The 144,179-nt window shown below is 44.9% G+C and overlaps 1 protein-coding gene and 2 long non-coding RNA genes across 3 annotated transcripts; all 3 read right to left on the bottom strand.

The window, feature by feature from the left end:
* Positions 1–7,006: 7,006 nt before the first annotated feature.
* On the bottom strand, positions 7,007–8,149 carry LOC143818625 (uncharacterized). The gene is made up of 2 exons (XR_013224643.1): positions 7,974–8,149; positions 7,007–7,131 (listed from the first exon to the last, which is right to left on the bottom strand). It is a non-coding gene; the product is annotated as an uncharacterized LOC143818625 (long non-coding RNA).
* Positions 8,150–14,381: 6,232 nt separating this feature from the next.
* LOC143818626 (uncharacterized) lies at positions 14,382–17,983 on the bottom strand. The gene is made up of 2 exons (XR_013224644.1): positions 17,629–17,983; positions 14,382–14,638 (listed from the first exon to the last, which is right to left on the bottom strand). It is a non-coding gene; the product is annotated as an uncharacterized LOC143818626 (long non-coding RNA).
* Positions 17,984–47,770: 29,787 nt separating this feature from the next.
* Positions 47,771–78,260, bottom strand: LOC143817828 (ubiquitin carboxyl-terminal hydrolase 35-like). Its single transcript, XM_077299293.1, has 9 exons — positions 78,118–78,260; positions 77,791–77,824; positions 66,150–66,251; positions 64,123–64,281; positions 61,428–61,621; positions 59,509–59,602; positions 53,336–53,442; positions 52,014–53,163; positions 47,771–48,670 (listed from the first exon to the last, which is right to left on the bottom strand). Exons 1-9 carry the CDS (start codon positions 78,258–78,260, stop codon positions 48,503–48,505), a joined length of 2,151 nt encoding a protein of 716 aa, XP_077155408.1. The 3' UTR covers positions 47,771–48,502.
* Positions 78,261–144,179: the final 65,919 nt, after the last annotated feature.

A 144,179-nucleotide genomic window follows, 5' to 3' on the forward strand; every position in this document is an offset into this window, starting at 1 on the left:
ATGATTCTCCCTAAGAATGTCTGTCAAAGGCTTGAATGACCTGTGTGTGTCTAAAGTGTGCTTAGATTGATCAGTGAACACCTTCAGACGACTGTAGGGTACTGGCAGAGATCCCTTATCTTTAATGTAGTTTTGTATTTTCTCCTTAGTACCATACAAATGTAAATGGAGGATAGTATCTCTGGGTTTTTCTGCTGGAATGCTTTTTGGTTTCGGCAATCTGAATTCTATCAATACAGAGTTCAAGGCTGGTGAGATTTGGTAGAGTTTTTTTGAAGACAGTTTTAACAAAGTCAAGTAAATCAGACTGTTTCACCTCCTCAGGGATTCCTCTTATTTTTAACCCCTTAATGACCGCCAATACGTCTTTTAACTGACCTGAGATATAAGAGAATAGCCTCCACATACAGGTGACAATCCAGCAGCTGTCAGCTGTACACTATCGCTGACAACTTGCTGCATCAGCCAAGATCAGTGTTTGCACCATCCATATCTGTTTAACCCCTTAGATGCTGCTTTCAGTAGTGACTACATCATTATAAATGGTTAACAGAGTGTGGGGGCTTCCTCTTTATCCAAATCGGTGCCTTCAGATCATGATTGTGTGGTCCTGATGTTTGTAATGGCAATTCACGACCAAGTAGTGGCCTTAGAGTCTGACGGCTGTAATAATCTGTTCAGAAGTTAGAGACATTTAGGTGATAAAAATACACATTTTCATTTCTGTCATGCCACTTTGCATTAATTTCTGTAAAGCACCTGAAGAGTTAATAAACTACCTGAATGCAGTTTTCAATACGTCAGGGGGTGCTGTTTTTGAAATGGTATCACGTTTGGGGGTTTGCTAATATATGACACCCCTACAGTCACTTCAAACATGGATAAGTCCCTAAAAAAATAAATTTTGTAAATTTCCTTGAAAAATGAAAAATTGCTGCAACATTTTTAATTCTCTTAAAATGCTAACAAAATAAAATAACATTTTACAAATGGTGCTGATGTAAAGCAGACATGAGAGAAATGTTATTTATTAATGTTTTGCTGTGGTTGACTATCTGGATGAAAGGGATAATCATTCAAATTTTGAAAACTGCTAATTTTTTAACATTTTTCTCAAATTTTTGTTATTTTTTATAAATAAACACAAAACATATTGACCTAAATTTACCATTATCACAAAGTATAATGTGTCACGAAAAAACAGTCTCAAAATGACTTAGATATGTTGAAGAGTTGCAGAGTTATTACCACATAAAGTGACACCGGTCAGATTTCAAACATTTGGCTCCGTCACTAAGGGATTAAGTTATTTCTTTGGCTTCTGTCCTCGATATCTGCCATCTTGAATCTTAGATCATTTATTTCCTTTTTCAGTATATTATTTTGGTTGGTGAGTGTTAGGAGTCGAGTTCCTGCCGCTGCACAGGGGGAATCTTGAACCATGTCTGCTGCGGTCTCCCATTCTTCTCCAGCCGCAGTGGAGTCTGCTCAGCGGAGATGTCAGTCTCAGCATCTTGCTCAGTCTCACTCTGTGCATAGTTACTGCTGCTTTTCCAGCTTCTGCCATTGAAGCCAGTGCTGGGCAGTGGCGAGCAGATGCTTTTGGGACTAAGTCCTGCTTTTCCCCTTCTGAGCATGCCCAGGGCAAGATCTCCCGTTGGAGTCAAGGGTCACATGCTCAGATACTGCAGCAGATCCCATTGGTCCTCCAGGAAGGTCCTCAACTTCTGTGGCAGCCTCCCATTGGTCCTTCTGGGAAGGTCCTGTACATGCTGCAGCTATAAAAGGTTCGCATGACCGCTCGGCCATGCGCTAGTGTAAACTTGTAAACGTGTGTGTGTTGATGTGTGAAAGTCATTCATTAATTATCCCCTCTCTTGTGTATGACTGCTCGTGTAGGGTGGATGATTGCTATCTAGCTCCCGACTTAGCCATCAGCACGTGACACACAAAACAGCGTTAAATTGCTGTGACCGCCAGTGCGGCGCCGTGCGCTTTCACAGCGCTTTCCTGACCCAAGCCTGGGTGGTTAGTGGCGTCCGCCAGTGCGGCACCGCACGCACTCTCGTGCATCTTTATTATTATTTCTTTCACTCTGACACCCCAGTTGCGGTGTTGAGCGCAAGAGGTCTATATGAACTCAAATCCTGTGTCTTGGGATTGAGTTCTGAGACTCCTTGCTTGCGCTCTTGGTGCGGTACCGCGGCCCTGTGACGCAACAGGGTTCGCTTCCTTCACACAGGGTGAAGTTAACCCGTGTGTGTATCCACATTGTACCGCCATATAGTTCGTCATTACTTGGCAGCAGGTTCCATCTCTGCACGGTGGACCCCGGGCTGTGAACGCACCTTACTCTATCTTTCTTATTATTTGGTTCCTTCCGCTAGCCCTAACATTGAGGGCCTTTTTTTTGTTCTAGATCAGTAACTTTGTTGTCCTATAGCTCCAACTTTTGGGTATAATTATGGCAAACCTCTTCAAATGAGGATTGATGCCTTTTAACCCCTACCCGACCCATGACGCCACGTAGGCGTCATGAAAACCTGTGCCAATCCGACCCATGACGCCTATGTGGCGTCATGGAATGATCGCGTCCCTGCAGGTAAGATGAAAGGGTTAACTCCAATTTCACCCGATCTGCAGGGACAGGGGGAGTGGTGCTTCACCCCCTCGTGGCTACGATCGCTCTGATTGGCTGTTGAAAGTGAAACTGCCAATCAGCGACTTGTAATATTTCACCCAAAAAAACTGAAATATTACAATCCAGCCATGGCCGATGCTGCAATATCATCGGCCATGGCTGGAAAACCTAATCTGTACCCCCCCACACCCACAGATCTCCTCCCCAGTCCTCCGTTATGTGGTCCGCCCCCCTAAGTGGTCCTGTCCGCTCCCCCCGTCGTCCTGTCCGCTCCCCCTGTCGTCCTGTCCGCTCCCCCCGTGATCCGATCACCCCCCCCGTGATCCGATCACCCCCCCGTGATCCGATCACCCCCCGTGATCCGATCACCCCCCCTCATACTAACCGGGCCTCCCAGTGTCCGTCCGTCTTCTACATGGGCGCCGCCACCTTCTAAAATGGCGGGCGCATGCGCAGTGCGCCCGCCGAATCTGCCGGCCGGCAGATTCGTTTCAGATATATTTTGATCACTGCGATATAGCCTATCACAGCGGATTGGCCGCAGATTCGCAGCGGATTGGCCGCGGATCCGCAGCGGATTGGCCGCGGATCCGCAGCGGATTGGCCGCGGATCCGCAGCGGATTGGCCGCGGATCCGCAACGGATTGGCCGCGGATCTGCAACGGATTGGCCGCTGCGAATTCATAGCAGTTTTCCATCAGGTTTACAGTACCATGTACACCTATGGAAAACTAAATCCGCTGTGCCCATGGTGCGGAAAATACCGTGCGGAAACGCTGTGTTGTATTTTCCGCTGCATGTCAATTTTGTGCGGATTCCGCAGTGTTTTACACCTGTTCCTCAATAGGAATCCGCAGGTGAAATCCGCACAAAAAAAACACTGGAAATCCGCTGTAAACCCGCAGGTAAAACGCAGTGCCTTTTGCCTGCGGATTTTTCAAAAATGGTGCGGAAAAATCTCACACGAATCCGCAAAGGGGGCACATAGCCTTAGGGTTAGGATTGGAATTAGAGTTAGGGTTGGAATTAGGGCTAGGGTTGGAAATAGGGTTAAGATTAGGCTTGTGGTTAAGGTTAAGGATAGGGTTAGGGGTGTGTTGGGGTTACAGTTGTGGTTAGGGTTGGGATTAGGGTTAGGGTTGGGATTAGGGTTAGGATTAGGGTTAGGGTTGGGAATAGGGTTACGGGTGTGTTGGGGTTAGCGTTGTGGTTAGGGGTGTGTTGGGGTTAGGGTTGTGATTAGGGTTATGGCTACAGTTGGGATTAGGGTTAGGGGTGTGTTGGGGTTAGTGTTGAAGTTAGAATTGAGGGGTTTCCACTGTTTAGGCACATCAGTGGTCTCCAAACGCAACATGGCGCCACCATTGATTCCAGCCAATCTTGCGTTCAAAAAGTCAAATGGTGCTCCCTCCCTTCCAAGCCCCGACGTGCGCCCAAACAGTGGTTTACCCCCACATATGGGGTACCAGCGTACTCAGGACAAACTGGGCAACAACTATTGGGGTCCAATTTCTCCTGTTACCCTTGCGAAAATAAAAAATTACTTGCTAAAACATAATTTTTGAGGAAAGAACAATTATTTTTTATTTTCACGGCTCTGCGTTATAAACTTCTGTGAAGCACTTGGGGGTTGAAAGTGCTCACCACACATCTAGATAAGTTCCTTGGGGGGTCTAGTTTCCAAAATGGGGTCACTTATGGGGTGTTTCTACTGTTTAGGCACATCAGGGGCTCTGCAAATTCAACGTGACGCCCGCAGACCATTCCATCAAAGTCTGCATTTCAAATGTCACTACTTCCCTTCCAAGCCCTCACGTGCGCCCAAACAGTGGTTTACCCCCACATATGGGGTACCAGCGTACTCACAACAAACTGGGCAACAAATATTGCGGTCCAATTTCTCCTGTTACCCTTGCAAAAATAAAAAATTACTTGCTAAAACATAATTTTTGAGGAAAGAACAATTATTTTTTATTTTCACGGCTCTACGTTATAAACTTATGTGAAGCACTTGGGGGTTGAAAGTGCTCACCACACATCTAGATAAGATCCTTTTGGGGTCTAGTTTCCAAAATGGGGTCACTCAAATGTCACTACTTCCCTTCCGAGCCCTGACGTGCGCCCAAACAGTGGTTTACCCCCACATATGAGGTATCAGCGTACTCACAACAAACTGGGCAACAAACATTGGGGTCCAATTTCTCCTGTTACCCTTGTGAAAATAAACAATTGCTTGCTAAAACATCTTTTTTGAGGAAAGAAAAATGATTTTTTATTTTCACGGCTCTGCGTTGTAAACTTCTGTGAAGCACTTGGGGGTTGAACGTGCTCACCACACATCTAGATAAGTTCCTTGGGGGGTCTAGTTTCCAAAATGGGGTCACTTGTGGGGGGTTTCTACTGTTTAGGCACATCAGGGGCTCTGCAAACGTAACATGATTCCCGCAGACCATTCCATCAAAGTCTGCATTTCAAATCGTCACTACTTCCCTTCCGAGCCCCGGCATGTGCCCAAACAGTGGTTTACCCCCACATATGGGGTATCAGCGTACTCAGGAGAAACTGGACAACAACTTTTGGGGTCAAATTTTTCCTGTTACCCTTGGGAAAATTAAAAAATTCTGGGCTAAAAAAATATTTTTGAGGAAAGAAAACACATTTATTATTTTCACGGCTCTGCGTTATAAACTTCTGTGAAGCACTTGGGGGTTCAAAGTGCTCACCACACATCTAGATAAGTTCCCTTGGGGGTCTAGTTTCCAAAGTGGGGTCACTTGTGGGGAGTTCCTACTGTTTAGGCACATCAGGGGCTCTGCAAACGCAACGTGACGCCCGCAGAGCATTCCATTAAAGTCTGCATTTCAAAACGTCACTACTTCCCTTCCGATCCCCATCGTGTGCCAAAACAGTGGTTTACCCCCACATATGGGGTATCAGCGTACTCTAGAGAAACTGCACAACAACTTTTGGGGTCCAATTTCTCCTGTTACCCTTGGGAAAATAAAAAATTGCTTGCTAAAACATCTTTTTTGAGGAAAGAAAAATGATTTTTTATTTTCACGGCTGTTTATTTTCAATGCAACTATAAGATTAGTGATGGATAGGGGTCTTATAGATGCCTCTCCGTTACTAATTCGTGGGCAATACATAGGTGACATGAACATGCCACCGGAAGGGAAAGTGGGAAGAGACGGGCAAAGCACCAGAATTGGCGCATCTAATAGATGTCCCTTTTCTGGGCAGCTGCGGGCTGCTATTTTTAGGCTGGGGGGTGGGGGCAATATTCATGGCCCCTTACCAGCCTGAGAATACCAGACCCAGCTGTCTTCTTTAGAAAGGCTGGTTGTCAAAAATAGGAAACCCCACATCATTTAATTAAAAACAAACAAAAATCCTGCAAGTTGACCCCTCTATTTTTGATAACCAACCTTGCTGACAGCTGGGGGTTGCAGCCCCCAGCTTTGAGTTTTGCCTGGCTGGTTATCAAAAATACAGGGGGAACAATCCCTTTTTTTCCCTATTTAGAGCATAGGCGCCGGCTGATGAATACTCCCATTAGCCGAACTTGCTCTGTTATTAGCGGCAACAGTCGTCTGCTGACGGAGCAGTAGTAAACTTTATACCTCCGCTCATAGCTGCGGACTCACGCCGTCATTTAACAGCATGGAAACCGCGGCTGTAACCGGCGGTAACTATTTCAGCACCGATCAGAAGCCGTGTTTGCTGCCCTGTCTGCGGTCATGGGCATAACAGTGGGTGTTCGGGCCCCAAGTGAATGGGGTTCGGGTCTGGGTACTGTTGTGGTACCCAAACTCAAACTTTTTTTAACCTGTCCTGCCAAGCCCGCTGGACCCGAACATCCAGGGGTCCGCCCGTCTCTACTGATCGCTTCATGTGTGCTGGGTTTACATGGCAGCTGTTAAATGACATGGACATTAGTGGATGCCTGTTTAGGATGGCGCACCACCGTCCTATCTGCACAAAACGATTGTTAACATGATATTCTGTGCGCACTGCCTGATCGGCAGCACGTCACCTGATTACACAGGACAATGTGCTGCTGAGAATGCTTAAAACCATTGAAGTCAATGAACATTTTGCTCCTTTGTCTGGTGTTTAGTGGCCTGTTTAGACAGGACGACCATCCTTCCCTCGCACTGTAAGAAGCCGGATCTGCATTTGGTCCTTCTCCCCCGTCGGCCTAACCCCTTAGATGCTGTTGTTGCTTTTGGCCGCAGCATCTAAGGGTGATTACGGCTTGTGCATGGTGGGTGCACATCCATTAGTGAGGATTATACATGGGGGATTCAGCCTGATTATCCTGGTAGGAAATGCTGCCTCATAAAATCATCACAGGACACCAAATTCTGCTGCACATTTATCTCTGACCGCTGTAACCATGGTTATGGTTTTTATTGTGATGCCTGCTCATGTCCCCTTCTCGCGTCCCAGTCGTCTGCTTTAATAATGGCGATGCCTGTGTCTGTGATCTGCGAACAGAAAAACGTGACATCAGATTCTGCCGCTACATAATTTCCTCTCAAAATGTTAAAAGTTCTGTTCAGCCGTCTTTTAAAGGAGCACTCCACACAAAACGACGAGGGCTCGCTAGGCCTGACTTAGGGGGAAACTTGTTGCCCACAGCAGCCAATCACATCTCAGCTTTCACTTCTAAAGTGGCTCGGAATGCTGGTTGCTATGGGCAACAACACCATTTATGTTTATAGCATATGTCCTGCTGTGCTTTCCTTAGTTTGCTTACTAACAGTTAACATTTTGGCAGGACCGTTAAAACCAAAAAACCACACACTGTTTATGCACACCCAAAGTGTCTTAGGGGGGTTAGTTCTTTACCGCCAAGATTCGGGACTTTAAAAATGTTGGTAATGCCTACTCATTTGGAAAACAAAACTGGCCTTGTTGCCCATAGTAACCTACCAAATATCAGCTTTTATTGGACTGCAGCATTATAGTTGGTTGCTACAGGCAAGAAAGCCAGTTGGTTTGAGAATTGAGGCCCTGAGGGGCGGAGCATGATATAAGCAACCAATGAATGCATAAAAGAGAATGCTAGTGTTATGCTCCGCCCCCGAGGGTCCTGCACTGTCCATAAGTTTGTTTTTGTTGAAGGGAAAGTAACATAACTACAATCATGAGTGCCATTACAGCTACTGAACTCACTCCTAGCTTTTCCGAGGAACTGTCAAGTTAGTAGTTGAGTGAAAAAGAAGGGAGCATAGTTTTCTTTTATGGTGGCCATATTGCTCAACACAACGACTCGCCAAATGTTTATGCCTCCTATTTGGGGAGTGGGGGGGATTTGGATCTTTACCTGTTCTACGGCTCACACGGTGACTATGGTGATAATGATAACTCCTCCTGATTCGGCGGCGACGTCTGTGTGCGCTTCTATAGTTCCGAGACGCCATGTTGATATCGCGAGGTTACCCTTTTCTTGGTCTGGAGCAGAGCAGGGCTGAAGTCAGGATTCCAAATAGAATGTTCATGACACGCGCGATGACATCAGTTTTCTGAAATCACGGAATATGCAAATCGCTTAGGTCAACCGACCACACCCTCTGATGTAACAAAGGGGCCACGCCACACCCACTTGCTATGTCATCGAGTGGAATATGCAAATTTAAGGCGCAAAACTATGTGTCCTGTGATCATTTTACTTATAGAAACATGTAATTTTATATGTTTGTGCTTTAGGTAAAAAGGGTTCATTTAAGGTCCTTTAAACCCTTATTAAATAGAAGGATAAATAAACCTGGGAAATTTAAAAAAAAGAAGGAAATAAAGAAAGGAGATATACATACACATACATACATATAGGCAGCTCGGTGGCGCAGTGGATAGCATAGCAGCCTTGCAGCGCTGGAGTCCTGGGTTCAAACCCCACCAAGGACAACATCTGCAAGGAGTTTGTATGTTCTCTCCGTGTTTGCATGGGTTTCCTCCAGGTTCTCCGGTTTCCTCCCACATTCCAAAGACAAACTGATAGGGAATTTAGATTGTGAGCCCCATCGGGGACCCTGATTATCATCAGTGATGATAATGTGTGGAAACTGTAAAGCGCTGCGGAATATGTTAGCGCTATATAAAAATAAAGATTATTAATATATATACACACACACACACAGAATAGGGTAAATATTGTGGAGGGATGGTAAAACTACAGTAAAACACTTATGGGGAAAAAAAACGTAAAATACAAAATTAAATAAAAATGGACTATTGTAAATGCATCGTAGGTAGGGGTGCTTGTTTTTATCACTCACCTCCCCCTACGTGCGCCACAAAAAAATTGAGTAAATGCATGTGAAAACTCATAACACAAAATACTATATATAATTTTTGATTAATGTTAGGCTGCTGTCACACGATCAGTATTTGGTCAGTATTTTACATCAGTATTTGTAGCCAAAACCAGGACTGGAACAATTAGAGGAAAAGTATAACAGAAACATCTGCACCACTTCTGTATTTATCACCCACTCCTGGTTTTGGCTACAAATACTGATGTAAATACTGACCAAATACTGACAGTGTGACTGCAGCCTTAAAGTTCTTACACACAGCTCATTAATGGTAAAAAACATTCTTCTCAAATAACCCCCACAAACTTTATTTTTTTATCTTCATAAACTTCTAAAAGAAGCAGTAAAGCAATTGTCCTGTTATCACCATAATCTACCACATTTGAAGAATGATTTTAAAATTAAACATCTCAATTATTTCAACCCATATAATTTTTTTTTTTAACATTATATGATTAAAACGAACAGTTTCAGTCAAAACTACAGATCTTATTGCAAAAAAGTATATAAATTAAAACCTTCATATGAGCAAAAAGTAAAAATATTTTGAAGGAAAAATAAAAAAAAACTTTAGGAAAAAAGAGATGTGGGGGAAAGACGCTTTGGCTATCTGATATTAAATGTTGTCATTGTAGGTGACCTCACGTTGTTTGGACCTGAAGGGAACGCTGAGATGTGGAAATCTGTAGTAATTGTGGTTTTATCACCAATGGCAGTACGGGGAATAGATTGTGCCTGGATTGGTGGTCTCACCAGCCGTCACCCAGCTTTCCCAGACTCTGATAAGGTGTCGGGGTGGAGTCCTGAGCTCCTTGTCAGATGTTGGATACTTTCCCTCAGATCTGAGATGTGTGACGAGCCCCGTGCGTCTCAACGACATCTCCCCAGCAGTCACCTGGCGGAGCGCAGTATTAAGTCATTTCTTCTTCTATGGACACCGCAGAGCGGGGGGAGAGACGGCAGAGGCGCTGCCATTATTACTCCAGGCTCTGTGCACATTGCCCATTTCTCATTCTTGCTTGCAGCATTTATTTTTAGGCAACGTTCACACGTTCAGTATTTCACATTAGTTGTTTATAAGGAGTAACCAGGAGTGGGCCAGAGTATGACAGAAATTCTTAGCGCCTCCATTTTCCTTGATGTGACCTATCGGAGATGGGGTGCTGGACTATCAAGGGGCGATACATAGACTAGGACTTGTTTAGACCCCACTATCTTTTGTGGAGGGGTGCACGTTGTTACCCTGTAGTGATTGAGTTAAAAGTTCTGGGCGTAATGTCAAGTATCATTTGGTGCATGTAAAGTGAACAAGCAGAGCTGCAGTGTAAAGTAGGAAGGTTAGACATTGCAGCAGCCTGAAAAGACAATTGAATCTCTGACTCCCCCTATAGAGGGGGCAGGGGAGCTGCAGCCACCGATCAAAGCTTTATCCATCAGTTGATTTAATAGGCAGATAGATGTGTGACCGCAATTCAGTCCTCCAGAGCTTTGTATTCCCACTCTGTTGCAATGAATCGTCTGGAGTGGAGCACCCCGCTTCCTTTTTCTTTGTTTTTTTTTTTTCTTTAATGATATATGGACAAGCCCTTTAATTCTGTCTCTTAGGCCGGGGACACACACAACGTATAAAAAAACAGTCCGTATTTTACGGCCGTAATACGCAGAAAAGTCCCCAAAATAGTGATCCGTATGTAATCCGTAGGCAGGGTGTGTCAGCATATTTTGCGCATGGCATCCTCCGTATGTAATCCGTATGTCATCCGTACTGCGAGATTTTCTCGCAGGCTTGCAAAACCGACATCTAATGGATTTATGTGCTCAAATGTTCGGTAAAACATATATACAGTATATATATATATATATATATGTAATTGAGACACATATATGTATTCTGTATTTATATTTAATTCAGCGCGATATCTGTGAAAAGCCGGTAATTCAATTGCCGGCTTTTCATTTCTCCTTCCCAAACCCGACAGGATATGAGACATGATTACATACAGTAAACCATCTCATATTCCTTTTTTTTGCATATTCCACACTAATAATGTTAGTAGTGTGTATGTGCAAAATTTGGGCACTGTAGCTGCTAAAATAAAGGGTTAAATGGCGGAAAAAATTGGCGTGGGCTCCCGCGCAATTTTCTCCGCCAGAGTGGTAAAGCCAGTGACTGAGGGCAGATATTAATAGCCAGGAGAGGGACCATGGTTATTGGCCCCCCCTGGCTACAAACATCTGCCCCCGGCCACTGGCTTTACCACTCTGGCGGAGAAAATTGCGCGGGAAGATGCACCTATTCTGGCACTTGGCCACTCTCTTCCCACTCCCTGTAGCGGTGGGATATGGGGTAATGAAGGGTTAATGTCACCTTGCTATTGTAAGGTGACATTAAGCCAGATTAATAATGGAGAGGTGTCAATTATGACACCTATCCATTATTAATCCAATTGTCTGAAAGGGTTAAAAAACACACACACACATGATTAAAAAGTATTTTAATGAAATAAACACACAGGTTGTTTTATTATTTTATTGTTCTCTCAATCCATCATAAGACCCTCGCTTGGCAAAATAATAAACCCACAAGATACATACCCTCCGATGAACCGTCACATCCAACGAGGTAATCCATCTGAAGGGGTTAATTATTTTACAGGCAGGAGCTGCGCTAAAGCACTCGCTCGTGTCTGTAATCCCCGGGGTAATGAAAGGAAATCTGAGTGATCTTTACTTACATTGAGTTGCGGTGAGGCGCCCTCTGGTGGATGTTCTCATGAACTGGAGCCTTGGAAAAGTTCATGAGTTCATCCACCAGAGGGCGCCTCACCGCAACTCAATGTAAGTAAAGATCACTCAGATTTCCTTTCATTACCCGGTCAGCTTGAGTTTCCATCACCCGAGGGCTAGTCTGTTATTTTGTGTTTCTGATGTTCCCATGCCATTGGGGAATCATGACAGTATGACCGGCCACTGTTAAAGTAATTGGCCGAAGAAAGGAGAGTAAAAGAAGTCTGTAGATTTTTTTTTTTTTTCCTCACATGTTTGCTACTTAGTTGGCTCAGTTGTATTTCTGCTCTATTTACAGCCTTGCCTTTCTCTCCTTCTAATCCTTGAATGGCTCTGATCTCTCCGGTTTAAGGATGGACTCTCAGAGTTTGGCTGCAGGTTTAAATAATCTTGCTACGAAGGTTCAGAATTTACAAGATTTTGTTATACATGCTCCTATTTCTGAACCTAAGATTCCTACACCAGAGGTATTTTCCGGAGATAGATCTCGGTTTCTGAATTTCAAATGTAATTGTAAATTATTCCTTTCTCTCAGACCTCACTCCTCTGGAGATCCTGTTCAGCAGGTTAAGATTGTGATTTCTTTGCTGCGAGGTGACCCTCAAAATTGGGCATTTTCATTGACACCAGGGGATCCTGCGTTGCTCAATGTGGATGCGTTTTTTCTGGCTTTAGGGTTGCTGTATGAGGAACCTAATTTGGAGATTCAAGCTGAAAAAGCTTTAATAGCCCTGTCTCAAGGGCAAGATGAAGCTGAGATATACTGCCAAAAATTTCGTAAATGGTCTGTGCTTACTCAGTGGAATGAGTGTGCCCTAGCGGCAATTTTCAGAGAAGGCCTTTCTGATGCCGTTAAGGATGTCATGGTGGGGTTTCCTACGCCCACAGGTCTGAATGAGTCCATCACAATGGCGATTCAGATTGATCGGCGTTTGCGGGAGCGCAAACCCGTGCACCATTTGGCGGTATCTTCTGAAGGGACGCCAGAGAAAATGCAATGTGACAGAATTATGTCCAGAAGCGAGCGGCAGAATTATAGGCACAAGAATGGCTTGTGCTTCTACTGTGGTGATTCCGCGCATGTTATATCGGCATGCTCTAAACGTACTAGGAAGGTTGACAAGTCTGTTTCTATTGGCACTTTACAGTCTAAATTTATTCTGTCTGTAACCTTTATTTGTTCATTATCAGTTATTACCGTGGATGCCTATGTGGACTCTGGCGCCGCTCTGAGTCTCATGGATTGGTCCTTCGCCAGGCGCTGTGGGTTTGATTTGGAGCCTCTGGAAGTTCCTATACCTCTGAAGGGTATTGATTCTACACCTCTGGCTTGTAATAGACCACAGTTCTGGACGCAAGTGACTATGCGTATGACTCCAGACCATCAGGAGATGATTCGCTTCCTCGTGCTGCAAAATTTACATGATGTGTTAGTGCTTGGATTACCATGGTTGCAATCTCATAACCCAGTACTGGACTGGAAAACTATGTCTGTGTTAAGCTGGGGATGTAAGGGGACTCATGGGGACGTACCTTTGGTTTCTATCTCGTCATCTATTCCCTCTGAGGTTCCGGCATTTTTGTCGGATTTTGGGGATATTTTTGAAGAGCCTAAAATTGGTTCTCTCCCTCCCCACAGAGAGTGTGATTGCGCCATAGATCTGATTCCAGGCAGTAAATTTCCAAAGGGTCGTTTGTTTAACCTATCTGTACCTGAGCATGCTGCCATGCAAGAGTATGTTAAGGAGTCCCTGGAAAAGGGACATATTCGTCCTTCTTCATCACCTTTAGGAGCTGGGTTTTTCTTTGTCTCTAAAAAGGATGGCTCGCTGAGGCCTTGTATTGATTATCGACTCCTGAATAAAATTACTGTCAAATATCAGTATCCGTTGCCGCTGCTTACTGATTTGTTTGCTCGCATAAGGGGGGCTAAGTGGTTCTCCAAGATTGATCTCCGTGGGGCGTGTAATTTGGTGCGAATTAAGCAAGGGGATGAGTGGAAAACCGCATTTAATACGCCTGAGGGCCACTTTGAGTATTTAGTAATGCCTTTCGGCCTTTCTAATGCACCTTCAGTTTTTCAGTCCTTTATGCATGAACTCATTTATTACAGAAAGAAGAGTCAGAACGTAACAATACAGCTGTTCAGACCTCCCACATGAATGCTGAGCACAAACAGCAAAATTTGCCACCAACACTATACGGAAGGTTGTGGATCCTTTATATGAAGCTGGAAGCCTGATAAGGTGTTTTACAGGATTTTGCTGAATACATAAGATGGCAAAGAGTATCAAGTGTATAGAAACATTACCTACTATACCCACCCGCAGGGCATTATCCTTCATGAATAACAAAGTTCTCCAAAGTGTGTCCATATGCAGAAATCAATATATCATTGCCACAGATGATCACCTACGACGCCTTATTTCTGAGTGGCATAAAACAGTTCCCAATACATTTAGATGCTGATGTGCTGCAGAATACTGCTATGAATAGTAATGAATTTAAGGGCCCAATGTCCATGTATTGGTAAAGAAACTCAAGTGTTCTGCATTTTTTTTTACTGATTTTGATACATACATGACCCGCAGGATAACCAATACAAATTCTCCAATAAACACCCAGAAATGTGCAGACATGGAGCATTTAATTGGAAGCAAAGTCAAATCCAAAAGATGTGGTGATCCCAGAATGGCAAGGAATATGTGACAGTATCTGTTAGGCAGTAACATGACAGAATCCTCGTCCTGGGTGTGTAATACTGACGTATCTCATCACAATCCCAGCGACTTCTGCACAGTCTGCCGGGCTATCTTGTTAAACTGCTCCCTGTCTTCTCGCCACATCTTTGAGGCATCCACATTAGCACCGCTTTCATCATTGGGATCTGCAAAGTAAAGAAAAATAATGTATTTTTGTAACTTAAATAGGATCCAACTAGCATATAACAGCCATATTATCCAACCAGATCTATGGCCACTGCACCCCTAGTGTAACGCGTCCCATGTCCAGCCTTGGGGGAATGAAAGCAAATACATGCTACATCAGACCCACATGACTATTGAGTGATAATTTTTAGACATCAGCTGAAGAGGAAGACAATCCTCTATTAGGGGAAAATTAACTTTATTCCTCCGTCCGGCTTACAGTCATAGAGGCGTGCACGGAGCGGCTGCAGTCACCGGCACAGCATCACACGGCAGCCTTAACCACACTTATGTACTTTGATTGACAGCTCATTCTGTAGCCTATCTGTGCATAGTGAGCTGTCAATCATAGCGCTAGGGTGCGATTACCGCCGCTGCCCAGAATTCTGTGATGGTAACTGTAGTCGCTCTGTGCAAGAATCCATGACTGAAAGCCGACGGCTCCCAAGAGGAAGAACGTTTTTAAAGTTCATTTTCACACGGTAACCATATATCTGCAGGTTAACAGCATTTTACAGGCTCTCGTTAAAAGTTGGCTACCGACCATTTGGGCATTGAGATTTATTTCATAGTACATTTCTTTATTCCCTAGAAAAGAGATTAGCTCCAATCGGATTTGTACCCAGTGAAGCGACATTAGTAGACTTGTTGTAGGTAGAAGGTGTTGTCCTGCTAACACAAACGGAATGGACTAAAAAATGAACTTATACATCTTAGCAATATACTTTATATATGAAAGGTGTACTGATCTTCAAGTCTCAGTCCCAGCAGGTCCCCTCTAGTTCCTTTCTGGGTTGCAAATCACTTGAGCCGTGTATGAAGGGGGCTGGCTGAATGCTCACTTCAATATGAAGGAGATGGGTCAGCCCCGCGCCTTTTACATACAGCTGTAGTAAAGTACTGACACACAAAGTACACTGTCCATGTCAGACACAAATTGGAGAAAGACCTGCCGGTCTCAGAATCAGACCTTGTAAGAGCATCGAGGCACCTTTCAGATGTACACTATATTAGTAGGTTGAGTGACTTACTAATTTAAGGTCGTTTAAGCACAGTATCTTTTAGCTGGGTAACCCTTTTAAAAAACAATTTTATAGCATTTCTTCAGTGCCGGATAGCTTCCAGAAACAAAACCCCATAAAACTGAATATCTGGGCCCAAAGTCAGACTTATGCTCATTCACAAACGTATAGAATTCTACACTGGGTATGGTTAAATGAATGAGATGTTTGTACATAGAAAATTATGTGATCTATACCAAGTACAGCTGATATAGGAGGTTACTGCACTGTCCACCTGTGAGCCAGTCAGAGCCTTATTCTTAGGCCCCTTTCATACGTCCGTTTTTTTAAGTCTATATGTGGTACTTTTTTGAAGGACCTCAAATACGGACACACACACACCCATTGTATTCAATGATGGTGCGCACATTAGGTATTTAATATGGACCCTGTGTCCGTGAGAAAAACCTGCAGACGTGTCCTTTTCTTTCCAGCAGCGAGGAGGAAATACGCGCCACACACGTGAACACTGATGACATCGGTGTGACACATACCCAAATGAAATGCTCCAGTGTATGGGAAAAGTGTACAGTTAGCGCTATTCCCAGGCGCTGACTACAACTGTCACCATCCTCGCCCGGTCTCCCTGAAATCAGAGAGACCAGGCGACGCTGATGACAGTTAAATCCATTTAAAAACCAGCGTGGACCCCCCCTATGTTTTAAATCCAGCACAGATAAAGCAGACGGCTGTGGGCTTCTAGTATCAAGCTGGGACAGTGCATAGTTAATGGCCTATCCCCAGTCAAAAAATTGGCACATCGTACTAAATGCACCAATTCTGGCACTTTACCTGGCTCATCCCAATGCCCTGGTGCGGTGGCATTCGGGGTAATATATGGGATTGATGACAGCTGTGAATTGTCAAAAGTCAGAGTAAGGTGTAAATCCGGCTGCTGTAACGAGGGGTCGCATCATTAAAGTTACTGTCGGTCACCGCCAGCGGTTCTCACTGTAACCTCTGTGTGAGCCAATAGCTAAGAACTGCGGTGAACTAAGTAAGGTTAATGTAGTTCACATATGGCTGGGGGTTAGTAATGGGGGTGTCTGACACCTCTCCTTTATTAACCCCTGGGCTTTATGTCAGGGGACATTACACAGCTGACATCAACCCCAAAACCATTACCCTGACTACCAAAGCAGGGCAATCAGGAAGAGCTGAGGCTAAGCACCAGAATTGGCGCATCTAATGTATGCACCATTTTTGGGGAGGCTGAAAGCTGGTGCTATTAGTTTGGGAAGGGGCCAATATCCATGACCCTTCCCTGCCTATTAATATCAGCCCACAGCTGTCCGCTTTACTTAGCTGGTTATTAAAAATAGGGGGGACCCCATGTAATTTTTTAGTATCCACACCATTTTTAATAACCAGAAAAGGCAAAGTAGACAGCTGTGAGTTAATATTAATAAGCTGGGAAACTCCATAGATATTGGTCCCTTCTCAGACTAATAAAACCAGCTCCTAGCTGTCTGCTTCCCCTTAGTTGGTTAGTAAAATGGGGGAGAACCTACACCATTTTTTTACAATGATTCCTAGAAATCTGTCGGATAAGCTACACAGAGCTTATTAAATATCTTGACGGTTATCTCTCTCTCTCACCTATCTTTCTATCATCTTTGTTCCTCTCCGCTATCTAATCTCTATCTTTGAACATCTTTAATACATAACACTCTTTAATTTCTATGCTGCTTTTTATTTCCTATATGTCACATGACCGGACAAGAGTACACATGGATGGGACACGGATCTCATCATTACTGTTTTCTCCAGTACCGGAAACACCAAAATGTAAAATGGGGACCTCAGGCTGCTTTTTAATTGGATCTAACTGTATATGGTTCAATCTAGAAAAATAACTTTTAATGGAGACAGAAACAAAATTGCCATACCTGCCAACATGCTTACAACTGAAAGCAGGATTTTCTCAACAGTTTGCACAGGACTCCACCTCTCAGCACTGCTCTCATAGCCCATGGGGTCATCTCCGGGCGCATGTAGAATTGAAATGCACACGCTGCCATCTGGGTATACTGAAAGGAAAAAGCAGAGTTCATAAGTAACGGCATGGCAAAGAACTGTTTTCACCAATGAAAGTAGAAAGCGTCTTTATATTCTAATTATATTTTTTATGACAGTCAACCAAAATGGATCACATATATAATGGCAACTGGTGTTAGTGCAATGAGCTAAGGATAATAAAGTGATATTCTGAGTATGTATAAATAAAGCTTAACCCCCTTAATCCCATATGACGTACTATCCCGTCGAGGTGACATGGGACTTAATTCCCAGTGACAGGATAGTACATCATATGTGATCGGCCGTGCTCACAGGGGGGGAGCACGGCCGAGTGTCAGCTGACTATCGCAGCTGACATCCAGCACTATGTGCCAAGAGCGGTCACGGACCTCTCCCGGCACATTAACCCCCGGAACACTGCGATCAAACATGATCGCAGTGTTCCGACGGCATAGGGAAGCATCGCGCGGGGAGGGGGCTCCCTGCGTGCTTCCCTGAGACCCTCGGAGCAACGCGATGTGATCGCGTTGCTCCGAGGGTCTCCTCCCTCCGCCTTCCTACAGGCCCGGGATCTAAAATGGCCGCGAGGCTCCTTCCGGGTCCTGCAGGTAGGTGGCTTTCAATTGCCTGCTCAGAGCAAGCGCTTGCAAGCCTCCCTGCAGTGCCTGTGTGATCGCTGATCTGACACAGTGCTCTGCAAAGTGTCAGGCAATGTTATAAAGTAAAAAAAAAAAAATATTCACGTATGTAAAAAAAAAAAAAATCCTAAATAAAGAAAAAAAAATATATTGTTACCATAAATATATTTCTTTATCTAAAAAAAAAAAACAATAAAAGTACACATATTTAGTATCGCCGCGTCCGTAACGATCCGACCTATCATACCGCTGAACAAAAAGTGGATTAAGGGCCCCTTCACACTGTGCAATCAAAGTCTGAACGAGCGTTCGATTTGTGACGTTTATCCGTCCTCGTTCCGAGGTCGCAAAGTGTGACATGGCGTTACGATTTGCGACGCAGCCCAGCATCGTACGATGTGAAAGAAAGAGCAGAACTTTCTTTCGTCGTAAATGTCCCGCTGTGGCGGTCGAAATCGTAGTATGTGACGGCGGTCATACGAGCTCGTAATGCGACTACGTGGGTTGGGCTTCCGCATACCTGTCTCCTGATTGGGCGTGACGTTTTAGCACGCCCATGCTGGTAATACGTCACGCTCGGAGTCGTAGGACTATGGCGGTGTGAAGGGTAGCGTACGATTGCGACGCGTGACGTTCACATCGCAACTACGTCAGAAAAAGCGTTAACATCGTAGAGTGTGACCGCTGGCTACGAGCTCGTACTGCGATGTCGAATATGACGCAAATGCGTCGTAATCGTAGCAGAATCGACCAGTGTGAAGGTACCCTAACACGCGATCAAAAATACGGATATAAATAACCATCGTACCGTCGAAAACGACATCTTGTCCTGCAAAAAACGACCCACCATACAGCATCACCAGCGAAAAAATAAAAAAGTTATAGTCCTCAGAATAAAAAGCGATCAAAAAATGTCACATGCCCGAAAATGGTACCAATAAAAACGGCAACTCGTCCCGTAAAAAACAAGACCTCACATGACTCTGTGGAACAAACTATGGAAAAATTATAGCTCTCAAAATGTGTAGACGCAAAAACTATTTTTTGCAATAAAAAGCGTCTTTTAGTGTGTGACGGCTGCCAATCATAAAAATCCGCTAAAAAACCGCTATAAAAGTAAATCAAATCCCCGTTCATCACCCCCTTAGTTAGGGAAAAATTATAAAATAAAAAAGTATTTATTTCCATTTTCCCATTAGGGTTAGGGTTGGGGCTAGGGCTACAGTTAGGGTTGGGGCTACAGTTAGGGTTGGGGCTAAAGTTAAGGTTTGGATTACATTTACGGTTGGGATTAGGGTTAGGGGTGTGTCAGGGTGTGTCTTTTTTGATATTGTGTTTGCGGTGCCCTCCATTTTTCTATTTAATAGGAGAAAATGGCCTCCATCACTTGTTACACAATTTGTCCACAACGTGGTTATATCCTGTATGTGGACAACAGCTGACGTTTAGGTACATGGCAAAGGTCGAAAAGAAAAGGGAGTTATTGGATTTTTGGAGCGCTCCTTTGGCTGGAATAAACTGTGGACCTTATGTTGCATTTGCAGAGCCCCCGACATGCTGCACCATCAGAAACCCCACACAAGTGACCACATTTTAGAAACTAGACCTCCAAAGAAATTCATCTAGGGCTGTGTTGAGAATATTCAATCCACAGGGGCTTCAGAAACTAGACTGTGACAACTGAAAATTGATTTTTTTTTTTTCCAGTAAAATGTTGCTTAATCACCACATTTGTAATTTTCACAAAGGGAAATAGAAGAAAATGGAGCCCACACTTTGTTGTGTAATTCCTGCCAAATGCGGTGATATCAGAAACTACTGTTTGGTCTCACGGCGGGGCTTGTGACATTTGCAGGTGACATTTGCGGGTGACATTTGCAAGCCCCTAAGGTGCCAGAGCAGCAGAACAAAACACAAGGGACCCAATTTTAACCCTTTCACCCCAAAGCCTGCTTTCACCTTCCTGACCAGGCTAATTTTTACAATTCTGACCGCTGTCACTTTAGGCCTCTTTCACACTAGCGTCGTGCACTGCACGTCGCTATGCGTCGTTTTGGACAAAAAAACGCATCCTGCAAAAGTGCTTGCAGGATGCGTTTTTTTCTCCATAGACGGTAATTAGCGACGCAGTGCGACGCATTGTCACACGTCGCAACCGTCGTGCGACAGTTGCGTCGTGTTGTAGCGGACCGTCGGCAGCAAAAAACGTTGCTTGCATCGTTTTTTGTCGTGTCCGCCATTTCCGACCGCGCATGCGTGGCGGGAACTCCGTCCCCACCTCCCCGCACCTCACAATGGGGCAGCGGATGCGGTGAAAAACAGCATCTGCTGCACCCTTTGTGCGGCGGAGAGAACGCTAGCGTCGGTGCGCTGCAACGGAGCATAGCGACGTGCAGCGCACGACGCTAGTGTGAAAGAAGCCTTAGGAGGTCATAACTCTGGAACGCTGAAATGGATCCCACTGATTCTGAGATTCTTTTCTCGTGACATATTGTACTTCATGATAGTGGTAACATTTCTCTGACATGACTTGCCTTTATTTGTGAAAAACTGAATTTTTGCGAAAATTTAGCAGATTTCAAACTTTTAATTTTTATGCCCTTAAATCAGAGAGTCATAATGCACAAAATAGTTAATAAATAACATTTCCCACATGCCTACTTTACATCAGCACAATTCAATTTTTGAAACATTATTTTTTTGTTGGGGAGTTAAAAGGCTTAAAACTCGACCAGCGATTTTTCATTTTTACAACAAAATTTGCAAAACCATTATTTTTAGTGACCACCTCATATTTGAAGTGACTTTGAGGGGCCTATGTGACAGAAAATAACAAAAAGTGACACCATTCTAACCACTGCACCCATCAAAGCAGTCAAAACCACATTCAAGAAGTTTTTTTAACCCTTCAGGTGCTTCACAGGAATTTTCTGACTGTGGAAGGAAAAAATAAACCTTTAATTTTATTTCAGAAAAATTTTCCTTTTGACCTAATTTTTTTTCACTTTTGCAAGAGTAACAGGAGAAAATGGACCATATAATTTGTTGTGCAATTTGTCCTGCGCATGCCGGTACCCATATGTGGGGGAAATCTACATGGCAGGGCTTGGAAGGGAAGGAGCCATTTCACTTTTTGAATGTAAAATTGTCTGGCATAATTAGCAGACACCATGTCATGTTTGGAGAGCACCTGATGTGCGTAAACAGTGGAAACCTCCCAGAAGTGACACCATTTTGGAAACTAGACCCCTTTGGGAACTTATGTCGATGTATATTGAACACCTTGAACCCCCAGGTGCTTCACAGAAGTTTATAACGTTAAGCCGAGAAAATGAAAAAAATCACATTTTTCCCACAAAAATCTTTTTTAGCTCCAAATTTAGCATTTTCTCAAGGGTGACTTGTTCTTCAACTTTTCCTGAGTTTACCGATATCCCATATGTCGTCGAAAACTACTTTTGAGGCACAGTTCACAGCTCAGAAGGGAAGAAACGCTATATTGTAGTGCAGATTTTGCTGCACTTGTTTGAGGGTGACATGTTACATTGGCAGAGCCCCTGTGGTGCCAACACAGCAGACCTCGCAATGAATTCATCTAGGGGCGCAGTGATCATATTGACACCACAGGTGTGTCACAGACTTTTATACCATTGTTTAATGAAGAAAAATTAATTTACATCTTTACCACCAAGATTGTGTGTTAGCCCCAAGTTTTACATTTTCATCCTGGGAAATGGGTAAAAATGGCCCCAAAATTTGTCCCACAATTTCTACTGAACATGGTAATACCCCATATGTGGCTGCACAATACTACCTAGCCATACGGATAGACTCGGGAGGGACGGAGCGCTATTTGCCTCCTGGAACTCAGACTTTCCTACAATAGTTTTCAGACTCCATATACAGAACCACTAAGTGATAGAAAAGCAGAATCCTTCCTCAAGTGACCCCATTTTAGAAATTATAACCCTTTGGGAATTTATCTACAGATATAGTGATGATTTTGACTTCATGGGTGTTTTCCAGAAAGAAGCAGCAGTGGATGTTGCTGAGTGAAAATTGCAAACTGCCGTTGTAGTGACCAATATAATCCCCCAAAAGAAAGACTGCAATAAAAGACAATATTTGATTTTTTTTTTTACTTTATTGAAAATAATACCAAATATTAAAAAATTATTAATATTATTGTACAGCTGATAATAGGAGCACATAGAATAATATTGAAAAGCAAGCACAACAATTAATAATACATATACCAATACACCATGCGAAAAGATGTGTATAAAGAATGTGGATAATACTCAGAAAACAATGTGAAAAAAACAAAATATCATACACTATAAATTATATTTATATTTTAATGTCTAGTGCATAAACCTGAATAAGTGACAAACCAAACCACACTACGTAAATAATAATAATTGATGAATGTTGTAAAAAAAGTGCAACAGTGCTAATACTAAAGGTCGTAATGGGTGTGTCCCAATAAAAAAGTGCAACAGTGCTAATACTAAAGGTCGTAATGGGTGTGTCCCAATAAAAAAGTGCAACAGTGCTAATACTAAAGGTCGTAATGGGTGTGTCCCAATAATTAAGTGCAACGGTGCTAATACTAAAGGTTGTAATGGGTGTGTCCTAAAAAAAAGTGCAACAGTGCTAATACTAAAGGTCGTAATGGGTGTGTCCCAATAAAAAAGTGCAATGGTGCTAATACTAAAGGTCGTAATGGGTGTGTCCCAAATAAAAAAGTGCAACGGTGCTAATACTAAAGGTCGTAATGGGTGTGTCCCAAATAAAAAAGTGCAACGGTGCTAATACTAAAGGTCGTAATGGGTGTGTCCTAATAAAAAAGTGCAACAGGGCTAATATTAAAGGTCGTAATGGGTGTGTCCCAATAAAAAAGTACAACGGTGCTAATACTAAAGGTCGTAATGGGTGTGTCCCAATAAAAAAGTACAATGGTGCTAATACTAAAGGTCATAATGGGTGTGTCCTAATAAAAATGTGCAATGGTACTAATACTAAAGGTCATAATGGATGTGTCCTAATAAAAAAGTGCAACGTTGCTGATACTAAAGTTCGTAATGGGTGTTGTTATGACCCCAATGGCGAGGGTCTCAGAGGAACAAGTAAGTCTGCGAAGTACAAAAAATCCAGCTCATAGGGCAGTGGTAACTGGGTTGACCATATATCTACTCCTAACGCCAACACTAGAAGTAGCCGGGGAACATGCCTACGTTGGTCGCTAGATGTCTCGCGACAGCCGGAGGACTAACTACCCCTAGAAGAGGAAAACAAAGACCTCTCTTGCCTCCAGAGAATAGACCCCAAAAGTAGGATACAAGCCCCCCACAAATAATAACGGTGAGGTGAGAGGAAATGACAAACACAGAGATGAACTAGGTTTAGCAAAGAGAGGCCCACTTACTAATAGCAGAATGTAGTAGATAACTTATATGGTCAACAAAAACCCTAACAAAAATCCACACTGGAGATTCAAGAACCCCCGAACCGTCTAACGGCCCGGGGGGAGAACTCCAGCCTCCCTAGAGCTTCCAGCAAGGTTAGGATACAGATTATGTACAAGCTGGACAAAAATGCAAACAAAAACAAATAGCAAAAAGCAAGAAAGCAGACTTAGCTTAATTTAGCAGGAACCAGGATCAGTAGACCAGAGCACAACAGATTAGCTCTGATTACAACGTTGCCAGGCATAGAACTGAAGGTCCAGGGAGCTTATATAGCAACACCCCTGACCTAACGACCCAGGTGAGCATACAAGGGATGGCAGACATACCCAGAGTCAAATCACTAGTAACCACTAGAGGGAGCCAAAAAGATAAATTCACAACAGTACCCCCCCCTTAGTGAGGGGTCACCGAACCCTCACCAAGACCACCAGGGCGATCAGGATGAGCGGTGTGAAAGGCACGAACCAAATCGGCCACATGCACATCAGAGGCGACCACCCAGGAATTATCCTCCTGACCATAGCCCTTCCACTTGACCAGGTACTGAAGCCTCCGCCTGGAGAGACGAGAATCTAAGATCTTCTCCACCACGTACTCCAACTCGCCCTCAACCAACACCAGAGCAGGAGGCTCAGCAGAAGGAACCACAGGCACAACGTACCGCCGCAACAAGGACCTATGAAATACGTTGTGGATGGCAAATGACACCGGAAGATCCAGGCGAAAGGATACAGGATTAATGATTTCCAATATCTTGTAAGGACCAATGAAGCGAGGCTTAAATTTGGGAGAGGAGACCTTCATAGGAACAAATCGAGAAGACAGCCATACCAAATCCCCAACGCGAAGTCGGGGACCCACACCGCGGCGGCGGTTGGCAAAACGCTGAGCCTTCTCCTGTGACAACTTCAAGTTGTCCACCACATGACTCCAGATCCGCTGCAACCTATCCACCACGGAATCCACCCCAGGACAGTCAGAAGGCTCCACATGTCCCGAGGAAAAACGAGGATGGAAACCAGAGTTGCAGAAAAATGGCGAAACCAAGGTGGCGGAACTAGCCCGATTATTAAGGGCAAATTCAGCCAACGGCAAGAAGGTCACCCAATCATCCTGATCAGAAGAGACAAAACACCTCAAATAAGCCTCCAGAGTCTGATTAGTTCGCTCCGTTTGTCCGTTAGTCTGGGGATGGAAAGCGGATGAAAACGACAACTCAATGCCCATCCTACCACAAAAGGATCGCCAGAACCTGGAAACAAACTGGGATCCTCTGTCCGACACAATATTCTCAGGAATGCCGTGCAAACGAACCACGTTCTGGAAGAACACAGGAACCAGATCAGAAGAGGAGGGCAGCTTAGGCAAAGGAACCAAATGGACCATCTTGGAGAAACGATCACATATCACCCAGATGACAGACATGCCCTGAGACACCGGAAGATCAGAAATGAAATCCATAGAGATGTGTGTCCAAGGTCTCTTCGGGACAGGCAAGGGCAAGAGCAACCCGCTGGCACGAGAGCAGCAAGGCTTAGCTCGAGCACAAGTACCACAGGACTGCACAAATGACCGCACATCCCTTGACAAGGAAGGCCACCAAAAGGACCTGGCCACCAGATCTCTGGTGCCAAAAATTCCCGGGTGCCCTGCCAACACCGAGGAATGAACCTCGGAAATGACTCTGCTGGTCCATCTAGCAGGCACAAACAATCTGTCAGGTGGACAAGAGTCAGGCCTACCAGCCTGAAATCTCTGTAACACATGTCGCAGATCTGGAGAAATAGCAGATACGATAACTCCTTCCTTAAGAATACCCACAGGTTCAGCGACTCCAGGAGCATCAGGCACAAAGCTCCTAGACAGAGCATCAGCCTTCACATTCTTAGAACCTGGTAAATACGAGACCACAAAGTCAAAACGGGAGAAAAACAATGACCAGCGGGCCTGTCTAGGATTCAGGCGTTTAGCACACACGAGATACATCAGATTTTTGTGATCAGTCAAGACCACCACACGATGCTTAGCACCCTCGAGCCAATGACGCCACTCCTCAAATGCCCACTTCATGGCCAACAACTCCCGATTGCCCACATCATAATTTCGCTCAGCCGGCGAAAACTTCCTAGAGAAAAAGGCACAAGGTCTCATAGTAGAGCAACCAGGGCCTCTCTGCGACAAAACGGCCCCTGCCCCAATCTCCGAAGCATCCACCTCAACCTGAAAGGGAAGTGAGACGTCAGGCTGGCACAAAACAGGCGCCGAAGTAAACCGGCGTTTCAACTCCTGGAAAGCCTCCACGGCAGCAGGAGCCCAGTTAGCTACATCAGAGCCTTTCTTGGTCATATCTGTCAGCGGTTTAACAACGCTAGAGAAATTTGCGATAAAACGACGGTAGAAGTTAGCAAAACCCAAGAACTTCTGAAGACTCTTAACTGACGAGGGTTGAGTCCAATCATGAATAGCTCGGACCTTGACTGGATCCATCTCCACAGCAGAAGGGGAAAAAATGAACCCCAAAAAGGGAACCTTCTGTACACCAAAGAGACACTTTGAGCCTTTTACAAACAAAGAATTTTCACGCAGAATCTCAAAAACCATCCTGACCTGCTCCACATGCGAGTCCCAATCATCAGAGAAAAACAGAATATCATCCAGATAAACAATCAAAAATTTATCCAGATACTTCCGGAAAATGTCATGCATGAAGGACTGAAAAACTGAAGGTGCATTAGAGAGCCCAAATGGCATCACCAAGTACTCAAAATGACCTTCGGGCGTATTGAATGCGGTTTTCCATTCATCGCCCTGCCTAATGCGCACAAGGTTGTACGCACCACGAAGGTCTATCTTGGTGAACCACTTGGCACCTTTAATCCGGGCAAACAAATCTGACAACAGCGGCAAAGGATACTGAAATTTGACAGTGATCTTATTTAAAAGCCGATAGTCAATACAAGGCCTCAAAGATCCGTCCTTTTTGGCCACAAAAAAGAATCCCGCACCAAGAGGGGAAGAAGAAGGACGGATATGCCCCTTCTCAAGAGACTCCTTGATATATGAACGCATCGCGGTATGTTCAGGTATCGACAGATTAAACAGTCTCCCCTTAGGAAACTTACTGCCAGGAATCAAATCTATTGCACAGTCACATTCCCTATGAGGAGGCAGTGCACTGGACTTAGACTCGCTGAAGACATCCTGATAATCAGACAAATACGCCTACTATAATACTGCTACTATGTACAAGAATATAACTACTATAATACTTCTCCTTTGTACAAGAATATAACTACTATAATACTGTCCCCTATGTACAAGAATATAACTACTATAATACTGCTCCTTTGTACAGGAATATAACTACTATAATACTTCTCCTTTGTACAAGAATATAACTACTATAATACTGTCCCCTATGTACAAGAATATAACTACTATAATACTTCTCCTTTGTACAAGAATATAACTACTATAATACTGCCCCTATGTACAAGAATATAACTACTATAAAACTGCTCCTCTGTACAAGAATATAACTACTATAATACTGCTCCTATGTACAAGAATATAACTACTATAATACTGCCCCTATGTACAAGAATATAACTACTATAATACTGCTCCTATGTACAAGAATGTAACTTTAATACAAGAATATTAATCAGAATGTTTAGGAGAAATCTGTGCTGTTCCTCGGTCAGTTTAGTAGCTCTGACATTGACCTGTTCTTTCTCTTATATGTGAGCAGCCTCCTCCTGTGAAGGCTATGACTATCCTCATTTTGGAGATTTCAGCACGGAGCAGTCTGTGGAGTCAATCAATGATGGGTTCAATTCCTACCTTGTGAGTTAATAGCTGTATTGTATTGTTACCATTTGATTTTTAACTTTTCTGGACTAAATACTGGTAACGGCTTCCGGTCACAGCGCTGGCCCTTGATGTCCCACTTTCCATTGGGGTATGACATAGCCTGTAAGTTCGGGGGCTCACACTGCTTAGCAGCGCCCGATGCCCCCTGATTGCTGAGATACAGGAGAGGGGAATGAGAATTGTCAGTGTTTGCAGCAGTTCAGTTGACTCCTCACATGACGAGGTCTGGAGCCTCCGCTGCATGTAAGGAGTCTGACAGGGAGATTTCTCCCTCTGTGACTTCATCGGATTTCCCACAGATGAGGCCTAGCGAACACCCAGCCGTCGGCCATAGGTAAAAGCCTGATGGAACCGTGTAAGACTGACTATGTAGTCCACTGCTTGCTGTAAATCCTTGATTTACTGGATACTGCGCTGACCATGAGTGGTATATCCTATTCAATAAATAAATATACTCAGTAATGCCACGAACATTCACCAGGTTAAGTCAGTAAAAATGCTAATCAATGTTTATCTCTAGCGTTTAACCTCTAAATATGACCCAAATCAAGCTCACAAAGCACTTGGATTCCATTTGAAAGTCAGCTTAATGCATTACCTTTAAAAACGAAATGATGGACGTAAAACAAAAAAACAAAAAAAAGTTTGACGTAAAACAAAAAAAATGGTTACCTAAAACAAAAAGGCTGACCTAAAATAAAAAAAAATGTTTGACGTAATAAAAAAAAAATAAAAAAAATTGGATCGCCCCCAGGCGCAGGGTAATGGAGTACTCGGCACCGGGTCCCTTGGTCTCGGTTCTGGGGATGTCACGGTGGCCTGACCCGGTCCGTGGCCCTGCTGAGGGGCGCCCAATTAAAGGTGTAAGTTTGTCTGGTGTTCGTGACGCCACCTGTGGTGTTCGGTCAGGGTGACCGACGCTGCTAGGGGTCCGCTGGGGTGATGTTATGGCAGCTAGATGGTATACCTTCCCACAGGTGAAGTATGTCCCCAGGGCTTCCCAAAGTGTGCGGATGATGATAGTGGTCGTTGTAAGGCGCGATGAATAACGAGGACACAAAGGTTGCAGTCTCTTTACCTTTTACTGTAGACTTCAGCGTCCGCAGTCCAGAGTATCGCTCACGGGGCTGAATCCGGCCGGTCCGAAGGCACATCCAGAGTTCCCTTAGCCAGGAGGAAATCAGTAGCCTTCCTACTAGCGCCTGTGTGTTGTAGTACCTCCCTGCTGAGCACCACGGGAAAGTCCTCACAACCTTTGTAGATATTTCTGATATTCTCTCTCTCTGTCCCCCAGATGATATGGATAGGACGACCTGTATGACGGGGTAGGCCTGGAGCTTATTTATAGGGACCCTAGAGACGCCCCTCTCCCACAGTTGCCTCCGTGTCTTTTTAGGTATTTAGGTTGGGCAGCCAACTTGGAATTAACTGTCCTGCCGGTCTCTGAAGTAATGCGTAGAGCTTATTACTCCCTCGGTGTTCCGGCCACCGGCTACGCACCTCAGAAGGAGGCTGCCGATCTCGGGGCAGGACTCCTCCCGTTATTATCTCCTTGTGCTGTGATCTCGTTTCTCACTCCACAATATACTTCGCTTCGTGTCCTTTCTTAGGATGCTGCCGCAATGAGGTGCAGGCGCAGCTCCGTAATGTTCTATCTCTTGCTAGGCCTCTGTCAGGATCCCACCCCTGACAGGACCTCTCTGGGTCAAACCCAGGCTGCTTCTCCCTCCATGTTATCTGGTCGAAGCCCAGTCTGCTTCTCTCCTCACTTCCTTTCCAACCCACCAGTTTTACCGGTGTGTGAGGAGTGCCCTAGTAGATAGAAGCTTTGCTCCCCCTGGTGGACTGGAGTGTGAAGTGTAATGTGTGACTGTGATACCTGGTCAGGTGAACTCCTTTAGTACCATCAGACGTAATATCACTCCCCCTGGTGGAAGAGCGACATTACTGCAACGACCAGGACTCTGGGGCGCTGCAAAATGGTTGACTTAGAACCCCAAAAAATGGTTGACGTAAAACAAAGAAACAAAAAAAATGCCATAAATCAAAAAATAAATGGTTGACCAAAAAAAAAGCTTAAAAAAAATGACTTAAAAAAAAATAAAATAATAGTTGACGTAAAAATAGTATAGTATCGCCTAATGGCATATTACATGTACAGTACGATATACGAATGTTGCCCCTACGGTATACTTATTTATCGGCTGCCATTTTTTTTTTTTTTGCCCTCACAGTAAGGTAAAATCAATTAGCGATTTGGACTGTAAACTCAACGACTGATGTCGTGTGTCACAGAAGTCACATAACAAAGGCTCAGTTCAATAAAATGAAGAAAACGTAGTGTACAGATATTCAAGTAATTTAAAATTACGTAAAGACATACATAAAAAAAATGCGTCTGCACTAGTGATGAGCGAGCGTGCTCGGATGAGGTGTTATCTGAGCATGCTCGTGTCCTAATCGAGTATTTTCAGCGTGCAAAAAATGCTCAAGTCTCCGCGGCTGCATGTCTCGCAACTGTTCGACAGCTGCAACACTAGGATTGCCTGTTTGTTAGGTGACTCTAGCATTTAAAAAAAAATGTTTTTAACACGCCGTAAATACTCAATTAGGACATGAGCATGCTCGGATAACACCTCATCCGAGCACGCTCGCTCATCACTAATCTGCACATTAAAAATACTTAATAAAATTAAAATAGTAGCAATGATGAATATTCATTGAAGATGATGATGAATTAGCTGTGCAGTATGGCGCAAATAATGCAAATGACTGCACCGCGCACTTGAGGGGTTAGACTACTCCTTTGGGTGGGGGTTGTAAGAACCAAGTGGCTTTGTGCTGCCGCTGTTTTTTCATAGTAGTGTAAAGGATTTTGTGTCTCCTTGATTGAATTTAAGCAATTTATCGTTTTCCGAGCATCTTCAAAATGGGGATCCCACACTTCTATGTAGGATCGCAACTGTTGATGATCCCTCAAGATTATTCCAAAACGATCTTCTCCTCTTGTTCTTGAGCGGATTCCTCACCGCTTGCTCACTTGGTCAGCTCAAGCCAAGTCCTTATCCGTCAGGGGGTCAGAGTGGGCATCAGTGAGTGTGATTACTTCTTCTTCGGCACAATAATCAAGTCCTTCACCCCCAAGTTTGCCCGTCTCACAGCTTTATTGACCGCCTCATTGTGAATCTCCTCCGGCAAGAAGCCCTTGTAGTCAGGGGCTGCATCTGGACAGTTTTCTTTTATTATTATTTTTTTGTCCTTGCATGTATTGAGTTTCTTTTTTCATTTCCTCAAGGGCAGACTGAATTATTTGATGGCACAAAGCTATGGTGAATTACTTTCAGAATTCTTAAGGTGTAGTCCTCCATCATATCCATTGTATTGACCAGTTGTTGCAGAGTTGCGTGCACGGATCTTACGTTGGTCCTTAAATCCATGGATCACATCTTGGCCATTAAATGCACGCTTCACACCTTGGTCAATAAATCCACGGATCACACCTTTGTCCTTAAATCCAGGGATCACATCTTGGTCCTTAAATGCACGGATCACACCTTGGTCATTAAATTCACAGATCACTCCTTGGTCATTAAATCCATGGATCACATCTTGGCCATTAAATGCACGGATCACACCTTGGTCAATAAATCCACGGATCACACCTTTGTCCTTAAATTCACGGATCACACCTTGGTCATTAAATACACAGATCACTCCTTGGTCATTAAATCCATGGATCACATCTTGGCCATTAAATGCACGGATCACACCTTGGTCAGTAAATCCACGGCTCACACCTTGGTCCTTAAATTCACGGATCACACCTTGGTCATTAAATGCACGGATCACACCTTGGTCCTTAAATCCAGGGATCACATCTTGGCCATTAAATGCACGGATCACACCTTGGTCAATAAATGCACGGATCACACCTTTGTCCTTAAATACAGGGATCACATCTTGGTCATTAAATGCACAGATCACACCTTGGTCATTAAATGCACGGATCACACCTTGGTCAGTAAATCCACGGCTCACACCTTGGTCCTTAAATTCACGGATCACACCTTGGTCATTAAATGCACGGATCACTCCTTGGTCATTAAATCCATGGATCACATCTTGGCCATTAAATGCACGGATCACACCTTGGTCAATAAATGCACGGATCACACCTTTGTCCTTAAATACAGGGATCACATCTTGGTCATTAAATGCACAGATCACACCTTGGTCCTTAAATGCACGGATCACACCTTGGTCCTTAAATGCACAGATCACACCTTGGTCCTTAAATCCACGGATCACACCTTGGTCCTTAAATGCACGGATCACACCTTTGTCCTTAAATCCAGGGATCACATCTTGGTCCTTAAATCCATGGATCACATCTTGGTCCTTAAATGCACGGATCACACCTTGGTCATTAAATGCACGGATCACTCCTTGGTCATTAAATCCATGGATCACATCTTGGCCATTAAATCCACGGATCACACCTTGGTCAATAAATGCACGGATCACACCTTTGTCCTTAAATCCAGGGATCACACCTTGGTCATTAAATGCATGGATCACACCTTTGTCCTTAAATCCACGGATCACACCTTGGTCATTAAATCCATGGATCACACCTTTGTCCTTAAATCCAGGGATCACATCTTGGTCATTAAATGCATGGATCACACCGTGGTCCTTAAATGCACTGATCACACCTTTGTCCTTAAATCCAGGGATCACATCTTGGTCCTTAAATGCACGGATCACATCTTTGGTCCTTAAATGCACGGATCACACCTTGGTCCTTAAATGCATGGATCACACCTTGGTCCTTAAATGCACGGATCACACCTTTGTCCTTAAATCCATGGATCACATCTTGGTCCTTAAATGCATGGATCACACCTTGGTCCTTAAATCCAGGGATCACATCTTGGTCCTTAAATCCACGGATCACACTTTGGTCCTTAAATGCACGGATCACACTTTGGTCCTTAAATGCACGGATCACACTTTGGTCCTTAAATGCACGGATCACACCTTTGTCCTTAAATCCAGGGATCACACCTTTGTCCTTAAATCCAGGGATCACACCTTGGTCATTAAATCCACGGATCACATCTTGGTCCTTAAATGCACGGATCACACCTTTGTCCTTAAATCCAGGGATCACACCTTTGTCCTTAAATCCAGGGATCACACCTTGGTCATTAAATCCATGGATCACATCTTGGCCATTAAATGCACGGATCACATCTTGGTCATTAAATGCATGGATCACACCTTGGTCCTTAAATCCACGGATCACACCTTGGTCATTAAATCCACGGATCACACCTTGGTCCTTAAATGCACAGATGACACCTTGGTCCTTAAATGCATGGATCACACCTTGGTCCTTAAATGCACGGATCACACCTTGGTCCTTAAATCCAGGGATCACATCTTGGTCCTTAAATGCACGGATCACACCTTGGTCATTAAATCCACGGATCGCACCTTTGTCCTTAAATCCAGGGATCACATCTTGGTCCTTAAATGCACGGATCACATCTTGGTCCTTAAATCCAGGGATCACATCTTGGTCCTTAAATGCACGGATCACACCTTGGTCCTTAAATCCACGGATCACACCTTTGTCCTTAAATCCAAGGATCACACCTTGGTCCTTAAATCCACGGATCACACCTTTGTCCTTAAATCCAGGGATCACATCTTGGTCATTAAATGCATGGATCACACCTTGGTCCTTAAATCCAGGGATCACACCTTGGTCATTAAATCCACGGATCACACCTTTGTCCTTTAAATCCAGGGATCACACCTTGGTCCTTAAATCCAGGGATCACACCTTGATCCTTAGGTTGTATGAGGGAGGGAGGTGGTGTTGACAGGGGGGAATTCGATTTGCACACCATCATACAACAGATCTAGGGGGTGTCCATGAGTAGCAACACTTTAATTTCAAGGCCTAGGTTGAGAAGTTATTTTTCCACTTCAGGGATGAATCACCGGGGGATGCTATAACTTTGGTTATCCAGGCCTTGGGGTTATGCATCCAGTGGACAGGTAGGCCATTATGATTCTTGTTCCTGAGGGCCCTGGGTGGTGTTTCCGGACTTATAAATCAGTCCTGGTTTGAGCAAGTGACCAGCAGCGTTGCCACACATAATGAATGTGATTCTGTCCTTTTGTGCCTTAATTCTATATCTTTGGCCTCTTCCTTCCTCAGATATGTTCTCGATGGCAATTTCTTCCAGAATAATCCAGTCTCATCCATGTTGAAGACCTTGTTTGAAGGTCTCCAGATACCTCTCTGCGTCTTCTACGTCAGCTGATTCAGCCTCTTCATGCAATCTCGCACCTTTTAGGTTGTAACTTTTTGAAAAATGTTAATACCAACCCCCTCCTGGCCTGAAAACTTCTTCCAGGGTGTGGTATTGTCGATGTTCCTGGCTACGGATCTTGTGTGTCCTCTTCAACAAGCTTCTTATAAAGATTTGAAGCCTTCTCCTGAATCACGTTGGCCTGGAAAGGGATTGTCCTTTTACATCAGTCTTCAATCCGTAATGAAAGGGCAGATTCCATCTGGTCTCTTTTTGGTTGAAACCTGCTTTGCGACATGCGGGTTGATTTTTGGAGACTAATTTTGTAATTTCGGCCTCTTTACTCCTTGTAGAGCGTTTGGTGGTTTCATCCGCGCCTTATTGGCATCCTGCGCTCGTAGCAGCGTCGCCAGATTTCAACAAATCTAAAACTTTTACACTTTTTTTTTTTTTTATATAGTGTCATCATTTCCTTCTTCTGACGCTTAAGAACACAAAGCTTCCACGCTAAACACTTCTGCAAGGTTTTTCGAAGATTTTTGCAAATTTTCGCAGATCTGTGAAAAAATTGTGAATACAAATTACTAGGTTCCAATGAAAAATTTTGTTAATTCGCGAATCTCAAAATGTGAATAGAAGAGGTATTACTGTGTCTTCATCCTGGGGAAAAAAAATAAGTTCTTATACAGTTATATTGTTTAAATAAGAAAATAAATAAAAACAAAAATTATGGCTCCTGGAATGTGATAATGTAAAAAAAAAAAAAAAGACTTTAATGTCAAATTAGACCTAGTGCTTAAAAGCATGTCACAGTTTCTGATGATAGAGCGTCAGAGATGAATGATGGGATGTTGCTGCTTGTAGTCACCGCTAGAGGGAGCTGAGGAGTTTACTGCATACAGTTCATACAATGAATTGAATAACACAATGTGCAGTGAGCTCCCTCTAGTGGTGACTGCAGGAAGCCTAAATTTCATCATGTAGCTCTCCATGCAGGGGTTTTGGAGCGATGTGACTATGGCTGTAAAGATGCTCACTACTTAATTATTTAATGTTGTTTCGGGTTGTGGGTTTTTTGGATGCTTCACAGGCCTGGATTTCTCAATAATTGAAAAATGTATTCTTTAGCAAACAAAAGACTCCATGACTAGGTCAGAAAGTGCCGATTCTGAAGACAACTACGTGCCCATGAACCCTGGCTCGGCATCGCAGTTCAACTCTGAGAAGCTGAACGACAATGCTCAGAACGTGTATATTCCCATGAGCCCCGGCCCCCATCACTTTGATTTCCTGGGGTTTTCTTCTGCCACCCTTCCTGCCCGCAAAGGAAGTACAGCCTCCCTGTGCCAGCGGCCGACCAGAGTCAGCGACATCCAGCCTCCGCCGGTCAACCGCAACCTGAAGCCCGATAGGAAAGGTAGGCAGGCTTTATAGAGCGGCCCTGGTTATCGGGGGCTACTGTTATGTAAATTAGACCCCTTCTCTATGGCCTTTTGTATATTTTCAACCCTCCTTCCCCCTTTTCCACATTTCCAGTAAGTTTTTCAGTATCCAACTCATTCATCCACACATCCAATTGTCTTGCCATTGTTATGGTAATCCACTCTGCAGCCCTCCTTAAGTCTTGCTGACCTTCTTTTCCCATCACCCGCCATTGTAACTAACTGTCCATTTATTTATTTATCCATCCATCCCTTCCATTGTACTTCCCTCTATTCGTCTGACCACCCTACCTTCCTCCTCCGGGCTCTCGCTCCTCCTCCTCCGGGATCTCACTCCTCCTCCGGGATCTCGCTCCTCCTCCTCCTCCGGGCTCTCACTCCTCCTCCGCCGGGATCTCGCTCCTCCTCTGGGATCTCGCTCCTCCTCTTCTTCCGGGATCTCGCTCCTCCTCCTCCGGGATCTTGCTCCTCCTCCGGGATCTCGCACCTCCTCCTCCTCCGGGATCTCGCTCCTCCTCCTCCAGGATCTCGCTCCTCCTCCTCCGGGATCTCGCTCCTCCTCCTCCGGGATCTCGCATCTCCTCCAGGATCTCGCTCCTCCATCGGGATCTCGCTCCTCCACCTCTGGGATCTCGCTCCTCCTCCTCCGGGATCTCCCTCCTTCTCCTCGATCTCGCTCCTCCTCCGGGATCACGTTCCTCCAGGATCTCGCTCCTCCTCCTGGATCTCTCTCCTCCTCCTCCGGGATCTCTCTCCTCCTCCTCTGGGATCTCGCTCCTCCTCCTCTGGGATCTTGATCCTCCTCCTCCGGAATCTCGCTCCTCCTCTGGGATTTCGCTCCTCCTCTGGAATCTCGCTCCTCCTCCAGGATCTCGCTCCTCCTCCAGGATCTCACTCCTCCTCCTCCTGTGGGATCTCACTCCTCCTCCGAGATCTCGCTCCTCTGGGATCTTGCTCCTTCTCTGGGATCTTGCTCCTCCTCCGGGATCTGGCTCCTTCTCCGGGATCTTGCTCCTCCTCTGGGATCTCACTCCTCCGGGATCTCGCTCCTCCTCCTCCTTTGGGACTTCGCTCCTCCTCTGAGATCTCGCTCCTCCTCCGGGATCTCGCTCCTCCTCTGGGATCTCACTCCTCCTCCGGGATCTCGCTCCTCCTCCTCCGGGATCTCGCTCCTCCTCCTCCGGGATCTCGCTCCTCCTCCTTCTCTGGGATCTCACTCCTCCTCCTCCCCTGGGCTCTCGCTCCTCCGGGCTCTCGCTCCTCCTACTCTAGGATCTCACTCCTCCGGGATCTCGCTCCTCCTCCTCCGGGATCTCGATCCTCCTCCTCCGGAATCTCACTCCTCCTCCGGGATCTCGCTCCTCCTCCTCTGGGATCTCGCTCCTCCTCTGGGATCTTGCTCCTCCTCTGGGATCTCGCTCCTTTTCCTCCGAGATCTCGCTCCTCCTCTTCTGGGATCTCGCTCCTCCTCCTTCTCCGGGATCTCACTTCTCCTCCACCGAGATCTCGCTCCTCCTCCTCTGGGCTCTCCCTCCTCCTCCTTTGGGATCTCGCTCCTCCGGGGTCTTCCTCCTCCTCCTCCTCAAGGCTCTCGCTCCTCCTCCGGGATCTCGCTCCTCTTCTTCCGGGATCTCGCTCCTCCTCCTCTAGGATCTTGCTCCTCCTCCGGACTCTCGCTCCTCCTCCTCCGGGTTCTCGCTCCTCTTCCTCCTCCGGGCTCTCGCTCCACCTCCTCCGGGCTCTCGCACCACCTCCTGTAGGCTCTCCCCCTCTGGGATCTCGCTCCTCCGCCAACCCCTCACCGGAAGGTAAGGCGGAATGTTGATGGATGTAATTGTTTTAGGAGTTTTCTGTACATATTCGCCATTGTGTAACCAGCGTTTGTTTTTAGACCACTTTTGCCCAAGGCCACGCTTTAAGTGGGGGCCCAAATACTCCCATATGGCACCATGACACGACCCGTGGAAACGCAACCTAAGCGATTGAGTTCAGACCATTAAACGAGAGATCAAGTCGTTCGGCTCTTGTTTCCCGGCCTCTTTACATAGGTTGACGAAGAATAATGGGCACATGTTATTTATCAGCAGCACATCTGTACTTTATACCAGGAGATGTGCTGCCGAGAACAATGATTTTTGTTCTGCCATTAACAATCCAATCATCTGTTAAATAAACAGCATTTTGCTTTTTTATTGGGCGATTGCCAACAGGTTTATACCTGTGTCGTTTCTGGTATTTATAACTGTGTATGCTACCGACACACAGTATGTGATGCAAGCTTATGTATACATAAACCACATGTTACTCAATGTATATACATATGTACTGGTATACACAGAGCACATACATACACACTAGTATACACAGAGCACATGCATACGCACTGGCGTACAGAGCACATGCATACGCACTGGCGTACACAGAGCACATAAATACGCAATGGTATGCACAGAGCCCATGCATGCGCACTGGTGTACACAGAGCACATACATACGCACTGGTATACATAGAGCACATACATACACACTGGTGTACACAGAGCACATACATACGCACTGGTATACACAGAGCACATACATACGCACTGGTATACATAGAGCACATACATACGCACTAGTGTACACAGAGCACATACATACACACTGGTATACACAGAGCACATACATACGCACTGGTGTACACAGAGCACATACATACACACTAGTATACACAGAGCACATGCATACGCACTGGCGTACACAGAGCACATAAATACGCAATGGTATGCACAGAGCCCATGCATGCGCACTGGTGTACACAGAGCACATACATACGCACTGGTATACATAGAGCACATACATACACACTGGTGTACACAGAGCACATACATACGCACTGGTGTACACAGAGCACATACATACGCACTGGTATACACAGAGCACATACATACGCACTGGTATACATAGAGCACATACATACACACTGGTATACACAGAGCACATACATACACACTGGTATACACAGAGCACATACATACGCACTGGTATACACAGAGCACATACATACGCACTGGTGTACACAGAGCACATACATGCGCACTGGTATACAGAGCACATACATACGCACTGGTATGCACAGAGCACATACATACACACTGGTATACACAGAGCACATACATACGCACTGGTATACACAGAGCACATACATACACACTGGTATACACAGAGCACATACATACGCACTGGTATACACAGAGCACATACATACGCACTGGTGTACACAGAGCACATACATGCGCACTGGTGTACACAGAGCACATACATACACACTGGTATACACAGAGCACATACATACGCACTGGTATGCACAGAGCACATACATATTCACTGGTATACACAGAGCCCATGCATGCGCACACGTATAAAATCCTCATACTCTCTTCACTGCTCATCTGTCCGTCCCTCCACTCCTCACATCACCCGTCTGATCCTCGCCGCATACTCAGATCGTCGCCGCTCATGCTGAAATCTTTCAAAGGTCACAATGACCTCCAACATAATCCTTGTAACAATCTCCCATTCTTGCATCTGCGTAAATGCGCGTGACAAGGGAGGAGAGCATACATTATACCTTCACAGATCAATACCATTCAGGACCCCTGGAAAGCTGGATGACCATATATATATGGCCCTTATTATAGCACTCCAGCGTTTTCACTCAGCACTAGAATGAGTAGTAGTCTATATGTGTGCAATAAGGATGGAGGCAGACACCTCTGCACGAATACAGATTTGCCTTTCAGGACTTTAGGAAATCTGGGTGACCTTCAATGTGGCTCTGATTAATGGGATTATCTCCCAGATTTCCCATAGACCTGAATGACCTTTCTACAAGGAGGGGGTGTGCGTTTAATCTGCCATTCAGGAACTTGGGAAAGCTGGGTAATAGTGATTTTTTTTTTCCCTTTCTTCCTGTTTTTGTTACCTGTAGCCCTCCACGTCTTCTGTCGCATCCGACGAAAAGGTGGATTACGTCCAAGTGGACAAAGAGAAGACCCAGGCACTGCAAAACACGATGCAGGAATGGACGGACGTGCGCCAGTCTTCGGAGCCCACCAAGAATGCCAAGCCGTGACGGCGCCACCCCATGGACATTAGTGCTGACGAGCTGGAGCCTCCGCGCTGTGACTGACCGCCATGCTGCTTGATCTGCCATTACTATAGCGGAGAACCGGCGTTGTGGGAGGAGCTCCCAAACACACAGATTCCCTGCTGGCGCCTTTACCTCTTAAAGGGGCCCCAACACCTTCTAGATTACTGTATTCAATGCTTCACGTAGCACTGAGTATTACATTGACTGTAAACGTGCAGCGGTCACTCTCTGGCCGCCATATTGTCCGTTCTCGAGCTCGTTGGATGTAGTCGAATATACACAGACTGGCATCCTTCACAGTGGGGGAGGGGGGCTGTTTATCGTACACACTGCATACAAATTTCTTTTTCAAAATTTTTTTTGTAGCTGTGCCTTTAAATTGCCGCAAAGCAACGCCTTGTTTTGCAACAATGGTAGACATTTAAAAAAAAAACAAAAAACTAGCGCTCGGACTTTCCTAACAAACGGTCATCTGCAGGCATAGAGATAGTAGTATAAAGAGTCTTGACAGGTGTTATACTCTAGTCCCTTCCAAAGCAGCATTCGAATTGTTGCTGCCTGCCATTTAGAGTCTATACATGCTTGACTGTTGCATTGTGGGAGCAGAATGTGATCCGATTCTGCAGGGAAAAGTGAATTGGGGGCCTAGCAGAAATCGTAATGCAGCTTTGGATGTGAATGGAGCATTGGTTCTTTTAAATGTCGTCCTCCCAAAAATTTCCAGATGTAACAGGTGAATTTTGCATTCGCTCTGTCAACTAAATTTATTAAAAAAAAAGTATATTTTATAGCTTTTTTTTTTTTTTTTTTATAAAACTTCACATTTTGCATAGCAATATTCTAATGGGGCTGCTGACAAAGAAATTCCTTTAGACTGTTACTCAAAATTACACCGGGTCCTCACTGGTGTAAAATGTGCAGGTTGTTGTGCGGAATGATCACCACTGTGCTAAATATTTTTATTGCCGTAGTATCTGGACATAAAAGGTTCCTTATCCTGCACCTACTCATCAGTGGACCAGCGGAAGAAAAAGGGGCTATTGCGGTGAATGGCTCCATCTCCACCTTTCCAACCTTGCCAGGGAGGGAATTGGAGGTTTTATCAGCAGGGGCTGAGCCATACAGTTTTTCACCCCAATTTTCCATTGTTAGATGTTAACAAAGATGTTTTCCAGGTAAGTAAATAACTGATTTGCTCCGCCCCTGAGGACTGAGCTGTTCTTCAGGGGCGGAGTCAATCGTTCTATTTACTTGCTTTCCCATGAGGAAGATGTTGACAAATGTGCTTTGTAGGTTAAATAATGGTTCACCCCACCCTGAAGATTGTCTTAGGGTAGGAGCAAATCACTTAAACTAATCTGCAAATCATTAAAATTTTACATGTTCCTCAGGGGCGGAGTAAATCAACTAAACCGTCGACACCATGCAAGTCATAGGGGAGGCTACTTCCTGTGATATATTCTATAGCAAAGGCAAAACTTGCAGCTCATAATATTGGCAGTGATAATACTGGGGTCGTCTTACGTGGCAGATGATCTTTCGGGGCCCTTCGCATACCGGGGCCCAGGTGCGGCTGTTACCTCTGCACCCTCAAGAGCTGTGCCCCTGCTATGGTTTGTGGTCCATAACAATGTCTGTGCAACAGTTGCTACAAATGTCATCATTCAGTAGCCCAAAAACGGTTACAGGCTAGGGTTTTTTTTTTTTTTGGGGGGGTTGTTATTATTATTTTTTTTTTATTACTTTAAAATTCGCATTAGGTGAATTTCCGACTTCTAACGATTTTTCTATTAGTGAAACACTGTGATTGCGAGAAACCTTTACTACCACAAACTTTTTTTTGTGTGTGGAGCCTTCATTACTAGGGCTGCTGTTTTCTGCGTCTGTTCAAATCAATTTTTTAGCTTTTTTTATGTTTTGAGTTTTTTTACATTTTTGTTTTATTGCAATTGTTGATTTCCTTTTAGTATACACTCACCGGCCACTTTATTAGGTACACCATGCTAGTAACGGGTTGGACCCCCTTTTGCCTTCAGAACTGCCTCAATTCTTCGTGGCATAGATTCAACAAGGTGCTGGAAGCATTCCTCAGAGATTTTGGTCCATATTGACATGATGGCATCACACAGTTGCCGCAGATTTGTCGGCTGCACATCCCAAAGATGCTCCATACAAGGCAGGATGGATCCATGCTTTCATGTTGTTTACGCCAAATTCTGACCCTACCATCCGAATGTCGCAGCAGAAATCGAGACTCATCAGACCAAGCAACGTTTTTCCAATCTTCTACTGTCCAATTTCGATGAGCTTGTACAAATTGTAGCCTCAGTTTCCTGTTCTTAGCTGAAAGGAGTGGTACCCGGTGTGGTCTTCTGCTGCTGTAGCCCATCTGCCTCAAAGTTCGACGCACTGTGCGTTCAGAGATGCTCTTAGGCCTACCTTGGTTGTAACGGGTGGCGATTTGAGTCACTGTTGCCTTTCTATCAGCTCGAACCAGTCTGCCCATTCTCCTCTGACCTCTGGCATCAACAAGGCATTTCCGCCCACAGAACTGCCGCTCACTGGATTTTTTTTCTTTTTCGGACCATTCTCTGTAAACCCTAGAGATGGTTGTGCGTGAAAATCCCAGTAGATCAGCAGTTTCTGAAATACTCAGACCAGCCCTTCTGGCACCAACAACCATGCCACGTTCAAAGGCACTCAAATCACCTTTCTTCCCCATACTGATGCTCGGTTTGAACTGCAGGAGATTGTCTTGACCATGTCTACATGCCTAAATGCACTGAGTTGCCGCCATGTGATTGGCTGATTAGAAATTAAGTGTTAACAAGAAGTTGGACAGGTGTACCTAATAAAGTGGCCAGTGAGTGTATATGATCAGTGCACTTTTTTCAGGTTCCTGGCCGCGCTTAGTTAGTTATGTCTATGTAGTGTTGTACTAATTGGGATGGGGGGGGGAAACACTACTTAACTTAATGTTTGTCTTTCACCCTTTTTTGGAAGGGGGGGACTATTTATTTTTTTTACTTTTGATGCAAAAACCCCCCACTTCCATTGTATATCAGTATTAGATTACAGTATTTCTTTTCTGATTTCTGTGTCTGGCAGCGCTTTATGCATGGATACCTGTGCCGCCATATGGTGCATCCTTATTATAAAGTGCCGTATTTGGGGGGGGGGATATTGTTTGGGCTCACTTCTGATTCAGATCTAGACTTGGCCTGCTGCGAATCGAAACATAGGGGGCAACTATTTACTTTTTGCTCTATAAATTTTTGTACATTTTTTTTTATGTATATTTTTTCGGTAATTTTCAGGGATTCATTTTTAACTTTTTTTTTTTTTTTTTTAATAAACAGAGGTTTATGGGTCCCAAAAATCTTTAACTGAGCCCCCAAACTTTATATAATACTGCAGCATCAATATGTGACACTAGGACTTTTTTTGGACATCTTAAAGGGGTTGTCTAGGACTGGGATGGTAATGACCTAGAGATAAGGTAACGACTGATCGGAGGGGGTTCCGGGTGTTGGACCCTATTGTTAAAAGTTCCCGGGAAGTAAAGTGTATGGATCCGGAACACCACAGCTCCATACATCATGTAGTGGCCGTTCTCGGTACTGCAGGTCAGCACCCATAGAAGTGAATATGACCTGAGAACGGCTGCTCCGCAGTGAATGTGCTGTTCGAGCAGTGAACACCGTGACTTCCATTTTCCAGGGGTCCAGATAACAGCTGATTGATGGGAGTGCCAGGTGTTGGACCCATCTGACATTGGGGACCTCGTTTTATGGATCTATTATTCATATATTAGTCCTTTACGGCTCCAGAGGTCAATGCGACCACAACCTCTATAGTTAAATCTTTTTTTTTATTTTATTTTTTTTATTTCTTTTAAGGATATTTTGTTACATTTCACTAATTTCTTTACATTTAAATTGAAATTTGCTTAAAAGTTTTATAATTTAAATAAATAAATAAATAAAAAAAAAAAACAACAAAAGTCAGGATTAGGGAAAGAGTCGGCAGGTACCTGCTGGTAAATTCAAGTTTTATTTTTATTAATTATTTTTTTTTGTAAGTGGGAGTGAGTAATATATACGCTGATGAAGCGAGGTACCCTGATTTATATTTTATATATTTTTTTTAAATACCATTTATAAGCCTTAATGTTAAAAATCGATCAAATAAAATGGGGACCCGCTGGAGTTAAAGGCTGCATTTTTTTCCTATGATTTGCATACCAGGTGGCTTGAATCGTGATTTTACAGATCATGAGGGGCTCGGATACGTCATTTAATTACAGAACATTTTGGGATTTTCTGTTACAATACTGCTATGATGGTGATGTTTAAGAAGTAACAGCAGCGCAGAGTATTTCAGAAGAGCTTCCGCGTGGGGCAGTGACCGGTCCAGTCCTGATTTGTGGGCCGTCATCGTAACAGAATGGAGTTAACAAAACGGAAGGGGGAGATTTTAGCAGCACAGAGTATTTTAGGAGATGGAAATAAAGAATATAGATAACAGCTGTTAATGAAGAAAGTGTTTTAGGGGTAAAGAGGAGGATTGAGATACTTCAGAAGTCACAGTGAAGAGTGAAAGGAGCAGGAAACGGCAGCACAGATTATTTTCAGCAGTGATCTATTCACAGCATGATGTTAATACTGTCATATCATCATGAGTGGAGAGAATAGAGACAATTGGTTGTTCACTATAGCCCCGCCCCCGCGGAACACAAGCATGTAATGTTTCAAAAATGCGGGCATTTTTTAACACCACTTTCCAATTTTTTCATTCATAAACGGATTCTATAACTTATATATTTTTTTTTATTTTTTTTTGGGGGGGGGTGTCCTATAAGTCATGTTGCCCCATTTCCGACCTATAAAATAGCCCCTAAGTCTCCTTTTTTTTAGGTCTTGTTGTGGTTCTTTAACCTTGTTAGATGCTGGAGTGGACACTGATCAGTATAGTAAGGTCCTGGAGACACAGGATTCACTCACATTGATGTTTTCCAATACCCCCTCCCCCACCTTCCCTTTGTTATAACATGGAATGTATATCTTGTATTACCGGATCTGTGTTACTAATTTACAACTCGTCGTGAAGAAACCACGTAAATTATTAATTTATTCATTTTTATTTTTTTATTTTTTTTTATAGTTCTTGTCCTTTTTTATTTATACGCCTAGATAGACGTTTGTCGTTTTTTTAACATAGAACTCATGTTTAGGATTTTATTTCTGATGTCAATAAACATGGTACATATTAAACACCTCTTCGTGCCCCGTGTCTGAATGAGTGAACTCATCACTTCTGTCATCAAAAATCACCTTGCTGCATTAGAAAGAATTCTGTCTGATTGCAGCCGCCACAAGGGGGAGCTCAGGAGCTGCCTGTGTACTGGCTAGGCATTGAGCTCCATAGTAAGCCTGTATACAGTGAACTCCTAAGCTCCCTCTAGTGGTGGCCGAAGAAAGACACTCAACTTGGTCTCAGCAGGAGGTTTGGAGCTCTGTATCGGGATAACTGAGCTCCAAAGACTATTAAGAAATGAATCTGCGCAGAATACATAGAGCGCGCAGGGGAGGAGGGACCACTTCATTCCCCCTCACTGGGGCTTAACCAAGGACTATGAAGTCCACAAGTCAAGGACTCTGGTTGCAGTAAACAAAAGGGGATTGTCCCAATTTAAGAATCTACATCGAAATAAAGCTCTGCCTGAGATATGGCCCGCTGTATAAATCTAGTCTTCTTTTTTTTAGCCAAATGGGTGTGGCCCTGAAATTTTCTCTGTGGGCGTCGTCTTGAAGGCCATGCCCACTTGGCTTAAAAGATCAGATTTATATACAGGGAAGAGAGGGCCATATCTCGGGAACATAGAGGAGCCGGAAAAATAGAGAAACCACTCTGGATTTAGGAGAACAGCGGCCTTTACATGAGATGGAAACTCCCATGGAATAATTTTTGAGTCAAAATAACTAAGGTTTCTTTGCTTTACACTAGTTTTTTTTTTTTTTTTTTGTATTCCTCATTTTTTGGGTTTGTTCCACAATTTAGTCATGGTTTTCATTTTCCAGATGTTTTCAGTGAATTAATTTGTGTGATTTTTTTTTTTTTTTTTTAATTATTATTTGTGATCCGTCAGTAGTTTAGTAGCGTGCCATTGATATTTTGCAAAGTACGATATCGGTCTTTATTTTTTCTTTAATGATGAAGACTTCCACAGCAATGTACCACAGATGGAAACAGACCCACCACAGGGCGGATGTGGGGGCCTGTGAGCCGGGGGACAGCTCCGTGCTGCATTGCCCATTTCCAGCATCCTCAGGTTGCAGATGGTTAAATACAATGGTGGAGAAAGGAGCCGTCCGCTCCCTGCTCCACCATTCAGCCTGGGCTTCTGACTTCTCCGATGTGATTTTTTTTTTTTTTTTAATTATTATTTGTGATCCGTCAGTAGTTTACTAGCGTGCCATTGATATTTTGCAAAGTACGATATCGGTCTTTATTTTTTCTTTAATGATGAAGACTTCCACAGCAATGTACCACAGATGGAAACAGACCCACCACAGGGCGGATGTGGGGGCCTGTGAGCCGGGGGACAGCTCCGTGCTGCATTGCCCATTTCCAGCATCCTCAGGTTGCAGATGGTTAAATACAATGGTGGAGAAAGGAGCCGTCCGCTCCCTGCTCCACCATTCAGCCTGGGCTTCCGACTTCTCCGATGCAGCAGGAGCGATGGCGACACTACATCTGCTGTGCACAACCTCCGACTACAAACGGCACAGACCGAAGCAGCGCCTCCTGGGAACGTGAGAGGGGGTTTTTGCTTTTGTCAGTGGATTTTCAGTGAGGAGAGGAGCCATGCTGTTTTTGGGATGTGGTGTGGGGGCATCATTCTGCATTGGGGGCACTACGGGAGCTTCAGATTGTATCGGAGGCATCATACTTTATTGGGGGACACTGTACAGGATTCAACATTTATTGGATGACACTGAAGGGGCTTCGTACTGTATTTGGGACATCCTACTGCATTGGGGGACACTACAGGATTCATAATTGATGACACTGAAGGGGCTTCATATAGGATTGGGGCACTGCGGGGGGCTTCATACAGTATTGGAGACATCATACTGTATTGGGGGACACTACAGGATTCAAAATTGGATGACATTGAAGGGGCTTAATACTATATTGGGACATTGTATGGGAATCGTATTGGGGCACTGTAGGGGCTTTGTACAGTATTGGGGGCACTGTGGGAGCTTCATACTGTATTGGGGACACTATGGGAATCGTATTGGGGCACTGTAGGGGCTGTGTACAGAATTGGGGGCACTGTGGGAGCTTCATACTGTATTGGGGGACACTATGGGAATCGTATTGGGGCACTGTAGGGGCTTTGTACAGTATTGGGGGCACTGTGGGAGCTTCATACTGTATTGGGGACACTATGGGAATCGTATCGGGGCACTGTAGGGGCTTTGTACAGTATTGGGGGCACTGTGGGAGCTTCATACTGTATTGGGGGACACTATGGGAATCGTATTGGGGCACTGTAGGGGCTTTGTACAGTATTGGGGGCACTGGGAGCTTCATACTGTATTGGGGACACTATGGGAATCGTATCGGGGCACTGTAGGGGCTTTGTACAGTATTGGGGGCACTGTGGGAGCTTCATACTGTATTGGGGGACACTATGGGAATCGTATTGGGGCACTGTAGGAGCTTTGTACAGTATTGGGGGCACTGTGGGAGCTTTGTACAGTATTGGGGGCACTGTGGGAGCTTCATACTGTATTGGGGGACACTATGGGAATCGTATTGGGGCACTGTAAGGCCTGGTACAGTATTAGGGGCACTGTGGGAGTTTCATACTGTATCGAGGGACACTATGGGAATCGTATTGGGGCACTGTAGGGGCTTTGTACAGTATTGGGGGCACTGTGGGACCTTCATACTGTATAGTGGGGCCACTATACGGGCATCAATCCCACTGGATTAGAGCACATGGTGGGGACATCATGTACAGGATTCATACTGTGTTGGGGAATCATACTGTGACTGAATACAGTGTGAATCCAGCACAGGACCACCCAACACAGTATGATGCCCCCAATAATCTTACTGTATTGGGGGCACGGTGGAGGCATTGAAGCTTTCTAAAAGGATCATGTAACTTTTTTTTTTTCTGGAAAGGGGCAATACATCCTTTTTTAATTTGCACTAAATTCATCAAATATCGTGCACTCTGACAAATTTGGTGTAGAAGCCACCAGCAAAAAAAAACAAAATATAACACAAATCAATGACTTGAAATAAGCAATTGCTGACTCGGGGCTGAGATCGGTGTAGCGTTGTGCATTGATACATGACACACACGGCAGCGGCATTAGTCGCCATTTCTTGCATTACGATGGCTTTTCCAAACATTGAGACTGGAGCACAAACCATGAGATTTTTCCTGTATGTCTTTGCAAAGGATTTGGAATACCGTAAAGAAAAAAAAAAAGAGAGAAAAAACAAGTGACAGGTAGTTTACGTTTATTGTAGCAGAGCATTGCGGTGCTGAAATAAAAAGTCCTTGATAATTTTTGTTGCTTTTTTATATATATATTATATTTAAGGGTTTGTTCAGGATTGTTAAAAACCAAACAAAGAAAAGCATTAGCACCTCTGCCCATGGCATTCACCTTTTAAAGAAGCTGAGCTGCAATACCAGACACAGCCCCTAACCAGGTGTGGTGCTGTTTTTGGATGAAGGCAACCATCTGTTTCTAGGGAAACACTGAAATGGGCAAATTTGCGCTTTCCTGTAACCTTCTCCGTTCAAGGCAGGATATAGAGAACGTCTGAGGCACTAAAACACAAGACCGTGAAAGGAGCCGGAGGCCCCCCCAGTGGCTGATCCCAGACCACCCGCAGAGGCGTCATCATCGCTGTCCTTGTCAAAATCCTGCCACCACAGCGGCGACTTCAGCAGTGGCGAGATATAAGCCGCCCTGTTCCTTGCTTCTTTTTCTTGCTCCTATTAATACAAATAAAATAAAGGATTAATACATCTTTCTCATAAATCAATACAATACCGATCATTGTTCATCCTGATCTCACTGGTTCAGGAACATAATCCCAGGGCAGCAGCCTCATCATCCCTGAACACGTCATGCCAGCTGTGATAAACAATGGCGTTGTTACGTGTAGCAATTGTACGGTAGGTTTAGGACATTGTGCCATACAGAGCCAAAAACCTACGATCTTGCTTCCGTCACCCTCCAAAATAAGGTAAAATGGCTTTTGCTTCAAAAGCGGTGTAATTTGTAAAGGAGCGGTCCCTATTCTCATGCGCTCTAATTTGCCATCCACTAGCTTTCTTTGGGTGGTTCCTATTTATGAGCTTTCTACTGGCACTATAGATGCCGGGACTGTCTCGTCCCAGCATGCACTGCACTTGCCACTGTCTAATGGCTTGTCTGCCCTGTACTGTTATGCTTGTATTAAGTATGACAGACAGGACAGCAGACAAAGACCGCTCCATTTCCTGTAAAAAGAAAAAGAGCCGCCCTCACTTCCTGTACAGTGTACAGTGACAACCCAAGTTCTTGTAGAGTAACAAAGATCTGCACCCACTTCCTGTACAGAGTCAAAGATCCGCCCCCATTTCCTGTAGAGACAAAGATCTGCTCCCATTTCCTGTAGAAAGACAAAGATCTGCCCCCACTTCCTGTTGAGAAAGATCTGCCACGACTTCCTGTTGAGAAAGATCTACCCCCACTTCCTGTTGAGGGAAAGATCTGCCCCTACTTCCTGTTGAGAGAAAGATCAGCTCCAATTTCCTGTGGAAAGACAAAGACCTACTCCCACTTTCTACAGAAAGACCTGTGCCTTCTTCCTGTACAGAGACATAAATCATCCCCCACTTCCTATAGAGACAAAAATGCTCTCGTATTTCCTGTAGCGAAAGACTTGCCCCACTTCCTGACGAGCGATAAAGAACTGCCCTAACTTCCTGTGCAGTGACAACAATCAACTTCTTGTAGTGTAACAAAGACAAACACCCAATTATTGTACGTACAGAGACAAATACCCATCTTCATTTCCTGTAGCGAGACAAAGACCCATCCCCTCTTCCTGTAAAGAAACACCTTCCCAACTTCCTGTACAGAGTCAAAGACCCGTCCCCACGTCCAGTAGAGCAACAAAGACCTGCCCCCACTTCCTGTAGAGCAACAAAGACCTGCCCCCACTTCCTGTAGAGCAACAAAGACCCGACCCCACTTCCTGCACAGCGACAAAGACCCGACCCCACTTCCTGTGCAGCAATAGAGACCTGACCCCACTTCCTGTACAGTGATAAAGACCCAACCCCACTTCCTGTACAGCGATAAAGACCCGGACCCACTTCCTGTCGAGAGACAAAAACCCGACCCCACTTTCTGTAGAGCAATACTCACCCCCACTTCCTGTAGAGCGATAAAGACGCCCCAACATCCTGTAGATCGATAAAGACATGCCCCCACTTCCTGTAGAGCAATAAAGACATGCCCCCACTTCCTGTAGAGCGATAGACATGCACCCACTTCCTGTAGAGGGATAAAGACTCATCCACACTTCCTGTAGAGCAATAGACACGTACTCACTTCCTGTACAGCGATAAAGACACGCACCCACTTCATGTAGAGCGATAAAGACATGCCCCCACTTCCTGTAGAGCGATAAAGACCTGCCCTCACTTCCTGTACAGCGATAAAGACACGCACCCACTTCATGTAGAGCGATAAAGACATGCCCCCACTTCCTGTAGAGCGATAAAGACCTGCCCTCACTTCCTGTACAGCGATAAAGACACGCACCCACTTCATGCAGAGCGATAAACACATGCCCCCACTTCCTGTAGAGCGATAAAGACATGCCCCCACTTCCTGTAGAGTGATAAAGACATGCCCCCACTTCCTGTAGAGTGATAAAGACATGCCCCCACTTCCTGTAGAGCGATAGACACGTACTCAGTTCCTGTACAGCGATAAAGACACGCACCCACTTCATGCAGAGCGATAAAGACATGCCCCCACTTCCTGTAGAGCGATAAAGACATGCCCCCACTTCCTGTAGAGCGATAAAGACATGCCACCACTTCCTGTAGAGCGATAGACACGTACTCACTTCCTGTACAGCGATAAAGACATGCCCCCACTTCCTGTAGAGCGATAAAGACACGCACCCACTTCATGCAGAGCGATAAAGACATGCCCCCACTTCCTGTAGAGCGATAAAGACATGCCCCCACTTCCTGTAGAGCGATAAAGACATGCCACCACTTCCTGTAGAGCGATAGACACGTACTCACTTCCTGTACAGCGATAAAGACATGCCCCCACTTCCTGTAGAGCGATAAAGACATGCCCCCACTTCCTGTAGAGCGATAAAGACATGCCCCCACTTCCTGTAGAGCGATAAAGACATGCCCCCACTTCCTGTAGAGCGATAAAGACATGCCCTCACTTGTGCAGTGACAACAACCAACTTCTTGTAGAATAACAAAGACCAACACCCAATTCTTGTACAGACACAAAGACCCGCCCCCACTTCCTGTAGAGAGACAAAGACCCGCCAACAGTTCCTGTAGAGAGACAAAGACGCACCCAAACCTCCTGTGCCCCAACTTGGTGTCTCTACCATGTTTATAAAGTGATTTTTAGAATTCATATTTATCAAATTAAATACTAGACAAGATCAACTTGCCTGAAATTATAGAGATCATTTACATTTCTGCTTTTTCCATGTTTCGGAGTCCAGTGGGTGGTCCTAATCAGTGATTGACAGTCATCTGTCATCAGGCTCATAGACCAGAAAGCGTTCCATCGTGATTAGGACCAACCACTGGACTCCTAAACCCAGAATCAGCAGGAATTTTAATCTGTGCGGTACACGGTCATGCTGAATATTTTCACAGACATGTATCAATCCACTCGGCACCTCCTCCTGGAGTACAATTTTACGATGATATATTTCTTCTAAACCCACTGTTAAAGGGCATGTCTCATGTTCATCACTAGCTAAAATGGCAAAGAGCTTGTAATGAACATGAGACTTTGCAATGTACTTCTTTACAGCTGGTTGCCTTTCTTACTGGCCACCTCACAGTGACCGGTTTCCTAGGCAAGATGTTTGCTATTCAGCATACACATGTTGTTCTTTAGTGCTCCTGCCCTGCCCTGATACAGCAGAGGACAAGCTGGCTCTGCTTACAGTGCTGGAGACTGCCATCCTTCAGGAGCACACCTGTCTCCAACAGGGAGGAAGCCAGGAGGCAGAGGAACGACACGCTCCTGCAGAAAGAAAATAACCCTGCGGTCACCTAGTTTTGTATTCACCTGCAGATACTTGATGTTGTCTTTGGAGATGGCCTCCATCAGTTCCTTGCTGAGAACTACATCTCCGTGTGACTTAGAGTCTGTCGGGTCATGCGTCCGATGTCTGTAGAACAACACATAGGCCGTGTCTTTGGGGAAGAAGGAAGTGACGTTACTGACAGATTCGAAGGAGGAGAAGGAGACTCTGGTGTCATTAAACAGATACCACTGGATCTCCAAGTCAAGATGCTTTTCGCTGGCAAATTTCTTAGCGCCGGTGCTTGGTGGTTTATGGCTCTCTCTATCCATGCAGTCCCGAGAGTAGCAATAATAATGTCCGCTCTCTGAGGATAGTCCAGAGTGCACAATGACAGTGCACAAGTCATAGGTTGTGGACTGGCAGACACTGACGTAGGTGGATCTACTGCAACTCTCTATACACACGTGAGGATTTCTTTGGATGGGTAATTTGAGCATCAGGGGAATGGACACGTTGTCCAAGATCTTTCTCCTCCGCATAGCTTTCAAGTCGAAGGAGAACCTGAGCAAGGTCAAGATCAGATACTGGGGACCAGCGGAGAGCTCCACCACCTTCTCGGCATCTTGTAAGGAGCTGCAGACTTCACATCGATATTTGTTATCTCCCGTCAGCATCTCAGGGCATAAGAAATGCTTGATTAAGTCCGATAGGCTGAGGGAACACTTTTTTGACCCAGCTAACTCAGTGGACGAAGGAGCAGTCAAGTTCTGACCATCAACCTCAGAGCAATCGTTCTCTTCTTCATCTTGGTTGTTACCTGATTTCTCCACCTTGCCTTGGTCCTTGTCCACTTTCTGTTTCCTTGGAGAACTTCTTGACTGCTGGCCCCAGAGTTCCAGATTTTTTGGTCTTGGATCTACAACTGGTGCACTGGAAGGTGTCGTAGTCTTCAAAAATGTTGTCGTTGAGTCATCTTTTGGTGGGAAAGCAAGAGATAAGTCGGTGAAAGCCTCTTCTCTGGCTGAGATACTCTGACACTTCAGACATCGAATTTTGGTGACAATTCGACCTCCAAACATCTGCTCCACCAACGTTCTGTTACCCAGAATGGTTTTCTTCACTTGCACGCTGCAGTTGGTCTGGGCCAGAGTTTGGGCTATCCTTTTACCTGTTTTTTCCTCTTCATGAAGCCTTGGGGTAAAAAAAAAAGTACAATCATCAGAAAGCATTCAGAATTTTTACACCAATTGTATACGCCAAACAAAGGTGGCAGTAAAGGTCAAAAATCTTGATGCACTGAATATGTGCAAAAAAATGAAAGCGCAAAGTGATTCTCTGCACCTATATCTACTAGGGGACTTACCGATCTAGTAGATATTTCAGGTACTCTGAGCAGTCCTGCTGAACACCAGGCGTAAACCAAGGGGGCCAAGATGATGCCAGAAAACTTTCAGGTGATATAGCCGGTCGCTAAAACACAGAACATCAACCATTGATAAGTAGTGATGAGCGAGTATACTCGTTGCTCGGGTGGTCTCCGAGCATTTTTTAGTGTTCGGAGATTTCGTTTTCATCGCCGCAGCTGAATGATTTACAGCTATTAGCCAGCTTGATTACATGTTGGGATTCCCTTGCAACCAGGCAACCCCCACATGTACTCAGGCTGGCTAGCAGCCATAAATCATTCAGCTGCGGCGATGAAAACTAAATCTCCGAACACTAACAAATACTCAGAGACCATCCGAGCAACGAGTATACTCGCTCATCACTATTGATAAGTCATTGCAACAATAACATATAAAAGGAAAGTCATGAAACATATTGGGACATACAGTTAAGTCCATATATATTTGGACAGAGACAACATTTTTTTCTTATTTTGGTTATAGACATTACCACAATGAATTTTAAACAAAACAATTCAGATGCAGTTGAAGTTCAGACTTTCAGCTTTCATTTGAGGGTATCCACATTAAAATCGGATGAAGGGTTTAGGAGTTTCAGCTCCTTAACATGTGCCACCCTGTTTTGAAAGGGACCAAAAGTAAATGGACAATTGACTCCAAGGCTATTTCATGGGCAGGTGTGGGCAATCCCTTCGTTATGTCATTCTCAATTAAGCAGATAAAAGGCCTGGAGATGATTTGAGGTGTGGTGTTTGCATTTGGAAGGTTTTGCTGTGAAGTAAACATGCGGTAAAGGAGCTCTCCATGCAGATGAAACAAGCCATCCTTAAGCTGCGAAAACAGAAAAAACTCATCCGAGAAATTGCTACAATATTAGGAGTGGCAAAATGTACAGTTTGGTCCATCCTGAGAAAGAAAGAAAGCACTGGTGAACTCATCAATGCAAAAAGACCTGGGCGCCCACGGAAGACAACAGTGGTGGATGATCACAGAATAATTTCCATGGTGAAGAGAAACCCCTTCACAACAGCCAACCAAGTGACCAACACTCTCCAGGAGGTCGGCGTATCAATATCCAAATCTACCATAAAGAGAAGACTGCATGAAAGTAACTACAGAGGGTTCACTGCACGGTGCAGCCACTCATAAGCATCAAGAATAAAAAGGCTAAAAAACATCTAAAAAAGCCAGCACAGTTCTGGAAGAACATTCTATGGACAGATGAAACCAAGATCAACCTCTACCAGAATGATGGAAAGAGAAAAGTATGGCGAAGGTGTGGTACAGCTCATGATCCAAAGCATACCACATCATCTGTAAAACATGGCGGAGGCAGTGTGATGTCTTGGGCATGCATGGCTGCCAGTGGCACTGGGTCACTAGTGTTTATTGATGATGTGACACAGGACAGAAGCAGCCGAATGAATTCTGAGGTCTTCAGAGCCGCCATACTGTGTGCTCAGATCCAGCCAAATGCAGCCAAACTGATTGGTCGTCGTTTCATACTACAGATGGACAATGACCCAAAACATGAAGCCAAAGCAACCCACGAGTTTATTAAAGCAAAGAAGTGGAAAATTCCTGAATGGCCAAGTCAGTCACCTGATCTCAACCCAATTGAGCAGCATTTCACTTGTTAAAGACTAAACTTCAGACAGAAAGGCCACAAACAAACAGCAACTGAAAACCACCGCAGTGAAGGCCGAGCATCAAAAAGGAGGAAACACAGCGTCTGGTGATGTCCATGAGTTCAAGACTTCAGGCAGTCATTGCCAACAAAGGGTTTTCAACCAAGTACTAAAAATGAACATTTTATTTAAAATTATTGAATCTGTCCAATTACTTTTGGTCCCTTAAAAAACAGGGTGGCACATGTTAAGGAGCTGAAACTCCTAAACCCTTCATCCAATTTTAATGTGGATACCCTCAAATTAAAGCTGAAAGTCTGAACTTCAACTGCATCTGAATTGTTTTGTTTAAAATTCATTGTGGTAATGTCTATAACCAAAATTAGAAAAATGTTGTCTCTGTCCAAATATATATAGACCTAACTGTAGATGAATAATTAAAGACTCTGGACCTCCTTAGACAAGATAAAATGACCAGTCATCTCAAACTGTAGTACACAAGTGCTGCTACAGCCTGCACTATACTCCAGAGCTGCACTCACTATTCTGCTGGTGCAGTCACTGTGTACATACATTACATTACTGATCCTGAGTTACATCCTGTATTATACCCCAGAGCTGCACTCACTATTCTGCTGGTGCAGTCACTGTGTACATACATTACATTACTGATCCTGAGTTACATCCTGTATTATACTCCAGAGCTGCACTCACTATTCTGCTGGCGCAGTCACTGTGTACATACATTACATTACTGATCCTGAGTTATATCCTGTATTATACCCCAGAGCTGCACTCACTATTCTGCTGGTGCAGTCACTGTGTACATACATTACATTACTGACCCTGAGTTACATCCTGTATTATACTCCAGAGCTGAACTCACTATTCTGCTGGTGCAGTCACTGTGTACATACATTACATTACTGATACTGTACTGACCCTTAGTTACATCCTGTATTATACCCCAGAGCTGCACTCACTATTCTGCTGGTGCAGTCACTGTGTACATACATTACATTGCTGATCCTGAGTTACATCCTGTATTATACTCCAGAGCTGCACTCACTATTCTGCTGGTGCAGTCACTGTGTACATACATTACATTGCTGATCCTGAGTTACATCCTGTATTATACTCCAGAGCTGCACTCACTATTCTGCTGGTGCAGTCACTGTGTACATACATTACATTACTGATCCTGAGTTACCTCCTGTATTATACCCCAGAGCTGCACTCACTATTCTGCTGGTGCAGTCACTGTGTACATACATTACATTACTGATCCTGAGTTACATCCTGTATTATACCCCAGAGCTGCACTCACTATTCTGCTGGTGCAGTCACTGTGTACATACATTACATTACTGATCCTGAGTTACCTCCTGTATTATACCCCAGAGCTGCACTCACTATTCTGCTGGTGCAGTCACTGTGTACATACATTACATTGCTGATCCTGAGTTACACATACCTCCCAACTTTCGAGGAAGGGAAAGAGGGACAAAGTTAGCGGCGCACCCATTTAGCACTTCTGATCACAATATTTCGTAAATAATAATTATAAACAAAAAAAAATGTTCACACAGTGCTCCATACTGTATAATAAGAATAATCTTTATTTTTATATAGCGCTAACATATTCTGCAGCGCTTTACAGTTTGTACACATTATCATCGCTGTCCCCGATGGGGCTCACAATCTAAATTCCCTATCAGTATGTCTTTGGAATGTGGGAGGAAACCGGAGTGCCCGGAGGAAACCCACGCAAACACGGAGAGAACATACAAACTCTTTGCAGATGTTGTCCAAGGTGGGATTAGAACCCAGGACTCCAGCGCTGCAAGGCTGCTGTGCTAACCACTGCGCCACCGTGCTGCCCAACATATAATGGCCACACATGATGCTCCATACTGTATAATGGCCCCAAATTATGTTGCGTACAGTGTACTGGCCCCACATGATGCTCCATACTGTATAATGGCCACACATGACGCTCCATACTGTATAATGGCCACACATGATGCTCCATACTGTATAATGGCCACACATGATGCTCCATACTGTATAATGGGGCCAAATGATGCTGTGTACAGTGTACTAGCCCCACGTGATGCTCCATAAAGTATAATGGGCCCACATGATGCTGCATACTGTATAATGGCCACACATGATGCTCCATACTGTATAATGGCTCCACATGATGCTCCATACTGTATATTGGCCACACAGTGCTCCATACTGTATAATGGCCACATATGATGCTCCATACTGTATAATGGCCACATGATGCTCCATACTGTATAATGGCCACATTATGCTCCATTCTGTATAATAGCCCCACATGATGCTTCGTACTGTATAATGGCCACACATGATGCTGTGTACCGTATAATGGCCACACATGATGCTCCATACTGTATAATGGCCACACATGACGCTCCTTACTGTATAATGGCTCCACATGATGCTCCATACTGTATAATGGCCACACATGATGCTCCTTACTGTATAATGGCTCCACATGATGCTCCATACTGTATAATGGCCACACATGATGCTCCATACTGTATAATGGCCACATTATGCTCCATACTATATAATAGCCCCACATGATGCTGCGTACAGTATATTTGCCCCATGTGATGGTCCATACAGTATAATGGCCCCACATGATGCCTTGTACAGTATAATGGCCCCACACGATGCTGGATACAGTATAATGGCCACACATAATGCTGGGTACAGTAAAATGGCCCCACACAATGCTCCATACAGTACAATGGCCCCACACAATGCTGGATACAGTATAATGACCACACACAATGCTGGGTACAGTATAATGGTATAATGGCCACACATGGTTACCCCACCCCCATCATTGCCTTCTCCATCACCACACACACACACCTTTCACCGCGCACCCTCTGGCAGCTTCCACTCCCAAGGCGCTGAATGGTGTCATCCAGCTGCGCCGCTGACTGCTCACGTCGCTGCAGCTGTGATACGCCACTGATAAAGACCTCTCCGTGTCTCCTGTGCCAGTCAGTGTCAGAGCGAGGAGCAATATCTGCTCCGATCCGACACAGCAAGCGTCCGCTCCGTACACCTCGTACACATGCGACTCCGCTCCATACACCTCGTACACACGGCTCCGTACACCTCTTACACACACGACTCAGCTCCATACACCTTTCAAACGCTGCTCCGATCCATACACCTCGTACACACATGGCTATGCTATATCCACACTGTAAACACCTCCTGACCTCACACATACGCTTACCCTCATCCAGCGTCATGACAACCAGCAGAGTCCTGTACAAGGAGGTCCTCCAGATCATGTGACCCCCTGACTCCTCCCATCCTGTGACTTCATCACAGGTCCTGTGCACACAGAGCAGCCAATATGTGGTGTGCTGCTCTGCGGGTGCAGGGACTCAGGGAGCTGATTGGGTGATATTACACACCTCCCAACTAGTGTGAGACAACTAATGTCCCACCCGGGATCGCGGGGCTGACCGTCAAAATCGGGACAGTCCTGCTGGATCCGGGACGGTTGGGAGGTATCCTGTATTATACCCAAGAGCTGCACTCACTATTCTGCTGGTGCGGCCACTGTGTACATACATTACATTACTGATCCTGAGTTACATCCTGTATTATACCCCAGAGCTGCACTCACTATTCTGCTGGTGCAGTCACTGTGTACATACATTACATTACTGATCCTGAGTTACCTCCTGTATTATACCCCAGAGCTGCACTCACTATTTTGCTGGTGCAGTCACTGTGTACATACATTACTGATCCTGAGTTACATCCTGTATTATACCCCAGAGCTGCACTCACTATTCTGCTGGTGCAGTCACTGTGTACATACATTACATTACTGATCCTGAGTTACATCCTGTATTATACTCCAGAGCTGCACTCACTATTCTGCTGGTGCAGTCACTGTGTACATACATTACATTACTGATCCTGAGTTACATCCTGTATTATACCCCAGAGCTGCACTCACTATTCTGCTGGTGCAGTCACTGTGTACATACATTACTGATCCTGAGTTACATCCTGTATTATACTCCAGAGCTGTACTCACTATTCTGCTGGTGCAGTCACTGTGTACATACATTACATTACTGATCCTGAGTTACATCCTGTATTATACTCCAGAGCTGCACTCACTATTCTGCTGGTGCAGTCACTGTGTACATACATTACATTACTGATCCTGAGTTACATCCTGTATTATACTCCAGAGCTGCACTCACTATTCTGCTGGTGCAGTCACTGTGTACATACATTACATTACTGATCCTGAGTTACATCCTGTATTATACCCCAGAGCTGCACTCACTATTCTGCTGGTGCAGTCACTGTGTACATACATTACTGATCCTGAGTTACATCCTGTATTATACTCCAGAGCTGCATTCACTATTCTGCTGGTGGTGTCACACACTTTAGCACAATTTACAAGATGTAATCGTACCCACCTGACTGTGCTCTAAAAAAGCAAACAGATGCTGCAACTTCATCATCAGGGGCTGGGAGCTGCTGTCCTGCAGACTGAGGACCGAGTGCCTGAAACTGAGAACGTTTAAGAACAAACTGAAATAATTCTGCTCATCACTCTGCATTTGCTGCAGCCCAAGGAGTAACAAGGGCCATGGATCTGCTATCAGGCCTCACAGCCCCTCAGCTCTCATACCGACCATGGGGGATAAGCAGATGTGACATGGGCCCTAATGCACCAGGGGCCCCCAGCCTACCATGTACCATTTATAGTACTGGGACCTTGGCGTACGTCCGGCCCCAGATTCGGGGTCTTGGTTCTACCTCTGCGCCCCTATCGCTATGTTCCTGCGGCTGACTGACTGTGGTGAGGATATAACTCCCATCATCCCCTGGCAGCCTGCGGCCTGATGCTGAGATGTGGCCGGAGCCATCGTTCCTTCCTGCTGATAAAATCCATGATGTTATTTATAGTAGAGTAAATTGTCATCTAAGGATGAGATATCCACAGAGCGATCACCCCCCCCCCCCCCCGAGCCTCTCCCTCTAGAGCGTCCCCCAGGCCTCTCCCCCCAGAGCATCCCCTCCGAGCTTCTCCCTCTAGAGCGTCCCCCAGGCCTCTCCCCCCAGAGCATCCCCTCCGAGCTTCTCCCTCTAGAGCGTCCCCCAGGCCTCCCCCCCCAGAACATCCCCCCAAGCGTTCGCTGGCACTTTGACGCTGATGGCTACTTAAAGACACATTGCAATTTTTATATTATTTCAAAAGGACAAGTGGAGCCTTTTAGGGTCTCTTATCAGTTACTAGAAGACCCCTAAGAACAAGCAGAACAACATAATATAAGGCGGTGGCATATACCGATAAGGGGATGGACCATCCATGAGCAAAATTTAAGAACTCCAGTATTTGTACCATGCTTACCAGCGCCTCACTGACTATGCTGCATGGGGGGCGTATGAGGTCCAGGAAGGGTCTGAGTTTGGGGAAGATGTAGATCATTCCACCTCCTGCAGTGCGGCCTACAATACAGGGACTACAAGTTCCAGCTATAAAGGTATACAGACACCGGCAGTGCAACCTGGGACTCGCCATTTGTGTGCAGTTTTTGCTGTAATTCCATTGACATCGACAGCCCACATAGTACCGCCATATAATGCTAAGATAATATATTCATATACTGTACAACCCACATAATATCGTCATATAGTGTCAAGACAATACGGTCATATGGTGTAAAGAAGTTACACATAATCCACATAATACTGTCATGTCGAGAAGATACCTACATATATTGCCCATATAATATCGTCATATGGTGTGAAGACAATACTGGTATATACAGCCCACATAATACCGTCATATGGTGTGATGGCAATACTAGCCTATATAATACAGATAATACCCTCAAATGGTGCTCAAAAAATACTGCCATAAACAGCCCACATAATAACGCCATCTAATGCCAAGAATATAACGCCATAAACAGATTATGTATATCATATTTAGGGTCAAGGCACTAGTGACACGTAAAGTCCACATAATACTGCCATATACAGCCCATATAATACCATTGTACAGTGCCAAGATAATACTGCCAACTACAGCCCACGTATAACCACCATCTAGCCCCTTATTATATGTAGTGTCAAAGTAATACTTACCAATAGAACCCACATAATACTGCCATATGATTCCTAAATAAAACCGCCATACAATACTGGGAGGTTTTAACGTGGCCCTGGGGTTCAGTCTGTGGGGCACTAAAGAGTGAAGCCAGGATGCCATTAAGAACATTTGCATGGTGCCCATAGGGTGCAGTCCATTGCCAGGACACCGGCGGTGGTCCTCACCCGGTCAGTTAGGATTCTACCGCCATGATGTCAGGACAGCACTCGCACTTACTCAGAAGCCATGAACAAGGCCTGCAGGATGCTGTTCATGTAGCACGTGTTCCCCAGGTTTATCAGGCCGATCTTCCCGGTGTCTGACTTGGACACTAATCTGGGGTAATATGGCGCCAACTCATTCTTCTGGGAGGTCCACGCGTTCTGTCCGAGAAGCTGCTTAATCCGATCTTCATTGGGAGCCGGTAGCTTCTGCCAGAAAGAAAGATACAGGATCAGAGACCCCCACCAATACTACAGACCCCCTGCTACTACTAGAGACCCCCACCAATACTTGAGACCCCCACCAATAATATAGGCTCCCTGCTATTATTAGAGACCTCCACCATCATTAGAGACCCCTGCAATTTCTAAAGACCCCCACCAATACTAGAGACCCCCACCAATACTTGAGACCCCTGCTACTACTAGAAACCCCCACCAATACTTGAGACCTCCACCAATAATATAGGCTCTCTGCTTTTATTAGAGACCTCCACCATTATTAGAGACCCCTGCAATTTCTAAAGACCCCCACCAATACGTGAGACCCCCTGCTACTACTATAAACCCCCACCAATACTTGAGACCTCCACCAATAATAGAGGCTCCTTGCTATTATTAGAGACCTCCACCATTATTAGAGACCACTGCAATTTCTAAACACCCCCGACAATACTAGAGACCCCCACCAATACTAGTGACCCCCTGCTACTAATAGAGACTCCCTATTATTATTATTATTACTATTATTAGAGACCCCCAGTATTACTAGAGAACCCCCTCCATTACTTGAGACCTCCACTATTACTAGAGAGCCCCTGCAATTTCTAAAGACCCCCACCATTACTAGAAATTAACCACCATTACTGGAGACCTCCACATTACTAATCACCGCACCAATACTAGAGACCCCCACCATTATTAAGGACTTGCACCATTACTAGAGACCCCCAGGATTACTAGAGCCATCCAAAATTACTTGAGACCTCCACAATTTATAGAAATCCCAACCATTACTAGAGACCCCGACCAATACTATAGAGTCCCCCACCATTACTATAGAGTCCCCCACTGTTACTAGAGAACCTCCTCCATTACTAGAGCCCCCATCATTACTAGAGACCCCCACCATTATTAGAGCCCCGACCATTACTAGAGAACATCCTTCATTACTAGAGACCCCCACCCTTACTAGAGAACATCCTCCATTACTAGAGACCCCCACCCTTACTAGAAACCCCCATCATTACTAAAGAACGTCCTCCATTACTAGAGACCCCCACCATTACTATAGAGTCCCCCACCCTTACTAGAGAACATTCTCCATTACTAGAGACCCCCACACCTACTAGAGACCCCCACCATTATTAGAGCCCCGACCATTACTAGAGAACGTCCTCCATTACTAGAGACCCCACCCTTACTAGAGACCCCTATCATTACTAAAGAACGTCCTCCATTACTAGATACTCCCACCATTACTAGAGACCCCCACCATTATTAGAGCCCCGACCATTACTATAGACTGCCTCCATTACTATAGAGCCCCCACCCTTACTAGAGAATGTCCTCCATTACTAGAGACCCCCACCCTTATTAGAGACCCCTACCATTATTAGAGCCCCGACCATTACTAGAGAACGTCCTCCATTACTAGAGACCCCCACCCTTACTAGAGAATGTCCTCCATTACTAGAGACCCCCACCCTTACTAGAGAATGTCCTCCATTAATAGAGACCCCCACCCCTACTAGAGACCCCTACCATTATTAGAGCCCCGACCATTACTAACGACTGCCTCCATTACTATAGAGCCCCCACCCTTACTAGAGAACGTCCTCCATTACTAGAGACCCCCACCCTTACTAGAGAATGTCCTCCATTAATAGAGACCCCCACCCCTACTAGAGACCCCTACCATTATTAGAGCCCCGACCATTACTAACGACTGCCTCCATTACTATAGAGCCCCCACCCTTACTAGAGAATGTCCTCCATTACCCTAACTAGAGAACGTCCTCCATTACTAGAGACCTTCATCCTTACTAGAGACCCCCATCATTACTAAAGAACGTCCTTCTTTACTAGAGACCCCCACCCTTACTAGAGACCCCCACCATTATTAGAGGTCCGACCATTACTAGAGAATGTCCTCCATTACTAGAAACCCCCACCCTTACTAGAGAACATCCTCCATTACTTGAGACCCCCACCCTAACTAGAGAACATCCTCAATTACTAGAGACCCCCATCATTACTAGAGACCCCCATCATTACTACAGAACTTCCTCCATTACTATGGCCCCCTACCATTACTAGATACTCCCATCATTACTAGAGACCCCCACCATTATTAGAGCCTCGACCATTTCTAGAGAACGTCCTCCATTACTAGAGACCCCCACCCTAACTAGAGACCCCATCATTACTAAAGAACGTCCTCCATTACTAGAGACCCCCATCATTACTAAATACCCCCATCATTACTACAGTAGATACTCCCATCATTACTAGAGACCCCCACCATTATTAGAGCTCCGACCATTACTAGAGACTGCCTCCATTACTATAGAGCCCCCGACCATTACTAGAGAACGTCCTCCATTACTAGAGACCCCCAACCTTACTAGATACGCCCATCATTACTAGATACTCCCATAGGCGCCCCCTAGAGATCAGAACTAGTGAATGGTCCTAAAAGCGTTTCGCACCTTTATTGCCTCCATCACCGGCTCGTACAGATCGGGATACCCGGAGAAGCGGAAGACCATGCAATGGACGAGCTCCGCAAACTGATCCAGGCAGCTGCTGGCAGAATTGGAGCTCTCGCTGGAGAGGCAGGAAACCATCTGTGGGATGTGAGGAACTATCTGCAAGACATGAAGATGACGGCCGGGGTGATATTGTGTGCTGTGCACAGAATCGGGCATTTATTACAGGGGTATTAGCGGTATATACTTTGTGGTTCAGTTACTGGCTGCTTGCTGTCAGTGAATGGATGCACCCCTGAATTATCTACTGTATAGAGGTGTTATCAGTCATTATACAGGAGGAGGAGGTGAGCTGTGACATCACCTATTATGCATGGTGGATCCTGTGTTATCTACTGTATATAGAGGTGTTATCAGTCATTGTACAGGAGGAGGAGGAGGAGGTGAGCTGTGATATCACCTATTGTGAATGGTGGATCCTGTGTTATCTACTGTATATAGAGGTGTTATCAGTCATTGCACAGGAGGAGGAGGTGAGCTGTGACATCACCTATTGTGAATGGTGGATCCTGTGTTATCTACTGTATATAGAGGTGTTATCAGTCATTGTACAGGAGGAGGAGGAGGAGGTGAGCTGTGACATCACCTATTGTGAATGGTGGATCCTGTGTTATCTACTGTATATAGAGGTGTTATCAGTCATTGTACAGGAGGAGGTGAGCTGTGATATCACCTACTGTGAATGGTGGATGCTGTGTTATCTACTGTATCTAGAGGTGTTATCAGTCATTGTACAGGAGGAGGAGGTGAGCTGTGATATCACCTATTGTGAATAGTGGATCCTGTGTTATCTACTGTATATAGAGGTGTTATCAGCCATTGTACAGGGGAGGAGGTGAGCTGTGACATCACCTATTGTGAATGGTGGATTCTGTGTTATCTACTGTATATAGAGGTGCTGTCAGTCATTGCACAGGAGGAGGAGGTGAGCTGTGACATCACCTATTGTGAATGGTGGATTCTGTGTTATCTACTGTATATAGAGGTGTTATCAGTCATTGTACAGGAGGAGGAGGTGAGCTGTGACATCACCTATTGTGAATGGTGGATCCTGTGTTATCTACTGTATATAGAGGTGTTATCAGTAATTGTATAGGAGGAGGAGGTGAGCTGTGACATCACCTATTGTGAATGGTGGATCCTGTGTTATCTACTGTATATAGAGGTGTTATCAGTAATTGTATAGGAGGAGGAGGTGAGCTGTGACATCACCTATTGTGAATGGTGGATCCTGTGTTATCTACTGTATATAGAGGTGTTATCAGTCATTGTACAGGAGGAGGTGAGCTGTGACATCACCTATTGTGAATGGTGGATCCTGTGTTATCTACTGTATATAGAGGTGTTATCAGTCATTGTACAGGAGGAGGAGGTGAGCTGTGATATCACCTATTGTGAATGGTGGATCCTGTGTTATCTACTGTATATAGAGGTGTTATCAGTCATTGTACAGGAGGAGGTGAGCTGTGACATCACCTATTGTGAATGGTGGATCCTGTGTTATCTACTGTATACAGAGGTGTTATCAGTCATTGTACAGGAGGAGGAGGTGAGCTGTGACATCACCTATTGTGAATGGTGGATCCTGTGTTATCTACTGTATATAGAGGTGTTATCAGTCATTGTACAGGAGGAGGAGGAGGTGAGCTGTGACATCATCTATTGTGAATGGTGGATCCTGTGTTATCTATAGTATATAGAGTTGTTGTCAGTCCTTATAGGGGTCTTCTCCTTTATTAGTCACAACCACGATTGCTGCAGGGGGTCTGCACTGTTTTGATGAGACAACCCCTGTAATGATGGGCACTAATACTTTGCCATATGGGTGACATAGGTGTAGCATAACGCTTTGTATTATTGTGGTGTGAGGTTGCATTTCTCTATCATTACAGTCAGTGGCAAATACACAATAGAGTGATGTCTGTGGGCTGCATGGAGCAATATTCAGCACATTATCAGGGAATTACCAGATGAAAGGCTTCGGGTGAGTGCTGAAAACTCAGCAGCAGGTACCGCAGGACACACAGGGCCGAGTCTCGCACCACCGGGTACAGCAGCTTCGAAAACACCTGAAACGACACATGGAATAACAGAAACCTAAAGACGGATTGTGCCCAGCAGACAAATGTAGCATAGTAGGGGATCGTCGTGGGATGTCCATATCATGGATTATTTTTTTTCATGGTGTTAAATGGGCAAAAGAGAGTACCGTAATTGTCAGAGAGTGCTTTATACAATTAAAGGACTTTTCTCTGTGTGTGTTTATTTCTTTTAACTTAAGTGGGTTAGCAAAGGGGGTGTCTGACAGACGTCTCTCCATTACTAAACCCTAGGCTTGATGTCAGCGGACATTACAGAGAGGACATCAACCCCAAATCATTGCCCTGATTTCTAACACACCAGGGCAATCGTGAAGAGCCGAGGCTAAGCACCAGAATTAGTGCATCTAATGGATGCGTCATTTTGGGGGGGGAGGCTGGGGGGTGGGAAGGGGCCAAATCCATGGCCCTTTCCCAGCCTATTAATATTACACAGCTGTCTGCTTAGCCTTTACTGATTATTAAAAATAGGTTGGTCATTTTTTGGGGGGTTCCCCTTTTTAATAACCAATAAAGGCAACACAGACAGCTGTGAGCTGTTATTAATAGGCTGAGAAGCTCCATGGATAGTGGCCCCTTCCCAGAATAATAACACCAGCCCCCTGATGTCTGCTTTCCCTCAGCTGGTTATTAAAAATAAGAGGGACCCCATGCCATTTTTTTTTTTTTTCAAAATAATTAATTATTTAATAGGTGTACTAAGGCTAAACACCCTTTAGTGCCACATGAAAGGCAATAAAGGGTGCTAGTTTATTATATGTGACTTGTGACATTAAATATCTACAGGACGTCTATCTTATTTATTCTATCTATCCCATATCGATCTATCAATCTACAGTGGGGAAAATAAGTATTTGATACATTGAGGAGTTTGCAAGTATTTTACAGAGGTCAGACGTTTCCTGTAGTTTTTGACCAAGTTTGCATACACTGCTGCAGGGATATTGGCCCCCTCTACCATACAGATCTTCTCCAGATCTTTCAGGTTTCGGGCTGTCGCTGAGCAACATTGAGTTTCAGTGCCCTCCAAAGATTTTCTATTGGGTTCAGGTCTGGAGACCGACTAGGCCACTCCAGGACCTTGAAATGCTTCTTGCGGAGCCTCTCCTTAGTTTCCCTGACTGTGTGTCAGGTCATTGTCATGCTGGAAGACCCAGTCACTACCTATCTTCAATGCTCTTACTGAGGGAAGGAGGTTGTTGGCCAAAATCTCATGATACATGACCCATCCAGCCTCCTTTCAATACAGTGCAGTTTTCCTGTCCCCTTTGCAAAAAAGTACCCCCAAAGTATGATGTTTCCCCCACCATGCTTCACAGTTGGGACGGTGTTCTTTTACTCATCCTTCTTATTCCTCCAAACACAGTGAGTGGAGTTGATACCAAAAAATTCTATTTTGGTCTCATCTGACCACATAACCTTCTCCCTTGGCTCCTCTGAATCTTTCAGATGGTCATTGGAGAACTTCAAAGGGTCTCAACATGTGCTGGTGTGAGCAGAGGGACCTTGCGTGCCTTGCAGGATTTTAATCCATGACAGCGTAGTGTGTTACTAACGGTAATGTTTGAGACTGTGGTCCCAGCTCTCTTCAGGTCGTAGACCAGGTCCTCCCGTGTAGTTCTGGACGGATTCCTGATTTTTGTCAGAATCATCCTTAACCTACGAGGCGAGATCTTGCATGGAATCCCAAGACTGAGGAAGATTGACAGTCATCTTGTTTCTTCCATTTTCTAATATTTGTTCCAACAGTTGTTGCCTTCTCACCAAGCTGCTTGCCTACTGTCCTGTAGCCCATCCCAGCATTGTGATTTTCTGTTTTTTATTTTTAGATTCCTTCTCTCACAGGTGAAGTGTACATACGATAAAAATTACAGACCTCTCTATTCTATGTAGATGGGAAAACTTACAAAAATGTCAGTGTATCAAATACTTATTTTCCCCACTGTATCTGACTCCACCACATCCATAATCTCTCACCCCACTGCATCCATAATATCTTACCCCACCGCATCCATAATCTCTGGTGCCACCGCATCCATAATCCCTAACCCCACCGCATCCATAATCTCTAACCCCACCGCATCCATAATCCCTAACCCCACCACATCCATAATCCCTAACCCCACCACATCCATAATCTCTTACCCCACCGCATACATAAACTCTGACTCCTGTTATGACCCCAATGGCGAGGGTCTCAGAGGAACGTGGAAGTCTGCAGAATACAAAAATCCAGCTCATAGGGCAGTGGTAACTGGGTTGACCATATATCTACTCCTAACGCCAACACTAGAAGTAGCCGGGGATCATTCCTACGTTGATTCTAGATGACACGCGCCAGCCGGAGAATCTAACTACCCCTAGTAGAGGAAAACATAGACCTCTCTTGCCTCCAGAGAAGGGACCCCAAAGCAGGATAGAAGCCCCCCACAAATAATAACGGTGAGGTAAGAGGAAATGACAAACACAGAAATGAACCAGGTTTAGCACAGAGAGGCCCGCTTACTGATAGCAGAATAAAGAAAGGTAACTTATATGGTCAACAAAAACCCTGTCAAAATCCACACTGGAAATTCAAGAACCCCCGAACCGTCTAACGGTCCGGGGGGAGAACACCAGCCCCCTAGAGCTTCCAGCAAAGGTCAGGACACAGATTAGGAACAAGCTGGACAAAAAATACAAAACCAAAACAAATAGCAAAAAGCAGACTTAGCTGATATAACTGGAACCAGGATCAGTAGACAAGAGCACAGCAGATAGCTCTGATAACTACGTTGCCAGGCATTGAACTGAAGGTCCAGGGAGCTTATATAGCAACACCCCTAACTAACGACCCAGGTGCGGATAAAAGGAATGACAGAAAAACCAGAGTCAAAAAACTAGTAACCACTAGAGGGAGCAAAAAGCAAATTCACAACAGTACCCCGCCCCTTAGTGAGGGGTCACCGAACCCTCACCACGACCACCAGGGCGATCAGGATGAGCGGCATGAAAGGCACGAACTAAATCGGCCGCATGAACATCGGAGGCGACCACCCAGGAATTATCCTCCTGACCATAGCCCTTCCACTTGACCAGGTACTGAAGCCTCCGCCTGGAGAGGCGAGAATCCAAGATCTTCTCCACCACGTACTCCAACTCGCCCTCAACCAACACCGGAGCAGGAGGCTCAGCAGAAGGAACTACAGGCACAATGTACCGCCGCAACAAGGACCTATGAAATACATTGTGAATAGCAAACGACACAGGAAGATCCAGACGAAAAGATACAGGATTAAGGATTTCCAATATCTTGTAAGGACCAATAAAACGAGGTTTAAATTTGGGAGAGGAGACCTTCATAGGAACAAAGCGGGAAGAAAGCCATACCAAATCCCCAACGCGTAGTCGGGGACCCACACCGCGGCGGCGGTTGGCAAAGCGCTGAGCCCTCTCCTGTGACAACTTCAAGTTGTCCACCACATGATTCCAGATCCGCTGCAACCTATCCACCACAGAATCCACCCCAGGACAGTCAGAAGGCTCCACATGACCCGAAGAAAAGCGAGGATGGAAACCAGAGTTGCAGAAAAAAGGCGAAACCAAGGTGGCGGAACTAGCCCGATTATTAAGGGCAAACTCAGCCAACGGCAAGAATGTCACCCAATCGTCCTGATCAGCAGAGACAAAACACCTCAAATAAGCCTCCAAAGTCTGATTGGTTCGCTCCGTCTGTCCATTAGTCTGAGGATGGAAGGCAGACGAAAACGACAAATCAATGCCCATCCTACTACAAAAGGATCGCCAGAACCTGGAAACGAACTGAGATCCTCTGTCTGACACAATATTCTCAGGGATGCCGTGCAAACGAACCACGTTCTGGAAAAACACAGGAACCAGATCGGAAGAGGAAGGCAGCTTAGGCAAAGGGACCAAATGGACCATCTTGGAGAAGCGATCACATATCACCCAGATAACAGACATGCCCTGAGATGGCGGAAGATCAGAAATGAAATCCATGGAGATATGTGTCCAAGGTCTCTTCGGGACAGGCAAGGGCAAGAGCAAACCGCTGGCACGAGAACAGCAAGGCTTAGCTCGAGCACAAGTCCCACATGACTGCACAAATGACCGCACATCCCTTGACAAGGAAGGCCACCAAAAGGACCTGGCCACCAGATCTCTGGTGCCAAAAATTCCCGGGTGACCTGCCAACACCGAGGAATGAACCTCGGAAATGACTCTGCTGGTCCACTTATCAGGCACAAACAATCTGTCAGGTGGACAAGACTCAGGCCTATCAGCCTGAAATCTCTGCAACACACGTCGCAGATCCGGAGAAATAGCTGACAAGATAACTCCATCCTTAAGAATACCAACAGGATCAGCGACTCCAGGAGCATCAGGCACAAAGCTCCTAGAAAGAGCATCGGCCTTCACATTCTTTGAACCTGGTAAATACGAGACAACAAAATCAAAGCGGGAGAAAAACAATGACCAGCGGGCCTGTCTCGGATTAAGGCGTTTAGCAGACTCGAGATACATCAGATTTTTGTGATCAGTCAAGACCACCACACGATGCTTAGCACCCTCGAGCCAATGACGCCACTCCTCAAATGCCCATTTCATGGCCAACAACTCCCGATTGCCCACATCATAATTTCGCTCGGCAGGCGAAAACTTCCTAGAGAAAAAGGCACAAGGTTTCATAACAGAGCAACCAGGGCCTCTCTGCGACAAAACGGCCCCTGCTCCAATCTCTGAAGCATCCACCTCAACCTGAAAGGGAAGTGAGACATCGGGCTGGCACAAAACAGGCGCCGAAGTAAACCGGCGTTTCAACTCCTGGAAAGCCTCAACGGCAGCAGGAGCCCAGTTAGCTACATCGGAGCCCTTCTTGGTCATATCCGTCAAAGGTTTCACAATGCTAGAAAAATTAGCGATAAAACGACGGTAGAAGTTAGCGAAACCCAAGAACTTCTGAAGACTCTTAACTGACGAGGGCTGAGTCCAATCAAGAATAGCTCGGACCTTGACTGGGTCCATCTCCACAGCAGAAGGGGAAAAAATGAACCCCAAAAAGGGAACCTTCTGTACACCAAAGAGACACTTTGAGCCCTTGACAAACAAAGAATTTTCACGCAGAATTTTAAAGACCAACCTGACCTGCTCCACATGCGAGTCCCAATTATCAGAAAAAAACAAAATATCATCCAGATAAACAATCAAAAATTTATCCAGATACTTCCGGAAAATGTCATGCATAAAGGACTGAAAAACTGAAGGCGCATTGGAGAGCCCAAAAGGCATCACCAAGTACTCAAAATGACCTTCGGGCGTATTGAATGCGGTTTTCCATTCATCACCTTGCTTAATGCGCACAAGGTTGTACGCACCACGAAGGTCTATCTTGGTGAACCACTTGGCACCTTTAATCCGGGCAAACAAGTCAGACAACAGCGGCAAAGGATACTGAAATTTGACAGTGATCTTATTTAAAAGCCGATAATCAATACAAGGTCTCAAAGATCCGTCCTTTTTTGCCACAAAAAAGAATCCCGCACCAAGAGGGGAAGAAGACGGACGAATATGTCCTTTCTCCAGAGACTCCTTGATATATGAACGCATAGCGGTATGTTCAGGTACCGACAGATTAAACAGTCTTCCCTTAGGAAATTTACTGCCTGGGATCAAATCTATAGCACAGTCACAGTCCCTATGAGGAGGCAATGCACTGGACCTGGACTCGCTAAAGACATCCTGATAATCAGACAAATACTCCGGAACTTCCGAAGGCGTAGAAGAAGCAATAGACACAGGCAGAGAATCCCCATGAATACCACGACAGCCCCAACTTGACACTGACATAGCCTTCCAGTCCAGGACGGGATTATGGGTCTGTAACCATGGCAGCCCTAAAACCACCAAATCATGCATTTTATGCAAAACCAGGAAACGTATCACCTCGCGGTGTTCAGGAGTCATGCACATGGTAACCTGTGTCCAATACTGCGGTTTATTTGCTGCCAATGGCGTAGCATCAATACCCCTAAGAGGAATAGGATTTTCTAATGGTTCAAGAGTAAAACCACAGTGCTTAGCAAATGACAGATCCATAAGACTCAGGGCAGCACCTGAATCTACAAACGCCATGACAGGATAAGACGACAGTGAGCAAATCAAAGTTACAGACAGAATAAATTTAGGTTGCAAATTACCAACGGTGACAGGACTAACAACCTTAGCTATACGTTTAGAGCATGCTGAGATAACATGTGTAGAATCACCACAGTAGTAGCACAAGCCATTCCGGCGTCTATGAATTTTCCGCTCATCTCTAGTCAGGATTCTATCACATTGCATTAAATCAGGTGTCTGTTCAGACAACACCATGAGGGAATTTGCGGTTTTGCGCTCCCGCAACTGCCGGTCAATTTGAATAGCCAGTGCCATAGTATCATTCAGACCTGTGGGAATGGGAAAACCCACCATAACATTCTTAATGGCATCAGAAAGGCCATTTCTAAAATTAGCGGCCAGTGCACACTCGTTCCAATGTGTCAGCACGGACCATTTCCGAAATTTTTGGCAATACACTTCAGCCTCGTCCTGCCCCTGAGACATAGCCAGCAAGGCCTTTTCTGCCTGAATCTCAAGATTGGGTTCCTCATAAAGTAAACCGAGCGCCAAAAAAAACGCATCAATATCAGCCAATGCCGGATCTCCCGGCGCCAGCGAAAAAGCCCAATCTTGAGGGTCGCCCCGTAAGAACGAAATAACAATTTTTACTTGCTGAGCGGAGTCTCCAGATGAACAGGGTCTCAGGGACAAAAACAATTTACAATTATTCTTAAAATTCCTAAACTTAAACCTGTCTCCGGAGAACAGTTCAGGAATCGGTATCTTAGGTTCTGACCTAGGATTTCTGATAACATAGTCTTGTATGCCCTGCACACGAGTAGCCAGCTGGTCCACACTTGTAATCAAAGTCTGGACATTCATGTCTGCAGCAAGCATAGCCACTCTGAGGTAAAGGGGAAGGAGAAAGAAAAAACTCAGAATCTTCTTTCTTATAATCCCTCTTCTGCAATGCATTAAACATTTAATACTGGCCTGGCAAACTGTTATGACCCCAATGGCGAGGGTCTCAGAGGAACGTAGAAGTCTGCAGAATACAAAAATCCAGCTCATAGGGCAGTGGTAACTGGGTTGACCATATATCTACTCCTAACGCCAACACTAGAAGTAGGCGGGGATCATTCCTACGTTGATTCTAGATGACACGCGCCAGCCGGAGAATCTAACTACCCCTAGTAGAGGAAAACAAAGACCTTTCTTGCCTCCAGAGAAGGGGACCCCAAAGCTGGATAGAAGCCCCCCACAAATAATAACGGTGAGGTAAGAGGAAATGACAAACACAGAAATGAACCAGGTTTAGCACAGAGAGGCCCGCTTACTGATAGCAGAATAAAGAAAGGTAACTTATATGGTCAACAAAAACCCTGTCAAAATCCACACTGGAAATTCAAGAACCCCCGAACCGTCTAACGGTCCGGGGGGAGAACACCAGCCCCCTAGAGCTTCCAGCAAAGGTCAGGACACAGATTAGGAACAAGCTGGACAAAAAATACAAAACCAAAACAAATAGCAAAAAGCAAAAAGCAGACTTAGCTGATATAACTGGAACCAGGATCAGTAGACAAGAGCACAGCAGATAGCTCTGATAACTACGTTGCCAGGCATTGAACTGAAGGTCCAGGGAGCTTATATAGCAACACCCCTAACTAACGACCCAGGTGCGGATAAAAGGAATGACAGAAAAACCAGAGTCAAAAAACTAGTAACCACTAGAGGGAGCAAAAAGCAAATTCACAACAGGTCTTGTCTCATGGACACAACTGTGGTCGACCACAAATGTATATGTTTATGATTTGCTATTTTTATGCACTAAAATATTTTTTTTTTTTACAAAAAATAGTTTTCCCGTTGCCATATTCTGAGAGATAGAATTGCCCCACCTTTCCCGGCTGACACCTAGCTTTCCTGTAAAAAGGTCTTGCTTTGGGACTGGTGTTACTGACTGTTCCAATCTCTTAATTTGCAGCCGCTGTATGTCCAGCATACGACATGTTTACACCTCCCTAAATGGCCTGAATCCCCCCACGGGGCCGTGGTCTCGCCACTTGTTGCAAGCACCCGTCAGAGTGCCGTTTGTCTGAAGAGGTGGGTGTGCCCACTTTTGGTCGACGGCACTGGGTCCCTCATAGTACAATGAAGTGTCTCTGGCGGTGGTGGTGCGCACCCAACATCAGACACACCGTTGTAACATGAGGAGCCCTGGGCTTGTACCGCCGACCAGGAGAGAGTGTCCCCCCACAAGGTCAAACAGTGCTCTACCACTTGCAAAATTATCTGTCGCTGCTCCACCACTGTTTAGTCTATGCGCTGAAATCCTTCCATGCCTGGCACAGACAATAACAATTTGTTGACATGTATGATGCTAGTTAAAATAGTGAGGGGCCCTGTCCTACATTTACATCAGTAAATACTTTGCGCCAAATTACATTGTCTGAAAGTCAGCATAGGAGCACACCCCTGTACCTAAGTATGCCACCCTTTTTTTTTGTTTGTTTTTGTTTGAGATACATTAACATCAATTTAGGTTTTGGGACTCGGAGTACTTACTGTGTCAGACACTAATTCCAATTGTCCTCCGCTGACCACACCAATGCTGCCTGTGTACCCCTGTAGCCAAATTTAAGCTGCATAGAGCTTATTTTAATATTTTGGGCCTAGGAAGTCTGTCTGCGGTCTCTCCTTCCAATTGTCCTCCACTGACCACACCAATGCTGCCTGTGTACCCCTGTTACCAATTTAAGCTGCATAGAGCCTATTTTATTATTTTAGGCCTAGGAAGTCTGTCTGCGGTCCCTCCTTCCAATTGTCCTCCACTGACCACACCAATGCTGCCTGTGTACCCCTGTAACCAATTTAATACTGCATAGAGCCAACTTTTTTAGTTAACACATACTACCTTTGTCTGTCTGCGCCACTAAATCACGCTGTCCTCCACTGAAAAAGCTGAGCTTCAACCTTGAAGGCTCTCATTAAGTATTTTTAAATGTAACACTGCAGTTGCCCTACTACTTGGGTTGGGGCCTAGTAACGGTGTCTGCCGCTCCTTGGTGTTCTCCTCCTCCTTGGTGTTCTCCAGGTTTCCTTGTCTGAGCTTCAACCTTCAGGCTCTCATAAAGTATTTTTAAATGTAACACTGCAGTTGCCCTACTACTTGGGTTGGGGCCTAGTAACGGTGTCTGCCGCTCCTTGGTGTTCCCCTCCTCCTTGGTGTTCTCCTCCAGATTTCCTTGTCCGAGCTTCAACCTTCTGGCTCTCATTAAGTATTTTTAACTGTAACATTTTTGTTGCCCTACTACTTGGGTTGGGGCCTAGTAACGGTGTCTGCCGCTCCTTGGTGTTCTCCTCCTCCTTGGTGTTCTCCTCCAGGTTTCCTTGTCTGAGCTTCAACCTTCAGGCTCTCATTAAGTATTTTTAAATGTAACACTGCAGTTGCCCTACTACTTGGGTTGGGGCCTAGTAACGGTGTCTGCCGCTCCTTGGTGTTCTCCTCCTCCTTGGTGTTCTCCAGGTTTCCTTGTCTGAGCTTCAACCTTCAAGCTCTCATTAAGTAGTTGTTTATATAAGACTGCAGTTGCCCTACTACTTTGGTTGGGGCCTAGTAACGGTGTCTGCCGCTCCTTGTTGTTCTCTGTTGTGAATTCTGCTTTTGGGCTCCCTCCGGTGGTTGTAAGTGGTAATGCAGTTGTCCCTGGCTTGCAGGACTGGTCAGGTGTTTCTGCTGATTGCAGTCCTGACTGGGATATTTAGGTGTGCAGGATTCATTAGTCCTTGACAGTTGTCCATTGTATTAGGAGGTCTGGTCCTGCCTGGTTCCTTCTGCCTTGCTGACAAGTCTGCAAAGATAAGTGTCTGGTTCCTTTGTGGCACACATGCTGTGTGCTTAATGATTCAGTATTCTTCATTGTTTTTTTTGTCCAGCTTAGATTGTGTCAGTGCTTTCTCAGTCTTGTTGGATTCTCAGGAGAAGCAGATGTACATTTCACGTCTTTAGATAGATTGTGGAATCTTTTTGTATTATCTGCTGTGGGTATTTTTTGAAGTATTTTAATACTGACCACTTAGTGTTCTGTCCTATCTTTTCCTGTCTAGCTAGAGTGGCCTCTTTTGCTGGAATCTCTTTTTCTACCTGTGTGTGTGTCTTTTCTCTCCTATTCACAGTCAATATTTGTGGGGGGCTGCCTTTCCTTTGGGGTTCTACTCTGAGGCAAGTTAGTATTCCTATTTCCATCTATAGGGGTATTTAGTCCTCCGGCTGTGTCGAGGTGTCTAGTCGTCCAGTATCAGCCTGAGCTAGACGCTGGGACTGACGTCTCCGCTGAGCAGACTCCACTGCGGCTGGAGAAGAATGGGAGACCACAGCAGACATGGTTCGAGATTCCCCCTGTGCAGCGGCGAACTCGACTCCTAACACTCACCAACCAAAATAATACACTGAAAAAGGAAATAAACGATCTACGATTCAAGATGGCAGATATCGAGGACAGACACCAAAGAAATAACTTAAAAATAAGAGGAATCCCTGAGGAGGTGAAACAGTCTGATTTACCTGACTGTGTTAAAACTATCTTCAAAAAAACTCTACCAAATCTCACCCTTCAACTCTGTATTGATAGAATTCAGGTTGCCGAAACCAAAAAGCATTCCAGCAGAAAAACCCAGAGATACTATCCTCCATTTACATTTGTATGGTACTAAGGAGAAAATACAAAACTACATTAAAGATAAGGGATCTCTGCCAGTACCCTACAGTCGTCTGAAGGTGTTCACTGATCAATCTAAGCACACTTTAGACACACACAGGTCATTCAAGCCTTTGACAGACATTCTTAGGGAGAATCATATTCAATAGAGGTGGGGTTTCCCCACAAAGCTAATGTTTCACCATAAAAACAAATTTATGATCATCAACTCTGTGGAAGAAGGATTGAATCTTTTCAGATCCCATACCTGATTTATTCATTGGTTTTGTGCGTGATTATATAAGGTTGTCTAATCACTCTCTTTTTTTCTCTTTAAAGAAGATTTCAGTCAACAATTGGTCTCAAAAACAATGGGGTTAATAGGGAGTATATTATACACAAACTTTTCCCCCACTAGGTCAACAGTCCCATCTGGGAAGAAGACCTGAAGATTGAACTTTTTTTATGTGTAATTAAACAACACATTCTGCTATTCTTGTTCAATTTTGCTGTATTTAATCTTTTGAATTTGTTTATAGTGTCTTTACAGTAGCGTCAACAGCTCCAAACATGCAGTTGAAGTTCCTGTCCTACAATGTTAGGGGACTCAATAGTCCATGGAAAAGGTATACTTTATGGAAGGAGATCAAACAGTTACAAGCAGATGTTGTATGCCTGTAGGAGAAAAAAATTTGCGAAGGTAATCATCCCACATTCTCAAACAAAATTTCCCACAGCTTCTCGTCTCTGACAAAGAGGAAAGCAGGCGTGATTACACTTGTCAAAAATACAGTTCCTTTTCAACTCATAGAAGAAATTAAGGACCCGAAAGGTAGATATCACATCTTAATCTGCCAAATTAATACAACAGTATGCACAATTGCAAACATATACGCCCCAAACACAAAACAACTACATTTTCTTAATAGGGTTATTAGGGAGATCCAAGAATACAAAAAAGAAGATCTATACTGTATATTCTAGGTGACTTTAACATGGTCCCAAACGCGAAACTGGACTCTACGTCCGTTACACGTCACTCTTCAAATGGCCTTGACACCTGGATCACTAGCAACGCGTTATACGACATCTTCAGATGTCTTAACTCCTCCTCTAGAGAGTTCACATATTTTTCCTCGGTGCACAAATCTTCATCCAGGATTGACCTGTTCCTTACAGACATATTTACCATAACAAAAATAAAAAAATCTACCATTCTGGACAAATCAATTTCTGACCATTCCCCCGTTGTTACTGAAGTGGTGATTGGACCCTCCTTTAAAAATTTGGCATTGTGGAAATGTAACAGCTATTTGTTGAACATTCCGGACTACAAAGAGGAAATCGGTACCTCACGGCAACATTATTTTAAAGAGAATGACAATGGGGAAACCGATCCGTTTGTGGTCTGGAACGCCCATAAAGCAGTCAAAAGAGGGAAATTAATCCAAATTTCAGCCAGGCACAATGCAAATAAAAGGGAAAAAATAAAGAATATCCAAGAACAAATTCACGCAAAAGAAAATAGCATTAACAATTCAAACATCGAATCTCAAAAAATGTATCTAGAAATTTTAAGCCTAAGACATATACTAAACAAAGCCATTACGGAAGATTTCGAAAAAATCATCTAAGCATCCAAATTTAAAAATTACTCTGAAACTAATAAACCAACAAAATTCATGTTAGCCAAACTCAAAAAAGATAGGATCCGTAATAGAATAAATAAAATAAAAAATAATTTGGGAGAAACGAAATACCATCCATCAGACATAGCTGAGGAATTTGCCAAATTCTACTATAAACTATATAATTTAAGATGATCCCTTAATACCTAAACCGGATCCCCCAAAATAATGTCCTTTCTCAACAAATTGCAGCTTCCCAAAGTAGAATCCTAGGAACTAACCAACCTTACTACTACCATTACAATATCCGATGTTGTAGAAACAATAAAAACCCTTAAATCACAAAAATCACCAGGGCCCGAAGGGCTAGTAAATGAATACTACAAAGCCTTCTCAGAGACTTTTGCTCCCAATATGACAAAAAATATTAATCTGGCTTCAGACTCCGGATTTTTCGTAAAGAAATGCTCGAAGCTATTTTAGTCATGATCCCAAAACCCCAAAGTGATCTGGACAAAATAAAAAATTACAGACCAATATCGCTTATAAATACAGTTCTTAAGGTATATTCAAAAATTTTGGCCACCAGATTAAAAAAATTATACCGAAAATAATAAACACGGATCAGACGGGATTCATCGAGGGGAGACAAACCTCTGATGCCACCAGAAGACTCTTAAACATTTTGAGCAAAATTAATTCTAATAACACTCCTGTCTTTCTGGTGCTTGACGCCGAAAAGGCATTTGACCGGATCAACTGGCAGTACCTGATCATGGTTATGGAAAGTTTTGGCTTCAATGAGAAGTGTCTGGCATCGGTGTTTGCCCTTTACTCGACCCCAAGCGCAAAAATATATGTTAATAACAATTTGTCAAAGGCATTTCCAATAAGCAACGGGACAAGACAGGGCTGCCCACTCTCTCCCCTTCTTTTCGCCCTGGCAATCGAGCCACTAGCGGAAATGATCCGTATGAACAAGAATATTTTAGGAATTGACATAGGACATAAACAATATAAAGTAAGTCTATTTGCAGACGATATGATATTAACTCTCACAGATCCCCTCAAATCTATTAAAAATCTCCTAGAAATATTGGACGAATTTTCTCTGATTTCTCTATTTAAAGTAAACAACTCTAAATCAAAGATTCTCCAATTTAATCTACCCGAGGAAAATGTTGATTTACTAAAAGAAATGGTGGATTTTGTTTGGGAAGAGGCCCAGATCTCGTATCTGGGTATCTTATTTACAAAAAAAAATGCACACAATAGCCAATATTAACGGGGAATATATCCTATCTACAATAACAAAAGACCTCCAATCATGGGGCAAAACTGGCCTCTCATGGATGGGCAGAGTTTTAGCGATCACATCAATTATCCTCCCACAAATATTGTAGTTTTAGAGCTTTGCCACTGAGATTCCCTCCTGATTTCTTTAAAAATTGTCAAAAAAAATACTTCATCTGGAATAGAAAAAAAGCTAGGATATCCAGGGACATTCTTTATAAAAGTAAAAGTAATGGGGGGTTGAGTCTTCCAAATCTATTGACATATCATAATGCAAATCTAATTAAGCAAAGTCAGGTTTGGTTAAATAAAAGCGAGAACCCAGTATGGCTTGAGATGGAAGCATCTCTCTATAATTCTAATTCTTTGGAAAACCTTCTTCTCAAACATATCTTCAACCTAAACAAATGTAAATCTAATCATCCAATTATTTCGGCTATTATTCAAGCATGGGACAAATTGGCCAGTCCCTCTGGAAAAGAGAATAATATTTCGGCTATTATTCAAGCATGGGACAAATTGGCCAGTCCCTCTGGAAAAGAGAATAAATGTGCACTTAGGGAAAATTTCCCAATTTCACTGATAACCTCAATCTTCAGACATCAAATTCCAGATTTATGGGTACAAAAAGGCATAAAAAAGTTAGGAGATCGGCTTGCAAATAACAAATTTTTAAACTTTTCGGAAATCAAACAAAAATTTAACATCCCCTCGTCAGAATTCATTCATTACTATATTATTAAAGAATCCCTTCAAGCCTTCATCTCTAAAGCTCCCCTCAAAACTGAATCAACTTATTTACTACTTAAAAATCCTAATCACAAGATATTTTGGAGTACAAAGTATCTATACAACATCTTTAATAATGACTATAAATTTCAAAAAAACAAGTATATGATAAAATGGGGGAAAATATTAAGCCTAAACATAAACAAGGACCAATGGGAAGATGCAATCAAAAACACCTACTCCTCTAACATTTCACTTCAACTACATGAAACATATTATAAACTACTAACAGGGTGGTACCTCACACCGGACAGAATTTCTCATTTTGGAGGAGACTGCTCACCCCTGTGTTGGAGGGGATGTGGAATTAGGGGAGACTTGTTTCATATCTTTTGGTCCTGTCCAAAAATTACAAATCTGTGGAATCAAATATCAAGATATATAGGCACACTTCTTGACGAGGATTCTGTCCTCACTCCCCAAACAGCACTTCTCTCCATAGACATCGAAAAATTGCACTATTCAACAAGATCTGTTATAACCCATCTATTGTTGATAGTAAAAAATAAAATAGCAGCTCTGGGAAGACTTCAGAAATTCCGAGTCTCCCTGGCATTGTGGATAATCTAAATTTACACAATTCACTGGATCTTAAATTCTCAATAGCGAATGGCTGTTTATATAAATACGATAAAAAATTGAATAAATGGAACATTAAATTTCAAAAAGAACAAAATAATCAATAGACTGCAGGAGCTGTTGACGACTTAAATTAATCAATAAGTAATAGATTATAAATACAGTTAAAGGATTTTTCTTTCTCCTTGGGCATTCAGTTGTTTAATTGTTTTTCGACCTATTTAAGTTGGCGGCCCAAAATTTAGTGTTTTTGTTTATTGTTTATGGATATTAAGCATATGACAACCGTATAAATTTGCTATAATGGTTATATATATACTTTCCTACCCCCGAACCTTCTTTCCTCCTCTCTTCCTTCCCCTAATTGTGAAGCATATTGCAATCTACTAAAATTGCATCATAAAAGTTTCAAAATGTTGATAAAAATTAAAAAAAAAAAAGTCTCAGAATTCCAAATGTTTAGCTTTATTCACTAATATAATATCTGTATTCATGTTTGTTTCTCTCCTTGGTCCCTTATAGGTTTTTTCTTTCATATGCAGCCTTGCATTTGAAGTTTCTACTGGGAAAGTGAACTATCTCTGAAATTGTATGAGCCACCTGTCATGAAATCTGGAACAGACCCCACCAATCTGTTATGTTGGAGCCATGGAACACAAGACCCATTGTCCCAATACTATAATTACAAGCAATGCTTTTCAGTAGTACTATTGGCCTTGGTTGACAGCACATACAAGTTTGTAATTGTAGATATTGGGGGTTCTAGAATCTTCAAATCTTCCATAATGGGTCGGTGGCTTCAGAATAATGATTTGGGTGTTCCACCCTCATGACTCCTACCCAATTCCAGTGACGATCCAGCTCATTTTGTTGTGGTTAGGGATGAGGAGTTTTAACTGACAAGTTCTGAGGCCCTATCCATGAAGAGGTCTGGACCACTATTGCCGCATCTTCAAATACAGGCTAGCACACGCACATCGATTGGTGGAATGTGCCTTTGTAATTTTGTGTGCAAAATGGAGTGTACTGATGTACAGTATGCCTGCAATTAAGTGAACAAAATGTCAATGATGTCATTAAGGTATGTTATCCTACACAACTACATCCAGATCCATGATTGCCAAGAGTATGTGGGTGATGATGATGACCACAGCCCCAAGTCCGGATCAGTCCCACGTGTTTCCACTAGACGCCATGATCCTTCGGCCATCAAAATGTGAAATTTCAGCAACCTATTTTGTTACGCCAAAAGGATCTACTCCTTGGCAAGACTCTTATGTTGGTTTGCCATAGTTATGGATGCTTCCCCTATAAACGTGAGTTAACATCAAATGTGTGCAGTGTCATAGATGAAGGTACTTTACAGTAAACTCAGAATTGTGGAAATTATAACTGAGACAAATAATCTTCTAAAACCGAGTTAAATTGTTTAAACTTCTAAAACCGAGTTAAATTGTTTAACACAAAACCTAAGCCTGGATGGAAAGCTCAGCCAGATTGTTAGCATTAGGAAAAAAAACATTGGCGACTCTTGCCATAAAAACAAAAAGGGGTTGACATAATAAATCAAACATACATTTTAAAAGGTGGTATGGGTTATTGCCTGAGGGGCTGGACTGGGGGAGCCAGGAGGTCAAGGAGCTGGTGGTGGTGGAGAAACATAGGAGGTTGAGGGAAGTGGGTTGAATGGTAAATGTGGACTTGTGAAAAAAAGCACCCTCATGTTGTGCGACTTTGCCCCAAGGATGATGCATGTGAACCACACCGTAATCATGGCTTGAGCTGCGTGTTAGATGCCCATAGCCATGTGTGGTGCTCATATTGTGAGGGTGGTGGTACCAGCTGAGATGGTGCTGTTGTCTGGTGTTCCATCACCATGGGGCAGTTTCTGGTCTCAGAAGAAAGCTGCAAAGTCTCTATAAGCTCAAAAACCATCATTGCATTTTTGGGTAGTGTGGCTTAATCACTGCTGTACAGCCTTATGGCCCGGGGTGTGTCCAGAAAGTAGTGTCCCGGGCTACTGAAAAAAGCATCATCATTGACAGTTTGAGCTATAGTCCAGAACTCCACTATCTACCTCGAGACTGACAGTGGTGGGGGGAGGTCCCTCATTCAGTGGGCTCTTTGGGGAATTGGTGCAGCGTGGGAGAATTGAGTGGTGGCACATGATCTGATTTGTGGAGCTACTCGCAGAATAATTTGAGTTTTATTCATGTGAAATTGGCATGAGCTGTAAATGATAATCAGCACTGCCCCACAGAATAACATTGATCCGAGTGCTATCTGATGAATTATCGGATACCACTCATTAGAGAAGGGTTCCCCAACTCCAGTCCTCAAGAGCCACCAACAGGTCATGTTTTCAGGATTTCCTTAGTATTGAAGAGGTAATAATTGCATCACTTGGACAATACTAAGGAAATCCTGAAAACATGACCTGTTGGTGGCTCTTGAGGACCAGAGTTGGGGAACACTGCATTAGGGATCATACCCATTTGCGAGAAAAAAAACGGTCCGATTTCAGGACCAAAAAAATGGATGAAAACAATGCGATTGTCATGCGAGTTCAATGACATTTTTAATCGCACCATCCGTATTACGTCCATTTTACATCCATATCACATCTGTATGCAATGTGTTTTTTACAGAGATAAAAGGCACAATCATTCAGAATTCATTTGTGCTAGCCCTATATAAAGGCATTTAGCAACATGTGTGATTGGTCTGATTTGTTGTGTGTCTTCTTGGATTACCACTAAGCAAGCATGGCTGTGAGAAATCTGAGTCTGGACCCTACTGAGGAGCTCCTCTTTAACTGGATGTTATCCCGGGAATATGGTGCGGGATATTCCCCTGTTGTTGCTCCGAGGAGGCGGCGTCGATTTTGGGTTCATCCGCTCCTCACCCAGCGTCCTAGAAAAGGACACTTTGCGCGGCTGTATGGAGATCTGCGGATGCATCGGGATACATTTTTTGCCTACACAAGGAAGTCACTTGAGGCCTTTGACTTTCTCCGGGCAGAACTTCTTCCAGCCATCACTTTCAAAAATACCCGTTTGCGCTGGTGCATTTCAGCAGAAGAACGGCTTGTTAACCTTAAGGTATATTTACATTACAAATTTGCATATTTTAAACTTATATGAATGTAGATATTGAACACAGCAAAATAACATTTTTTTCCCTACTTTAAAAATGTATGTGATAATGGGGCTACCAAATTTAAAAGGACTCTGTCACCCCCTCCAGCCGTTATAAACTAAAAGAGCCGCCTTGTGCAGCAGTAATGCTGCATTCTAACAAGGTTTGTGGTGCAGTTATAGCCAAAATAAAGCGTTTTATAATTTCGCCAAAATACCTGTCTTTAGCCCTGGAGGCAGGTCTTAACCCCTCTGCTGCAACCGCCACACTCCAGTCACTCGAATCTCCTTCAGCGCCAGGCGCCGCCCCCTCCGCGCTGTTTTCCACTTAAATCTGGTGCCTGCGCTGTTTAGTACTGGCTGGGGCAGGCGCAGTGAGCTCTGGCCGTCTGACCTCACATGCAGTCTTGCAGACTGCGCCTGTGCGGCCACCCAGCTTGTGAATCCCAGCCCCGCAGTGTGTTATGCATTATGCACAGTGCGAGGCTGGGATTCCTGGGCATGCACAGTGCGAGGCTGGGATTCCTGGGCATGCGCACTGTGTGTCAGCCACTCACCCAGGTCCTCCGCCTTACAGCGTCTGTATCTTCAGCTGATCGATCCTCCTTGCAATCGCCGGGAACAAACCTTGCATATTCCTGCTAGCTGGTGTGTGTGTTTTGTCTGGGTGTTTGTTAGGTGTATGGCTAAGGCACTGAATGGGGGTGATCTTTACCCATCGAGAAGGAAAATTATATACTGATGTGGCCATAATTATACCGCACTGTGGAACAATATTGGTTGATGGGGAGCATTATACCGCACTGTGGACCAATATACGGTGATGGGGGAGCATTATACCGCACTGTGGATCAATATACGGTGATGGTGGAGCATTATACCGCACTGTGGATCAATACACGGTGATGGGGGAGCATTATACCGCACTGTGGATCAATATATGGAGATGGGGGAGCATTATACCGCACTGTGGACCAATATACGGTGATGGGGGAGCATTATACCGCACTGTGGATCAATATATGGTGATGGGGGAGCATTATACCGCACTGTGCAATGTAGCAATATACGGTGATGGTGGAGCATTATACCGCACTGTGGACCAATATACGGTGATGGGGGAGCATTGTACCGCACTGTGGACCAATATATGGTGATGGGGGAGCATTATACCGCACTGTGGACCAATATACGGTGATGGTGGAGCATTATACCGCACTGTGGACCAATATACGGTGATGGGGGAGCATTATACCGCACTGTGCAATGTAGCAATATACGGTGATGGTGGAGCATTATACCGCACTGTGGACCAATATACGGTGATGGGGGAGCATTATACCGCACTGTGGACCAATATACGGTGATGGGGGAGCATTGTACCGCACTGTGGACCAATATACGGTGATGGGGGAGCATTGTACCGCACTGTGGACCAATATACGGTGATGGGGGAGCATTATACCGCACTGTGGATCAATAAACGGTGATGGTGGAGCATTATACCGCACTGTGGATCAATATACGCTGATGGTGGAGCATTATACCGCACTGTGGATCAATATACGGTGATGGTGGAGCATTATACCGCACTGTGGACCAATATACGCTGATGGTGGAGCATTATACCGCACTGTGGACCAATATACGGTGATGGGGGAGCATTATACCGCACTGTGGACCAATATACGCTGATGGTGGAGCATTATACCGCACTGTGGACCAATATACGGTGATGGGGGAGCATTATACCGCACTGTGGACCAATATACGCTGATGGTGGAGCATTATACCGCACTGTGGACCAATATACGGTGATGGGGGAGCATTATACCGCACTGTGGACCAATATACGGTGATGGGGGAGCATTATACCGCACTGTGGACCAATATACGGAGATGGGGGAGCATTATACCGCACTGTGGACCAATATACGGTGATGGGGGAGCATTATACCGCACTGTGGACCAATATACGGTGATGGAGCATTATACCGCACTGTGGACCAATATACGGAGATGGGGGAGCATTATACCGCACTGTGGACCAATATACGGTGATGGGGGAGCATTATACCGCACTGTTGACCAATATACGCTGATGGTGGAGCATTATACCGCACTGTGGACCAATATACGGAGATGGGGGAGCATTATACCGCACTGTGGACCAATATACGGTGATGGGGGAGCATTATACCGCACTGTTGACCAATATACGCTGATGGTGGAGCATTATACCGCACTGTGGACCAATATACGGAGATGGGGGAGCATTATACCGCACTGTGCAATGCAGCAATATATGGTGATTGGGGAGTATTATAACGCATTGTACAATGCACCGATATACGGTGATAGGGGGAGCATTATACCGCACTGTGCTGCATTATATGGTTATGGGGTTCAGGCTGAATAATATTAGTTTTCTTTTTGTATTGATATAGAAACATTTAGAATAATGTAAATGTATTGCTTTGTCTTCATGAAAGAAAGTACCACCTTATTGGCTGTGTGTACACGTCAGGATTTTTACCTTTTTTTGGGGGGAGGGGGGGTTTAGAAAAAAAAATGCTTTACAATATTACAATGTTTTTCGCATTGTTTATGCACATGCAGCATATTTTTTCCGCTCCTGAATTGCATTACTTCGAACAACGCAGCATGTTCATTCTTTCTGCGGAATCGCGGTGATTAATGAAACATACAAATGCATTTATACGAATACTTTCCACAAATGACAATGGCCACCATGCGGGAATTAAGTGGATCATGTGCGTATGGTACCCGGGGTGGAGGAGAGGAGACTCTTCTCCAGGCCCTGTGTTCCATATTATGTAAAAAAAAAAATGTCACATTCTGTTTGACAAGTGTGAGCTACCTTGTGATGCAACAGATTGCTTGTAAAAAGCTAGCATTCTGTAAGCTAATTACGGTTGTAAAACTATTCTGTGCTTTGACTGAAAATGAAGGCCAATTCTGCATGGGTTTTAACTTCGACTGTGAGTTCCAGAACTGCCGGTTGAAATTTATGTATCAAATCAGGACGTGTGCACATAGCCAAAAAGCATATTGGAAAAGATAACTAAAGTCTCGATTCAATTTTTTAAACATGTATATATATACAGTTAGGTCCATATATATTTGGACAGAGACAACATTATTCTAATTTTGGTTCTAGACATTACCACTAGGGTTGAGCGACCTTTAGTTTTTTAGGGTCGAGTCGGGTTTTGTGAAACCCGACTGTCTTAAAAGTCGAGTCGAGTGAAATCGGCCGACCACCGTAAAAAGTCGGGTTTCGGCCGAAACACGAAACCCAATGAAGAATTTTTTTTTTTTTTTCTCCCTCTCTCTCTCTCTTTCTCTCCCCTCTGTCCCAGCACAGAAAATTTCGTATTGCACATTCCAAATCCCTACTGCGCACAAGCGATAACATGACGATAGGCGTTCACTCCCCTAAGACCTATGTCATCACTCTGCCCACGCTCATTCATTGGCTGAAAAAATGGCGCTAATCGCGTCATACGAAACGCAACTTTAGCGCCAAGATCGCGTACCGCATGGCCGACCCCGCACAGGGATCGGGTCGGGTTTCATGAGACGCCGACTTTGCCAAAAGTCGGCGACTTATGAAAATGAACGACCCGTTTCGCTCAACCCTAATTACCACAACAAATTTTAAACAAAACGATTCAGATGCAGTTGAAGTTCAGACTTTCAGCTTTCATTTGAGGGTATCCACATTAAAATTGGATGAAGGGTTTAGGAGTTTCAGCTCCTTAATATGTGCCACCCTGTTTTTAAAGGGACCAAAAGTAATTGGACAGATTAAATAATTGTAAATAAAATGTTCATTTCTAGTACTTGGTTGAAAACCCTTTGTTGGCAATGACTGCCTGATGTCTTGAACTCATGGCCATCACCAGACGCTGTATTTCCTCCTTTTTGATGCTCTGCCAGGCCTTCACTGCGGTGGTTTTCAGTTGCTGTTTGTTTGTGGCCTTTCTGTCTGAAGTTTAGTCTTTAACAAGTGAAATGCTGCTCAATTGGGTTGAGATCAGGTGACTGACTTGGCCATTCAGGAATATTCCACTTCTTTGCTTTAATAAACTCCTGGGTTGCTTTGGCTTTATGTTTTGGGTCATTGTCGATCTGTAGTATGAAACGACGACCAATCAGTTTGGCTGCATTTGGCTGGATCTGAGCACACAGTATGGCGGCTCTGAAGACCTCAGAATTCATTCCTGTGTCACATCATCAATAAACACTAGTGACCCAGTGCCACTGGCAGCCATGCAGGCCCAAGCCATCACACTGCCTCCACCGTGTTTTACTGATGATGTGGTATGCTTTGGATCATGAGCTGTACCACGCCGTCACCATACTTTTCTCTTTCCATCATTCTGGTAGAGGTTGATCTTGGTTTCATCTGTCAAAAGAATGTTCTTCCAGACCTGTGCTGGCTTTTTTTTATTTTTTTTTAGCAAAGTCCAGTCTCGCCTTCTTATTCCTGATGCTTATGAGTGGCTGCACCGTGCAGTGAACCCTCTGTAGTTACTTTCATGCAGTCTTCTCTTTATGGTAGATTTGGATATTGATCCGCCGACCTCCTGGAGAGTGTTGGTCACTTGGTTGGCTGTTGTGAAGGGGTTTCTCTTCACCATGGAGATTATTCTGCGATCATCCACCACTGTTGTCTTCTGTGGGCGCCCAGGTCTTTTTGCATTGATGAGTTCACCAGTGCTTTCTTTCTTTCTCAGGATGTACCAAACTGTAGATTTTGCCGCTCCTAATATTGTAGCAATTTCTCGGATGGGTTTTTTCTGTTTTCGCAGCTTAAGGATGGCTTGTTTCATCTGCATGGAGAGCTCCTTTGACCGCATGTTTACTTCACAGCAAAACCTTCCAAATGCAGCACCGCACCTCAAATCATCTCCAGGCCTTTTATCTGCTTAATTGAGAATTACATAACGAAGGGATTGCCCACACCTGTCCATGAAATAGCCTTGGAGTCAATTGTCCAATTACTTTTGGTCCCTTTAAAAACAGGGTGGCACATGTTAAGGAGCGGAAGCTCCTAAACCCTTCATCCAATTTTAATGTGGATACCCTCAAATGGAAGCTGAACTTCAACTGCATCTGAATTGTTTTGTTTAAAATTCATTGTGGTAATGCCTATAACCAAAATTAGAAAAAGGTTGTCTCTGTCCAAATATATATGGACCTAACTGTATATATATACAGTGGTGTTCAAAAGTCCTGCATAGGTATAGGATAAATTGATTTTTCAATTATTAAACGTTTTGTCGAATATCTTCGATGCTAATATGACATATATATGGTTTTGTTCAGAATACAATTTTGCATTCTCTCCCTGTAATATTTTTAGCTTTTGAAGCAGTTTTGCCTGATATTATTGCAACAATATGGGAATTGAAAGCACAACTAAATATTGTACAGCTTCAGATCCAAAATTAGCCAATCACAGATGAGGTTCTTGTGACCAATCATAACCTGGATATGGCAGCCAATCACATTGCATTACATCTGCTGCTTTGTTTGTTTGTTTTATCTGTTGGTCTATCTAGCTGAATCATACTGTAGAGTTTTATGATGGGAGCCTTCAGATTTTTGTCAGCGGAGGATCATGTGCGAGTTGTGGTGCTACATGAAGAGGGTTATACTGGCCCCCAGATCGCAAGGAAGGTCGGCTGTAATCAGAGTACAGTCGTAAGAATTTTGCAGAAACATAAGCAGCTTGGAATTACCCAGGACAGTCCCAGATCTGGTCGGCCCAGAAAGTCAACTAAAAGGGAGGATAGAGTACTCATAAGAACATCCCTTGCCAATTGAAAGCTCACCTCTCCTCAGCTTCTGCGAGAATGGCAAGAAAAGTGCAATATTGAGGTAGCAACATCAACTGTTAGGAAGCAGGATTGAAAGGGTGCAAGGCCCGAAAGAAGCCATTGATGACAGCCATACAAAGACAAAGGCGAAAACTGTGGGCATTGAAATATTAAAAATGGAGGAAGGAGGAGTGGGAAAAAGTGCTATTTAGTGATGAAAGCACTTTTTGCATTTTAGGAAATGATGGAAAGTCTTATGTGAGAAGGATCCCACATGAAGAGGACAAGCCAGAGTGTTTGAGCTTCTCTGTGAAACATCCTATGAAAGCAATGGTCTGGGGCTGTATGGCAGCCAATGGTGTTGGAAGGCTTCATATTGTGGAGGGTATGGTTAATGCAAAAAAATACATAGACATCCTTAATAAGAAAATGCTTCCTTCTGCTCAAGACCTCTTTTCAGGGGATTACATCTTCCAGGATGATAATGCTCCTTGTCACAGAGCTAAGACAGTAACGGAATGGAAAAAAAAGAACAAGGTGGCTACTATTGACTGGCCAGCTCAGTCCCCGGACCTCAATCCAATTGAAAATTTGTGGCACAAGGTATCATTAGAGATATCTAGAAAACAGCCAAGGACCAAGAATGAGTTGATTGAGGCTCTGATACAGGGCTGGAACCACATCATCACTCGTGAACATCTGCAGAAGCTTGTTCACTCAATGCCACAGAGATGCAAGCTGGTGCTCAAAAGCAAACGCTGGCCAATAAAGTATTAGAAGCTAAAGATGCACTAAAAAAGCCCTTTTCAGGACTCTGAATTAAATAAAAAATAATTTAAGTCTGTGTGAACGTGCATTGGAAACCTGTTCACCATTCAACACACTGTACTGGTGTAGGTATGGTTATGCTGTAAAAAAAATGATCAAAAATGCGCATACCATAACAATTTATACACTTGGGACATTCAAAAATGAGTATGGCATACAATGAGGGATTACAAAAACATATATGTCCCACCAGTTTCACTGTAGAGATGCAGAAGTATGAAACATATAGTTTTCTTCACGCCTATGCAGGACTTTTGAACACCATTGTATATATATATATATATATATATATAAATATATATATATATATATATATATACATATATATATAATCCATCTACCGCTGTGTGTATATCTAGAATTAAAAATATTTTTAATTATATCTTTTTAGGTAGAAGAAAAATAAAAAGTCAACATTTAAAAAATAACATAATTATTGTGGTAATCATTATTTAATTACTGTACTGATTATATTATTATGGAAAGCAATAAAGAGGAGACTTTACCTAACATGGTAAGTAAATTTGGATTTAAACAACCCCCCCAAAAAAAACACAGCTGGTGTGCGCTGACATGTTGCTGTTGGAAGGCTGTTTGTGGCTAAGCACAACTGCTGTCTACACCCTGTCATCTCTCTGCACCCAGGGCCTCACTGCCTTCCCCGCCAATGCAAATATGGCCATTTGGCGGTATCTTTTGATATGAGTGTTAGACGAATGATGTAACGTTTTAGTCCATTTGTCTGATGACTTTTTTTGTGGTTTCTCAAAAATAAAATAATATTTTAAAAAATTTTGAATCACGCAACATTCTCACTAAATGTCAAGGACAGACACAACATGTAACATACCTTTTTTAATCAGAAATCATAATTACATGAAAAATAGGAAAATACTAATTGCCAATTATAATGGAATCTTCATTAACATGCTAAATAATTTTAAAAAAATTGAATACCTGCATGATTACTTTCGGTAACAATAGTGTGCATTATTGTATTTTTTTTGGATATGTCAAAACTAGAATGTTTGAACATTCCCATGTAACATATAATTTTGACTAGTTTCAGATTTAGTGTAACCCGTCCGTTAGACGGACCACGTAACACCGTGCCATGAAGTGTTGTAACGTCGAACATTAACAAGGACATTGAATGCAATGTCTGACGCAGTGCTAACGCACGACAACAATGGGCGTGCCCTAGCTATGTGCCGTCATTGAGTGACACACCCCGAGAACTAGTCTGCTGAATTTCAGGGTCCACCACCGCTAGCGCAGATAGAGCAAGCAGATGCTCTATCTGCGCTAGCGTCCAGCCATAACGGCGCTTGCATTAAAAGCAGAAAGTTTACGTATGTTTAACGGGCTGAAATTAACGCAATGTCAACCCGGCCTAATGGAAACAGCCGCTTTATATTTGACATCCGCAAAAAATGTATGTGTCAAAATGTCATCAATGCGGCTGTTGATAGGTACACTTCATATTTGTTTTTGTTTTTCAACGTTTGATATCTTTTTAGATTTGATACGCAATATCTGGTCTTTCTTTCTGTACGCTGTTTCATTCTTTGCTTATTTTTTGTATGTATACATACAATAGGAAAAGATCGGTTTGTGTAAAATCAACAAAGTGGTTTACAAGAGAAACAGGTTTAAAGTAATACTTTTATATTCCATTATGTTACTTTTGTCGTGAACTTTATCCTTGTGACATGTTGGCACATTTTATACAATAACTTTAGATATACAATAAGTTCTGATTTAAATTTTCCCCAAAAAAATTTTAAGAGGAAGTCGAGCATATAGTCATAACCGATGGTGAAGACTTTGTTATGCAAATTTCATCTTTACCAGAATCACATTTGATTATTGAAAGCAACTACATGTAGATCCCATATTGTAGCAGTGACTGCAGAGCGCACAGGGGCACACCGTGCAGGTGAGGGGTCTCCATTATTGCAGCCGAGCCCCCACATATAGCAGATCTCACACATTATAATCACTGCACACAAGAAATGCTTTGCTGCTGTTTATTACTGATGGGTTATTCCCACTGCTCATCTACAATCGGAGGTCCCACGTGAAGATCAGGAAATCCAGCGGATCCAGATTTCTGGTGTAGGCCTTCACCGGTGTCCATGAGCGACTAATGATTGTCAGCAGCGGGTTCTGCGCATCTATCCCAACACTCTGTAGTAATAGTAGAAACGTTGTCTCCTCTTTGGAAAAAACAAGACAAAGTCCGGTGAGAGATGTAGCAGAGCTGGATATGTGATAAAGCCGTAGGTTTCCCTGCAGTCCTATGTAAAAGTGACACATGGGGACGTGATAATGACTATTGCCTGATACATTGAGAATAGTTATAGTGGAGAGGCGGCCATGTAAGACAAGTATACAACTGGGTCAGGGGGGCTTCACATGTCCATAGGGTCAGGGGTCTTACATGACACATGATTCCAGAAAAAGATTCCTAATAAGTCACACAATGTATCCGAAATATGGAGCACGTTCTCTATGCTTCTCCACTACTGAACACAAGGGGGGGACACTTTTCCTTGTAGTGAGAAAACCCTGCACTTGTAATCATCAGAGCCATTTAGGTCTGTGAGGAGGGAGATTTTCACCATTTAGTTCAGGGATTGAAATTGACATATGGCCAACACTGCTAGAAATGGCGCTAATGTGGGCGACTCCTATAATATTGGGGGAAGAGATGTGACATAGCACTACAGTCTCCTCACACGGTTCAGGTTCTGTCCCTCAGATTAACTTGGAGCCTCCATGAGATTTATCAGAACCTTTGTTCTCAGGTGATTCTGTCTGGAGATAAGCCGCCAGCAGTTGGTTACCTCTCCGGTGTGCTCTGTGTCCGCGCCTCCTCCTGGTTGGAGATCGTCCCCTGCGTTCATGTCCATGTCTTCTCTGCCTGCGGGCCATTCTAGCGATGGTACTGGCCAACACAAAAGAGTCGGGGAGAAATGACTGATGGGGCCTCGCCGCTGACTGATAGGTTCTAGGGGTCTGTGACATCATCGCATGACATCATCAGTGTTCTAAATTCCATCATTATTTATGCAATGATACATAACCAATCTGGAATGCTCATCTGTGAATATACAGAAGTGTGAAAAAGTGTTAGGCAGGTGTTGAAAAATGTTATAATAGAAAGAATTTGCGCTAAAAACATCGAGTTAGTAGGAATGCAATAATAATAATAATAATAGAAACTCGTCCCTGTAAAAAGGATTTTATAGAAAAGAGCTAATTTAATGTGGTTTAAGCAATAAGAAATAAACAAATAAAAGTGCTAAGTAATATTCAGTCCCAATTGATCCACATAAAAATATGAAAGGAAATGATAATCGTAGTTACCAATATGTTTTTTTTGTCATAAGAGTGCTGAGTAAATGTCAGTCAATTAAATAGGCAGCATACCCCAGTCAGCAATGGGATATCGTCCTTCAAACCCCTAATTAATCACACAGAGGATAGACTTTTCCCCGGGGAACAATACCTTTGTAGATCATGAGGAGGGGAGTCAGTGAGCTTTCCCGTTCTTACTGTAGAATAACGTTCTTCAGTGAGACAACTGTCTTAGATGTAGAGCAAATCAATGGGAGCGCTGTCCCGGATCCCGGCCGGTGACAGCTACTCCTGCGGAAATCCTTCTAGCAGTCCGTGATAATGCTTCAGCGGTGGGCCAGTCACGCTGCTCGGTCTCGTTGCACTGATACCGGTGCAGGACCTGCGTGACGTCAGGAGGCACGTGAGAGAGAGAGATATGGAGGGCACAACTATATAATGCTACAAGGGGTTCACCATGGGCAAGTATGGAAACATACAGAACAAAAAAGAAGAAAGCATGCCCATATGATTGGAGAACACCCAAGCTAATTGAAGTTCAATCATATGGGCATGCTTTCTTCTTTTTTGTTTTGTCAGGAGGCACGTGACACCGCCAAGCTGTGGTAGCTACGAGGTGCGGCAATGTCCAAAAAACCTTCCGACGCATTTCGGAAACCTCTGTTTCCTTCTTCAGGGATGGTCCTGCTTAGGATACAAAAGGTATTTATGCCATCTCACTGAATGAGCTCCCCATGTTAATTGGGACCAGTAATCAATTACTGTAATAAAAACCAAATACCTCAAATTCACTGTTCAGTCCCCTTGGGATTAGAGTGTCCAGATCAAATATCCAGCGGCTCTCTACGTGTGACATTAATTTGATGTGGTCTCCTTTGCGGATGTGTGGTTGTACATATTCCACACCAGTGACCACCATATTACGTACAGAACCCTCATGGTATTCAGCAAAGTGCTTGGACAGAGGATGACCCACAAATTTCTTCTTTATATTCCTAATATGTTCATTTATCCTAACCTTCAGTGGACGTTTAGTACGTCCCACATATAACTTATTACAAGGACATTTAATGGTATACAGTATATCACACTTTCAGTAGTGCAGGTAATATAGTTATAGATTTTATATTCTCTATTACCATCCCTTAATGTCAGTTGTTTAAAAGTTTTTGTTTGCTGACACATTCTACATTTCCTACAAGGAAATAACCCTTTGAGGTCATTTGGGAACAAAGCCGAAGGCTTTTTTTGAACAATTAGATTGTACAGTGGGTGCAATAATGTTTTTAAGATTGCAAGCCTTTTTGTACACAAATCTCAGATCTTTAGGAACTAGTGGTCCTATGGTTTTGTCATCTCTTAATACATCCCAATGTTTTCACACTATTCTAGTTAGAATATGGGAGTTGGAATTGTATTCCGTAATAATGGGTATAAAATCATCCAGATTTTTCGCACTGGGATTTTTGATTATATTCTTGTTTTTATAAGTGTTACTATCCCTCAAGAGATCCTGAATAGAATCTGTGGATTTTCGAAATGTTTGTGTCTGAATATTACCATCCTCGATTGAAAGTGAGGTCTAAAAAATGAATAGTGTACCTACTGATATAAGATGTAAACTTTAAAAAATATAAATTTTTATTAATATCTATTAAAAACTGATCTAGAGTTTGTGAACCTCCAGACCAAATAAAAATGACATCGTCAATAAAACGCTGCCAGAGCACCAGACCCGCTCGCAGCACGCCTGCTGGATACATGGCATCTTCCTCCCATCTTCCAACATACAGGTTGGCGTAGCTGGGCGCAAACCTGGTGTTGAAAAATCCTGCAAAGTGAGAATGATTTATTAAAATAGAAGTGTTAACAGTTTTTTATCAAGTGAATGAACAAAAGAAAAATCTTAATCCCATAAGTATCTGTTAACCGACCATCATTAGTATCATCAGTGTGTGGTATCCAACAATCACCTCCATCATCAGTATCTGGTGACCACCCCTCACCTCCTTCATCAGTATCTGGTGACGTCCTGCTGCCTCCATCATCAGTGTCTGGTGACCACCCCTCACCTCCATCATCAGTATCTGGTGACCGCCCATCAGCTCCATCATCAGTGTCTGGTGACCGCCTGTCACCTCCATCATCAGTGTCTGGTGACCGCCTGTCACCTCCATCATCAGTATCTGGTGACCGCCCCTCACCTCTATCATCAGTATCTGGTGACCGACCATCATTTCCATCATCAGTATCTGGTGACCACCCTGATGGGATTACATGATGGGTCAGCCTTTTGGCTAAGATTAATTGTAGTATCTTTTGTAAAAGTGACTCCGCTCCGTCCACCCTTGTAGATTGATACGTTACACACACTGGGTTTGGTGCGCTTGTTATTACGCCGGGTGACTTTTGGAGTCATCCAGTGGGAAGCATGACCCCACCGGGATGGAAGCCACTAGTTTCCAGGAAATTTGAAAGCCCGAGGTGCAAAGTGCTCCAGGAGTGGTGACCCTGGGGTGCCTTAATCCACTGGAATTGGGAACCCCAGTTGAATTTTGGCACCTTAGCCCGTCAAATGTTCTCACTTTTTGAGCACACACCCTTTTCCGGAATTTTTAAATTCCCAGTCGAAGGTCCGGCCAGAATAACACTGGAAAACCTTTCACTCTTTTGATTGTTTCACTGTGTCATTTTACTGTGTCGGTGTGCTTGGATTTGCCGGATGCGGTTCCCTTATGGGTTCCCTTCTGTTAGGTCCAGAGTGTGAGGCCATCAGGCTCCACTCCCCCTCACCCCTGACTCTCCTCTCCTGGGAGGGGCGTTGACAGTCGATGGCTCCTAGTTCTCACTTGGGTGGGAGTCTAGGAGAATGCTTGGAGCGAGATTGGGTCTCAATCGGCTTCGGCTAAAGGAGGCTACTTGTCCCTGGTCTTCACTATGGCCTTCTGGTTTGGAGGGACGGGGAACGGTCTTGGGGGGTCCTTTCTCCTGTTGGAGAGGGTTATAACTGAACACATCCCAGGGCACTTTTTTGTGGTATCTTTTAGTCATTTTTTAGTGCAGTCGGGAGAGAGAGCCGGATCCTGGGCTTTCCACAAATGCAATAAAGATGGAGAAATATTGATGATTTGATGCTGTTTTGAAGACAAAGTTCAGTCACCAGATACTGATGATGGAAGTTACGGGCCGTCACCAGATACTGATGATGGAGGCGACGGGCGGTCACCAGATACCGATGATGGTCAGTCAAACCCGGAGCCTCCACCCACTCTATGCCGCACTTCTTGGCTCCGCCCCCCTATCCAGGCGCTTCTCGTTCAGGACCAGAGCACTCACAATTCTCGGCGGCCATTTTCATTCTCCTGCCGCTTCTGGACACCAGCGCCACCCGGAAGCGGCTGCTCCATAGGACTCGGCGGTATTCAGCACCGAAGACAGTGCTAATTAAACGTGGACTCGGGGGACTCAGGATCCAGGTAAGGAGACGCCGCTCCCTCCCCCCCCACCACACTACCTCTGGCAGCATAAAGCCATGACCAGACCAGTAGTACCTGGTCTTAGACACTTGTCCAGTATTCCCTTGTCTTAACGGCTTATGACCAGTATTCTCTGGTCTTAAAGGCACATGACCAGCATTCCCTGGTTTTAAAGGTACGTGACCAGTAGTCCCTGGTATTACAGGCACCGGACCAATATTCTCGGGCCTTAAAAGCTTATGACGGGTACTCCCTAGTCTTAAAGGCACATGATGAGCATTCCCTGGTCTTAAAGGTACATGACCAGTAGTCCCTGGTATTAAAGGCACATGACCAGTATTCCCTGGTCTTAAAGGCTTATGACCAGTAGTCCCTAGTATTAAAGGCACATGACCAGTATTCCCTGGTCTTAAAGGCGCATGACCAGTCCAAAGCCGGTCACTCCAAATGAGTTCAGGAGTCTCCAGCCGACGAAGACCTCCAGCTTTCCCAGAGTACCTAGTTCCCCTGATTGGACTTTGTCTCTGTGCCGCAATCCATGGCTTCTCTTACCAACAGATTGAAGCCCTCCGTTAACCCTCTGTGGTTCGGAGTGCTCACTGGACCAATATAGATGGATCCTCTTATACACGGGAGCCGTCGGCTAGCAGGGGCTGCAAATATTTTACAAATGTACAGGCATCTAGATACGTACAGACATCTAGAAAATGGGAGCTTCATTTCTTGATCTCCCTCACCAATGATTTGCTGAGAATTAGCCTCTGCATATGGATTAGATGTTGCCTTGGATCTGGACTCGCCAGAGCTTCGCAACTCAATGGATTAGCCTATTTAGGCCATCAACCAATCTCAGTAGATTAATGAGGTCTCCTGTTCTGCTCTAGATCACGCAGTGTCCCTCAGAACGGAGACTAAACTCCCTAGTAGTGCATTTGCCATTCACCCGGACAGCGAGTGTCCGGATAAGCGATTCACTGGCGAGCACCACAGCTGCCCAGTGGAAAGCGCTGGTGCTTCGCAGCATGGGAGGCCAGGGTTCTAGTCCCACCATGAGAAATTTCAAATGGATTTGCTCTAGAAACAGAAGCCTCTTCAAGTGTGGCATCCTTTTTCAGCAATATGCAATCATGTTGAGTGCCTCTCCATGTATACCGTCCAACATAGGATGCCATGCCTGGTCTGATTTTTAAGGGTGACGGGTCCTTTAAAGGACTCCAATCTCCCCACATCATTAACAGACAAGCACATGGAGTGTCGCCTCCATGTACCCTCTTCTTCAGCTAGGCCTAAGGCCAGACAACCATTCCTGGCCACCCGGTGACCTTAACTCTGTGGATGTACAAAGGCACCCCCCTTTTGGCATCCGAGCATCCCTCCTCTGCACCGCCACTATTTAGCGGATGATGCAAGATTGGCGGAAGATCCCTCTCCACTTCCCTGTTAAGAGGATAGTGGATGGAGGGTTCATCCTTTTAACTCTGCCCCATCCAAAGATGGCAGCAATAGCAAGAGATTGTTTTTTCCTCCCCTACTGGATGCAGTGCATTTTCCTCTGCGGCCTTCCTCTGGATCAACATCTTAGGGCACGTTAGGTTAGGCTATGGGTTGAACTAGATGGACTTAAAAGTCTTCCTTCAACCTTAATAACTATGTTATTTTGCCACCTGGCAGCTTAACTGGGTAGAGTCTCCGGTGGTATAACTACTTTGATTTACAACAGTAACCTTTCCCCGGTGACAGTACAGCTGGCCATTCAATTCTCTTCAGCGGGAGACTATGTAGTTCACGCCTCTTTGGATGCGACTAGTTGCGCGGCGTTGTCAGCAGCAAATACCGTTCAATACAGAAAAGCATTATGACTCCGAGAACGGAAGCGTACCCCGCGTTCAAAATGCCTCCGACATCACTCTTGCCAGAGTGGTCGGTTATTCTGTGAGAGGTTGGGAGCATTCCCCACACAGGAACAAAAGATCGCAGGTGTCATATAGACCCAACCTGCAGTGGAAGGGTTGTACAGGATAGCCTAGATCTAAGGGATCTTGTTTCCAAAAAGGGGACTGAAAAGTAAGACCGATCCTGGACCTCAAACTTCTAATAAGCTTGACAAGGTCCTCCTTCGGTTGGAGTTCCTCCACTCGCCCATTACTTCTATGGAAAAAGGTGGCGTTTCTGGCATCCATCAACATTCGGGATGCTTACCTTCTCATTCCTATTTTTCCCCTCTTCAAAAGTCCCTTCGCTTTTCCATTCGCGAACAGCATTTTCAGGTCACGATCTTGCCCTTCGGCCTTGCTACCGCACCCAAAGTGTTCGCAAGGTTCATGGCGGCTGTCATGTCCCTCTTACACTAGGAGCGTGGTCGTACTGCCCTATCTGATTTACTTTCTAGCCCTTCTTCCAGGACTGCGCTGAGTCCCTTATATCCCTTGCGATACCTTTTCTCATCTGGGCTGGCAGCTAAACTTAGACAAGTCTTCCTCATTTCCAGCCCAGCAGATATCCTTTTTGAGGATGATCCTCGACACCTCCAGAGGGTCGGTAATTCTCCCTTGAGACAAGGTCATGGCCCTTCAACAGGGAGCTTGTGCACTTGACCACTCATCCCCTCATTCCATTAGATTTGCTAGGAGGGTCCGGAGGAAAAATGGTGATAGCAAAGCAATCAGTTTCCTTCTCCCCGCTCTTTTATTCTGCAGGTCAAACAGGCTTCCAGAGGTTAGTCTCTGAGCTCCTTCCTCATCCAGGGGAGATACTTTTTCCTGGTTTAATGGTTATTAGTGACTACTGATGCCAGTCTTCTGGACTGGGGAGCGTCACCTCACTGCTCACGGCTGACGGTCATCTCGGGAATCCAGTCTCCCGATCATTGTTCTGAGGATCCAAACAGTATGGCTAGTCCTACAGCAGGTCCACTGCCTTCTGGCGGGTGACCCCATCCAAATTCATATCAGATAATGGCACGGCTGTGCCACACGTCAATCATCTAACAGATACCCAAGGTCAGGCGCCATGGCCGAGGTACCTCACATTCTCTGATGGGCCGAGATCAATCATTCGGCGATCTTGGCAGTACACATCCCAGGAGTAGAACTCTGGGCGGCAGACTTCTTCTGCCGTCAGGGTCTCATCTCAATTAAGTGGTAACTTCACCGGAAGTCTTCCATCAGATCTGCCTTCACTGGACTACTCCAGATGTAGATCGGATGACGTCCAGACTGAATGCCAATGTACTAGAGTTCATGGCTCGGTCTTGAGATCCAAAAGCCATTGCAATGCATGCTCTGGTTCTTCCATGGTACCAGTTCTCCACATTGATATTATTGTGACGACTATTATATTATATTATAGAGCCCCGACGCTGCACGAAGAGGAGCCGCCGCCCCACAGCACCCACGCGGCACAAAGAGGAGCAGCCGCCGCCGCTCCCCAGCACCCCACGCTGACGCTGCAGCTACAATGAGGTAATGGGGCATACTCCACTCACACATTCCTGTGAGACGCCCCCTCTTCGTCATCGGGACCACTCCCCCCCACCCACCCACCATATACACCCGGCGTAAAAGATGATACCCGGCGTATAAGACGACCCCCGACATTTAAGAAAATTTTCAGGGGTTAAAAAGTCGTCTTATACACCGGAAAATACGGTATTTCTCACTGCAAAATGCAAATACATTTATATAATTTACATAATGTGATTTTCTGTATTTTAATTTTGCTTTTCTATCTTTCAATGTTAAAATTAACCTACCCTTAATTATAGACTGTTCATCTCTTTGTCAGTGTGCAAACTTACAAAACCAGCAAGGGATCAAATACTTATTTTCCCCACTGTAAATACCTGTGTTAGCTGTATTTAGTGTAGGGATAGTTGCTGCAGAAGGGATAGTAGTGCATTACAAGCCTACAGGCAGGGGTTATTGCCTTTCATGCCTTGCTGCAGAAACAAAAACTCCTTATCAGACCTACATCTATTCTAGTCCCTATTAATACTGCCCTTATCTGCATTTAGTGTAGGGAGAGTTGCTGGAGAAGGGCTAATTTTGCATTCGAGGCAAGGCATCTAGGCACGGGTTGTTGCCTTACTGTCCTTGCTGCGGCAACCTAAAACAAAAACTCCTTTTGAGGCCTACATCTATTCTATTCTCTATTAATATAGCTTTTAGCTGCATTCCTAATTTAGTATGAGTAAGGCGTGCGGTAAGGGAAGTGAACGTTCTGTTGATGGTGGTACACGCAGAGGCCATGGTCTAGGGCAAACTGTGACTGCTGCGGGAGCGTACTTAGGAATTCCTCTCTTTAAAATTGTCAAAAAATTTATTCTGAGGCCCTCCTCTACATCTCTTACAGGGTGTATTGCAGTCCCTCCTTCTAATTTTTGGCAGCTCTTGAACTTAGTGTACAGATTTTACTGCTCTATGAGTCCGACTGTTTTTAAAATTTGCAAAAAATCTATTCTAAGGCCATCCTCTATGTGTCTTCCATGGTGTTCTGCAATCCCTTCATTCAATTTTTTCTAGGCTGTACATAGGCTTTAGCAATGTAGGAGTCCCACTGTTTTTAAAATTGTCTCTCTGGACATGACTGTTGGCCATGGACAATGACTCACCACGAACTTTCTGCGCGTGTAGGTCATCCTCTTCCAGAGCCAGTCCACTAACGCGCTGCCAGTTACTTTCTTCAACTGTACTGCTCTGACCCTCTGCTCTGCAATAGTTACATTGAATGCGGCCTTCCCCATCCGATCGTTATTCTAGGGCATTTCTTCAATTTTTAATACAGCAATGGTGGTAAGAGCTTCACTTTCCACATAGTCTTCACTCAGCAAGCCAACAGCTTTAGCTTCATTCAAGTCAAGTTATTGCTTTTTCATCACCTTGTTCAATTTCTCGGTATCTCATCTCAGTATCATCTGATGGAAATGCGTGTTCCTTCTGGTCACATAAACCTCTTCTACAGTCCACAAATTCTTGGGCAAATTCAGGCTGCTTCATCCGTAGACAAACATTCGCAAAAGAAGGCAAAATGTAGCATGGCCCAAATCAGTAGCCGTTGAAGAGGCCTCTTCACAAACTTTTTAAAATGTGAAAGTCATAATCTTTTTTAAATTGTTAAAAAATGTATTTTGAGGTCATTCTCTACATGTTTTCCAGGGTTTATTGCAGACCCTCCTTTAATTTTTGCTAGACCTTGCACTTAGTGGACAGGCTTTACCAGCGCAGGAGTCCCACTGTTTTTAAAATTGTTAAAAAAAAAGTATTCTGAGACCATCCTCTTTGCGTCTTTCCGGATACATTGCTGTCCCTCCTTTAAATTTTTGCTAGGCCTTACACTTAGCTCATAGGCTTTACGAGTCTAAGGGCTCATACTCATCTGTGTGAAAAACGAATTTCACTCTGACGAATATTATTTTATGATTAAAAGGTGAACTCTGCGATTTTTTTCTCAGCTCAGATCGGACCGAGAAAAAAACTGCAGCATGCAGCGTATGCCATTCGTATTTTGTCTTTATAAAATGCACATGTGTATCCAAAAGCCAGGAATTTGAATTAAGACAACCCAGGAAGCTCATCATTTGACACAAGGGATGTTATAAATGGAAACAGAAAAAAATGCCTCTACGGAAACCAGGAAGATGTCTCACATCACTAACGCTGACCTTGCTGTTGAGCATCAGCGGCCCGAATTGTGGGACAGCAGGGATGCAGGTTATGGGGACCCCAGTCAGTGCCATGCAGGCTGGATTTACATTTGCTGTGAACTGTTTCTTAATTTTCAGACCAGCTCACAACAGGTGCAAGAGGATATAAGTAAGTACGCCAAAAATAGAAACGTTACATTATGCTCGTCATAACATGTTTTATTTATTTGGTGCAGCCAAAAAAAGTTGCTTTTTCCAATTAAACATTATGTGTACATTTTTTACATGCAAATACAAAGCACCAAACCAAATCAGGTACACCAACGTAATGATAAATATACACTATACTATACTGATCTTCAAAAACACACTGTTTTAGCCATGTCCCCTTTGGTTTGAGGCTGAGGACAAGGGCAGCGATCCAAATAGTGTTGAGTTCCGCCACACCACCAAATTGTTCAATGAAGGTTTTCGAATTCCTAGAAAGGTGTCAGCTTTCCCATGAAAATTAAAACCGTCCATTGGACCCCAAAGAAGGACACTCAGCCTAGTCACTAGCACGACAGCCTCCACCTCCTGTGCCAGCTTACCACCAGCCAGCAACATCTCCTCCTGTGGCCCTCAGCCTGAAGTCACCACCACCTACTCCAGTGGCCCTCAGGCTGAAGCCACCACCATCACCACCACCTCCAGTGGCTCCCAGCCTGAAGCAACTGTCACGTCCTCCAGTGACACTCAGCCTCAAGTTAACAACACCTGCTCCAGGCCAACAATCTTGGCACACAAAAACCCCCACCCACCAAGTATCCTGTCACTATCTCCTTATCCCAGGTTGGAATGTGGGCCAAAACCAAGAAGCAAAGTGTTGAAGAAAATCTTCAAATGAGGAATTCTGTTCAGAGATAACAGCACCACCACATAATCTCCTAGAAGCACAGCATGAGGGTGGTCTATATGGTTCAGAAATCCTTTTCCTAGCAGACTCAGACTTTTGTTTTGGTATGTGGAATTAATATGCCTATTCTTTATTTTTTTTAAATTGTGTAATAAAATATTTATTTTGGTGAAAAAAAGGCCAAACACGTTTTTGTTTTTTAAGCCATACTGTAGTTAACTATTATTTTTTGGATCAATAATTTCGGAACACACATTTTGATAAAGTGGTACTTAACATAAATAGGTCTATAGCAGGGATGAGTTTGGCCTGGATATAGGGGCCATAGTTTCTCTTTTTCAAGGGTACTTTACTGTTCATTTTTTGTTTTTTAAACTTATCCCCCACAACATTAATAACCAGCTGAGGGAAAGCGAACAGCTGGGTCTGATGTTTATAGCCTGGGAAGGGGTAATACACATGGACTTCCAAATCTAATATCAGCTCACAGCTGTATACTTAGCCTTTACTAGTTATTAAAATGGGGGCCCCCAAAAAAAATGACATGGGTTCACCGCCTATAATTAATAGCCAGTAAAGGCTAGGAAGACAGCTGTGGCTGGTATTAATAGGATAGTAAGGGGCCATGGATAATGGCCCCCTCCCAGACTAAGAACATCAGCCCTCAGCCGCCTTAGAAAGGGCGCATGAATAAGATTCACCTCACTGACTTCACAGCTAGCGTAAGTTTTCACACCGCTAGCAGTGACATCAGTGAATTGAACGGACTTCATCAGCTATGAACTTCGGTCACCTTATTCATGTCACAAGACACTGATGTGTTAACAAGCGCAGCTCAATGTCTCTCCTGGATGCCAGGCATATGGATCAGGGAGAAGTACGGCTAAAAAGATATAGGGAAAAACCATGACGATCATCATCAAGGCCATATGTATTGACTGATCATGTTAATTTTGTTTATTAACTTTATTTTTTACTTTTTAAATAATTTTTGCACTTTAGAATTAGTATTTTGCTACTACTTTTGTACTGAGGAATATCCTATTGATTTTGCGGACACTACGATAGCAACTTATTCATCATATGCTGCCACACTCCACTCCCCCAGCCATTTGCGACGTGATCTCACCCACCTCGTCGAGATGATTATGCTCCACCTCACTTCAGCATAACAGCCTTTAACTCTATTTCATTGCAGACGTACCCTGCACATGCGCTGTTCTGCCCTGGTGGCGATGCAGGCAGTGCTGTGTCACCGTGGTGGAGGGGATGACGCATGTCCTCCTTCCCATCATAATGCAGTGTGTGGAGGCCTGATCAGTTATGGGGCTAAGAAACACTGCGGGTGGCGCGCTGACTGGCTATATCAATTATGCCTCTTACATAAATAGTACCCACATTTTACCATTAACCACACTTCCTAAGCCAAGCAAGTGAAACTCGCATCGAGCTGCCAGCACATTCCTTTCTGTGCTCCCTTTTTCACAAATCATGACCCAAGGTATTATCTTTACTTATTAACAAGTGATCATTACCAGAAACACTAGAGGCCAGGAGTCGGAGTTTACCCCTGTCCCCAGCCCAAGGAACTTATCAGCACTGAAGATGACGAGTCCAGCACACCCGGACATTCAGGAGCCAAGCGGCAGGCCGGATTCTCATCACAACCCCGACCATCCAACCACCGGCGCCCTGGAAGGGGGGCAGCACAACCTGCCGGCATTGTCACAGGAGCTGGATTATCTGAGACAAAGCAATAGAAAGCTCCGAGAAGCTCTGACGAGCAAAGAGAGAGACCTGGAAACGCTGAAGGTGGACGCTCAGCTGATGGAGCAAGCGACCGAGGCCAAGATCGCTGAGAAGTCTGCAGCACTAGTGAGAGAAGTGTACAGTGCACAGCGTCAAAGAGATGAAGCGATTATGGCGCGGCTTAGACTAGCTAACGAGGAGAGGGATGAAGCTCTTCTTCGTGTCCAGCAGCTCCAGCAGTACATCAGAGAGTAAGAGCGGTGGCTGAATGATTTGGGTTATTTGTGGAGGCGGAAGCCATATCTTCTTTCATTCTTTTATCAGTAAGGAGAGATCTACCTCTCTGGCCCAGATGTCACCTCTCTGCTCTCCAGAATCCCAGAGTGTCTATCAGCCATATCCTCCTTCTTCTCCTCTCGCTTCCTCAAGCTCAATGTGGACAAATCTGAACTCATTATCTTTCCTCCATCACGCATATCTTCCCTACCTGATCTATCTATCAAAATAAACGAAATCACACTTTCCCCTGTCCCCAAAATCCGCTGCCACGGAGTAACTCTTGACTCTGCCCTGTCCTTCAAACCTCACATCCAAGCTCTCGCCACCTCTTGTCGCCTCCAGCTCAAAAATATTTCCAGAATCCGTCCTTTCCTCAACCCACACTCTACCAAAATGCTCGTGCATGCCCTAATCATCTCCCGCCTCGACTACTGCAACATACTCCTCTGTGGCCTACCTTCTAACACTCTCGCACCCCTCCAGTCCATCCTTAACTCTGCTGCCCGACTAATTAATCTCTCTCCTCGCTACACTCTTGCTTCACCTCTTTGCAAATCCCTTCACTGGCTCCCAATTTCCCAGCGTATCCAGTTTAAATTACTAACACTGACCTACAAAGCCATCCATAACCTTTCTCCTCCGTATATTTCCACACTAATCTCTCAATATCTTCCCTCACGTAATCTCCGGTCCTCCCAAGACTTCCTCTTCTCCTCCACACTTATTCGCTCCTCACCCAATCGCCTACAAGACTTCTCCCGAATATCACCCATCCTCTGGAATTCAGTGCCCCAACACATCCGGTTATCCACTACTTTTGGATCCTTCAAAAGAAACCTGAAAACCCACCTCTTCAAAGAAGCTTACAGCCTGTAAAGACCACACAGCCACCTCAACACCATTGGAGCTACTGCAACCCTCGACCTACTGTCTCCTTCCCCATAATCATGTAGAATGTAAGCCCGCAAGGGCAGGGTCCTCTTCCCTCTGTACCAGTCTGTCATTGTTAGTTTGTTTACTGTAAGTGATATTTGTATTTTGATGTAACCCCTTCTCATGTACAGCACCATGGAATTAATGGTGCTATATAAATAAATAAATAATAATAATTACCCAGACCTTGGACCTTTCATGCATTATCATAGAGCAGGGTGTAGGCTATTTATACTAACCTTACTTTGTGCTGCCATGCTATGCATCATATTTGGTATTTATCGCATTTTCCATCTATATTAACCCCTTCACCTCGAAGCCTGTTTTCACCTTCCTGACCAGGCCAATTTTTACAATTCTGACCACTATCACTTTCTGAGGTCATAACTCTGCAACGCTTCAATGGATCCCACTGATTGTGAGGCTGTCTTCCTGTGACATATTGTATTTTATGTTAGTGGTAAAATTTCTTTGATATGACTATGATTTTGTTAAAAATAAAGGAAATTTGGCAAAAATTTTGAAAATTTCGCAATTTTCAAACTTAATTTTTATTCTCTTAAAGGGAACCTGTCACCCCCAAAATCGATGGTGAGGTAAGCTCACCGTCATCAGGGGCTTATCTACAGCATTCTGTAATGCTGTAGATAAGCCGCCGATGTTACCTGAAAGAGGAGAAAAAGACATTAGATTATACTCAACCAAGGGCGGTCCTGCTCCGATGGGCGTCTCAGGTTCGGTACAGCACCTCCCATCTTCATTCCATGACGTCCTCTTCTGGTCTTCACGCCGCGGTCAGAGAGGACGTCATAGAATGAAGATAGGAGGCGCCGGATGGACCTGAGACACCCATTTGACCGGACCGCAGCGGGACCGCCCCTGGGTGAGTATAATCTAATGTCTTTTTCTCCTCTTTCAGGTAACATCAGGGGCTTATCTATAGCATTACAGAATGCTGTAGATAAGCCCCTGATGACGGTGAGCTTAGCTTACCTCACCATCGATTTTGGGGGTGACAGGCTTTAAATCAGTCATATAGCACAAAATAGTTAATAAATAACACTTCCCACATGTCTACTTTACATCAGTACAATTTTTTAGTTCATCAGTACTACCATTTTTTTTTGTTAGTAAGTTATAAGAGTTAAAATTTGACCAGAGATAAAACAAAATTTGCAAAACCATTTTTTTAGGAACCACCTCAAATTTGAAGTGACTTTGAGGGGCCTAAATGATAGAAAGTACCCAAAAGTGACACTATTTTAAAAACTGTACCCCTCAAGGTATGGTACTCAAAACCATATTCAAGACGTTTACTAACCCTTCAAGTGCTTCACAGGAATTTTTGGAATGTGGAAGGAAAAAAATACAAAACATTTACTTTTCTTTCACAAAAATTTTCCTTTAGACTTAATTTTTTAATACTTTCACAAGTGTAACAGGAGAAAATTGACCATAAAATTTGCAATTTCTCCTGAGCATGCCGATACCCCAAATGTGGGGGAAATCTACTGTTTGGGCATATGGCAGGGCTCAGAGGAGAAGGAGCGCCATTTCACTTTTTGAATGTAAAATTTGCTGTCATAATTAGTGGATGCCATGTCATGTTTGGAGAGCCCCTGATGTGCCTAAGCAGTGGAAACCCCAACAAGTTGACACCATTTGGAAACTAAACCCCTTAGGCAACTTATCTAGATGTGTATTGAGCACCTTAAACCCCCAGGTGCTTCACAAAAGTTTATAACGTTAAGCCGTGAAAATAAAAAAAAACCACATTTTTCTCAGATAAATCATTTTTAGCTCCAAATTTTGCATTTTCATAAGGGGAACAGCAGAATTTGCGTTTGGAGAGCCCCTGATGTGTCTAAACAGTGGAAACCCTCAACAAATTAAACCATTTTGGAAACTAGACTGCTTTGGGAACTTATATTGAGCACCTTGAATTCCCAGGTGCTTCACAGAAGTTTATAACGTTAAGTTGTGAAAATAAAAATAAAAAAATCACATTTTTGCCACAAAAATCTTTATTAGCTACAAATTTTGCATTTTTACAAGGGCAAAAGGAGAAAATGGACCCCAAGGTTTGTTGTGCAATTTCTGCTGAGTTCACCGATACCCCATGTGTGGTCGAAAACTACTTTTGAGGCACAGTGCAAAGCTCAGAAGAGAAGTAGCGCCATATTACAGTGCAGCTTTTGCTGCACTTGTTTGAGGGTGCCATGTCACATTGGCAGAGCCTCTGAGGTGCCAGAACAGCAGAACCTCCGATAAGTGACCCCATTTTACAAACTAAAACCGCTCAATTAATTCATTTAGGGGTGCAGTGATCATATTGACACCACAGGTGTGTCACAGACTTTTATACCATTGGGCAATAAAGAAAAAATAATTTTCTTTGTTACTACCAAGATTGTGTGTTAGCCCCAAGTTTTACATTTTCATACTGGGAAATGGCTAAAATGACACCAACATTTGTCCCATAATTTCTGCTGAATGTAGAAATACCCCATTATGTGGCTGTGCAGTACTACTTAGCCATACGGAGTGACTCGGGAGGGACGGAATGCTATTGGCCTCTTGGAGCGCAGATTTTCCTAGACTAGTTTGCAGATTCCATATAAAGAGCCCCTAAGTGTTAGAAAAGCAGAATCCCCCCCTCAAGTGACCCCATTTTGGAAATTATACCCTTTCGGGAATTTATCTACAGGTGATGTGACGATTCATGGGTACTTTCCAGAAACAAGCAGCAGTGGATATTGCTGAGTGAAAATTGCAAACTGCCGCTGTAGTGACCAGTACGCTGTAGTGACCAGTACGTTATGCCCAGCTCATGATTCTGGAGAAACGCACCTGTAAATTAGGCGGTCTCTCATCACTACAGTAATGGCAAACATGTGGGTGCTAAGTGTGGTTTAGGCACACTGGGGCTCAGAAAGGAAGGGGCATTTGGATTTGGGAGGGGAGAATTTGCTGAATTTCTTTTGGGGAGCGAGGAGCCATTTAGCTTTTCCAGAGCCTTTGTGCTACCAGTAAAGTGGAAGCCCCCTATATTTCCGTTCACAGATGGTGGACCTGAGCAAGGGATTGCTTTTTTGTGAATTGAGTTGAAGCTTTTATTGAGAACATTTTACATAACATTTGGAATCACAGTTATCCGGCGCTCTACGCTGAGCACTTACATCAGGGTTTTCATCTAATTCTCTGAGTAATGTGACAGATGAAACTCCCGAGGGATCTATTCACTATAATGAGGCAGCAGAGCTACTCTGGACTCTGTCTGGCCTCTGTTCAGCGGTGTCCTTTTCAGAAGTGCACAAAACTGTGGCTGACAACACTTTTGTGTAATCGTAAATAGACGGACACCGCCGGATCACAGGTCCTATGGCATCCACAGTGCCTCCATCTGCCTCATTATAGGTTATCTTCTGCCGGGGGTTCTGTCTGAATCACGTATTTCAGAGATTTACACGGAAACCCCAGTGTAAGCACAAGATAAATGTGCGCGAAGCCTTCCTGCGGTATTTGGGAGGCAGAATTAAAAAATCAACAGCATGTGAAGAATTGGTTTTATCTATTGTTTACGCCGTTCCTCTTGCGGTATAAGTGATTAGGTGACTTCATTCTTAAGGTCGGTGTGATTACAGTGATACCAAATTTATATCGGATTTTTATGTTTGCACACACTAAGAAGCTTTTTATTGCAAAAACAAGTTGTTGCATCCCCATATTTTGAGCGCTATAATTTTTCCATATTTCAGCAGAGTCATGTGACTGCTTGTTTTTGTGGGATGAGGTGATGTTTTTATTGGTACCATTTTCAGACACATGATATTTTTTAATCGCTTTCTATTCCAATTTTTGAGAGGGAGAATGAACAAAAACCAACAATTCAGGAATTGCTTTTTGGGGGTTTTGTTTTATAACGTTTGCGTGTGGTAAAATTGGTAAGGCAGCTTTAATTCTTCGGGTCAGTACGATTACAGTGATACCTCATTTATGTAAGTTTTTTATGTTTTGGCGCTTTTACACAATAAAAACTATTTTATAGAAAAAATAATTATTTTTGCATCCCTTTATTCTGAGAGCTTAACTTTTTTATTTTTCTGCTGATGGAGCTCTATGGCGGTTTGTTTTTCGCGGGGAAAAGATAACGTTTTAAGCGGTATCATTTTTATTTACATATCTTTTTGATCGTGTTCTTTTGCACTTTTTGTTCGGTGTTATGATAAAGCATTGTTTTTTGCCTTTTTTTTACTGTGTTCACTAAAGGTGTTAACTAATGGGAGTTTTATAGAGCGGGTCGTTACGGACATGGTGATACCAAATATGTGTACTTTTATTTACATAAATATTTATCGGAAACATTTATTTTTTTTTTCTTTAGAGATTTAAAAAATATATTTTTGCTTTTTAATTTTTCATTACATTGTCCCATCCCGGGACATCACTGTATGGTGTCTGATCTGATACTCTGCAATGTTTCTGCACTGCAGAGTATCACATCAGGATCTGACAGGCAGGGAAGGAGGAATGTCAGCGCCTGCAATACTGTAATTGCTAGTATAGGCTCAATTTACAATAAGTGCAATTATTACATTTGGCATAGACCAGAAAAAAGGAAAAAAATTGCAAAAAGGCCCCAAATTTACAGAGAAAGTATTAGCAGAAAGGAATAGTAGCTAAAATAATGAAGTAACATTCCAGCAAAGTATTTTGTAGGAGTAGAGATCCAACTGTTTTCCTCAAATGTGCATAAAGTCTAGTCAAGCAGCTATCTACCCTCACTTGTAACTTCTCTTTAACCTACTTTTCTATTACAGTAGGTATCTTAAGTCACTCGCTCTCTTTAATTACACTTTGGAGTGCGTTTTTTTTACTTGGATTTTACTGCATTTTTTACGCTATGTTGTTGCTATGTCATTTCTTTTAAACGCAGCCAATTTTTATTCTCTGACATTCTTTTAGTGAACAATTCTTCAAAATGGCGCATGCGGTTCATGAATTTGGCATAAAATAAAAAAAATGTTTTTTCGGGTTCTGTTTTTTTGCAACTTTTAAAAACCAAAAGGTGCAAGTTTTTTTTACAAAAAAAAAAACAAACCTCATGTTGGTCTAAAAATGTGTCAAATTTAAAGCTCCACCTGAAATGGTACTCCGAGCAGAGCCTGGAGACGAGCACAAAAAAAAAAGCAGCATTTGGTAAAAGTTGTATTTCATTAATCTGTCTCAAATATCTGGATAAGCAAAGCTGTGGAGCAAAAAAAAAGGACAACTTTAAAAATGGCATAAAATAGCAAATAAAGTGCATCTACTAAGGCTATGTGCACACGTTGAGGATTTGCCTCTGGAATTTTTTGTGCGGATTCTGCATCTCTTGGCAGAAAACGCAGGTGCGGATTTACTGCAGATTCTGTGCGGATTTCATGTGTTTCTACCCCTGCGCATTTCTATAATGGAATGGGTACAAAAACGTTGCAGATCCGCACAAATATATGACATGCTCCTTCTTTTGATCCGCAGCGTTTTCCGTGCGTAATTTTCCGCACCATTAGCACAGCTTTTTTTTTTCCATTGATTTCCATTGTACTGTAAATCACTTGTGGATCTGCAGCGTTTCTGTGCGGAAAAAAACCGCTGCAGATCCGCAGTAAATCCACAACGTGTGCACACAGCCTAACGCTACTAGTAAAAAAAAAAAAAATGACTCTAAAAAAATTAAAAGCAAGGATGAATCAGGTGGACCCCCAATTAAAAAAAAAATTCTCCACAGACATAATTGTATACGCAATCTCCTATTTTTGCGTGTTTGTGAGGGCTTCATTTCTCTTCAGTTGTGGTGAAGACAAGGAAAGCACCAAAAATTGCAGCTTCAGATAATGGAGTCTGAGACACAGCTAAAGGAACTGCCACAGACCCTATATAAATTAGCAGCTGTGCTACTGAACATGAAGTAACACAGAACGGTGAAAATCATCACAAAATTCCGCTAAACAGCGATTATCTGCTCTAGGGCACAGAGCAGACATGCAGCTGCTTCACCCCACAGTCACAAAATGGAGTCTGTCAGTCTGAGGTAAAGTGAAACTAACAGGCTGCTCTAAGGATGATGTAATCACACGCAGAGCAGCAGAGCAGCCCAAACTAAGAGAAAGCAGAAACAATGAGTTCAGCCATATAGCCCCATGACTTTTTGCTTGTTTTGAAAATTGTGACCAAAAAAATGTGACTAAAACTGTGAAAGAAACTATTCTTGTACCGATGCCCTAATATCACAGGACATAGTGTTGTGTCCTATGCTGAGTGTAGTTGTATGATGGCGCCTGCAACGGCAGGTGGTGGCTGTAATAGGCTTCATTGATCAGTATTTGTATGACAAATCTATCTCCTGGGTTGCTATGGGGGGTCTGCTGAAGCCCCCGTGCCTGTCATTTTGGAGCTCCTCCGAAACTATGCCTGTGGCCGCTCCTTGAGGGAGATGGTGATTTTTGCTATATGCAGCAGTGCTATGTCATTGCTGTAAGTGGCACAAGCGATCGGACTATCGCAGTTTCAAGTCCCCTAAGGGGACTATTGACAGTTGAAAACAGTGAAAAGTAAAAAAAAAAAAAAATGTTCAAATCACCCCTTTTCCCCCATTAAAAATAGAGATAATAAAAACACACATATGTGGTATCGACACTGTTAGGGCTAGCGGAATGCACCAAATTATAAGAGAGATGGTATAAGGTGCGTTCTCAGCCCAGGGTCCACCGTGCAGAGATGGAACCTGCTGCTGAGTAATGACGGACTATTTGGCGGTACAATGTGGATACACACACGGGTTATCTTCACCCTGTGTGAAGGAAGCAAACCCTGTTGCGTCACAGGGCCGCAGTACCGCACCAAGAGCGCAAGCAAGGAGTCTCAGGACTCTATCCCAAGACACAGGGGTTGAGTACATTCAGACCACTTGCGCTCAACACCGCAACTGGGGTGTCAAAGCAAGGCTACTTTCACACTAGCGTTTTTCTGCATACGTCGCAATGCGTCATTTTCGCGAAAAACGCATCCTGCAAAAGTGCTTGCAGGATGCGTTTTTTCTCCATAGACTAACATTTGCGACGCATTCACACACGTCACAACCGTCGTGCGACGGTTGCGTCGTGTTGTGGCGGACCGTCGGCAGCAAAAAAGTTGCATGCAACGTTTTTTGGTGCGTCGAGAACGTCTTTTCCGAGCACGCATGCGTGGCCGGAACTCCGCCCCCTCCTCCCCGCACCTCACAATGGGGCAGCGGATGTGTTAAAAAACAGCATCCGCTGCACCCGTTGTGCAGCGCATACAACGCTAGCGTCGTTACGTCGCATCGCGACGTGCAGCGCACAACGCTAGTGTGAAAGTAGCCAGAAAATATAACTTAAAGCACAAGAGTGCGTGCTGTGCCGCTTTGGCGGATGCCACTAACCACCCAGACTTGGGATAGGAAAGCGCTCTATAAGCGCACGGCGCCGCACTGGCGGTTACAGCAATAGACGCTGTATCGTGTGTCTTTATGTTGACAGCTTAGTCGGGCGCTAGACAGCAAGCACACACCTTTTGCGAACAGTCATACACGAGGGAGGGGATTTTAAAGAACGACTTGCACTCCTCAACACACACACAATTCCAAATGTACACTAGTGCATGGCTCTGCGGCCATGCGAACCTTTTATAGCTGCAGCAAGAACAGGACTTTCCCAGAAGGACCAATGGGAGTCAGCCACAGAAGAAGAACACCTTCAGGACCTTCCGAAAGGACCAATGGGATTTGCTGCAGTATATCTAAGCATGTGACCCTTGATCTCCAACGAGAGATCTTGCCCTGGGCATGCTCAGAAAGGGAAGAGAAGGACTTCTGCAACACGTCTGCTCGCCGCTGCCCAGTACTGGCTACAATGGCAGAGGCAGGAAAGGCAGCAGTAACCAGTCGTCCAGTATCAGCCTGAGCTAGATGCTGGGACCGATGTCTCCGCTGAGCAGACTCCACTGCGGCTGGAGAAGAATGGGAGACCGCAGTGGAGACCGTAGAGATGGTTTGAGATTCCCCCTGTGCAGAGGTGGGATCTTGATACCTAACATGCCCCCCCCCCCCCTTGGACCTCACTACGCTTGAAGGCAGCAATGTGCTGTGGAGCTCGAATGTGTTCAGCAGGCTCCCAGGACCTGCCCTCTGGGTCATGACCCTTCCAATCCACCAAATGGAGTTTTTTGCCACGTACCACCTTGCACCCCAAAATAGCGTTCACCTCGTAATTGTCCGTAGAAGAACCCGATGTCCCGGCAGATGACTCGTTAAACCGGGACATGTATATGGGCTTCAAGAGGGACACATGAAAGGTGTCGGTGATACCCAGGCGTGGAGGAAGAGCCAGATGGTAGACCACAGGGTTAACCTGTTCGAGGACCTTGAAGGGATCCAAGCAGCGAGGTGCAAACTTAGTGGACTCAACTCGCAGCCTGATATTACGGGCGGAGAGCCACACCAAGTCACCAGGAGCAAAGGTCGGAACGGGGCGCCGATGAGCATCAGCGGATGTCCTCATTCTCTCCTTGGAGGCCCGAATGGCATCCTGAGTGCGGTCCCAAATATCCTGTGCCTTCACAGCCCAGTCTGCCACCCTGGAGTCAGCGGAAGACACGAGCATGGGCACAGGGACACGTGGATGCTGGCCGTAATTTAGGAGGAATGGAGTCTGACCGGTGGAGTTGGCTACAGCGTTGTTAAGCGCAAACTCTGCCCACGGTAGCAAGGATGCACAGTCATCCTGCCTGGCAGAAACAAAATGTCGTAAATATGTAACTAGGGTCTGGTTGGCCCTCTCAACCAACCCATTCATCTCGGGATGATATGCCGAAGAGAGATTCAACTCAATACTGAGTAGACGACAAAGCTCTCTCCAGAATCGAGATGCAAACTGGCGACCCCGGTCACTGACAATTTTGTCCGGCATACCATGTAGGCGAAAGATATACTTGATGAACAACGCTGCGAGAACCCGTGCTGAAGGTAGCCGTGGAAGAGGCACCAAGTGCACCATTTTGGAAAAATGGTAGGTGATCACCCAGATAATGGTGCAGCTACGAGACTTGGGTAAGCCCACCACAAAGTCCATCCCGACCATCTCCCAGGGCCTGTCCGCCACCGGCACGGGGTAAAGCAACCCAGCTGGCCGTTGCCGAGGAGACTTGTTCTTGGCGCAAGAGACACACGCCCGGACATAGTCTGCGACGTCACGAGCCATATGCGGCCACCAATATGTCCTCGCCAGTAGCTCAGATGTCCTTTTGGACCCAAAATTTCCACCCACCCTTGACGAGTGAGCCCAAGAGAGAACCTCCGGATGCAGATTGGATGGTACAAAAGTCTTGCCCGGAGGCACAGACTCGAGCAAAACCGGGGCCACAGTTCTCAGGCTCTCGGTGGGGACAAAAAGCCGAGGCTCCTCTTCCTCCTCCTCAGATTATACAACGGAGCGAGAGAGAGCTTTGACACGAATGTTCTTCTCCCCGGAAAGAAAATGGAGGGTGAAATGGAACCGGGAGAAGAACAAGGACCATCTTGCCTGGCGAGAATTTAACCACTGGGCTGTCTGCAGGTACACCAAATTCTTGTGCTCTGTGAAGACTTGGAAGGGAAAACGAGCTCCCTCCAAGAGATGTCTCCACTCCGAGAAGGCCAACTTCATGACTAGCAACTTCCTGTCCCCGATGGAATAATTCCTCTCTGCTGGTGAGGAGGACTTAGAAAAGAAGAAGCAAGAATGCTTGGAAAAGGACTGCTCCAGCACCAGCAGATGAAGCATCCGCATCCATTATAAATGGCTTATCTACATCGGGGCGATGTAGGATGGGAGCGCTAGCGAAGTGTGACTTAATGGAGAGAAAGGCCTTGGAGACCTCCTCAGACCACAATTTGGGATTTGCTCCCTTCTTGGTGAGGGCAACCAAGGGAGCTACCAAAGTTGAGAAGTGTGGAATGAACTGGCGATAGTAATTAATGAACCCCATAAAGCGCTGCACCGCTTTAAGAGAATGGGGTTCCTGCCAGTCCATCACAGCCTGTAGTTTGGCCAATCCCTGGGCGGAGATGATATAGCCCAGGAAAGGTAAGGACTCCTGCTCAAACACACATTTCTCCAACTTTGCGTAGAGGGAATTTGCCCGTAAGAGGTCGAAGACTCTGCAAACATCTCTCCAGTGGGAGCCAATATCTGGAGAGTAGATGAGATTATCATCCAGATAGACTACAACTCGTTATGCTGTAAGAATGTAAGAATCAGGCTGCACTCAGATGTCACCCGAGTGCAGTCCTATTGTGAGTGTGACGATTCAAAGAGGGAAAACGGAAAGTGGACCCTCTAGACCGCGACGACGAACCCCTTACGGACGAGCTGACCAGATAGACCGCCCCCTATACAGGGAGAGTTAGGGGCAGGCCCGTGAGGGACTATCGCCACGGAAGCTGGAGGACCAGGACGGGAGAAGAGCAAGAAGAGGCGGAGATAGTAGGACCACAGTATTATGCTATAAGAATCAGGCTGCACTCAGATGTCACCCGAGTGCAGTCCTATAGAGAGTACTGCAGAGACACACTGATGGGTAAACTGCAGCAGTACAGTGACTGGCGGAGGAACTGAGGAAACGCAGAGGCTAGCAGGATACAGGAAAGACAGAATAAACCCAAAGTCAGAGGGAAAACGAACTTCACAGAGACTAAGAGCGGCCAGGAACACCTGAAGGAACAAATGATAACCAGGCACAGAGGGACGGCAGGAAGCAGTTTAACCCCTTCATGACCCAGCCTATTTTGGCCTTAATGACCTTGCCGTTTTTTGCAATTCTGTCCAGTGTCCCTTTATGAGGTAATAACTCAGGAACGCTTCAACGGATCCTAGCGATTCTGAGATTGTTTTTTCGTGACATATTGGGCTTCATGTTAGTGGTAAATTTAGGTCGATAATTTCTCAGTTTATTTGTGAAAAAAACGGAAATTTGGCGAAAATTTTGAAAATTTCGCAATTTTCACATTTTGAATTTTTATTCTGTTAAACCAGAGAGTTATGTGACACAAGATAGTTAATAAATAACGTTTCCCACATGTCTACTTTACATCAGCACAATTTTGGAAACAAATTTTTTTTTGGCTAGGAAGTTATAAGGGTTAAAATTTGACCAGTGATTTCTCATTTTTACAACAAAATTTACAAAACCATTTTTTTTAGGGACCACCTCACATTTGAAGTAATTTTGAGGGTTCTATATGGCTGAAAATACCCAAAAGTGACACCATTCTAAAAACTGCACCCCTCAAGGTGCTCAAAACCACATTCAAGAAGTTTATTAACCCTTCAGGTGTTTTACAGCAGCAGAAGCAACAAATAGGGGAAAAATTAACATTTAACTTTTTAGTCACAAAAATGATCTTTTAGCAACAATTTTTTTATTTTCCCAAGGGTAAAAGGAGAAACTGGACCACGGACGTTGTTGTCCAATTTGTCCTGAGTACGCTGATACCTCATATGTGGGGGTAAACCACTGTTTGGGCGCACGGCAGGGCTCGGAAGGGAAGAAGCGCCATTTGACTTTTTCAATGAAAAATTGGCTCCAATCTTTAGCGGACACCATGTCGCGTTTGGAGAGCCCCCGTGTGCCTAAACATTGGAGCTCCCCAACAAGTGACCCCATTTTGGAAACTAGACCCCCCAAGGAACTTATCTAGAAGCATAGTGAGCACTTTAAACCCCCAGGTGCTTCACAAATTGATCCGTAAAAATGAAAAAGTACTTTTTTTTCACAAAAAAATTATTTTAGCCTCAATTTTTTCATTTTCACATGGGCAACAGGATAAAATGGATCCTAAAATTTGTTGGGCAATTTCTCCTGAGTACACCGATACCTCACATGTGGGGGTAAACCACTGTTTGGGCACATGGTAAGGCTCGGAAGGGAAGGAGCGCCATTTGACTCTTTGAATGAAAAATTATCTCCATCGTTAGCGGACACCATGTCGCGTTTGGAAAGCCCCTGTGTGCCTAAACATTGGAGCTCCTCCACAAGTGACCCCATTTTGGAAACTAGACCCCCCAAGGAACTCATCTAGAGGCATAGTGAGCACTTTAAACCCCCAGGTGCTTCACAAATTGATCCGCAAAAATGAAAAAGTACTTTTTTTTCACACAAAATTTCTTTTAGCCTCAATTCTTTCATTTTCACATGGGCAACAGGATAAAATGGATCCTAAAATTTGTTGGGCAATTTCTCCTGAGTATGCCGATACCTCATATGTGGGGGTAAACCACTGTTTGGGTGCACGGCAAGGCTCGGAAGGGGAGGCGTGCCATTTGACTTTTTGAATGGAAAATTAGCTCCAATTGTTAGCGGACACCATGTCGCATTTGGAGAGCCCCTGTGTGCCTAAACATTGGAGCTCCCCTACAAGTGACCCCATTTTGGAAACTAGACCCCCCAAGGAACTTATCTAGATGCATAGTGAGCACTTATAACCCCCAGGTGCTTCACAGAAGTTTATAACGCAGAGCCGTGAAAATAAAAAAATAATTTTTCTTTCCTCAAAAATGATTTTTAGCCCAGAATTTTTTATTTTCCCAAGGGTAATAGGAGAAATTGGACCCCAAATGTTGTTGTCCAGTTTGTCCTGAGTACGATGATATCCCATATGTGGGGGTAAACCACTGTTTGGGCGCACGGCAGGGCTCGGAAAAGAAGGCACGCCATTTGGCTTTTTGAATGGAAAATTAGCTCCAATCATTAGCGGACACCATGTCGCGTTTGGAGAGCCCCTGTGTGCCTAAACATTGGAGCTCCCGCACAAGTGACCCCATTTTGGAAACTAGACCTCCCAAGGAACTAATCTAGATGTGTGGTGAGCACTTTGAACCCCAAAGTGCTTCACAGAAGTTTATAACGCAGAGCCATGAAAATAAAAAATAATTTTTCTTTTCTCAAAAATGATTTTTTAGCCCACAATTTTTTATTTTCCCAAGGGTAATAGGAGAAATTGGACCCCAAAAGTTGTTGTCCAGTTTCTCCTGAGTACGCTGATACCCCATATGTGGGGGTAAACCACTGTTTTGGCACACGTCGGGGTTCGGAAGGGAAGTAGTGACGTTTTGAAATGCAGACTTTGATGGAATGCTCTGCGGGCATCAGGTTGCGTTTGCAGAGCCCCTGATGTGCCTAAACAGTAGGAACTCCCCACAAGTGACTCCATTTTGGAAACTAGACCCCCAAGGGAACTTATCTAGATGTGTGGTGAGCACTTTGAACCCCCAAGTGCTTCACAGAAGTTTATAACGCAGAGCCGTGAAAATAAAAAATAATTGTTCTTTCCTCAAAAATTATGTTTTAGCAAGTAATTTTTTATTTTTGCAAGGGTAACAGGAGAAATTGGACCCCAACAGTTGTTGCCCAGTTTCTCCTGAGTACGCTGATACCCCATATGTGGGGGTAAACCACTGTTTGGGCACATGCCGGGGCTCGGAAAGGAAGTAGTGACGTTTTGGAATGCAGACTTTGATGGAATGGTCTGCGGGCATCATGTTACGTTTGCAGAGCCCCTGATATGCCTAAACAGTAGAAACCCCCCACAAGTGACCCCATTTTGGAAACTAGACCCCCCCAAGGAACTTATCTAGATGTGTGGTGAGCACGTTCAACCCCCAAGTGCTTCACAGAAGTTTACAACGCAGAGCCGTGAAAATAAAAAATCATTTTTCTTTCCTCAAAAAATATGTTTTAGCAAGCAATTTTTTATTTTCACAAGGGTAGCAGGAGAAATTGGACCCCAATATTTGTTGCCCAGTTTGTTGTGAGTACGCTGATACCCCATATGTGGGGGTAAACCACTGTTTGGGCACACGTCAGGGCTCGGAAGGGAAGTAGTGACATTTGAAATGCAGACTTTGATGGAATGGTCTGCGGGTGTCACATTGCATTTGCAGAGCCCCTGATGTGCCTAAACAGTAGAAACACCCCACAAGTGACCCCATTTTGGAAACTAGACCCCCGAAGGAACTTATCTAGATGTGTGGTGAGCACTTTCAACCCCCAAGTGCTTCACAAAAGTTTATAACGCAGAGCCGTGAAAATAAAAAATAATTGTTCTTTCCTCAAAAATTATGTTTTAGCAAGTAATTTTTTATTTTTGCAAGGGTAACAGGAGAAATTGGACCCCAACAGTTGTTGCCCAGTTTGTCCTGAGTACGCTGGTACCCCAAATGTGGGGGTAAACCACTGTTTGGGCGCACGTCGGGGCTTGGAAGGGCGGGAGCACCATTTGACTTTTTGAACGCAAGATTGGCTGGAATCAATGGTGGCGCCATGTTGCGTTTAGAGACCCCTGATGTGCCTAAACAGTGGAAACCCCTCAATTCTAACTTCAACACTAACCCCAACACACCCCTAATCCTAATCCCAACTGTAGCCATAACCCTAATCACAACCCTAACCCCAACACACCCCTAACCGCAACACACCCGTAACCCTAATTCCAACCCTAATCCTAACCCTAATCCCAACCGTAACCCTAATCCCAACCCTAACCACAACTGTAACCCCAACACACCCCTAACCCTATCCGTAACCCTAACCACAAGCCTAATCTTAACCCTATTTCAAACCCTAGCCCTAATTCCAACCCTAACTCTAATTCCAACCCTAACCCTAAGGCTATGTGCCCACGTTGCGGATTCGTGTGAGATTTTTCCGCACGATTTTTGAAAAATCTGCAGGTAAAAGGCACTGCGTTTTACCTGCGGATTTACAGCAGATTTCCAGTGTTTTTTTGTGCGGATTTCACCTGCGGATTCCTATTGAGGAACAGGTGTAAAACGCTGCGGAATCCGCACAAAGAATTGACATGCTGCGGAAAATACAACGCAGCGTTTCTGCACGGAATTTTCCGCACCATGGGCACAGCGGATTTGGTTTTCCTTAGGTGTACATGGTACTGTAAACTTGATGGAAAACTGCTTCGAATTCGCAGCGGCCAATCCGCTGCGGATCCGCGGCCAATCCGCTGCCAATCCGCTGCGGATCCGCTGCCAATCCGCGGCCGATCCGCTGCGGATCCGCGGCCGATCCGCTGCGTATCCGCTGCCGATCCGCGGGTATCCGCTGCGGATCCGCTGCGGATTCGCTGCCGATCCGCGGGTATCCGCTGCGGATCCGCTGCGGATTCGCTGCCGATCCGCGGGTATCCGCTGCGGATCCGCGGGTATCCGCTGCGGATCCGCTGCGGATCCGCGGGTATCCGCTGCCGATCCGCTGCGGATGCGCGGCCGATCCGCTGCGGATGCGCGGCCGATCCGCTGCGGATGCGCGGCCGATCCGCTGCGGATGCGCGGCCGATCCGCTGCCGATCCGGTGCGGATCCGCGGCCGATCCGCTGAGGATCCGCTGCGGATCCGCGGCCGATCCGCTCTGTGTGCACATGCCATAACCCTACCCCTAACCCTAACCCTACCCCTAACCCTAGTTCTAACCCTAGTTCTAACCCTAACCCTAGTGGAAAAAAAAATATATATATTTTCTTTATTTTATTATTGTCCCTACCTATGGGGGTGATAAAGGGGGGGGGGTGATTTATTATTTTTTTATTTTGATCGCTGTGATAGAACCTACCACAGCGATCAAAATGTACCTGTAATGACTCTGCCGGCCGGCGGGCGTACTGAGCATGCGCCCGGCGCGCCCGCCATTTTGGAAGATGGCGGCGCCCAGGGAGAAGACGGACCGACTTCGGGAGGCTCGGTAAGTATGAGGGGGTGGTGGGGGGGTGGATCGGAGCACAGGGGAGGGGATCGGAGGACCGGGGGAGCGGACAGGAGCACGGGGGAGCGGACAGGAGCACGGGGGAGCGGACAGGGGAACGGAGGGGGCACCGGACAAAAACGGAGGACTGGGGAGGAGATCGGGGGCGGTGGGGGGGGGCCAGTACATGATTTCCAGCCATGGCAGATGCTATTGCAGCATCGGCCATGGCTGGATTGCAATATTTCACCATTTTCATAGGTGAAATATTGCAAATTGCTCTGATTGGCTGTTGCACTTTCAACAGCCAATCAGAGCGATCGTAGCCACGTGGGGGCAAAGCCACCCCCCCTGGGCTGAAGTACAACTCCCCCTCTCTCTGCAGATCGGGTGAAATCGGAGTTAACCCTTTCACCCGATCTGCAGAGACGCGATCATTCCATGACGCCACATAGGCGTCATGGGTCGGATTGGCACGGGTTTTCATGACGCCTACGTGGCGTCATGGGTCGGGAAGGGGTTAAATACCAAAAGGCAGGGTAGCACTTCCAGGTAACAGACCTCCAGAACCATAGAGAGGACAATAAGGAGAACCGACTTCTGGGTACTAGTCCTCCAGGACCATAGAGGAGACGAAGAGGAGGGCCGACAGAAGATCAGAAGTGCACACGCGCAGCACTGAACCTGGTATGCGCGCGCGCACGAGAAGCAGAGGCTGGGAGCGAGCGCGGAGGGAGAGACGCTGACTGGGAAGGCGGCAGCAGCGGTATGATACAACTGAGGTGGAGAGCATATCCCGGAAGATGTCGTTCACAAAGTCTTGGAAAACGGCTGGGGCATTACAGAGCCCGGAGGGCATCACCAGATATTCATAGTGCCCATCCCTGGTGTTAAAAGCCGTCTTCCATTCGTCTCCCTCACGGATGCGAATCAGGTTGTAAGCACCCTGCAGATCTAATTTTGTAAATACCCTTGCTCCCCGAAGCCTATCAAAGAGCTCAGATATCAGGGGCAAAGGATACTTATTCTCATCGGTGATGGCGTTCAGACCTCTGTAATCTATGCATGGACATAGTTCCCCGTTCTTCTTCTGCACGAAGAAGAACCCAGCCCCTGCAGGTGACACTGACTTCCTAATGAATCCTCTTGCCAGATTTTCCTGGATGTACTGTGAGATTGCCTCCATCTCCGGGAGAGATAACGGATAGACTTGACCCCGGGGAGGCTCAGCACCAGGCAAGAGGTCAATAGGACTGTCATAGGGGAGGTGAGGCGGAAGGGTCTCCGCAGCTCTTTTGGAGAACATGTCCGCATAGGGCCAATATTGCTTGGGGAGAGAGGATAGATCTGCGGATACCTCAGTAGTAGCAACCTGAACACATTCCCTCTGACATCTACCCCCACAAGATTCACCCCATCCCAAAATTCTGCCTGTGGACCACTCAATATGAGGAGAATGGTACCGTAGCCAAGGCATCCCTAACAGGACCTCGTCAATTCCCTCAGGAATGATGAGCAGAGATATAATCTCCCGATGAGATGGCAACATGGACAGAGTGAAAGGGATGGTCTGGTGGGATGGTCTGGTGTGTTATCTGTGAGAGCAGTGTCGACCCATTTACCACTCGTACGGTCACTGGTTGAGCTAACATTACCAGGGGAATCGCGTGACGTTGGGCGAAAGCAGATGACATAAAATTGCCCTCCACCCCAGAATCCACGCAAAGCTCTACCAAGTGGGAAAATGGGCCTATAGTAATTGTCCCCTTAAAGGACAATTTGGAGGCAAACGTCGCCGTGTCTAGTGTACCTCCACCTACTACCACTAGACGCTGACGTTTCCTCGACCGCTGGGAACATCTGGTGGCAAGATGTCCTGACTGCTGGCAAACATGATAAACCTGGAGTGCACGAACAGTCCAGGACTTAGATCCCGCTCCTGACACTTCCACGGCTTCATGTGACTCAGAGGCCTGGACTGGAGATTCCAAAGGTTTGGCGAAGATGGAAGCCAGCCGAAACCTCTGCCTACACTGGGCTCGCTCTAACCTCCGCTCGTGAAAACAGAGGTCAATATGAGTGGACACTGCTATTAACTCCTCCAGTGTGGCGGGAATCTCCCTAGTGGCCAGAGCGTCCTTCACGTGGTCAGCCAGCCCGCTCCAAAATATCGGAATAAGGGTTTTATCCGATCACTCCAGCTCAGATGCTAGGGTGCAAAAGTGCACGGCAAAATGGCTGACCAAGGACGAGCCCTGAGTCAATGCCAACAGTTGGAGCGCCGTATCATGGGTGAAACGAGGTCCTAAAAAGACCTGTTTCAGAATGCTCAGGAACAACGAAGCACTCAACACCACATGATCGCCACGCTCCCACAGCGGTGTAGCCCACTCCAACGCCCTGTCCAACAGGAGAGACACAATAAATCCCACCTTAGCCCGCTCTGTGGGGAAACGTGTGGCCAGAAGCTCGAGATGTATAGAGCACTGACTCACGAAACCCCTACAAGACTTACTCTCACCTGAAAATTTTTCTGGCAGCGGGAGGCGAGATAAAGTCGGAACGGGTGGCAGTGGACAAGGTTGCTGCAGCCACGCTAGCAGCCTGAACAGCAACTGCGGTTACATCCACAGCTGAGGTTGTGTGCTCGAGAGCCGCCAACCTACCCTCCAGCTGCTGGATGTACAACAAGGATTGCTGTTTGTCCGTCATTACTAGCCAGACCCTGACGCTAGTGTAATGTTAGGGCTAGCGGAACGCACCAAATTATAAGAGAGATGGTATAAGATGTGTTCGCAGCCCGGGGTCCACCGTGCAGAGATGGAACTTAGCCCCAAACACGTTTGCTCGCCGCTGCCCAGTACTGGCTACAATGGCAGAAGCAGGAAAGGCAGCAGTAACCAGTTGTCCAGTATCAGCCTGAGCTAGACGCTGGGACCGACGTCTCTGCTGAGCAGACTCCACTGCGGCTGGAGAAGAATGGGAGATCGCAGCGGAGATGGTTTGAGATTTCCCCTGTGCAGAGGTGGGATCTCGACACCTAACAAACACTTTAATAAAAGTCCAAACTATCAAAGTATAAATATAATTAAACACCGTAAACGGAAAAAAATCAAAACTGCCAATATTACATTTTTTTGGTGGCTCCAATACCACAAAAAAATGCTGTAATAAGTGATCAAAATGTCACATTTATACAAAAATGGCATCAATAAAAATGTCGTCTCACCCAACAAAAAGTAAGCCATCACACAGCTCCATCAACCAAAAAATAAAAAAGTTTTGGAAACTTCAATTTTTTTTTCACCACTAAAATATAAAATAAGCTGGACATGTTAGGTATCACCATAATCTTACTGATGAGCTGAATTATATTGCATGGTCATTTTTACGACAAAAGTTGTTATTTTTTTATTTATACTTCACATTTTAGAAGTCCCATTAGGGGACTTTAACCCCTCAACGACTGCCGATACGCGTTTTAATGGCGGTAGTTAAAGGTACTTAAACCACAGAGCCATTAATTAACGGCACTGTGGAAAAAGTGTATAGCGCCCCTCAGAGTCAGATTTTCTCCAGGGTCACGGCTGCCGGGGTAGCCAAGACCCCAGAGAACATTATTCGAGTCGTTTTTTACTGACCCCCAGGGTTCCGTTCGCCGTTATAAACCGTATAACTGCAACTGCAAAAGAAAAGCGCCATTTGCCATTTAATTTCTCTGACCTCTGATATGATCGCATATCAATTGACAGAGAAATAGGGTCCCCGATCACCCCCGATACTTATCAGTGTCCCTGGGTCCTCCTGCTTCCCCGCACGGCTGCTGGCGTCTTCTTCCGGTATGAAAATGGCGAGCACATGCACAGTGCGCCCGCCAAGATCTGCCGGCTGGCACCCAGCAACAGTAGGAAGATTTTTCCTATTGGTTCATTTTGGTCACTGTGATAGACTCTATCACAGTGATCAAAATAAAAAAAAAAATAGTAAATGAACCCCTCCTTTATCACCCCCTTAGTTAGGGAAAAATAAAGAAAATATATTTATTTCCATTTTCCCATTAGGGTTACAGTTGGGTTAAAGTGAGTTGGGCTAAAATTAGGTTTAGCGTTGGGGCTAAAATTAGGGTTAGAGTTGGGATTAGGGTTAGGATTGGGATTAGGGTTAGGGTTGGGATTAGGGTTGGGATTAGGATTTGGGTTAGGGTTGTTATTTGGGTTAGGGTTGGGATTAGGGTTAGGGTTAGGCTTGTGGTTAGGGTTATGGTTAGGGTTGGGATTATGGTTAGGGTTATGTTGTGATTAGGGTTGGGGTTAGGTTTGGGATTAGCATTGGGATTAGGTTTAGGGTTGGGATTAGGGTTAGGTTTGTGGTTAGGGTTATGGTTAGGGTTGGGATTAGGGTTAGGATTGTGTTGGGGTTAGGGTTATGGTTAGGGTTAGGATTAGGGGTAGGGGTGTGTTGGGGTTACGGTTGTGACTAGGGTTATGGTTAGGGTTGGGATTAGGGTTAGGGGTGCATCATGGTTAGGGTTGGAGTTAGAATTGGGGATTTCCTCTGTTACGTACATCAGGGGGCCTCCAAACGCGACATGGCGCCACCATTGATTACAGCCAATTTTTTGTTCAAAAAGTCAAATGGTGCTCCTACCCTTCTGAGCTCTGCCGTGCGCCCAAACAGTGGTTTACCCCCACATATGGGGTATCAGTGTACTCAGGACAAATTGGAGAACAACTTTTTGGTTCCAATTTCTCCTGTTACCCTTGGAAAAATAAAAAACTGGGGGTTAAAAAATCATGATTGTGGAAAAAAAAAAGATTTTTTATTTTCACGGCTCTGCGTTATAAAAGTCTATGAAGCACTGGGGCGTGCAAAGTGCTCACCACACATCTAAATAAGCTCCGTGGAGGGGTCTATTTTCCAAAATGGGGTCACTTGTGGGGGGTTTCTATTGTTTAGGCACATCAAGGGCCCTGCAAAAGCAACATGACGCCCCGCAGACCATTCCATCAAAGTCTGCATTCAAATAATTGCGGGCTAAAAAATCATTTTTGTGGAAAAAAAAATATTTTTTATTTTCACGGCTCTGCGTTACAAACTTTAGTGAAACACTTGGGGGTTCAAAGTTCACACAACACATCTAGGTAAGTTCCTTGGGGGGTCTAGTTTCCAAAATGGGGTCACTTGTGGGTTTTTTTACTGTTTAGGCACATCAGGGGCGCTGCAAACGCAACCTGACGCCCGCAGACCATTCTATCAAAGTCTGCATTCCAAAACGGTGCTCTTTTCCTTACGAGCTCTGCCATGCGCCCAAACAGTGGTTCCACCCCACATATGGGGTATATGAGTACTCAGAACAATTTGCACAACAACTTTTATGGTCCAATTTCTCCTGTTACTCTTGTGAAAGTAAAAATTTGGGGGTGAAAAGATCATTTTTGTGGAAAAAAATATGATTTTTTTTACAGTACAGACCAAAAGTTTGGACACACCTTCTCATTTAAAGATTTCTCCGTATTTTCATGAGTATGAAAATTGTAAATTCACACTGAAGGCATCAAAACTGTGAATTAACACATGTGGAATTATATACTTAACAAAAAAGTGTGAAACAACTGAAAATATGTCTTATTTTCTAGGTTCTTCAAAGTAGCCACCTTTTGCTTTGATGACTGCTTTGCACACTCTTGGCATTCTCTTGATGAGCTTCAAGACATAGTCATCGGGAATGGTTTTCACATCACACGTGTGCTCTGTCAGGTTTAATAAGTGGGATTTATTGCCTTATAAATGGGGTTGGGACCATCAGTTGTGTTGAGCAGAAGTCTGGTGGATACACAGCTGATAGTCCTACTGAATAGACTGTTAGAATTTGTATTATGGCAAGAAAAAAGCAGCTAAGTAAAGAAAAATGAGTGGCCATCATTACTTTAAGAAATGAAGGTCAGTCAGTCCAAAAAATTGAGAAAACTTTTAAAGTGTCCCCAAGAGCAGTTGCAAAAACCATCAAGCGCTACAAAGAACCTGGCTCACATGAGGACCGCCCCAGGAAAGGAAGACCAAGAGTCACCTCTGCTTCTGAGGATAAGTTTATCCGAGTCACCAGCCTCAGAAATCGCAGGTTAACAGCAGCTCAGATTAGAGACCAGGTCAATGCCACACAGAGTTCTAGCAGCAGACACATCTCTACAACAACTGTTAAGAGGAGACTTTGTGAAGCAGGCTTTCATGGTAAAATAGCTGCTAGGAAACCACTGCTAAGGACAGGCAACAAGCAGAAGAGACTGGTTTGGGCTAAAGAACACAAGGAATGGACATTAGACCAGTGGAAATCTGTGCTTTGGTCTGATGAGTCCAAATTTGAGATCTTTGGTTCCAACCACCATGTCTTTGTGCGACGCAGAAAAGGTGAACGGATGGACTCTACATGCCTGGTTCCCACCGTGAAGCATGGAGGAGGAGGTGTGATGGTGTGGGGGGGCTTTGCTGGTGACACTGTTGGGGATTTATTCAAAATTGAAGGCATACTAAACCAGCATCGCTACCACAGCATCTTGCAGCAGCATGCTATTCCATCCAGTTTGCGTTTAGTTGGACCATCATTTGTTTTTCAACAGGACAATGACCCCAAACATACCTCCAGGCTGTGTAAGGGCAATTTGACCAAGAAGGAGAGTGATGGGGTGCTACGCCAGATGACCTGGCCTCCACAGTCACCAGACCTGAACCCAATCGAGATGGTTTGGGGTGAGCTGGACCACAGAGTGAAGGTAAAAGGGCCAACAAGTGCTAAGCATCTCTAGGAACTCCTTCAAGATTGTTGGAAGATCATTCCCGGTGACTACCTCTTGAAGCTCATCAAGAGAATGCCAAGAGTGTGTAAAGCAGTCATCAAAGCAAAAGGTGGCTACTTTGAAGAACCTAGAATATAAGACATAATTTCAGTTGTTTCACATTTTTTTGTTAAGTATACACTCACCGGCCACTTTATTAGGTACACCATGCTAGTAACGGGTTGGACTCCCTTTTGCCTTCAGAACTGCCTCAATTCTTCGTGGCATAGATTCAACAAGGTGCTGGAAGCATTCCTCAGAGATTTTGGTCCATATTGACATGATGGCATCACACAGTTGCCGCAGATTTGTCGGCTGCACATCCCAAAGATGCTCCATACAAGGCAGGATGGATCCATGCTTTCATGTTGTTTACGCCAAATTCTGACCCTACCATCCGAATGTCGCAGCAGAAATCGAGACTCATCAGACCAAGCAACGTTTTTCCAATCTTCTACTGTCCAATTTCGATGAGCTTGTACAAATTGTAGCCTCAGTTTCCTGTTCTTAGCTGAAAGGAGTGGTACCCGGTGTGGTCTTCTGCTGCTGTAGCCCATCTGCCTCAAAGTTCGACGCACTGTGCGTTCAGAGATGCTCTTAGGCCTACCTTGGTTGTAACGGGTGGCGATTTGAGTCACTGTTGCCTTTCTATCAGCTCGAACCAGTCTGCCCATTCTCCACTGACCTCTGGCATCAACAAGGCATTTCCGCCCACAGAACTGCCGCTCACTGGATTTTTTTTCTTTTTCGGACCATTCTCTGTAAACCCTAGAGATGGTTGTGCATGAAAATCCCAGTAGATCAGCAGTTTCTGAAATACTCAGACCAGCCCTTCTGGCACCAACAACCATGCCACGTTCAAAGGCACTCAAATCACGGCAAGGCTCGGAAGGGGAGGCGTGCCATTTGACTTTTTGAATGGAAAATTAGCTCCAATTGTTAGCGGACACCATGTCGCATTTGGAGAGCCCCTGTGTGCCTAAACATTGGAGCTCCCCTACAAGTGACCCCATTTTGGAAACTAGACCCCCCAAGGAACTTATCTAGATGCATAGTGAGCACTTATAACCCCCAGGTGCTTCACAGAAGTTTATAACGCAGAGCCGTGAAAATAAAAAAATAATTTTTCTTTCCTCAAAAATGATTTTTAGCCCAGAATTTTTTATTTTCCCAAGGGTAATAGGAGAAATTGGACCCCAAATGTTGTTGTCCAGTTTGTCCTGAGTACGATGATATCCCATATGTGGGGGTAAACCACTGTTTGGGCGCACGGCAGGGCTCGGAAAGGAAGGCACGCCATTTGGCTTTTTGAATGGAAAATTAGCTCCAATCATTAGCGGACACCATGTCGCGTTTGGAGAGCCCCTGTGTGCCTAAACATTGGAGCTCCCGCACAAGTGACCCCATTTTGGAAACTAGACCTCCCAAGGAACTAATCTAGATGTGTGGTGAGCACATTGAACCCCAAAGTGCTTCACAGAAGTTTATAACGCAGAGCCATGAAAATAAAAAATAATTTTTCTTTTCTCAAAAATGATTTTTTAGCCCACAATTTTTTATTTTCCCAAGGGTAATAGGAGAAATTGGACCCCAAAAGTTGTTGTCCAGTTTCTCCTGAGTACGCTGATACCCCATATGTGGGGGTAAACCACTGTTTTGGCACACGTCGGGGTTCGGAAGGGAAGTAGTGACGTTTTGAAATGCAGACTTTGATGGAATGCTCTGCGGGCATCAGGTTGCGTTTGCAGAGCCCCTGATGTGCCTAAACAGTAGGAACTCCCCACAAGTGACTCCATTTTGGAAACTAGACCCCCAAGGGAACTTATCTAGATGTGTGGTGAGCACTTTGAACCCCCAAGTGCTTCACAGAAGTTTATAACGCAGAGCCGTGAAAATAAAAAATAATTGTTCTTTCCTCAAAAATTATGTTTTAGCAAGTAATTTTTTATTTTTGCAAGGGTAACAGGAGAAATTGGACCCCAACAGTTGTTGCCCAGTTTCTCCTGAGTACGCTGATACCCCATATGTGGGGGTAAACCACTGTTTGGGCACATGCCGGGGCTCGGAAAGGAAGTAGTGACGTTTTGGAATGCAGACTTTGATGGAATGGTCTGCGGGCATCATGTTACGTTTGCAGAGCCCCTGATATGCCTAAACAGTAGAAACCCCCCACAAGTGACCCCATTTTGGAAACTAGACCCCCCCAAGGAACTTATCTAGATGTGTGGTGAGCACGTTCAACCCCCAAGTGCTTCACAGAAGTTTACAACGCAGAGCCGTGAAAATAAAAAATCATTTTTCTTTCCTCAAAAAATATGTTTTAGCAAGCAATTTTTTATTTTCACAAGGGTAGCAGGAGAAATTGGACCCCAATATTTGTTGCCCAGTTTGTTGTGAGTACGCTGATACCCCATATGTGGGGGTAAACCACTGTTTGGGCACACGTCAGGGCTCGGAAGGGAAGTAGTGACATTTGAAATGCAGACTTTGATGGAATGGTCTGCGGGCGTCACATTGCATTTGCAGAGCCCCTGATGTGCCTAAACAGTAGAAACACCCCACAAGTGACCCCATTTTGGAAACTAGACCCCCGAAGGAACTTATCTAGATGTGTGGTGAGCACTTTCAACCCCCAAGTGCTTCACAGAAGTTTATAACGCAGAGCCGTGAAAATAAAAAATAATTGTTCTTTCCTCAAAAATTATGTTTTAGCAAGTAATTTTTTATTTTTGCAAGGGTAACAGGAGAAATTGGACCCCAACAGTTGTTGCCCAGTTTGTCCTGAGTACGCTGGTACCCCAAATGTGGGGGTAAACCACTGTTTGGGCGCACGTCGGGGCTTGGAAGGGCGGGAGCACCATTTGACTTTTTGAACGCAAGATTGGCTGGAATCAATGGTGGCGCCATGTTGCGTTTGGAGACCCCTGATGTGCCTAAACAGTGGAAACCCCTCAATTCTAACTTCAACACTAACCCCAACACACCCCTAATCCTAATCCCAACTGTAGCCATAACCCTAATCACAACCCTAACCCCAACACACCCCTAACCGCAACACACCCGTAACCCTAATTCCAACCCTAATCCTAACCCTAATCCCAACCGTAACCCTAATCCCAACCCTAACCACAACTGTAACCCCAACACACCCCTAACCCTATCCGTAACCCTAACCACAAGCCTAATCTTAACCCTATTTCAAACCCTAGCCCTAATTCCAACCCTAACTCTAATTCCAACCCTAACCCTAAGGCTATGTGCCCACGTTGCGGATTCGTGTGAGATTTTTCCGCACGATTTTTGAAAAATCTGCAGGTAAAAGGCACTGCGTTTTACCTGCGGATTTACAGCAGATTTCCAGTGTTTTTTTGTGCGGATTTCACCTGCGGATTCCTATTGAGGAACAGGTGTAAACCGCTGCGGAATCCGCACAAAGAATTGACATGCTGCGGAAAATACAACGCAGCGTTTCTGCACGGAATTTTCCGCACCATGGGCACAGCGGATTTGGTTTTCCTTAGGTGTACATGGTACTGTAAACTTGATGGAAAACTGCTTCGAATTCGCAGCGGCCAATCCGCTGCGGATCCGCGGCCAATCCGCTGCGGATCCGCTGCCAATCCGCGGCCGATCCGCTGCGGATCCGCGGCCGATCCGCTGCGTATCCGCTGCCGATCCGCGGGTATCCGCTGCGGATCCGCTGCGGATTTGCTGCCGATCCGCGGGTATCCGCTGCGGATCCGCTGCGGATTCGCTGCCGATCCGCGGGTATCCGCTGCGGATCCGCGGGTATCCGCTGCGGATCCGCGGGTATCCGCGGCCGATCCGCTGCCGATCCGCTGCGGATGCGCGGCCGATCCGCTGCGGATGCGCGGCCGATCCGCTGCGGATGCGCGGCCGATCCGCTGCGGATGCGCGGCCGATCCGCTGCGGATGCGCGGCCGATCCGCTGCGGATGCGCGGCCGATCCGCTGCCGATCCGGTGCGGATCCGCGGCCGATCCGCTGAGGATCCGCTGCGGATCCGCGGCCGATCCGCTCTGTGTGCACATGCCATAACCCTACCCCTAACCCTAACCCTACCCCTAACCCTAGTTCTAACCCTAGTTCTAACCCTAACCCTAGTGGAAAAAAAAAATATATATATTTTCTTTATTTTATTATTGTCCCTACCTATGGGGGTGATAAAGGGGGGGGGGTGATTTATTATTTTTTTATTTTGATCGCTGTGATAGAACCTACCACAGCGATCAAAATGTACCTGTAATGACTCTGCCGGCCGGCGGGCGTACTGAGCATGCGCCCGGCGCGCCCGCCATTTTGGAAGATGGCGGCGCCCAGGGAGAAGACGGACCGACTTCGGGAGGCTCGGTAAGTATGAGGGGGTGGTGGGGGGGTGAATCGGAGCACAGGGGAGGGGATCGGAGGACCGGGGGAGCGGACAGGAGCACGGGGGAGCGGACAGGAGCACGGGGGAGCGGACAGGGGAACGGAGGGGGCACCGGACAAAAACGGAGGACTGGGGAGGAGATCGGGGGCGGTGGGGGGGGCCAGTACATGATTTCCAGCCATGGCAGATGCTATTGCAGCATCGGCCATGGCTGGATTGCAATATTTCACCATTTTCATAGGTGAAATATTGCAAATTGCTCTGATTGGCTGTTGCACTTTCAACAGCCAATCAGAGCGATCGTAGCCACGTGGGGGCAAAGCCACCCCCCCTGGGCTGAAGTACAACTCCCCCTCTCTCTGCAGATCGGGTGAAATCGGAGTTAACCCTTTCACCCGATCTGCAGAGACGCGATCATTCCATGACGCCACATAGGCGTCATGGGTCGGATTGGCACGGGTTTTCATGACGCCTACGTGGCGTCATGGGTCGGGAAGGGGTTAAATACCAAAAGGCAGGGTAGCACTTCCAGGTAACAGACCTCCAGAACCATAGAGAGGACAATAAGGAGAACCGACTTTTGGGTACTAGTCCTCCAGGACCATAGAGGAGACGAAGAGGAGGGCCGACAGAAGATCAGAAGTGCACACGCGCAGCACTGAACCTGGTATGCGCGCGCGCACGAGAAGCAGAGGCTGGGAGCGAGCGCGGAGGGAGAGACGCTGACTGGGAAGGCGGCAGCAGCGGTATGATACAACTGAGGTGGAGAGCATATCCCGGAAGATGTCGTTCACAAAGTCTTGGAAAACGGCTGGGGCATTACAGAGCCCGGAGGGCATCACCAGATATTCATAGTGCCCATCCCTGGTGTTAAAAGCCGTCTTCCATTCGTCTCCCTCACGGATGCGAATCAGGTTGTAAGCACCCTGCAGATCTAATTTTGTAAATACCCTTGCTCCCCGAAGCCTATCAAAGAGCTCAGATATCAGGGGCAAAGGATACTTATTCTCATCGGTGATGGCGTTCAGACCTCTGTAATCTATGCATGGACATAGTTCCCCGTTCTTCTTCTGCACGAAGAAGAACCCAGCCCCTGCAGGTGACACTGACTTCCTAATGAATCCTCTTGCCAGATTTTCCTGGATGTACTGTGAGATTGCCTCCATCTCCGGGAGAGATAACGGATAGACTTGACCCCGGGGAGGCTCAGCACCAGGCAAGAGGTCAATAGGACTGTCATAGGGGCGGTGAGGCGGAAGGGTCTCCGCAGCTCTTTTGGAGAACATGTCCGCATAGGGCCAATATTGCTTGGGGAGAGAGGATAGATCTGCGGATACCTCAGTAGTAGCAACCTGAACACATTCCCTCTGACATCTACCCCCACAAGATTCACCCCATCCCAAAATTCTGCCTGTGGACCACTCAATATGAGGAGAATGGTACCGTAGCCAAGGCATCCCTAACAGGACCTCGTCAATTCCCTCAGGAATGATGAGCAGAGATATAATCTCCCGATGAGATGGCAACATGGACAGAGTGAAAGGGATGGTCTGGTGGGATGGTCTGGTGTGTTATCTGTGAGAGCAGTGTCGACCCATTTACCACTCGTACGGTCACTGGTTGAGCTAACATTACCAGGGGAATCGCGTGACGTTGGGCGAAAGCAGATGACATAAAATTGCCCTCCACCCCAGAATCCACGCAAAGCTCTACCAAGTGGGAAAATGGGCCTATAGTAATTGTCCCCTTAAAGGACAATTTGGAGGCAAACGTCGCCGTGTCTAGTGTACCTCCACCTACTACCACTAGACGCTGACGTTTCCTCGACCGCTGGGAACATCTGGTGGCAAGATGTCCTGACTGCTGGCAAACATGATAAACCTGGAGTGCACGAACAGTCCAGGACTTAGATCCCGCTCCTGACACTTCCACGGCTTCATGTGACTCAGAGGCCTGGACTGGAGATTCCAAAGGTTTGGCGAAGATGGAAGCCAGCCGAAACCTCTGCCTACACTGGGCTCGCTCTAACCTCCGCTCGTGAAAACAGAGGTCAATATGAGTGGACACTGCTATTAACTCCTCCAGTGTGGCGGGAATCTCCCTAGTGGCCAGAGCGTCCTTCACGTGGTCAGCCAGCCCGCTCCAAAATATCGGAATAAGGGTTTTATCCGATCACTCCAGCTCAGATGCTAGGGTGCAAAAGTGCACGGCAAAATGGCTGACCAAGGACGAGCCCTGAGTCAATGCCAACAGTTGGAGCGCCGTATCATGGGTGAAACGAGGTCCTAAAAAGACCTGTTTCAGAATGCTCAGGAACAACGAAGCACTCAACACCACATGATCGCCACGCTCCCACAGCGGTGTAGCCCACTCCAACGCCCTGTCCAACAGGAGAGACACAATAAATCCCACCTTAGCCCGCTCTGTGGGGAAACGTGTGGCCAGAAGCTCGAGATGTATAGAGCACTGACTCACGAAACCCCTACAAGACTTACTCTCACCTGAAAATTTTTCTGGCAGCGGGAGGCGAGATAAAGTCGGAACGGGTGGCAGTGGACAAGGTTGCTGCAGCCACGCTAGCAGCCTGAACAGCAACTGCGGTTACATCCACAGCTGAGGTTGTGTGCTCGAGAGCCGCCAACCTACCCTCCAGCTGCTGGATGTACAACAAGGATTGCTGTTTGTCCGTCATTACTAGCCAGACCCTGACGCTAGTGTAATGTTAGGGCTAGCGGAACGCACCAAATTATAAGAGAGATGGTATAAGATGTGTTCGCAGCCCGGGGTCCACCGTGCAGAGATGGAACTTAGCCCCAAACACGTTTGCTCGCCGCTGCCCAGTACTGGCTACAATGGCAGAAGCAGGAAAGGCAGCAGTAACCAGTTGTCCAGTATCAGCCTGAGCTAGACGCTGGGACCGACGTCTCTGCTGAGCAGACTCCACTGCGGCTGGAGAAGAATGGGAGATCGCAGCGGAGATGGTTTGAGATTTCCCCTGTGCAGAGGTGGGATCTCGACACCTAACAAACACTTTAATAAAAGTCCAAACTATCAAAGTATAAATATAATTAAACACCGTAAACGGAAAAAAATCAAAACTGCCAATATTACATTTTTTTGGTGGCTCCAATACCACAAAAAAATGCTGTAATAAGTGATCAAAATGTCACATTTATACAAAAATGGCATCAATAAAAATGTCGTCTCACCCAACAAAAAGTAAGCCCATCAGCTCCATCAACCAAAAAATAAAAAAGTTTTGGAAACTTCAATTTTTTTTTCACCACTAAAATATAAAATAAGCTGGACATGTTAGGTATCACCATAATCTTACTGATGAGCTGAATTATATTGCATGGTCATTTTTACGACAAAAGTTGTTATTTTTTTATTTATACTTCACATTTTAGAAGTCCCATTAGGGGACTTTAACCCCTCAACGACTGCCGATACGCGTTTTAATGGCGGTAGTTAAAGGTACTTAAACCACAGAGCCATTAATTAACGGCACTGTGGAAAAAGTGTATAGCGCCCCTCAGAGTCAGATTTTCTCCAGGGTCACGGCTGCCGGGGTAGCCAAGACCCCAGAGAACATTATTCGAGTCGTTTTTTACTGACCCCCAGGGTTCCGTTCGCCGTTATAAACCGTATAACTGCAACTGCAAAAGAAAAGCGCCATTTGCCATTTAATTTCTCTGACCTCTGATATGATCGCATATCAATTGACAGAGAAATAGGGTCCCCGATCACCCCCGATACTTATCAGTGTCCCTGGGTCCTCCTGCTTCCCCGCACGGCTGCTGGCGTCTTCTTCCGGTATGAAAATGGCGAGCACATGCACAGTGCGCCCGCCAAGATCTGCCGGCTGGCACCCAGCAACAGTAGGAAGATTTTTCCTATTGGTTCATTTTGGTCACTGTGATAGACTCTATCACAGTGATCAAAATAAAAAAAAAAATAGTAAATGAACCCCTCCTTTATCACCCCCTTAGTTAGGGAAAAATAAAGAAAATATATTTATTTCCATTTTCCCATTAGGGTTACAGTTGGGTTAAAGTGAGTTGGGCTAAAATTAGGTTTAGCGTTGGGGCTAAAATTAGGGTTAGAGTTGGGATTAGGGTTAGGATTGGGATTAGGGTTAGGGTTGGGATTAGGGTTGGGATTAGGATTTGGGTTAGGGTTGTTATTTGGGTTAGGGTTGGGATTAGGGTTAGGGTTAGGCTTGTGGTTAGGGTTATGGTTAGGGTTGGGATTATGGTTAGGGTTATGTTGTGATTAGGGTTGGGGTTAGGTTTGGGATTAGCATTGGGATTAGGTTTAGGGTTGGGATTAGGGTTAGGTTTGTGGTTAGGGTTATGGTTAGGGTTGGGATTAGGGTTAGGATTGTGTTGGGGTTAGGGTTATGGTTAGGGTTGGGATTAGGGGTAGGGGTGTGTTGGGGTTACGGTTGTGACTAGGGTTATGGTTAGGGTTGGGATTAGGGTTAGGGGTGCATCATGGTTAGGGTTGGAGTTAGAATTGGGGATTTCCTCTGTTACGTACATCAGGGGGCCTCCAAACGCGACATGGCGCCACCATTGATTACAGCCAATTTTTTGTTCAAAAAGTCAAATGGTGCTCCTACCCTTCTGAGCTCTGCCGTGCGCCCAAACAGTGGTTTACCCCCACATATGGGGTATCAGTGTACTCAGGACAAATTGGAGAACAACTTTTTGGTTCCAATTTCTCCTGTTACCCTTGGAAAAATAAAAAACTGGGGGTTAAAAAATCATGATTGTGGAAAAAAAAAAGATTTTTTATTTTCACGGCTCTGCGTTATAAAAGTCTATGAAGCACTGGGGCGTGCAAAGTGCTCACCACACATCTAAATAAGCTCCGTGGAGGGGTCTATTTTCCAAAATGGGGTCACTTGTGGGGGGTTTCTATTGTTTAGGCACATCAAGGGCCCTGCAAAAGCAACATGACGCCCCGCAGACCATTCCATCAAAGTCTGCATTCAAATAATTGCGGGCTAAAAAATCATTTTTGTGGAAAAAAAAATATTTTTTATTTTCACGGCTCTGCGTTACAAACTTTAGTGAAACACTTGGGGGTTCAAAGTTCACACAACACATCTAGGTAAGTTCCTTGGGGGGTCTAGTTTCCAAAATGGGGTCACTTGTGGGTTTTTTTACTGTTTAGGCACATCAGGGGCGCTGCAAACGCAACCTGACGCCCGCAGACCATTCTATCAAAGTCTGCATTCCAAAACGGTGCTCTTTTCCTTACGAGCTCTGCCATGCGCCCAAACAGTGGTTCCACCCCACATATGGGGTATATGAGTACTCAGAACAATTTGCACAACAACTTTTATGGTCCAATTTCTCCTGTTACTCTTGTGAAAGTAAAAATTTGGGGGTGAAAAGATCATTTTTGTGGAAAAAAATATGATTTTTTTTACAGTACAGACCAAAAGTTTGGACACACCTTCTCATTTAAAGATTTCTCCGTATTTTCATGAGTATGAAAATTGTAAATTCACACTGAAGGCATCAAAACTGTGAATTAACACATGTGGAATTATATACTTAACAAAAAAGTGTGAAACAACTGAAAATATGTCTTATTTTCTAGGTTCTTCAAAGTAGCCACCTTTTGCTTTGATGACTGCTTTGCACACTCTTGGCATTCTCTTGATGAGCTTCAAGACATAGTCATCGGGAATGGTTTTCACATCACACGTGTGCTCTGTCAGGTTTAATAAGTGGGATTTATTGCCTTATAAATGGGGTTGGGACCATCAGTTGTGTTGAGCAGAAGTCTGGTGGATACACAGCTGATAGTCCTACTGAATAGACTGTTAGAATTTGTATTATGGCAAGAAAAAAGCAGCTAAGTAAAGAAAAATGAGTGGCCATCATTACTTTAAGAAATGAAGGTCAGTCAGTCCAAAAAATTGAGAAAACTTTTAAAGTGTCCCCAAGAGCAGTTGCAAAAACCATCAAGCGCTACAAAGAACCTGGCTCACATGAGGACCGCCCCAGGAAAGGAAGACCAAGAGTCACCTCTGCTTCTGAGGATAAGTTTATCCAAGTCACCAGCCTCAGAAATCGCAGGTTAACAGCAGCTCAGATTAGAGACCAGGTCAATGCCACACAGAGTTCTAGCAGCAGACACATCTCTACAACAACTGTTAAGAGGAGACTTTGTGAAGCAGGCTTTCATGGTAAAATAGCTGCTAGGAAACCACTGCTAAGGACAGGCAACAAGCAGAAGAGACTGGTTTGGGCTAAAGAACACAAGGAATGGACATTAGACCAGTGGAAATCTGTGCTTTGGTCTGATGAGTCCAAATTTGAGATCTTTGGTTCCAACCACCATGTCTTTGTGCGACGCAGAAAAGGTGAACGGATGGACTCTACATGCCTGGTTCCCACCGTGAAGCATGGAGGAGGAGGTGTGATGGTGTGGGGGGGCTTTGCTGGTGACACTGTTGGGGATTTATTCAAAATTGAAGGCATACTAAACCAGCATCGCTACCACAGCATCTTGCAGCAGCATGCTATTCCATCCAGTTTGCGTTTAGTTGGACCATCATTTGTTTTTCAACAGGACAATGACCCCAAACATACCTCCAGGCTGTGTAAGGGCAATTTGACCAAGAAGGAGAGTGATGGGGTGCTACGCCAGATGACCTGGCCTCCACAGTCACCAGACCTGAACCCAATCGAGATGGTTTGGGGTGAGCTGGACCACAGAGTGAAGGTAAAAGGGCCAACAAGTGCTAAGCATCTCTAGGAACTCCTTCAAGATTGTTGGAAGATCATTCCCGGTGACTACCTCTTGAAGCTCATCAAGAGAATGCCAAGAGTGTGTAAAGCAGTCATCAAAGCAAAAGGTGGCTACTTTGAAGAACCTAGAATATAAGACATAATTTCAGTTGTTTCACATTTTTTTGTTAAGTATACACTCACCGGCCACTTTATTAGGTACACCATGCTAGTAACGGGTTGGACTCCCTTTTGCCTTCAGAACTGCCTCAATTCTTCGTGGCATAGATTCAACAAGGTGCTGGAAGCATTCCTCAGAGATTTTGGTCCATATTGACATGATGGCATCACACAGTTGCCGCAGATTTGTCGGCTGCACATCCCAAAGATGCTCCATACAAGGCAGGATGGATCCATGCTTTCATGTTGTTTACGCCAAATTCTGACCCTACCATCCGAATGTCGCAGCAGAAATCGAGACTCATCAGACCAAGCAACGTTTTTCCAATCTTCTACTGTCCAATTTCGATGAGCTTGTACAAATTGTAGCCTCAGTTTCCTGTTCTTAGCTGAAAGGAGTGGTACCCGGTGTGGTCTTCTGCTGCTGTAGCCCATCTGCCTCAAAGTTCGACGTACTGTGCGTTCAGAGATGCTCTTAGGCCTACCTTGGTTGTAACGGGTGGCGATTTGAGTCACTGTTGCCTTTCTATCAGCTCGAACCAGTCTGCCCATTCTCCACTGACCTCTGGCATCAACAAGGCATTTCCGCCCACAGAACTGCCGCTCACTGGATTTTTTTTCTTTTTCGGACCATTCTCTGTAAACCCTAGAGATGGTTGTGCATGAAAATCCCAGTAGATCAGCAGTTTCTGAAATACTCAGACCAGCCCTTCTGGCACCAACAACCATGCCACGTTCAAAGGCACTCAAATCACGGCAAGGCTCGGAAGGGGAGGCGTGCCATTTGACTTTTTGAATGGAAAATTAGCTCCAATTGTTAGCGGACACCATGTCGCATTTGGAGAGCCCCTGTGTGCCTAAACATTGGAGCTCCCCTACAAGTGACCCCATTTTGGAAACTAGACCCCCCAAGGAACTTATCTAGATGCATAGTGAGCACTTATAACCCCCAGGTGCTTCACAGAAGTTTATAACGCAGAGCCGTGAAAATAAAAAAATAATTTTTCTTTCCTCAAAAATGATTTTTAGCCCAGAATTTTTTATTTTCCCAAGGGTAATAGGAGAAATTGGACCCCAAATGTTGTTGTCCAGTTTGTCCTGAGTACGATGATATCCCATATGTGGGGGTAAACCACTGTTTGGGCGCACGGCAGGGCTCGGAAAGGAAGGCACGCCATTTGGCTTTTTGAATGGAAAATTAGCTCCAATCATTAGCGGACACCATGTCGCGTTTGGAGAGCCCCTGTGTGCCTAAACATTGGAGCTCCCACACAAGTGACCCCATTTTGGAAACTAGACCTCCCAAGGAACTAATCTAGATGTGTGGTGAGCACATTGAACCCCAAAGTGCTTCACAGAAGTTTATAACGCAGAGCCATGAAAATAAAAAATAATTTTTCTTTTCTCAAAAATGATTTTTTAGCCCACAATTTTTTATTTTCCCAAGGGTAATAGGAGAAATTGGACCCCAAAAGTTGTTGTCCAGTTTCTCCTGAGTACGCTGATACCCCATATGTGGGGGTAAACCACTGTTTTGGCACACGTCGGGGTTCGGAAGGGAAGTAGTGACGTTTTGAAATGCAGACTTTGATGGAATGCTCTGCGGGCATCAGGTTGCGTTTGCAGAGCCCCTGATGTGCCTAAACAGTAGGAACTCCCCACAAGTGACTCCATTTTGGAAACTAGACCCCCAAGGGAACTTATCTAGATGTGTGGTGAGCACTTTGAACCCCCAAGTGCTTCACAGAAGTTTATAACGCAGAGCCGTGAAAATAAAAAATAATTGTTCTTTCCTCAAAAATTATGTTTTAGCAAGTAATTTTTTATTTTTGCAAGGGTAACAGGAGAAATTGGACCCCAACAGTTGTTGCCCAGTTTCTCCTGAGTACGCTGATACCCCATATGTGGGGGTAAACCACTGTTTGGGCACATGCCGGGGCTCGGAAAGGAAGTAGTGACGTTTTGGAATGCAGACTTTGATGGAATGGTCTGCGGGCATCATGTTACGTTTGCAGAGCCCCTGATATGCCTAAACAGTAGAAACCCCCCACAAGTGACCCCATTTTGGAAACTAGACCCCCCCAAGGAACTTATCTAGATGTGTGGTGAGCACGTTCAACCCCCAAGTGCTTCACAGAAGTTTACAACGCAGAGCCGTGAAAATAAAAAATCATTTTTCTTTCCTCAAAAAATATGTTTTAGCAAGCAATTTTTTATTTTCACAAGGGTAGCAGGAGAAATTGGACCCCAATATTTGTTGCCCAGTTTGTTGTGAGTACGCTGATACCCCATATGTGGGGGTAAACCACTGTTTGGGCACACGTCAGGGCTCGGAAGGGAAGTAGTGACATTTGAAATGCAGACTTTGATGGAATGGTCTGCGGGCGTCACATTGCATTTGCAGAGCCCCTGATGTGCCTAAACAGTAGAAACACCCCACAAGTGACCCCATTTTGGAAACTAGACCCCCGAAGGAACTTATCTAGATGTGTGGTGAGCACTTTCAACCCCCAAGTGCTTCACAGAAGTTTATAACGCAGAGCCGTGAAAATAAAAAATAATTGTTCTTTCCTCAAAAATTATGTTTTAGCAAGTAATTTTTTATTTTTGCAAGGGTAACAGGAGAAATTGGACCCCAACAGTTGTTGCCCAGTTTGTCCTGAGTACGCTGGTACCCCAAATGTGGGGGTAAACCACTGTTTGGGCGCACGTCGGGGCTTGGAAGG

The sequence above is a fragment of the Ranitomeya variabilis genome, chromosome 3 (assembly GCF_051348905.1).
Source record: "Ranitomeya variabilis isolate aRanVar5 chromosome 3, aRanVar5.hap1, whole genome shotgun sequence".
Lineage (NCBI taxonomy): Eukaryota > Metazoa > Chordata > Amphibia > Anura > Dendrobatidae > Ranitomeya > Ranitomeya variabilis.

Bases quoted from the DNA above. Each gene is read 5' to 3' on its own strand.
- LOC143817828 (XM_077299293.1), bottom strand. From the start codon at position 78,260: ATGTCTGTAAGGAACAGGTCAATCCTGGATGAAGATTTGTGCACCGAG. The intron at 64,282-66,149 runs GTAATTCCCTGA...CATGTCTTGCAG, and splicing joins CACCCGAAGCCTTTCATCTG to ATAGTTCCTCACATCCCACA. The intron at 59,603-61,427 runs GTAAGTGCGAGT...AAACGTTCTCAG, and splicing joins GCCTTGTTCATGGCTTCTGA to TTTCAGGCACTCGGTCCTCA.